This window comes from Cygnus atratus, chromosome 1 (genome assembly GCF_013377495.2).
Source record: "Cygnus atratus isolate AKBS03 ecotype Queensland, Australia chromosome 1, CAtr_DNAZoo_HiC_assembly, whole genome shotgun sequence".
NCBI lineage: Eukaryota > Metazoa > Chordata > Aves > Anseriformes > Anatidae > Cygnus > Cygnus atratus.
The window spans coordinates 3,900,563-4,044,741 of NC_066362.1; the positions used below are offsets into that span (position 1 = coordinate 3,900,563).

General features: G+C 43.4%; 1 protein-coding gene across 3 annotated transcripts; it reads right to left on the reverse strand.

The window, feature by feature from the left end:
• Positions 1-40,860: 40,860 nt before the first annotated feature.
• PRKCQ (protein kinase C theta) lies at positions 40,861-100,316 on the reverse strand. 3 transcript variants are annotated; one of them, XM_035549348.2, is made up of 20 exons: positions 97,673-97,860; positions 83,044-83,196; positions 82,797-82,950; positions 81,544-81,669; positions 76,086-76,285; positions 74,300-74,360; positions 72,394-72,556; positions 71,866-71,897; positions 71,640-71,725; positions 70,455-70,584; positions 69,687-69,796; positions 67,638-67,761; positions 65,617-65,795; positions 62,989-63,162; positions 53,581-53,672; positions 51,201-51,263; positions 47,513-47,651; positions 44,290-44,478; positions 43,706-43,834; positions 40,861-42,867 (listed from the first exon to the last, which is right to left on the reverse strand). In XM_035549348.2, exons 4-20 carry the CDS (start codon positions 81,659-81,661, stop codon positions 42,712-42,714), a joined length of 2,145 nt encoding a protein of 714 aa, XP_035405241.1. In that variant the 5' UTR covers positions 81,662-81,669; positions 82,797-82,950; positions 83,044-83,196; positions 97,673-97,860; the 3' UTR covers positions 40,861-42,711. The 3 variants fall into 3 exon arrangements, with proteins under 3 accessions (XP_035405241.1, XP_050564854.1, XP_050564853.1); XM_050708896.1 differs by lacking the exon at positions 97,673-97,860 and adding an exon at positions 100,035-100,316 and having other exon boundaries at positions 41,731-42,867; XM_050708897.1 differs by lacking the exon at positions 83,044-83,196 and having other exon boundaries at positions 97,673-97,863.
• Between the last annotated feature and the right edge of the window lie 43,863 nt (positions 100,317-144,179).

The window sequence follows — 144,179 nt, forward strand, 5'->3', positions numbered from 1 at the left end:
TTATCCCAGGAGAGAGGCTGAGTCCTCTGGTCATGGATGCATGCATGGCTGGGCTCTGATGAGCTTGGCAGACAGCTGCTGGCTCCCTTTTGCCATGCCAAGGGGCAGAGGAGGCTGCCGATGTGTCACCACCTGCTGCTCGTGCTCCTGGGGGCCAGACCGGGCCTGTGTGCTCGTGCCCCCATCTAGTGGCTGTCCCCAAGCCTACAACGTGTCCCCTCTTCCTCTGGTGCCATTCAGCTCAGCAGGGAACCTCCTGACAATGTTGGGGTGCAGCCTGGCTTGAGACCGTGCCCTTTTGCACATGGGCTTTGTGGCACATTCCCCCATGATAAATTAATTGTGCACATAATTTCTTGGGGGGGGGGGGGGGGGGGGGGTGCGGGCAGGGAGGATAACAGAGAATCAAAATCTGATTGCAGCCATTCAAGAGGACCATGTCTCTTACTCCTGACCATGTTCCCAACACTTGGTCTGGCACTGGGGAATGTGCTGTTGCACAGAGCCCATCACCTCCACTAGAGATGCAAAGACACTGAGGAGAGAGAGCATTTTGGTGATGATAAATCTGTTTTTTTGTTTGTTTGTTTGTTTTTTTCCTGAACCTCATGCTGGTGGCTTGCTTCCGTGCAAGCAAAATTTTGTTTTGCCATCTGTTTACAAGTGAAAACGTCACCCCAAACCACCCCCACAACAAGAAATGGATGATGGGTCCAGATCTGAGTCGCTTCTGAAAGCACTAAGTGAGTTTTCAGGCAGAGCTAACATCGCTTGAAGTGGAAGGGGAAGCTGAGTGTAAATGTTTGGCTGTTCAGTCAAAGACTGGGAAATGAGATGATGTGATTTTGGTGCTGCATAACTGGATATTCCGTAACTGGAATACCCCTGTGAACCTGAGACACTCCAGTAGTCATCTGCTTCTGACACAAACATGCAGTACTCATCTACACCAATGATAATGTAAATGGCTCTGTGTTTGCTGCAGGTATTTTTACAGCTCCTGTTACAGCATTATCTCAATGCTTTACAATCTTTATTGTAACTTTCCCCACCCTGCTGCCCTCCAACAACTCCTCAGTCAGGTAAGACATCAGAGTTATTCCCATTTGACAGATGGGAAAAAGACTGAAGTGCACAGACTAACTGAAGATCCCAGAAGAAATAAGCAGCAAAGTAGCAAACTGAACGTAGATCTCTGCTTACCACCAAGATACATTATCTTAGGTAAATCGTTAAGAAAATCTATTGTATCTGTAGAATTCAACAAGACACAAATGTCACCCCAGGACTCCGAGAACCATCCCCAGCACTGCTCAAATGCTTCCACCTCCTGGAAGCCTGAGGTAGCTGAAAGCACAGCACCTCGTCTGGTGCTCAGCAGGTTAAAAATCACTACTCACTTGGCCCTTTGAAGATGCCCATTGCACTGGTTGGAAATCAGATCCCCCAAAAGATGATGGCAACCACTGAGAAGATAGAGCAGAAAGTCCCTCTGAGCTGCTCCAGGCAGATTTCCTCAAGCAGTTGCAGAAATGGCTTCTGGTAATGACTTAAACCTAGGGGGAAACACATAAATGGAAAGGAAAACATCTCTTTTCCCTTTGCCTTTTTATCCTTTGCTCACCACCCTGATCTGGCTGAGATGGGCTCCACAATCTATAACAACATCAATCTGCTAAAGGTCTTAGTTTGGCTCAGTGAATAGATGTCCTCTAAGTAAATCCTTGGGACTTTCTGGTTGCTTTATTATAGCATTCCTTGGCTACCCTTGGAGGCATGAAATTACTTCTGTGGAGAGAAGGCAAGTTATAGATTTCCTTGTGCTAGTAAGGATAATTTCTTGGGAAGAAAGACTGCTGATCAACACATGCTAGTATGAGACTGGCAGCTTTGTCAGTCAAATATGATGGCAAGACCAGAGCTTTGGGTAAAGGTGGGGCTGATGCTGCGCCTGATGGCAAAGGTAGCTGTCAATGACCATTCATCCTCTGCATTTTCCTAAACCACTTATATTAACTCCTTGATGTCGAATTTTTGTCTGGTTTGAAGAAATCTGCTGGGATCTCCAGGGATTTCTCCAACAACCTCTCTGCTTTCTCTGTGTAGAAATTGGCAGACTGCCTGCATCAAGATAGTTCCATGCAATCCTCAGCACACATCACAACACAGCAGTGCAATAGCTGTGCTAAGGCAGGCCAAAAGACCATATTTAATTTCTTGTCATGGAAGCTCAGATCCACATCTCTGTCCTTCTTATCACTTTTTGTGCACTTGTTCTCATTCTACTTGTCTTTTTTTTATTTTTATTTTATTTTTATTTTATTTTAATAAGACCCATGCTTCGGGACATTTATAGTAGTCTAGTCTTTTTTTCAGTTCACAAAACTTTTTGCTTCACAAACTTTACTTGACAAAATAAATAAGTAATAATAATAAAAAAAAATCAGCATGGATCAGATTTCTGTGATCTAGCTCAGATACGTGCAAGTCAGATGTCAAAATCCTTTATTGCAAAGGGACCTGCAATAAGAAATAGCAGTCCTCTCCTGGTGATGATTCCTTTCAGGTCTAGTTAGGGATCACAACAGGACAGATGAATCACTCTCTGTAAGAGTTTATTTTTCTCCTCAGGTTGCCTTCCTCAGCCTGGATGAGGCTGAGGCATGCTGTCAATTTATATCTTGCTGAATAAGGTCTACTCGAACACAATTTTTCTTCCTTTCTGCCCTTTTGATTTCCAGCAGGGGGCTGCTCCATCATTCTGCATTCCTCCTTCAGTGGGATGACAGACCCTCAGCTCTTGCTGGCAGATTCCCCCCTTATATTTCAGCAGTTTTGGAGCTAAATTTTCCTCTCAGTCCAACTCTTCTTCCCCTTCTTTCCCAGGATTGCCAACAAACCTGCCTTTCCTCCCCCTTCCTCCCAAGTCCTTCTTCACCAGCCTGCGCCCTGCGTTTCCAGGCTCTCACATGGGAAACAGAGAGATGAATCGTTTCTTCTATTTGCCCTTCTCAGGACTGTTTCTCTCAGCAAGAGAGGTGCCGGGTGAGGGCTCCCAGCATTATATCATCCAGTCACCTCCTTTCTGGGGCACGGTGGGGAGTGGGGTGGCCCCCGTGAATCCCTTTCAGCCTCCTCTCAAACCAAGGTCACTGACTGAGGACCTGTCTTGGCAAACACTATCCATTACAAAGACTAATAAACAAGCCCTCTTGCATGCAGGCTGTTTTACAGAGGGGCTGGAAGAGAGAAGAGAGATTGTTTTCCAAGCCCTGCAGTGATCCCAGGTTTGATAAACCCACTCTTTTCTTTTCCTCCCCCTCCCTCGCTTCCCAGGAGGACAACTTAAGCATTTATGAATGCAAATGTTTCTTGGGTCAAAAGCAGGTCAGAAAATGCTGTGCAGACAGGATAACACATCCTCTGTTCCACCAGGGCACATACTGTAACACAGAAAAATGCTGCCTGTGCCCCTTAAGCTCTGTTCTCACCCTCCCTTCCTGCCCCCTCCCTCCTCCTCCAGCTCCTGGCCCGTGGAAAATTTGGCTTTCTGAAGTCACGAAAGCTGAAACAATCAATATCAGACTGATCTGCTGAGAGCAGCCCTGGGACTGTGTTTCTAAAAATGGCTGGGTTATATAACAGTTTTTTATTTATTTTATTATTTTTTAGGAGGAAGTCACAGATGTAAAAACACCATCAAAAGCTAAGGATGTGTTCTCATCGGCCAGGGCTCCCTGTGAAGGCAGACAGGTTTCTCAGGAAATGCAAGAACCAACAAGGAGCCCTCTGTGATGACATTGACATGGACTTGGTGCCAATGGTCTTTGAAAGAGAAAACACAGTCCTCAGCTTCTCGAGGCACGGTGCCTCGTGCAGACCATGGACCAGGCTGAGACCTTGCTTTGGCTCCTCAGTCACCTGCATAAAAGCCTCTTGAAGCCACTGGGGATCATTTTGAGCCCTATTTCCCAAACTTTCCCAGCTTAGTGTAGGTCTGGTGACTCTGGGCAGGGAGAAGTTTGAGCTTCCTTCCATGTCTCTTGGAGAAGTCCAAGCCTCCTTCCATCTCTCCTAGCTTCTGCAGCAGTCCTGGTGACAAAATGGGGTCCCTTTGCTGTGTGAATGGTGCTGTGGGCTCTAGAAGATACACACTGCTTGTGTTGAAGCATGAATCCAGGGAAAGTCTTCCAGATCCACGCCGGTGTCCCTGCCTTCATGGCATGGCCTGAGCACACCCGTGCATCCATCCACCCTTCTGGTTGCCATAGGGATGATGGCATCTTACCCACTAACTGGTCCTCGTGACAGTCCTTTTCCAGGTCACGGAGAGGGAAAAGCCGATTTCCATCACCGTAGGGGGATCGATGGCAGCGGGGAGCGTGCACCCACCCTTCCCTGATGCATGCAGCAAGGTCACTTATCAGCTGCTGGCACCCAGCCCCACACTCAGCAATTCACACAGGTTCTCCAATGAAACACAAGCAGGCTCTGAGCAGGATCGCGGTGTATTTATACATTAGTTATTCTTTTACCCCGGCTCACCCACAGCCTCCTGATCTGTAAGTACCCATCCTATTTATATACCGGCTGCCACGCTGAGCAGTGCTGTCCCGACCTGGCTGCCCTCCTTACTGGAGATAATGATTAGATAATCTAACTGATCACCTTGCTTCCTGCTGGTGAGGCTCAGAAATTTATTTAAGCACCGGCAGCTGGAAGGGCATCGTTAATTTTCACCCCTAGTGATGCTTTAAGAACCACTTTGTAGGTAACCCAAGAAATCCAAATCCTTCCTCGTTTGCTTTCTGCTGAGCAATAGCTGGCACAGGGCACGCTGCTCTGGGGACAGAGGCGGCCACGCTCGGTGGAGAAGAAAGGTGACTCCTGGTATAGGCACTTCTGGACCAAATTCAACTCTTGACATCAGTGGAAAAGCTTGTCCAGCCTGGACTGCACTTGGCACTGCCCTGAACCAAAGTAACCTCCAGAATAGCATTGGTGGCTTAGAAAAAGGTGGCATGGAAATAATATTTAAAACTTCATGGAACTAATTATGATCATCTTTAGAGATGAGGCTGGCAGGGGAAAACCTTGTTCTAGTGCATGAGGAGATTAAATTAAAGTTCCCCAAGCAGCTCCCTTTGCATCTGGCAGCTCCCAACACTCCCAACCTGAAAGTTCCCTGAGCAAATTTATCGGATGGCAAATACAAGAAAATAAGCCATACCTTACCATGTAGGCACATATTAGCTTTATTTGCAGCACTCATGGTCTTTATAAAGAAAAGGATAATCAAATGCAGTTCAGTGGGTGTATTTCTATTAAAACTCATGTGCCTGCAACTGTCTGGGTTAGAACATGCACAGGCTGACTGTAATTCCTCTCCAAATGAGGTCATTTGAAACGATACAACAATCATTACTAATGCTGCTGCATCATGCTGGGCTGTCAGATAGATCCCAGGGCTTTAATGCGATCCTATATATATATTTACACAGTTGCCCGTACTTCTTTAATTAGGAGATGCAAATGCCAGTCAGAGACAAAGCAGAAAATGCCAACAAAGGCAGATCATGCTTCCGTTCGCTGCTGACAAGATACAGCGGCATCAGCTATTTCTTTCGGGGTTGTGTTTGGCTCTGTTAAATCCTATTGATTCGTGACAGTAAATTGTCTAGAGTGCTGTGATTTTCCAGGGGAGGCAGAGGGGTAAGGCTGGAGGGTTGAGGCTACACCCATGTTGGGGGCTGCACTCGAGGCATGTGAGACCACTGCCCAGACTGGGAAAACTCAGGGTCTCAGACAGATTTTTGGATAAGCTGGCACGGGCCAAGCTGGGGGTGGCTGTCCTTGCTTGGTCTGGGTGAAAAATTACTGGTTTTGCAGCTGGGCAGAGAAGAGGGCATGAATGGTGGTGAGTGCAGTGCCACCCAGCCTGTCCAAAGCACAGTGTGGACGTGCAGGATGGGGATGCAGCCATCAGTCTGGATGAAATGTGCTTCAGAACAGCTGATCCTGACCTCGTGTCTTCTCTTGGCATGGCGTGCCTGGTGGTCTGCAGCATGTAGTGGTGGGAAAAGTCCGAAATTTGTATTGGGAGGGGTTCGGTTTTCCATTGTTCGCTGTGAAAATGGGAAAGAAGGGAAGAACTGAACTCTAGGGCATCCAGGCAGCAACCTGCAGGCAGGATTAACCCTGGTCCTGATGCTGAGCACCTCTGAGCCTCGAGACAGTTTGGAGCTGGAGACAAACCCCATTGTTCTGACAGTCCTGGGTCTCCTTTTCCTCTGTGATGTCTCTAGCAGCATTGGCTGGAATGGAGTGAAGGAGAAACCCTCAAAGGAAACTGCACAGACCTTGCCCCAAGTGGTTGGGTCTGATCAAGCCACAGCACAGGGCTTTGCAGACCTCTTGGGCTGGACCACGTTAACTGGGCATCACAGCCCTTCTGCAGAGGGTCTGGCAGCCAGAGGAGAAAAAAGAGGGGGAGATGGGGCACAGGCCACAATGCTCACAGCCAGATGCTCACCCAGAAAGCATCCATCTGCGCCACCAGGAGAAAATGAGCCCCTGTAAGCATCAAGCAAGAGAGCAAACCGCCTCAAAGCCATCTTGTGAGAAGAGGTGTGTTCAGAGAGGCATGAAAAAAACATGCTCCAGCCCAAGAGATTGAGCTTGCCTGGCAAAATCCCTGGTGCAGAGGCAATTAGGTTAGTAGTGCTTGTGTTGGCCTAGTTTATATCCTCGTAAAGAGGCAGCAGAATTACCTCAGCAGCTAAAAAACCTTTGTCAGTGTATGCTGTCTCTACAGGTCTGCGTTCCCCAGGCGGGTGGGAGGTGAGGGTGCGGTAATGGGTGGGCAGCAGCTCTGCTGGCCATCTGGGTCCCTCTCTGAAGGCCCTCACAGTGCCCCAGACCAGCACACATCATGTCCCTGTCCACTGTGGGCTGTGGCTGTCCCAGTCTGTACTGGGAGCCATTGCTGTCCCAGCAATGTCCTCTGGTGTAGATACGTCCTGCAGGTGCAGTACCTGGAGATGCAATTGTGGCTTCATGGACCAGAGAAGCAGGTTGATACAAGATGACCTTATCAACATTTAGGGCATTCCCAGTGCTCCCGTTTACCATTGCTCTCCCTAGAAAACTGCCCTGATGCCATTAGGAGCAGAGTGGCCAAGCACAAGGACTGACTGCAGGGTTGTGCACGCACATGTTGCATGTACTATGGCAGCACACTATTGGAAAACTATGGAAACTATCTGAAAATTCAGCATAATTTTGCTCCAGAACTAAAGAAAAAAAGTAAAATCATTAACTATCACAACCCTGATTTGGTTCTGAAGTAGGATATGAAGTGAGAGCTTTGCAATTAAAAATATCATGCCTCCATCCCTTGGCTAACCTATCTCACAGCTCTAGGCTGCTCATATTCCTCTCCATGGAGCACCTCAAAAAAAAGAAAGACTAAACAGGCATGCTTCTACTTTCTCATGGTACTTTCTGCATGGTGGTTAAAATAAATATCGCTGATTAACCACAGAAATGCTTCTTCTGCCCAATCAGAGCACAAAACTTGGCTGCAAGAGGAGAATCTAACCAGAAGTCTAGTGTAGACAAGCCCTCAGTGTGGAGGCTTAACCAGCCACCTCACAGCCTTGAGAGGCCCATAGACATGGAGAGATCGATACCGTGAGTCCTGCGACCCCCTCATTAATGAATGAGGAGCCAAACCTCAATTCCAGAGCAGCAGCTTACCTGACGAGCCAGTCGGGCAGTTTCCATTTCAAGGCACAAGGGGTGCATTGCATTTTTTTTTTTTTTTGCACTCTGGGAGTATTTATGCAAATTATCATGCCTCCGTGAACCCTGGCTGAATTTTCTGCCAGCCTGAGATTTATCACCCCGTTAATTTTCTTGTCGAACATATAAACTCTGAAGTTTGCAAGCTTGTTTCTCCACTCTCAGAGAAGTTGATGTCATGCTCTTGAAATTGAGTCGAATCCTGAAGCATTCGGTTGTGCCTGATCCCCAGTGAGGTTTAGTTTGAAGCAATACTACGGGGATATAATGCGGTACCCAATAGGAGGTTAGGAGGAGAGACCTTCCGACGATTTTACAGTTCATTAGAATTGCAATGATACAGATTTAGAACAGAATTAAACTTTTTGGAAGATTTTGTTATATTTAGCTCTGGCACACCACGCTGTTTTCAGCTGCCTCCTATTCCCCAAAGAATTCTCGAAGTAAAAGAGAAAATTGTTTCCAAATAAGAATAATTATAGCTTGCATAACACAGTCTCGCATTCAGTTACAAAGTCAAGTAAACCAATCAGGACATCTCTCTTGTACAAACAACGTCTTAAATTGCAGGGAGGAACGTTTCATGATACCCTGAGTTTCACAAAATATCTGCCTTCTTTTTCTCCTAAGTTTGAAAGTTCAAAAGATTTACAAAACCTAAACAATCCTCATACTTTTCCCCACTCCCTCTTACCAAAGACATGCCCTGAAAGTGAATTCCTGAGTTTTGGGTAGACAAAATGCAGGTAAAAATATCACAGTTTTGTCCTTGCATGTATTTGTAGTTGCTCCAAAGTCTTTAATAAATAAATCATTTTGCACTTTTTTTTTCTTTTTCTTTCTTTTTTTTTTTTTTTCCTTTTCCCTTGTGCTTGTTTCTTTCCTCTCTGTATTCACTCATCTTTTCCAGGCTGTACACTCCTCGGGGTGCGGGTGTCCATACTTTGAGGTTTTTTTCTGAACAGCATTTGGAGAGAAGGGGTCTCCAATCCCCTTGGTGTAACTGCAATATTCTCAATAAACAAATAATAAGCAATTCAGCAGCGGTTAGCTTTTTAGGGCAGGACAGTATAATACAGCCTATCCTAAATAACTCTGTCTAGACATGTTTTGGGAATAGGGCCCAATATGATAATTCTGGGGGAATTTCTTTCTCAAAGCAAAGTCTTGTGGAGCACTGTCCTCCTCCTCTAAAGCCTATCTGCCAACACCCTGGGATGCTGTTTTCCATGCTCTGGGACTCCTGGAGAATCTGCCTTCTCCTCACTGCCTATCTGGAAACCAATCACCATTTCCAGATAACTGAACCCCCCCAAGCAAGCAGCAGTTTCACTTCCCCAGATGCTTCCTGCCCTTATTTTCAAGTGGGAAAGTATGGAGATATTTTCTTAGGTGCCGCCATTTCAAGGAAGGAGAAATGCTGCTTTCTTGCATCGTCACGCTGGAATCCTGTAATGCAACCTACCGTAAAGATAATCTAATCTGGTTTAAAAGCAACTTCTATTTTTGCAGCGGTGATGAACACCCACCTGTTGAGTCCACAAATGAAGCACTGAGTGATCTGCAAATCCCAGGGCCATTTGCAAGGCGGGAGAAATTTCCACTTAGCTTTTTCTACTCCCCTCCTGTGAGTGCTGGAGACCACAGGGGTCAGGACCATGATATTCCTTGCATCTTGGGAAGCCAGCATAGGATCAGCTTACTGATACAGACACCCGGTGTAGGTGCCTGGATGGAAGTGTCTCCATGTGATCTGGGAGCCCAGTGGAGACTTAGTTAAAATAGCTCACAGAGCAGAGGCAGGGATCCAGCTAATCACGCGCAGGTGTCTGGTGGAGAGTGAGTTATGTGGCTCTCCAAACTACTGACCACGGTGTCTAGGTGCTTTATTCAGTTTTCTAAATACAGATGTCTAGTGAATGAATTGTGTGCTAGAAGTGTTGGCTTCATTCCCCATGAGGGGAACCTAATCCCAGTGTATTTACACTCAAGACCTCGATGCGTGGTTGGTTTGATGAACTCCATCACAGGGTACTGCAGTGAGAAGGGCTCAGACTCTATAGAGCAAGCAAACTCTACTGAATTATTTTAACAAACATACAGAAGGACAGACTGACAGATGCTTGTCCCACTCTTCAGATTTTGCTAGCACGAAGTTCATCTTCGTTCTCAGTCACTCCCTACCAGCCTAACATTCCTATGTGCTATTTGGGTAATTAGGGATAAATTTCTCAGATTTTCTCACTTGTTCCCTTTCCCCCCGAATCCAAGAGAAAAATGTGTTTTGAACATCCCTGGGGTGGTCAGGGGAATATTTTCAAGAGATGAACTGAGTTTGAGCAGGGAACACTTCACCGCCAGTGCTGCCAGTTTTATGAATACCTGCGCTCTGTATTTATGTCCAGAGGAAGATGTTAAGGCACTGTAGCCACAAGGGATGAAAGGTGCAGCACCCTTCATGGTTCATCCTGCAGCCCCAGCCACCACAAACATGCCTTTGCTGCCTGGTGGGCTCCCACGTGTCCAGTATCTGCAGTGTGACACCATGAGCACGAGGCTGTAGCCTGGACAACTGGAGGACCAGGGCTTTGGGACACAAAGCCCGTGCCTACAGCATCAGCATGGCCAGGGATCCTTTCCAGACCTTCTCATGATCCTTGAAAATGATCCACAGTCGGAGGGAGCTTTGTGGGCACAAGCCAGCTGGTGAAACAAAACAGAGAGGAGGAGGATGGTTCGGAAGGGATCACCTTGCTGGCCTGACAGCCACGTTTTGAGCTCTTATATTTACAAACTGTCTTGAAACTGAAGGCCAGCCGACAGCATGAGCCCTCCAAAAAAACCCTTCTAGAAGGAACATATCGGTGAGGAGCACCTAAGGCCAGGAGAACACCGCAGCTACAGCCAGGAGTGCTAATAAGGATTAATGCAGGACAAGACCTTGTCAATCGTTTCCCATCAATGTTTCTGCACTGGAAGCCTTTTGCACCGAAGCTTTGCTTAATTGCAGCATACCTAGTGTTTGGGGCCCATCACAGGAATTTATTTTGCTCTGGGGCCACGGCTCAGCTTGAGAATAAATTGCCTTTGGGCAGACACAGGAAGGGAGCAGGGTACATTATGTCCTGCTCAGCTACCCCTTGGTATCCAGATTGGACTCAGGCAGGAACAACAAACAAGAGTGAGCCCCAGTGCCCCTCCTACCTTAATTCCCACGTGCTGCTCTCACACAGCTCCTACCTGAGAGCTTCAGAGTGAGTTACAATACCTTTAGCCAGTGCCTCCCTTCTGCCCTGCACTGCTTGATCTTATCTGAGTAGGAGAGCAAATACAGAACATTTTTTCTTGGTGGGGAAAAACATTGGTAGTGATTAAAAATGATGGCATGATTAAAAAACATAAGTGCTTTTCCTTTCTTACCTGGCTCCTCTCTTCACAAGGATGCTAAACCTTCCTAGAGGGGATTGAAGTCTCCAAGCTGGAAATGTCTGAGTATTTTGCAGACTTGTGGCTTCTTCAAAAACCATCTTCACACTTGGGTACTGGCCCTAGATATCTGTCAACAGGGTAAAACACATGCCTGGCCTGTCAGCTTGTTTCTCTCTGCCTGGCCCCAACTTGTTTCTAGTTATATTAAAAGCTATATAAGCCCAATGCTGCCTTTTTAATACATAGATGGGGGATGATTAACAGAGAACAATCCCTTTGCCTCTGCTTTCTTGGCAGGGGATAAGGAAAGAAGGAGAAATACATTCAAGAAGGGCAATCAGTTCTGCCAGCATCTCTCCATCCAGGTATTTGTAGCACGTCAGGCGAGGTAAATTGAAGGCTAAGACAATAGTTGCTCTTAATGCCATAGCAAATCTAACTTTTTGCTGGATTTTGGGTGGCTGGTGACACCAACACATTCATGGGAAGAACCTCATTTTTGACCCATGCCAAAATACCTTTTTTTTTTCTTTTTTTTTTTTTTTTCCCAGTCTCTGGCTGCCACAATGCTGGGCAGCTGAGGTGTCTGCTGTCACTGCCTCCAGCTACTCACTCCACAGCAAACCACTTTGATTCTGCAGGGAACTCCCATGGGCTTGCCTGGTTTTCAAGGGGGATTTATACCTCTGAGTGTGTGCGTGTCCTTCCACCCCAATAGCTGTGGGATGCTGTTGCAAGTTTAAATTGAATTCAACAGGGAGGTAAAGGCTGCAGAAGCATTCATTCTGAGGAGTTTAGTGAAAACAGGCAGTCAGATCACTGTAATAATAGTCTCATTGAGGGAAGGACTGTGCTGTGAACTCAGTTCTTATGAGGCACTAGAGAATCTAAATGTAAACCTAAAGTAGAGGAAAAGCCCCTCTGGAGCTCACAGACACTGCAAGTCCAACCAAGAGCTTCAAGTCAACAAATCCAGGTGGGTTTTGTCATCCAGGAACACCTCATTTAGCCCTATTTAGAGTAAAATTGGTTTAGAAATAAAAAATTAAATGAACTTTTCTTTCTGTCCCACCCAGCTTAGGATCAGCTAGACGTTAAGAGGGTCTTGTATTTTCATAAATGTCTTTCACAATAACCAAATGGCCTTGGGCTGCAGCTGCTCAATCTTGCGGAAACTTTGCTGGTGCATTTGTGATGATAAACATGGTAATGTTACAATGGATTTCTGTGATTTCCCTACCCATAAATAATAATGTGTTGTGCTTACACAATGCTTTGGTTTTGGACCACTGCAAGAAAATAATATTAAAAAATATGGCTTATGCTAGTGCGGAGACGAAGGAGTCTGGCTGTTTTGCTTTGGAGACCGAATGCATGAAAAGTTGCCAGAAGTAGGTCTGGAAGAGTATGTGGAAGGAAATCTTCTGCAAATGAAATAAGATCGCATTCTGGAGGAGGTTTTAACCCATGTAAGCTAAAAAGATCTGCAAGACTTCATCAGCTGGGAAAGGAGAAGCAGCAAAACAGCTCAGGGACTAGGAGAAAGGAGGGTTTTCCAGATCGAGACACTGAAGCTACAGGCTAGTAAAATCATTTAAATTGCAATTATACAAGGAATCCCTGGAATTTAATGAAGAGTTTCAGCTCTCCCAGTGAACAGGAGAGAGTAAAGCAACTCCTGGATAAGACTGGTGGCCCACCCTTGCTTATTCATCCCAACACAACCATCACGACGCTTTTTTTGTGCTCTCCTGGGTGGAAAGGAGCATTGCTGGGGATATAGCTCCATCTACTGCCACAAAGGGAAATGTCAGTCCTCCACCAGGATCCGTACTGGGACCTTTGCTGATGCATTGTACAAGTTGAACTCAGAAATGACTCACTCGTCTTTTTGTCTGCTTGTTCGTTTGTTTGCTTTTCATTAAAGGAGAAAAAAAAAAGGTGAAAATTATCATTTCCAGATATTCAAAATCCCTAGGAAGTAGAAAATGACAACATGCAAATATTTTTTCCATCCATTTTGTCCACTCGAGCATCTCATTTAAATAGCACCTAATAAGGAAAGAGCAAAGCAGCCTAAAATAGAGGGTAAATTATGCACAACACACTACACGAAATCTTCATTGCACTACAGGCAATGCAGAAACTGACACCAATGTATATCAGGTTAATAGGGTTGTGGAGGAAGATGGTACCCTGCTCTCCAGCTCCACCTAGAAAAGCTGTTTTTTTTCCTGCCACAGTTTCCCAAAACTGAAGAAAGTTTTGGAAAATCTGACCTAAAACACTGTGGCGTAGTCTTACAGAAGAAAATTAAGATATGTGATTTGGTCTTGGTCAGTGGGATGGGTTAATATTCAATGGGTTAGTTTTCATCTGGGTTCTGCCATTAAAAAGTTAAGGACTTAATGTAAAAAAATTGTCTTGGTTCCCCTAGTAGCCAACAAGGAGAGGATGACATATACAGAAGGCAACTCCTCCTCCTTCTCTGGGACGCTTGGCTCAAGGTTTCATGGCTGTCCCTCTCCCTGGAGAGCCGTAGTTTGGGAAAGCAGGATCAGGAGACATCCAGAGATGGAAAGAAGACCTACGTGGGTGTGGGGAAGGGAATAAGCCATAGGCAGCATGTCACGAGCAATTGGCCAGCACCAGTGGGCCAAGCATGCTGGACATGGGTTATGATGGCATTCATCTTGCCAGGAGAGCCAGCTGCCTCTCTAAGGGACCCAAATGCCCTGTGACATGATCCTGGTACCATAATAATGCAACCCTACATCTCCATGCAAGCTCTCCATCACCTGGGGTTCTCCAGAAAAGGACTGAGAGAGATGGACTGGTTGCAAGACTTGCAGGGCCATATCCATTGACCTCGTACTGTTATGGTGTTATTATTATTATTATTATTATTATCATTTATTTATTTATTTTATTTTATTTTTATTATTTTTTTTCCAGACCTGAGAATTGTTCTAGTCTTTATCAAGGACCAGTTAATATCCATGATGTTATTACTGATGCAAATCCAGGGAAAGCAGAAGAGTTTCCAGCTGTCCAGGAGAAAAATCTTTCTCAAGGATGTTGAACAGGGGATCGATTTTTGCTTTTAATGCTTACACAGGCTCTTGGATGGTTTAAATTAACTGGCTGATGCTTGTTTGCCTAGCGTCTCATTTCCCAGCTCCTCTTCTCAGCAGAAAAGGTGTTGCTATACCTCAACAGTACTTTCACACCGTGCAAGGAGCAACTCTCAGAAAATGAAAGACAAACTTTGGAAATGGCTTAGGCAGAGGCAGGTGAAGGATATGATCCAGGCGTGTTGTAAGAAGTTCTTCCTCAGAGAATAAAAGGCACTTAGAAAGTATTAAATGACTGCTGGAAGTCTAAGGCTATGTCTGGAACCCTCTGAAATACACAGAAAAAGGCAACCACAGAATTCAGCATCACTGGGACCCCTACGAGACACATGCTAAGGTCCCAGCTACATTCAGCTGTGGTCACAGTTGCATTGATTGCAACAAAAGCAAAATCCAGTCTAATTTTGCAGAATCCAGGGACAGTACATTGGTCACCAGAGACAATGACAGTCTTTCTGTTGACTTCACTGGGCTCGGGGTACAGCTATGAAAGCTGGTCTTGTGTTGCACAGAAAGGGAAGGGCTTTGGGACCGCATAGCTCCAGGGATTAGTAATAAACAAAGCGCCTTTAACGTCTAGGTCACTGCTCCAAACCTCTGCCAAGCGGCTGGCGGGCGAATGCTATTGCCATCTGCACAGGGGCAGCTGATGAATGAGTTTGACAGTTCTCAGCACAGCCTTAGACAGAAAATGTTCATGTCATCACAGAGCCAGAGTCCTGTGCCTTGCTTTAAGGATCAAGAGGGCTTGTGAGAGCAATCACTTTGCTGCTGGCAGTATTCCCAGATGCATGAGACCTGTTGGCAGTGAGTACAGAGGTGCTTGACCTTTGAGGGAAGAAGCCTCAACTCTTTCGTCTCGCCATCAGTGGGGCCAGGACTACACAGCCCTGCCCAGCATCTGACCCAAAGTCAGATTAAATGAGCAAATACTTGCCACATATCATGTTGGTGCTGGGCTGGAGACAGCAAATGTGAACTGGGAGCAGGCTGGGGACAGGGATATGCCAGGTGAGCACAGGCTGTCCAAGATCCTTCACACTTTGCTAGGGTTTTTCTGAAATAATCAGGGTTTCAACACAACAAGCCAAAGCTTGCAACCCATGCATCCTCATCAGTAGGAAGAGCTGGTAGGACATGAAGTGTAATTGAGGTATCGAGAGAATTCACAGCTGCCCTGGTAATGAATTGGTTTTGGCATTTGAAAACTCAAATGTGTACCTTCGTCATCTCTTTTCCATTGGTTTCAATCCCATCTTGGAGCTGCCCTTGCTGGTTTCATGCGTGAATGAGATGGTGAATGAGCCGGGGCCTTTGTAGGAAGAGGTGTGTGCTTATCACAGCTTCGGATTCAAACACACCGTGACTTATCAGCAGCATGTAGTAGTGCATGAGGGTCTTACCCTTCAGCATCAGCTTTCCTGTAATGCCTGGGCCTGACCCCAAATGCCACAAAAAGAGAGCTTTCCAAAGCATATCATGATCCCCCATCTGTCCCTGGCAAGCTGAAATGATGCCAGGAGGTATCCCAGGAAAGCAGATGTTCTCTCAACCACAAGAAGCTCTCAGATTTGGTGTGCTTTGTACCCCAGCAGCTCTCCTTGCTCTACTTTTTCCTTCTAAAACCTGGTCACCTGTATAAATATTTTTCAAAAACTCCAGATCTTAAAACTAGCGAGCTGTGTGGGTCTGCCTGTGAAAGGCTTTTCTTACCCCACCCTCGCCCATGCTATATTTATTTTAAAATTATAAGATGCCATAGAAAGAGGGACAGAAAGGAGGGTGCTGTGTGTCAGTGGAAAAGTATCAGGTAATTGCATGCAGCCTCTTCAGGAGGGGCAGGTCTCTCCAACAAGGGGCCATGAAGACAAACCAGCTCAAGGTTGGCTATTACTGAAAGTCAAGGCAATTGCAGGGAAGGGGTAGTTAAGCAGAGAGCTAAAGAAGGGTGAAGATTAGACCATCGTATTCAAGGTCCACCCACTGAAACGGTGCACATCTAAGCCACGCTGCAATTTTCCACCGCTTGGTTTATTCAGCTCCAACCACTCGGTTATTAACTTGATATGCTGTCAAATTGCAAACGAGCCTCAAAGCTTAGCCTAAAATTATAGGCACTTGCAGGGGAGGACTGACTTTTATTAGTAATGCCTGTCTATGGCTTGTAGGAAGAAACCTGGAGTGGAGACTTCCAGGAATGGCATCAAAACAGTTTGTGGGGGCTGAGAGGAGAAGATTGGTTTGGTTCAGGTTCAGTTATGATGAAGTTATTCCAGTTCAATTCCATATTTGCATTTAAGAAACACTTTGATTTCTTGCTTAAGGGAAAAATGAATGATGTGAACTGGTTTTCTGTCTGGATTTGCTGCTCTGCTTCTGTCACAGGGCAACTAATAATCATAGCTGGCTGGAAAAGAGCAATAGCTCTTTGTAGAGAGCATTTAAAAGAGATCCAAAAAATTTTTAGGTGGTTTTGAATGAGAAAGTAAAAAGCTAAGCATTTGTTGAGAAAAATAAATTCACAAATACTAATAGTAAATGAAGTTTTGTATGCAAATTTTCTGACTCCTTGCCCTTTCCTTTTCCCTTTCCTACCTTTCCTACCTTAACCCTCAAAGTCCTGGGAGCTGCCGTGCAAATATCAATAGCAGCCTGCCTGTCTCTCCTGTGTCACTGGCATTCGGATGCTATCAAGATGGCAACACGAGGCCCCCCCACTGATCCACAGCTGTGTGAAAAGCAAAATAAAACAAAACAAAACAATCAAACAACAACAACAAAATGCAAAGAAAAAGTCCAAGCTGCATCTCTGCAAACCACAATGCCCGGTACTGCCAAAGGAAAGTCCCCATGAGGGTGGGAAAGACACGTATGTAAATGATCTACTTTGCCCTTGGAAGCCAAAAAATTAGGAGTGGGAAAGGGCTAATGCAGCACGAGTCACTGCAAGCCTCAGAGCTCAAAAAACATAGCACAGCACTCTCCCTCCTTGTGAAGAGGGCATCTGCATTATGTTTTTCAAGCACGTCTTCCCAGCGAGGAAAGAAATCTGCCTTTAGCCTCATTTCCTTTGAAAATTGGCTTATGCAATACTGCACATCCCACCAAGAACCATTGAACCAGTTGGCTGGTATTAATCGCAGTCAGCAGAGAGGGGGATGTCTCCCAGCCACTCACATTCCCGTGGATTTTGCAAGCTGGGTGGAAAGGAGAGTCTCTAAGGGATCGTACGAGCCCCTGACGAGGAGAAGGCAAAGTCACAGGACACAAGGAAGCCCCATACAGGAACAATGGACAGGCAGATGCATGGTTCATAAATGTCTCAGTCACAGGTTTTTGAGCCTGTGGGGAATTGTTCACATTAAAATTTGTTAGTTTTGCATTTACAGAAAGCATCTTTTTTTGCAGTGATCACATAATCACACAACTCTGGGAGCAGCGTATTGCCATCTGCTCCATCTCCCCAGTAAGTCATGTCTCTTTTCCCCGTGCTGGCCTAGCTGTGTCCAGTGGCTCAGGTCTTGTATGCATCAGTCATTAGCTTTTCCTTAGAAAGGGGCAAAGAGCTAGCCGAGGATTTGTGTTGCATCCACAGTGGACTGAGAAGCCTTTCCCAAACACTGACCGCGGTGGGAACACTGCAGACACAGCAGATCTGAATTTGGTTACGGCATAATCCTGGACAGTGCATTTTTTTGTCTCCAGCTTTTGGTCAGCTCGTGTTTGCATCTGCCATCTGGCACTTTCTGCCTAGCCCGATGGGGATTTTGCTGGGCATTGTGGCATCAACCCATATCAAGAAGAAATGGTAGGCAGCACCTCCTACATGGACCCCTGGGGTCTCATCACAGGAGATAACTGCAGTGGATATTGTCCCCTGGGGGATTTTCTCTCCAGGATGAGAGATAACATGAGTCCTTGATAAATACATCACTGCATCTCACTTGCAGCTCTCGTGTAATGTGTGTTTATCCCAGCTTGTCTTGAGCCAGGGTGCCAGAGGGATGTTAGAGCTTGTCCTTTCGGGGAGCACAGAGACTTTTTGGCAAGCTTCATCAACAAAGGATTCAAACAGGGCTTGTTTTAAACACACTGAGAAATAGAAACTGTTACACACAAAGCTGTCTATCGGTGGATGGCAGCACCATCTTGTGTTCACTTCTGGAGAGGGGAACGAGACTGTTTTTGTCCCTGAACAGGCTACAGATTCCCAATCTCTCTGGCAGCTCTCCTGAGAAAAATAGGAACTGTTAGCAAACACTGGATCGACACAAGGCAGAGGCATAAAGTCTCGGCCAGCCTCCAAGCCTCCATCATCCCAGGGTTTTCCTTTCATTTGCACATGAGAATGAATTAAAGCTGTATGCCATGGGTATCCCCAGATGTGCTTCAGTGTCATGGTCAGTCCTACCACATATGGCCCAGCAAGTCACTAGATCCACCCTTTAAAGCCAGGCATCTAAGAACTTTTCCCACCATGTAGATATCAGTGCACAGGAACTTTCTATTATCTAATCTGATGGGCTATGCCTGGATCTGATTATCACACACTACTAAACCAACCAGCAATTCCCTTCCAGAAACAGCTCTTGGAACAAATAAAGACAATTTCAGTCTGAGCTACAAGCAAGCAGGAAAATGGGAGAACACCAGGAGGGAGCAAAGAGAGTGAAGACCTCCTTGGGGTGTAAGATTTGACCAGTTTGACCAAAGAGGTTCTCAATACCACCTAAGTGTTTTCTTCTCCAGGCTGATAGACCAAAGGAACTAGGGGTAATGGTGATACGACAGATGGATTCACTTTCATCGCAGGGGAACACTGAACAATATTCTGAGTGCCTGTATGTGCAAAGCTTTTGAGTATTTTATAGGACCAGGGCACAGCTCTGCACCCACTGAAAAGGACACTCTACAAGGTGCTGAGCTTTTAATGGTCCCTGCTGCACATTACCAGGCTCAGCCTAGCGGTGGGCTCTGTTTCTCCATCCCTTGGCCTCACATACCAGTATCTTTTGTGTTGGAAAAGTATCCTCAAGAGAAACCAAAGCTGGTACCACCTGGACAGAAAACTGAGGCACTGTCATATAAAATCTTGCCCAACAAACCCCCCATCTACAAGAAAAGTTCTCCTAACAAGGTTTGTACATGTCATTTTACATCATTTCTACTACACGGCTTCTCAGGTGCCAGGATTTTGACTTTGACCTGAAAAAAAAACACAAAACACCACCACCATCACCAACAAAAAACAGGTGATGTTTGGCCAGATTTGAATTAATGACAGATTTTCTGCTGGTTACAAAATACATATATCATAACTGATGTTTGTGAAAACTGTGAGATTAGAGTCTGAGATTCTGCGATGGTAATAAGATTGACAGTGCACTGTTATTGTGTTGGTTATGTGATCTGTTTTGAGGCATACCCAGGAATTTCAGACATGCACCAGGTCCCACTGGAATTACGTGTACCAATACAGATACACACACCAGGTACAGCTACATAGATAAAAACTGTTGAAGTGACTTAGGAACATTGTTGTTTGCTGTCCATGTGTTAGAACATTCCTTGGCACAAATTTGCCCCATTTCTACTAAGATTTACCCCTAAGCCATTCCCACATTTGGCAATTAGTCCAGTTCAAGGATTATTCTCAGCTGGAAGTTTATTCACAGCCTTGCTTTGAAGGCTGGCAGGTTAGAGCCAAGCCATGACATGCAAGGTGATCCCACTACACAGGAACATCATCTAGTGTATTTAGATATTTAGATTTTTAGTGTGGATGGTTGCTATTACACATCTTAATAAAAAAAAAAATACAAATCTCTCTCTGCCTTTTTTTTTTTTTTTTTTTTTTTTTCTAGCAAACTCACTAGTGAGTGTTAACAACCTGGACAAGTAAATCTCTTACTGGAGTGGTTTGGTCTTAACGAGAGAACTCAGGGGTGGAAGCTTAGGCTGAACTGCTATATCCATCGGGACAATTTATCAATCTGTGGTGAGGAGATAGTTTCCATCCATGAAGGTGTTTGATATCACAGGGACCTCAAGGGGAGAGATAAAGGGGTTTAGAACAACACTGAAGGTAAGGTTATGAGTATGGTCTGAACCCGAACGGGGGAGGATGGCTGGGACCCTCTTAGGGCAGTGTAACACAACCTGAAGGTTTAGCTTCCAACTTGACCAGGGCCACTCATTTATCATTAGTCATATCACTGGCCAGCTTCTTCATTTTAAGTCTGCAGGAAAGAGATAATATGTAATAGTTCAGAGGGGTGTGAGTACTATGTGTCCCCAACAGGGGTGGCAGCTCCCGCTGCCCCTGAGCTCAGAGGTGATGACCTGGGAGGCTGAGTTATTCCCACAATGTGGGGATGAGGAGGAATCACCCCTCCTCATCCAGCTTCAGGCTCCTCTGCAGGGAATGATATAAGGGTTGGCAATTATTGGTATGGCTTCTCAGCAGCAGGGAATTAGGTATGATTCCCAGCTTATTTTATTTAAGACAACAACTGGGTTTCAGATGGAAATGACTTTCTGTCATGCTCAACCTCAAGTGGATTCAGCATCTACACAAGTGAAGTGGGTATATATACCAGCCTTAGACACACTCAGTAGTCAGGAATCATGATTCCAGGCATTAGAAACAAGTAAACAACAACAACAACAACAAAACACCAAACAACTAACCAAAAAAAACCAGCATGGATTTACTACATCATAGCAATTACTGTCAAATAGGTACCACAAATATTCACTCTGATTTTGAGGCACACTCACAACTGATATCCTTTTCCATTTATCTTCCATATGCATTTCAGCAATCGAGTCTGCTGTGTGAAAACTCCACTCAAAGAGTTAATTAGAGCAATTCATTAGAAAAGCAAATTGCAAATTTGCAAGCATAAAATCATGCATGCTGGAAGTATGTTCTAAGTGTTTACAGTACTCAGGTGGGGACAAGAAAAAATGTTGGTATCTACGTCATCTGGCCTCACTGTTTTACACGGATGGCCAGCCAGCAGTCACAAATGAGAAAGAAAATATCCCCTTAACTTCCTCGTTTTCTCAGCCAAAAACTTTGCTAAGGAACGTCACTGGAAGGTCATGAAGTTAGACCTGTTTCTGACCAAGCAGCATCAAATCACAATTCATGTGACATACACCTACAGTCCGCCTGAATTTGTAACAGTCAGAAAGTGTTGCTCGTGGAAGAAATACAAATGATTTAGGGGAATTAAGCAGTAACTGACTATCAGCTTGGGTCTGAGTTTGAAGAAAAATCCCCATCTGGTGATGCTCAGAACACACACACGTGAAGGGAAAACAAACAAACAATCAAACAAAAAACCAACAAAAAAAGCCTTTTGAGGAGATTATTTGTCATATGTCCTCTGTGTTGCTAATGCTGTTCTCCACGTTAGAGCAATTTGGTAAGAAACAGCTTATTTAAAAAAAAAAAACACTCTCCTCTTTCCTCTTCAGTATTCTGTGAACCTTTGAGGCTCACACTGGCCAAAGTCAGAGATAAGGAGTAATCTGGGAGTATAAATAGGTTATTGACCTGCCAGCCCATACATGCTAACTGGCCAGATGGCTGCTGCAAAGTGAAACTTGTGATAGCTGAGCTCTTACAGTGTGTCTGTTCAACCATGTGGCTGTGTCTGCACTAAGAAATTAAACAGCTAAAGATCTTCCCAGGCATTGAACTGTAGTTGTTCAGTTATTAGAATGTTTAAATAAAATAAAATAAACCTTTGCTGGTTAACATTCTTCCAGAAAACTGCAATTGTCCAAAATTTCATATGGGTCAATAAGCAATTCAAAAGTCAGTTTTGATGGAACCTGTCTTGAGAGAAAGGTCCTTGTCTTGTCCTGTGAAAGGGTTGATCTTGAGTGGAGGAGTAGGCCAGATTGTCCCAGGGGACCTCAGGACCATAGAAAGGGCCAAAATTAATTATTTTGGTTGAAATAGGCCAAGAAGGTGAATGGAGAAGGAAGAAAGAGATAAGGAGAGAGGCAACCACAGAACCTGCAAGCCTTATTTAGCTAGAAAAGGAGAAGGAGGAAAATGCCTTGCATGGGAGCTGCTATAGGCTATGCTAGTAGGCAATACTGAAAACAATAGATTGTTAAAATTTCATCACATAGCTTTCTTCTGACAAAGAAAATTTGTTCTTAAACAAACTGAAAACAGAAGAAAAATAAATATTGCATCCCCTTGTGAGCAAGAGAGAGACAGCCTCAAAGGAAAGGAGGCAATTTGTTTCCTTGGGGAGGTGTGACAGGAGTGTGAAGTTAAAGGTGAGAAACTGAGGCAGCAAATTTATTTATTTATTTGTTTATTTTTTGGGGGTGCATTCCCTCACCCACCAGGATCTGCTGGACTTGGCCTGCCTCCTCACATCATTTTAAGCACATGTATTGCTTTCTTATCAAAGGACTTTGGACATCCCAATGTTATGTCAGCTGTAACCACGCTGCTGTCCAAAGAGCTCGCTCTTCCTTAAATAGATGGATTTGTCAAACACAGTGACTTTGGAAAAGCTGGATCATGCTGATGTTAATTTGAATAAATCTAATTTGCCGTTGTTGACAAAGATCACCCACCACTTCTGTCCTGGCCCTGTCTGTCGGCCCCTTCTTTCCCTTGTCATGAGGAAAGGGATGGCATCCAGAGGGGCCTGGGCAGGCCTGAGAGGTGGGCCTGTGCGAACCTCGTGAGGTTCAGTAAGGCCAAGTGTAAGGTGCTGCGTCTGGATTGGGGCAACCCCAAAACCAAATCCAGGCTGGGCTGAGAATGGATTGAGATTGGGATTGTCCACCCTCTGCTCTGCTCTCCTGAGACCCCACCTGGAGCCCGCGTTCAGCTCTGAGCCCCAGCACCAGGACAGGGACGTGTCAGAGCGAGGCCAGAGGAGGCCACGAGGATGTTGAAGGGGCTGGAGCCCCTCTGCTGTGGGGCCAGGCTGAGGGAGCTGGGGGTGCTCAGCCTGGAGAAGAGAAGGCTCCGGGGAGAGCTCCCAGCAGGCTGCCAGGGCCTGAAGGGGCTGCAGGAGAGCTGGGGAGGGACTCTGTGGGGTAGGGTGGTGGTGGTGACAGGACAGGGGGAATGGCTTTAAACTAAAAGAGGAGGGATTTAGATTGGATATAAGGAAGAAATTCTTCCCTCTGAGGGAGGTGAGGCCCTGGCCCAGGCTGCCCAGAGGAGCTGTGGCTGCCCCATCCCTGGGAGTGCCCAAGGCCAGGCTGGATGGGGCTGGGGTCAGCCTGGGCTGCTGGGAGGTGTCCCTGCCATGGCAGGGGGCTGGAATCAGACGATGATTAAAGTCCCTTCCAACCTAAACCGTACTGTGATACATACTATAATACTACGACATGACAGTGTTTTGAGGAGGCGAATAAGACAACAGAGGGTATTGCTGGATTTGTCCTTGTCTGTGTAAAAAGGGGGTTAATGGGAGAGCTATTTGGAGCCAGTGCAGTAGCCCTGAATATGGTTGAGATTAGTCTCTCCGAAGGCTTTCTTTGTATTTGTACTGGAATGAGGCTGCTTATGAGCCGACTATGTCTTGGAGAGCTTTTTTTTCATGCCATTGTTTGGTTTTGAACAGGTCTGTTCTTTTCTTCCGTTTGGACTTGACTCAGCTATACACAAGGGTCAGCTACTTGCAATGTGTTTTGTGTTTTCTGTTTCAGAGAAAAAGAATCCCTGAACTAAAAAAAAAAAAAAAAAGGCTGGTGCCATTGCCATATGAGTAAGTGGTGCAGTTGCAAGGAAGAGGAGGGACACTCCTCTGCAAGTTGCAAGGAAAGGGGACACTTCTCTGGCACTCAAAAACTAGGAAGTTCATAAAAAGTTAGCTGCAAGAGCAGGCCTCAGATCTGCTTGAACCTTCCCCTGGTTTCAAGCTTAGACTAACACTGAGCAAATCTCTGCAGCTCTAGCTTGTTTAATACCTTTTTTATATTTTATTATTTTATTTTATTTTATTTTATTATTTTATTTTATTTTATTTTATTTATTTTATTTATTATATTTATTTTATTTTATTTTATTTTTTTATTTTATTCATTCTGTTCTCAGCTTGAGGAGAACAACTTCAGACAAGAAAAAATCCATAGATGCATAGAAGCATGCTTGTACCAAGGCCCAGACCACCATCCACCAGCATATTAAGGGGGTGGCTTACAATGGACATAGGGCTGAAATTGAGGATTACCCCTGTCCTTAGGCAGGGCTGCAAGTAAAATCAAGAGGTTTTAGTAACTGAACAATGGGATTTATTATATGAAGATACAGTGCACTGTTATTCCTGCAAATGGAGTGTTCCTCTTAACCAGAAGAATTAGTTCAAATTTTTGGCCAAACGAGGCTGCCTAGAAAAGTGTGTTATGCACCCAGAACCAGTGGATGAAGGGAGGATTTACAGCGAGATCATCACACAACAAGGCTCCTAAAGTGAAAAAGAAGACAGCTGTTCCAAAACAATAGGCTGCAATGGCTGCACAAAGCACCCCTCAAATAACTGTGACTGTCAAATAAGTTGTTGACAATTAAAAGTCTTAGTACAGACAATTTATGAAGAGAAAATATGTTCCCCCCCCCCCTTTTTTTTCCTTTCCTTTTTTTTCCTTTTTTTTCTTTTTTTCTTTTTAGCTGGCTCCAGAGCTCCAGTGGTCAGATGTTGGACATGCAGCTCTCACATTTTTGCCCTTGTCATATATTAGATACCAGATAGGGAAAAGATGAAAACATTGTTTCTTAAGTTCCATTTAAGTCTGCAGAGTCCACCCAAGACTTTCTTGATTTTTTTTGCTAGATGTACAGGCATGTGGAGCTTAGATCTGTGCAAGAGAACTTTGGGTAATCACATTTTGCCATATCACCTAAGGTATCTTCAAGTTTCAGCTTCTACTTAAAAGGAGTTAAGCAGCCCAATATCCTAGAGAAATGAGGTATCCTAGAGAAGGGATGTGGTCCACAATAAGTCAGATGACATTTTGAACCCTTGTATACATTTCCTTGGATGGGTTAGACTCTGGCTGTGATCTTCTGTACATCCATAGGGTGTCTGTCCTGCTGCTTTTCCACCATTGCATGTGCTTTTTGCTGGTCTTTGATTTTCTCCGCTCCTTCAGAAATTGTTTACACACATCCACATTTAATGAGATTAAAGGAAAATACTGAATAATTCATTTGAACAAATAATTGAACTGGAGTCACCTTTGTGTTAATAAAAATGCCCCTTGCCTCAGTGCAAACACGTTAGCCTTTGCAAAGCAGGGAATTCACTGCATCTGTTGAATTCACAAGAGGCTTTTTTTTTGTTGTTTTTGTTTCTGTTTGTTTTGTTTTAAATAACTGCCTAATAGCTGGAACTGGCATTGTGTTCCTCCTGCTGACTCACTGGTTTCCAAAAGCTCTGTAATGAGCGTGACATCTTTAAACACCACAGAATATGCTGTTTCCTTTCAGCCAGACATAATCTGCAATGATTCAACTCCTGTAAAAGAACCATGTGGGTACAAGTGTCCCAGCTGAATACGTCAGCCTCCGTACCTCCAGCCTCTGTGCCTTGCACTGATGTGCTGTGCTGTTCAATTAATATTTACTATGGCAATCCCTAAATAGAACTTTTTTGCCTTTGTTCCAAAAATCATGTAGTATACGCGGAATAGGGAAGAGGTAAAATAGTCCATGCTTATTCAGCTCTTGCCTCAGCAAGGGTGTGCAGTGTACTGGTACCAACCATAAGGTAGTTAAACACTACTTATAGAGGGTAGTGCATTGCTTGAAGCTGTGGAAGAGAATAAGGCCAAAAATCAATGCACTGGAAAGTCCCTAACACACTGGTAAAAAGTATGCAGATCTGAACATTGTGCAAACATGGGATTTCAGATCAGAGGCTAAACATCCGCTCCTTGTCTAAAATTAGGACAATGTCCTCTCATTTGTTTTGTGCACTTACACTGAGCTCTTCAGGAAGGAGGTGATTTTTCCCTCTGTGAATCTAAATTTGAACACAAGAGGGCTTTTATTCTGGGTGAGATTTGTACATAGTGCTGCAAAATAAATAATCTGTAAGTGTTCTTCTGTTTATATGCAACCCCCCCCTCCTTTTTTTTTTTTGAGACTTTGAGTGTTTACTCATAGGAATATCTGCAGAAAGTTAAGTTGTCAGGAGAATTGGTGAGAATAAATATTCATGAGAATACTCTTGTTGCAAACGCTTTTGTGGCCATCTGTAAAAGCTTTTTATTATTCAAACAATGCTGAGCTTTTTGCAGATAATTTGCCAACAGAGAAAAAAAGTTGATTTTTTTTCTCTCTTTCTTTTAGAGACAGCTGATGCTATAGTAGCACAATCATCATCACTGCTGTGTGATTTAATATTCAACATGTGGCACAAATAGCCAGGAAGGAGTAACAAGAGCACTACTGCCTGGCCATCAGAGAGACAAAAATATGTTTACACCAACTATTTTGAATGAAGAACAAATTAGTAAAAGTACCACCTGTTTGTGAATAATTAAGGCAAACAAACAAAAGATTCCCAGTTTATCAAATAACTTGTTTATAGCAGCAATTCATTTTAATGTTGATGTGATGCCTTGGTGTTGTTACACAGCATCTTTCTGCTCAAAAGGAAAATTCTTCATTGTGTGAACTTCCTTTTTTTTTCTTTTTTTTTTTTTTTGATGTGAATCAGGAATACCTTGACCCAAACAACTTTTCATTTATTGGTATTTTCATCTAGATGTATGTGTTTTCATCACCATTTAGCTGGGCATCTCCAAAGTGTTAGGGCTCTACCCTTACCACACCTCCTTGTTAAAGAAGATTTATCATCTCTGTTTTATAGGAAGAGAAATGTAGTGCAGAGGGAATATTTTCTCTTTGTTAAGATACCCTGGAAATCTCTAGTAAATCTGGGAAATGAAATTTTACTCCAGTCTCTCCTGTATTGCTATTACCACTTTTTTTTTTTTTTTTTCTTTTTTTTTCTGTTGATCATCCTGTTCCTTTTTTACTTTATGCTTTGTAGCTGAAAGTGAGAAAAAAATAGGAAAGATCACTCTGTCCTCAGACTTTTTCCCTGCGTAGGCATCCATCGTGGGTGGGGAGATCTTTGTGCACATGGAGGACAATAGATCTGACCCAGCTGTGAGTTTTCTTATGGCTTTTTTTTCCTGTTACCCAGGGGTTTCATCAGAAATGACTGTGTACTCATAAATTCTTTGCTATCCTTTGGAGGCTAGTTCCACATGTTAGTAAGTGATTGAAAGTGATGTTATTTTAATTTTGTAATAGACCTTTTTCCCTTTTCCTTTCCCTTTTCCCTTTCCCTTTTCTTTTCCCTTTCCCTTTCCCTCTCCCTCCTCCCCCCCTGCCCCCCTCCCCCTTTTTTTTTCTTATGAGAACATGGCCTTTTTTGCTTACACTGCCCTTATCCATATTCCATATTTCTAGACTGTGGCTTCTGCTGAAAGTCCTGCGGTCAAGAATTTGCCCTTTCATTGAAAAGGCAAACCTGCTTGAAAGGCCTGCCTTTGGGATCTCTAACTATTTCTTTAAGTGGGGACTTTTCCAAAGCACCTTGAAAAATGTGCTCTGAAAATAAAGCCTGTTTACAGTTATTTCTGTTTCTCTGAAACCAGCCATGGAAAGCTTTTGAAATGCCATAGGAGCAAAAGACAGTTTCTTCCTAGCTCCTTGCATCAAGGTGGGAAGAAAGCATGGAGCTACTTCACAGTGCCCAACCACACATCACGGATGAAAATCAAGGCTCAGGACAAAAGGTGGATATTATTTAGCAATTAGGGGACCCCTGTCTGGTTTGAACCCCTACTCTGTTCAGGCAGTTGTCTCGAGGGAGATGAAGGCAGTATGGTGCCAGCACGTTTCTTTCTGCAGCAGCAGTGATGAACACTTGAGGGAAGCAATGTCCTTTTGGAGCAGACATCTTCAGACCACTGTCATTTTAGGGGAAAGGACCAACCCTGTCAAAAGTGTGGGTGTACAGGTGCCTCTGCGTGGATGCTTGATCTCATGCACCTGTCTGAGTGTCTGCAAATGTGGTGGTGGTGCTGGGCCATCTCCTGGGTATTGGTTGAGCTGGAGCTAAAAGAGCTTGATGTAAAAGTAACAGGGACTTGGTCCCAAAGAAAACTCTGCTTTCTCTCAAATATCCTGCTCCCTGGTTTGAGGGATCATTATCATAGTGTGCATGGCCAGGCTGGATGAGGCTTTGGGCAACCTGGTCTGGTGGGAGATGTCCCTGCCTGTCCATGGCAGGGGGCTGGAATTAGATGGGATTTGAGGTTCCTTCCAATCTAAACCATTCTGTGATTTTGCAATTTTGAACACTCCCATTGAGAGTTTCTACTGCAGATTTTGTCCTGATTCTGACTGATTGGCATGGATGTAAATCAGGAAAACACTGAACTTACACCAGTGGTAAGATCTGCCCAAGCTCAAAATCATTTTCTTCAAATCTCCTGTTTGTTGCCTAACCTTAAAATTTTAACTATCTGTCTACCTAACAGGACCATTTGGAGCAGTCAGGTGCTGGGAGGTTAGTGAACGGAGGGAGGGATGGACTTTGAGCATGGGCTTCACAATGCTCTCAGCTCCAAAGGACTTCACACATATCAAACCTCAACCAAAATCAACAAGGACACATTTCTTACGTGGCTTTATACCATGCCCTGCCTTAGACACCAGTGTTAGTGTCACACATAGCAAAGTGAGTTCAGGCCCAGATTCTGAATTTATAACAAAAAATAAATTTCCCTCTCTACTCTGAACAAAACCTGCTTGTAGTCTGCAGCTCCTGTCTCCCGCATCTCTTTCCCTCATCAGTTCCCTTTTCCCTTTCACACATCAGCTGCAAACATCTCATTTGGCAGAGATGTTGAAGGTAGACTCATCTCCAGCAGTTCCAGTCTGTTAATTCAATCAGCTCTTATATCAGCACTAACATAAGTAAGTGGAAAAGGCTCTTGAATTTCATCACCTTGTTAAAAACTCAGATAGATTTCTGTAAAGATTATTTTATTTGCTTCACTGGCTTTTATAAAGGTTTGTACACAGCATTTAAACCATTATTATTTACTTTTAACAAGCTATTTATGTCCTACTCTCGACTGCATAATCAATACTGTTCTCCCATCTGTTCAGAGATCCTGACATCAGCAAATTCCAATTCTCCGCTGACTGGGTAAAAAGGAAGGAATAATTTAAACACAATGAGTGAAGGAGAAAAAAAAAAAGAGTCTGAGAGAGGTTGATATGAATGAAATCTTCAAGTCCAAAGATGGCCAGGAATTCAGGAATTGTGAATCCATGGTCTAAACTTGTTGAGGACACCTCTAAGAGCACTGAAGGAAAATGCTATGCATAGTAGTAAATTAAAGTGACTTCTGTCCTGGACAAGAAGAATACTCTGCTGGCCTTTAAAGCTTCTTGAATGAGTTTTCCTTAAAATTAATTTACTGAGACTTCTCAAAAATGAGTTTTTTTGTTTTGTTTTGTTTTTGTTGTTTTTTTAATTTGTCCTTGATCAGACGTTACTGGCATGAAGTAAATTCTGAAACCATTTTGGCTAATGAAATGACCCTTCTAAATAGTGAAAGGTGGGAGGAGGATGAACATCAGCACGTGCAGAAGGATCCAGAAGCACAGGTGAAGGGAATAGGTCCCAGCCCACTGCTGCCTTGCCATTGCTAAGGCCCCAGGAGATATTTGAAATGATGGGGGCCAAGGGATTCTGGTTTAATTTACAGTGGTGTAAGTTTGGAACAACAGCAGTGAAATTTTGGGATAAGATCACTTCAGGATGTGGTTGATTTGTCCACATTTAGAGATTGCAGGCAAAGGAATTGAAGGACTGGGGCGATAACTTCAGCCTGTTGGAGTTACCACCAGGAACACCGCCAAAGGTAGCACAGATATCACAAAGGCTGACCAAACAGCTTTTTCAATGGTCGCTATCTAGTTAATAAATACTTAGCACTGGGGGTGGGCATGGTTGGTCCATGTGGACTACAGTTAGTGCAGATTATGGTCTTCTTTGTTTTGATGTCACCTGAAAAGGGATTCATGTCTCCTAACTGAAAGTGACTTTAGGTGCCTACCTGGGAGACAGCTCTCCTGGTCCTCTGATAGTCCATGGACACCTAGTCAAAACCACTGATGAGATTTAGGGTAGGAATTATGTGGGTATCTACTTAAAGATAATTCACGTGGGCTGCAAGTTCTTTGACAGTAATAATTAGTCCTCAGTGACTGTGGAGGGAGCTGAGGCTGTATTTGTTCAGGTACAAACACCTACACTGTGTACTCTTGCATATATGTAAACCACAGGTCTGATTTCTATGACACTTCCACTTGTGTTACCCAGACTGCAAGTGTGACAGTCACACTCCTAACTAGCTTTTGGTCTTTGAAAGGCATTTAGTCTATGTTAATTTTATAGGAAACTGGAGAGTCTTTCATTCAACTGCTTTTAGGCATCCCACTTGTGATGGGATGAATCACCATCCCAATGAGTCTTCACTGGCTGCAGGGACAATGTACCTGACGTGCTAGACTAGACCCTAGCATCCAGATAGCTAAAGTCAGATGAGAGAAATATAGCTTGTACTATCAGAGAAAATGAATCCAAGAACCTAACGCTAACCCAACAAATTCAGGATCTACAGACCCTGAAGAAAACAGATCTTCACTGTATTAAGCAAGGTTTGCATTTCCTGTAGAGCCACATTCAAATAGAAATACTTTCTAGACTGTGGTTTCAGCTTGCTGTTTTAGTATCTGGCCAAGGTCACTTTAGCAGCAGCCTCTGCTGAAGAAGCACAAGGTTAATCAAAAATCTCCAATCAAAGGAATAGGCAGCTGTTTGGGTCTGATTCCCTGTGTAAATCAGGCATCTTTCTATGGACACGAAGAGTTATACCTGCGGTAAGGCATGGTAGAAAGCTGGCTCCATCTGAATTCTAAGTTATTTCTCCCTAAACTGAAAAGAGCTTGATTATAGCTTTACCACAAGCCTTCCGTGTTAGGGTCAGTGTTTTACTGAGCTCCAATATCAAGGAAGAAATGCGTATTTCAGAGTTAGGCCAGATTTTGTTAATTCTCCATACCAAGAACAAATGCATCTTTTCTCTTGCAGTGGTCCTTTGCAGTCCCAGCCTGTATCGTGAGCTTTCCTAGTTACTTCCTGTGCTATGTCAAAACCCAAACTCTGGCATACTTTAGGTGATGGAGATCTTATTCTCCTGTATGCTCCCATGATTATGAAGAACCACTTCACAGCTCCCAAGAGGTCCATAGAGGACCTTCCATTTGGAAGATGAGATTTGCTTCAAGATGGTTGCTGCTGCTAAAAGTAATGGCTTGAGCTGATATGTCTGTATCCCTTGAGCAGCTAGCCCATGTGAAGGTATGAAATGGTTGCTGTTTTCCATCAAGAATTTTAATTGAAATCTTAAGGCAACAGCTCAGGTAGCAGGTTCTGACCCTGCTTTTGGCCCAGATGTAGCTGATGTTCTGCCAAATCTGCTGTGGGGAATTTCTATTTATTCCTTTCTTTTTTGTCCACCTAAACAAAGACAAGCAAGTGTGTGATTTGGTGTGGACAGCCCAGCACAAAGAAACAGCTAATGTTCCTCTTCCCATCTGAATTCCAGCGTCACCAGACCTCCAGGAGAACTAAAATGCATTATTAAGTTTTAACATCATCTTTTTCAAGAAAGGTCACTTTGTGTCACTGCTGACTCCTACCTCACTATCTCACAAATGCCACTGTGGTATGGGATTTATTATCCTTATGATAACAGCATGCTCCGTTTTCCCTATTCCATCATTTTTTTACTCTTTTCATTATGCCTAGTATGACCAGAATTGACTTGATTTGCTGGGTGGATTATTGTTTCTTTCGAAAAAGAGTTGCTATTTTGTCCCTATTTCTCCACTACTTTGGCCCCATGACATTTTGGGGACGAAGGAAGGAAGCAATAAGAGGTTATATCTTGAAGAATTTCACCCTGGTGGAAAATACCAGTGATTTAAAATAAATATACTCTCCGAGATATCACATTACCCTGCTGAGCTCATGTACAGCAGAGATAAAATGGCTTTTTTAGAACAGATTTTTCTTTCCTCACCAGCTGAATGGAATATCAAAGTACACAATTTAAAGTAACTGTTAGAAAAAAAAAGGTTATACACAATGTTATCAACAGAAAGGAGTTGAAAATTAAATGGAAATGATTACCAGAGAACTCATTTCCTTTGCTACTGGGAGGCTAACAGCAATAATAAAAAAGAATATTGAAGTGAAAGCTGAGATTCTCCCTTTGATGTCTGCATATTTTCTGTTTATGTTCCTTTAAGACAAAGGGCCACAACATCCTAGGGATCCTAGGCCAGGAGCTGGCGGGGCTCATAGAGAGAGCTTTAAACTAGGCGAGAAGGGGGACGGGGCTCAAACAAGGCTTGTTGGAGCCGTGCCGGGGGAAACAATGGCTAGGCTGGGGAAGAAGGCGATGGCCCAGCTGAAGTGCATCTACACTAATGCACGCAGCATGGGTAACAAACAGGAGGAGCTGGAAGCCATCGTGCAGCAGGAAGGCTACGACTTGGTTGCCATCACGGAGACGTGGTGGGACCGCTCCCACGACTGGAGTGCTGCAATGCCTGGCTATCGGCTCTTCAGGAGGGACAGGCAGCACAGAGGGGGTGGTGGCGTGGCTCTCTACATTAGAGACTCTTTTGATGTTGTGGAACTCCAGGCTGGGAATGATAAGGTTGAATCCCTGTGGGTTAGGATCCGTGGGAAGGCCGGCAAGGCTAGCGTCCTGGTCGGGGTCTGTTATAGACCGCCGAACCAGGATGAGGAGACGGATGAGGAGTTTTATAGGCAACTGACAGAAGTTGCAAAATCGTCGGCGCTTGTCCTCGTGGGGGACTTCAACTTCCCGGATATATCCTGGAAACACAACACGGCACGGAGAAAGCAGTCTAGGAGGTTTCTGGAGAGCGTGGGAGATAGCTTCCTGACGCAGCTGGTCAGTGAACCCACCAGGGGTGGTGCCCCGCTAGACCTTCTCTTCACAAACAGAGAAGGACTGGTGGGAGATGTGGTGGTCGGAAACTGTCTTGGACAGAGTGACCATGAAATGGTAAAGTTCTCTATTCTTGGCGAGGCCAGGAAGGGGACCAGTAAAACTGCTGTATTGGACTTCCGGAGGGCTGACTTTGAGCTGCTCAGGACGCTGGTTGGCCGGGTCCCTTGGGAGGCGGTTCTGAAGGGCAGAGGAGTCCAGGAAGGCTGGGCGCTCCTCAAGAAGGAAATCTTAACGGCACAGGAGCGGTCTGTCCCCACGTGCCCAAAGACGAGCCGGCGTGGAAGAAGACCGGCCTGGCTCAACAGAGAGTTGCGGCTTGTGCTTAGCAGAAAAAAGAGGGTTTATAATCTTTGGAAAAAAGGGCGGGCCGCTGAGGAGGACTACAAGGATGTAGCGAGGCTGTGCAGGGAGAAAATTAGAAAGGCCAAAGCTCATCTGGAGCTCAACCTGGCTACTGCCGTTAAAGACAACAAAAAATCCTTTTACAAATATATCAATGCGAAACGGAGGACTAAGGAGAATCTCCATCCTTTACTGGATGCGAGGGGAAACCTAGTTACTAAGGATGAGGAAAAGGCTGAGGTGCTTAATGCTGCCTTTGCCTCAGTCTTTAGCGGCAATACCGGTTGTTCTCTGGATACCCAGTGCCCTGAGCTGGCGGAAGGGGATGGGGAGCAGGATGTGGCCTTTGCTATTCATGAGGAAATGGTTGGCGACCTGCTAAGGAGCTTGGATGTGCGCAAGTCGATGGGGCCGGATGGGATGCACCCGAGGGTACTGAAAGAACTGGCGGAGGAGCTGGCCGAGCCGCTTTCCATCATTTATCGGCAGTCCTGGCTATCGGGGGAGGTCCCAGTTGACTGGCGGCTAGCCAATGTGACGCCCATCTATAAGAAGGGCCGGAGGGCAGACCCGGGGAACTATAGGCCTGTCAGTTTGACCTCAGTGCCAGGAAAGCTCATGGAGCAGATTATCTTGAGGGTCATCACGCGGCACTTGCAGGGCGAGCAGGCGATCAGGCCCAGTCAGCATGGGTTTATGAAAGGCAGGTCCTGCTTGACGAACCTGATCTCCTTCTATGACAAAGTGACGCGCTTGGTGGATGAGGGAAGGGCTGTGGATGTGGTTTACCTTGACCTCAGTAAGGCTTTTGACACCGTTCCCCACAACATTCTCCTCAAGAAACTGGCTGCTCGGGGCTTGGACTGGCGTACGCTTCGCTGGGTTAGAAACTGGCTGGATAGCCGGGCCCAGAGAGTTGTGGTGAATGGAGTCAAATCTGGTTGGAGGCTGGTCACAAGTGGTGTCCCCCAGGGCTCGGTACTGGGGCCGGTCCTCTTTAATATCTTTATCGATGATCTGGATGAGGGCGTCCAGTGCACCCTCAGTAAGTTTGCAGATGACACCAAGCTAAGTGCGTGTGTCGATCTGCTCGAGGGCAGGAAGGCTCTGCAGGAGGATCTGGATAGGCTGGAGCGATGGGCTGAGGTCAACTGTATGAAGTTCAACAAGGCCAAGTGCCGGGTCCTGCACCTGGGGCGCAACAACCCCAAGCAGAACTACAGGCTGGGAGATGAGTGGCTGGAAAGCTGCCTGGCCGAGAAGGACCTGGGAGTATTGGTTGATAGTCGGCTGAATATGAGCCAGCAGTGTGCTCAGGTGGCCAAGAAGGCCAACAGCATCCTGGCCTGTATAAGAAGCAGTGTGGCCAGCAGGTCTAGGGAGGTGATTGTCCCCCTGTACTCGGCTCTGGTGAGGCCGCACCTCGAGTACTGTGTTCAGTTTTGGGCCCCTCGCTACAGGAAGGACATGGACGTGCTCGAGCGAGTCCAGAGAAGGGCGACCAAGCTGGTGAGGGGTCTGGAGAACAAGTCTTACGAGGAGCGGCTGAGGGAGCTGGGCTTGTTCAGCCTGGAAAAAAGGAGGCTCAGGGGCGACCTTATCGCTCTCTACAGTTACCTTAAAGGAAGCTGTAGTGAGGTGGGGGTTGGTCTGTTCTCCCACGTGCCTGGTGACAGGACGAGGGGGAATGGGCGAAAGTTGCGACAGGGGAGTTTAGGTTGGATGTTAGGAAGTACTTCTTTACCGAAAGGGTTATTAAGCATTGGAACGGGCTGCCCAGGGAGGTGGTGGAGTCGCCATCCCTGGAGGTCTTTAAAAGACGTTTAGATGTACAGCTTAGTGATATGGTTTAGTGGAGTACTTAGTGTTAGGTCGGAGGTTGGACTCGATGATCTTGAGGTCTCTTCCAACCTAGAAATCTGTGTCTGTGTCTGTAACATAAATTAGTTGCAATGGTTAATTTTTATTTTCTCTCCACTCAAATAACAGGTTTTCCTCTAGGTGACTGTTAAAATCATAATTCACCTCTCCGACTGCCATACACCGACAGGATTTTGTTTAGGCAGTGGAGAAGCATGGTTTGAGAGCAACAGTTGGGTCCCAGACAGATCCCAGTTGCCTTCTGCAGGCAGGCTACAACTGGGCTATGTCCTGGCATACAGACAGACATGCAGGGCTATTATTATTATTATTATTATTTTTGAAGTGATTAAGCCCTATCTCATTAACCTCCTCTTCATATGGTGTGGAGACTAGAAGAAAACAAATGTCGCTCTCATCTTCAAGAAGGTCAAGAAGGAGCCTGAGGGGGACTTCACCGCTATTCCTGGTAAGGTGGGGGAGAAAATCCTCTGGGAAGTGATTTCCAAACTTTCTGAGGGTGAGAAGCTGATTAGGAGGAGTCTGCGTGGATTTATAAAGCGGTGATCATGTTTGACCAACCTGCATTAAGAGCTCTTATGAAGAAATGAAGGAGTGGAGAGCACTTGATGCTGTTTATCTTGCCTTTAAGGCTTTCAACAGTGTCCATAACAGCCTTATGGACAAACAGATGAAGTCTAACCTAGGCAATTGGATGGTGAGATGGAGCAGCTCTTTGGCTGTTCCTAGCTCTGGTTACCAAACAAGAGTGTCACAGCAAAGACCTCAGTCCCATCAAACAGCACATTTATTCAGGACCAGTCTTAGGACATCCAACTGTCATTTGCAGCCAGCTGAGGCAATTTTATTTATTTCTCATTTATATAGTGGCAAGACTATATTTGTCCAAGAGTAAGGCTCCACTGAACCCCAAGGTGATGCACAAAGTGATGTGCAAATACACACAGGACAGGACTCCCTCCTCTTTCTGGAAGAAGATAGAGAAAGTTCAGTGGACTACTCTGGGTGTCTGTCTTAAGATGGGATGAATCACAGTCTTAGATTATTTACGCAGACAATAGAGGAAGCCTAGATGATTAACTTGGATGCACCTATATAAATCCTAATGAACTTTAAAGATGAGAGACTTTTAGGCAACTCTGCTTAGTTCAGCTGTTCCAGGACAATTGAACAACTCGGAGCAACAGGGTATGAACTATGCCTACTCAGAGGAGGAAAAGTTAAAGCCTTGCAAGACAGTTTGCACCATGTCACAAGAGATACACATAGCAGAACTGAATAATAAACCTAGCTCTACAGAGACTCAATAGCACCTTAACCACAAGATCTTCTTTCCCCGAAGTCATGTCTCTTTGCGAAGTTGTGTTGAATATTGTTAGTTCACAGTTTTGCTCTAACCTAAACCCACCGAGAGATCAACTTGACCTTTTGAGGAAATTTCAAGAGGTGTTAAGGGTTTACAATGAGCTTCTACAAGTTTTTCATGGAGATGAGGACAAAGATTTATGGTAGTGTTTTGCTTTGAATTTTTGACTCAGCAGAACTTCAGATTCAAAATGAAACTGAATGTCCTCATGGAGATTGAAACCAAAGACAGTCCTCAAAAGACCATAAATCCTGAACTTTGTGCCTCTCTGGTTATCAGCGCTTGAGTGTGGGAGAAGGGGAGAGGCTTCCCAAAGGGAATGGGGATATAGTGTCCTCAGGTCCCCCTTAATGAAGATGTACCATGGTGACTGATAATTTCCTTCCTGAAGTCTCTTCAGTAACCACAGGCGACATGCTCATGACTCATTTTTGATGTCACTTCTTGCAAGGATCTTCCTTGACAGCGACAAAGCACGATGGCATTTCCAGTCTATAGGTCAACCTGGTTCACAGTACAGTGCTGGTAAATGTCTCCCAAACAGCCCTTGCATGGATGCAGATCCAGCACACCTTCCATGGGTCTCACGCCAGTCACTGTTGGCAGTGACTGGTTTCCTCTGGCTGGAAGGCTGGTGAGCACCACGGTGAAGGCAATTTGTTTCTGGTGCTTTTCAAGACATGAAGCATCCCATGCTGCCCTTTTCACTTACTTTCAAGAAGGTGGCCTTTTATCAATCCATGGAATCATAGAATTATTAAGGTTGGAAAAGACCTCCAAGATCATCTGGTCCAACCATCCCCCTACCACCAATATCACCCACTAAACCATGTCCCTAAATACCATATCCAACCTTGAACTCCTCCAGGCTGCTGTAGGGTGCACTCAGTCACTGTCTGGACTCCACTGCCTGCACTGAGCTTGATTCAGCTGCTTACAGATGTGTCCAGCTGCAGTTTGGGGTGTTTTGGTGTAACAAGGATGAGGGACAAACAAAAGCTTGTAGGAGAGACCCAGGTTCATGGAAGGGGCACTGGGATGTCCTCCATGATATCCCAGAATGTCTCAGTGAAGATTCGTGACTTAAGGTAAAATGCATTCCTATGCTGTAGACTTATTCAATTCACATATTTGAATTGGGATCTGAACTCAGATTCAGGACAGAAACTGAAGGAGATGTCAGGGCAGAAGTGGCTGTCCTGTGTCACCCAGGAGGACAGATTAGAGCTGTTCAGCTGTTCTAATCTCACACTCTCCTACCCTCTGAAATCTCAGGAAATCTTGTGCTTTGGAGTTGCTACAAATGCATCTCTGGGAAGATACTGGTGGCTTTGAAGAAAAACAGCAAAATTGTAGTTAAAATCATTGAATGAATTTAAGCGTTGCATAAAAGTATACCAACCTGCATCCCTCCCTTTTCCCCTACTTTCCTTTCCTGTGACTGTTTCATCTTCCATAACTTAACGTTTTTTTCTTTGTGTCCCCTTTCTTTTTATTTTCCTATTATTTTATATCCTTGTGAATATAAGTATTAAGTTAACACAGATGATAAAGGACTCCATTGTGCCTGTTCCCAACAGTAGACCAGACCTCAGCACGCTCAGGTACAACTGCTGAGCTGAACAGGACCATTGGGTTACAACCAGCGTCAGTTACAGTACAGCCAGAACCATGTTAGTTCCTTATTTCACAAGCTGCACATGCATTGTCTTGACTGCTGTGATACAGCAAAGATAAAACTTCTTTGTGAGCAAAAAAAGCAGTAAAGCTTCCTGTGGTCTGCACTGAGACCTCTACTGGCTTCACGGCACCGCAAGGCACACTTTGGGCACATGCTGATTGCGATCTCAGCTGCTTTACACGATACTCTAGCTGAGCTGGCACCTTGTGGAGTGAGAGATCGGTTTAGATCACGGCTGCGATCTCTCTTCTTGGGTTTTAAGTGTCTGAGGTGCAAATACAAGAGTAAAGGGAAGAGCATACCTACCTGAAGTACGTGCTGTTTGGAGCTGTACTGATACAAGTTCAAGATGTGTCTGGTAACCATGGGGTAAAGTTGCCTCTCCTCTCAGCACGAGCAGCAAAAGGCATGGCAGGGTGCAGGATGGAGCTCGGTGCTCCCCGTGGGGTGGCAGCCCTACCTCCAGGCTTCATGCCGAGGAGCTGAGAGCCAACCACCCTTCTCTGCAGGCAGCTTGGTCCTTGCAGGAGGGCTGAAACCCCAGCTGTCGCTCGCTGGTGACTTCCTTTTAGCTTGACTTATCTATTAGCCTGAGGTTTAGTTTGGTGAATGCCAACTGCAGGGATTTGTGCATCCGTTAAGCAAAGCAGTGAGACTGGCTCCCAAAGCCTGAGCTGAAGCAGGTGGTGCAGGAGGAAGGACCCTGATGTTTGCAGGCACCGTGCTCCTACAGCAGTGCTGCGGTCCCACAGGGCTCCAGAACAGGGCTGGGCTTTTAGCAAATGAATAACCAAACCTAGCAAGCCCCATCTACTATGCCAAGATCATTATTTGGAGTAGGAGAAAGGAAAAAAAATAGAGAAGACAGCTACGGATGTGCCAGGTTTAGCCAAGGGAAAGGAACGGTTCTGTGGGTGCCTGGGCTCCTGCTCATTTCCGTGTGAGTGTTTGGCTTTCAGCCCTTGTCAACTCCTATCTCTCCATCGCTCTCACCACAGGAAAACGCTCGCTGCTCGCCACGTCACCCCGTGCACACCACAGGCACAGCTGGGAGGGTTCTCAGGCTGTGGCCCCGGTGAGACGTATGGCACACGCGGTGGCTTGTACCCAGCCCTCCTGCCTCCCTCCCCCATCCTCTCTGGGTCTCCTTTGTTTTTTTAAACCAAAGATGCTCTGCAGAGAGAAGCAGCCACTTCTTGTGGTTTGTGTCGAAAGCCCTGCAGTAAGCCTAACAATATATCTGCCCTAGCAGTTAACCAAACGTAGACTTGCTTGCAAATCACTCTTGTTTGTCTGCTTTTGATGGACAGGACCACAGCTGGAGTGCAGAGAGCCCTGTCTGTGGTCAGCGAGGTGTTAAACCCTGCTGAACTTCAGTTAGGCAAGCATGAGAGGTGATTCAGCACCTTTGCTCCCTCAGCTGTGTTCCTAGGCTGTCCCTGCACTGGTGTCAAACATGAACCACCACGCAGTTGCAAGAAAATATCCCCAACAGGCGTTTAAAGAGGGATGCTGCTCAACTATCTTCAAATGCATTGACATACAACCTCTGGTTGTGCCATCCAGGCTCCATAGCACGTAGACATTCAAGCTCTCCCAGGAGCTGGCTGATCCATCCTCATTTGGGTGTTGAAGGAAGGTGGCCTAATTGCCCTCTAACACTGCCCATCTCCTCACATCTGGTTCTGCAGCCCCAGTTACCAGCTGTATCCCCTGCCAATAGTGAAAAGGGTCATTTTACTCTCTTCTTGGGCACCTTTGCACAGCACCAGATCCTTGCTTTAGATACTGACCTGTCATTGACGGAAACTACGAGCTCCACGCACCGGTAGAAACAAACACAGTCACATCCAGGGACAGTTTGATCCTACAGTGTATTTTGTGGCATCAGTGGAAAATGCAGGTAGCATCTGGCTTTTTAATTGCTCCTGCAGCCACAGAGTAGTTACAGTTGTCCAAATGCTTGATGATCCCGTGTATTTATGGGTTGAAATTCCCCTGGGGAACATCTCCCAGAAAGCACAGAGCCTTTTTAACAGCTTTTCCAAGCATCCTCATTTTTTGTCCCCACTTAATCACTTCTACATTTTCCAATTGTACACAACATTTTATTAAACTGTACAAACTGCACTGGCATTTTAGAAATCCATGTTTACCATTCAAATTAAACATGATGACCAGCTGCACAAACTGTGCACAGAACCCCATTGTACTCCATACAGCACGAGCAAGGATTTTACAAAAGTCACCAGGATGAATCCTTTTTCAAGGCAATTTGCTTTTCTCTTTGACTTTAGGCACTTCTGCTGTTGGTCCTGCAGTATTCAGTGCCTGCAGTTGCTGCCAATGATATCCCACAGTGGCTGCACAGCCCTCAAGGCTGCATTCGTCCTGTTGGGAGGTCGATGTTAAGTGCCCATTCCAGTGGATCCAGAAGGGCACCTCCAAAAATAATCCGAATTTGGGATGACTCACCTTCTAGAACGTCTCTTCTTAATGGGCTGGAGGAGTACTTGCAATGAAGCTCCAAATTTACATGCTTCAGTTACAGCCTAACACCAGCTGGGATGACTGCTTAATTCCTTAGCATTTATTACATATATATTACAGAATCCTAATTTGGGGCTTTGATTTAATTTTGACCCAGTATTTATCTAATGTCTCCATGGCAAGCAGTAATTGGGAGGTTCTGTATTTCTCCAACCTCTGAAAACAGTGCATTTTTATTTAAAAGGATTCTGTCATGAACGGATCACAGATGAGATTATTTTTAACCCACCAACATATCCACAGACTGCAAAGAGGTAGAATATGCAGCAAAATATCATGGGGTGAGGGAGAGGGCCACCCTCTCCTGGTGTGCTCTCCTGCGATGTGCCCGTCATGTCTGCAATGCCCATCATGTCTTCAAGGAGTCGGGACACCATTTAGAGCTATAGGAAGCATATCAACCTTTACAAGGACTGGTTATTAGCATTCCAGGAAAATATGCCAATGCTGTGACTGAAAGGCCAATTTTATGATACTTAAAGAATGGTTTGAGGAAAACTTTTCCATATTTCTGATGCACATTTAGAGTAAAACTCCAGAAAGACCAGTGCAGATTTTGCTCTGAATCTGGTGAGTTTGAGGACAGTTAAAGCTTTAGAAAAGGGGTTTTCAATGCTTTCTTCTGTACTGCAGCTTCCCGTCTTTTCTGCTCAAGTACTAAGATAAAACCTCTGGGTTTCTGTATGGATCTTGACACTTGCTATTGTTGTGATCTTCCTTCATGGTTGAGCCCTTAGTTTCATGGCCTTTGGTTGAGACATATGAGTGCTGGAATGTGCACCTACAAAGTTTATTTGTCTCAGTGGACCTTATGGCACAGCATTAAATCCCAATACCTGCGAGGGTTATTTTTAAAGTGTGAGGGGAGTTAATTTGCTTCTTCAAAACTCAACACAGACACAATTCTGCATATGTACAAATGGAGGTTGCAAAGACACTCAACCTGAAGTCTTCCCAGATGTCCTCAGGCCCTGAGTTCACCACTCATCCTTCAGAAGGAGGTGGGCCTAAGTGAGAATTGCAGAAATGGGCACTGACAACACTAGAAGAACAAATATGCTTGCTTTTTCTTATAGAGAAACCCATTGGCTGTAGGTACAAGTAAAGAGGAACAGGTTTTGGCACCTCTTCATTTTCAGATGTTCTCAACTTCAAGAACATTGGGAAAAGAGAGACTAGAGACCAAAAGATGCCATGAAGAGACTTCATTATTAGTGAAGCGTGGCTGGCATCTGCTACAGACTGGAACGAGCTGAAAGCCTCCAGGCATGGTATGAATTTTCACTGACGTGTTTTTCTGGTGGGTTCTTGGTTAAAATAACCATGCCCAGTCTTCAGCTGACAAAGTGTTACTCAAACCATTACAGAGAATTTCTTCAGTAAGACAGATCTCAGGAAAATATTTTTTCCATTTTAGGGTTCACGAAAGAAAAGTTGCGGAACATATTTTGGTCCATGCTGTTAATCAGTGCTCTGTCAGCACAGGATAGTCTAGGCTTTTCATTTAGAAATTCCTTGTCGAAGTTGCTACAGTCACTTGGCGATTTCTTCAAGAAAAGGAAAAAGAAAACAGTGTCAAACCACTAATATTCAGGTCTTCATTATAATAGTATGAGCCATATCAGGCTGTTTGCTATGGGCTCAGCTCAACTAGCTGGGAGCAAGCTTGGCTCAGCCAAGGAAACCACAGAGTGTTTGCTCTCAGTCTTTTTCCACAATAGTTGGCTACTGCAGCCCCAACGATGCACAGTAACTTGTTAAGCTGCAGTGAACTGCTGTCTGTCTGAACTCTCAATATTCAGCAACCAATGCTAATCACTTGCTTATTACTGTCCTGTTGAAGTAGTGGTGGGAATACATCTTATGCAGGAGGCACTGAGGCTGTGACCCGTTAATTCTGCCTTGAAGGGATGTTACAACATTGTAAAACAGCAGATTGGTCACATTGGGTAAAGAATGCTTGTGAAGGACTGCAAAATGTAATTGCACTTGTCAAGTTAAATTTTGTTATTGTTATTAATAGGACTGATTCCATCCTGACTTAGCTGACCACCTGCATCTGCTGGATGTGCAGAACAACTCTAGAAGACGGCCCTGAAAGTTTGAGGGCATTTTGAAAGCCTTAACTTGGTGCCTTAAACTCCTAGTTTAAGTATAAAGTCAGCTCATATCCACCTTTAAGATGCTAGGAATTTGAGGTATGTGACATTAAAGACCCACGTCTGAAGAGTTTGGATCCTTAAATAAAGTGGTTTAAAGTATTACTGTGGGTTCTGGGTTTGGTTTATTGCATGCATGTGCTGGAGGGTATAAATATTTGGGAAGGGAATGATTCAGGAAAGAATGGCATGAGATGGGTGGAAATGAAACAAGATACATCCTTACCACTCTTGGTTTGAAAGGAGGTTCAATCCTTCTTTCTTCTAAAGCCTCCCAGTTTATTTCCCGGAAAAAAGCATGCTGGCGGATGTTCCCTTTTGCTCCCAGTCTCCTCTCAGGTTCTCTCACAAAAAGCTAAAATTTTGAAGAAAAAGAAATACTTTACTCTTTATCAATAACAGTGTATTCAGTCCTACCAGATAAGATCTCAAACTCAAGCAACGTTGGTGAGAGTGTGAGGACTCTTCTACCTTACTAAATTTCTGATTGGGATTCTTAGACTAACATGCCAAAAACAATGGCCAAGATCTGGCCATATTTCATCTTCTCGAGAGAGAGTAGATTTGATGCAGCGATAACAACATACGTGTCTGAGTGTGCAAGCATGCAACTACATAGCTGAAATCTCTGTATTGCACTTGAAAGCTTTTGTCTGGATGAGCTTTGAGGTGCCCAAACATGAAAGAGAAAGTGACTCTCACAGGCCCTATCATACTAAAGCTGTTTCTCTGAACAACAGGTGGAGATACACGAGCCAAAGATGACAGTTCTGTCAAAAAGACTTTTATTTGATGTATGGTAATTCTTACCTTCACCAAAATGTCCTTCGCATCCTTGTCAAGCCAGCGAGGGTAGAATGGGTTATCCATACGGATAGACTGGAAAAGCTCCTCTTCATCTTGGCCATGGAAAGGAGATTGGCCAATAAGCATCTCATACAGAAGGACACCAAAGGACCACCAGTCAACAGAGGTGTTGTACTTCTGCCCCAGCAATATCTGCCCAAAGAGAGGAGTGAAAAAGACAGACACAAAATGTCTGTCATCAGTATTTCAACTTCAGAAAGGTGGCCAGGCCCTGATCCTTCAAAAGCTGCTTTGCACTGAATGTGATAGCAGAGGCGTTCTCCCCTACCTGAACCCTGAGCCAGAGCAACAGCCAGTAGGGGTTTTCCAAGAGGTTTCAATTTCAGCAAAAGGAATTTCAAACAGCATACCATGCAATTGTCAGTTTGATGAAGAATATAAAATGCTATAAAATGAAGGTTACATCCAGTGTGCAGTGACCAGGACAGGTTGGTTGGGGTAATGACCTCCCTAAAGACCAGATCTGGAATTTTCTTCCCCCGCAAAATTGGCCAGATACCACCAAACTTTCAAACTTCCCTCTGGTTGAGCAAAATTCTTTTTAGATATACGATTTGGAAATAAGAACATTATGCAAATTTTAGACATCCAGCTAAATATCTACCCCCGTTCATCTCCTTCAGTTATTAAGGAACCTTGACAACTTGCTCATATATAGATAATTACATTGCAGATGTCTATGATACATACGAAGACTATGATGTCTAGGATCCTCACTGCAGTTTTAGAGCTGGAATTAAAGGTACTAAAATTAAAGTATAAATTAAAAGAACTAAGGAGTAATATGTATTTTTAAGCCATGATCTTTGCTTTTGCTCCCACAGCCCGGTTGCATTGCCGTCCTCTATACTACAATTACAGTGTAGGTATCAATAGCAAAACACGAACATGGCATAACACCAGTGAAAACAATTATCTAGACTAGTGTATATTAAATTGCTGATAGCTGAAAAATTGTGATTTAGAGAATCTTTACTCCTGGCTCTGAGGTATTGTAGACTTGTCTGAGTCATTTTAAAGTGATTTCATACCTTGTCTTCACTGCTTGTAAATGCTTTAGGACAGAGTTTGCCACTTGGGTCTGGATTCATCTTATTTCCTAAAAGTTATTTGTCTTATTATTAAGCTAGTTATCCAGAGTCTTTCTACAGTCAATGGAGGAAAAATGGTGATTTATCTGACTTACATATCTAAGGTAGGAAGGGATGACTTGGCTTCTGGCAAAGCTAGCCCTCCTACAATGCTATAAGGTGCCATCTGATGCTTCTTTTTTAGATGAATTTTCTCACCTAATGTGAGAAGTATCCCCCTCTGATGTACCTGTGGCATCTAGCAAAGCAGGACCTTAATATCAGAAGTCTAAACCCAAGCTGATGTAGAGTGTTCATGGTTAACACATCTGTCTCCAAAATCCCAAAAGAGAAAAAATGATGACAAATAAAGCAGAACAAAAAAAAAAACTATTTGAACATGAGGCAATACAAACAATATGTTTCATTCAGAGTGAAAAAAGGGAAGCAGCAAGTCTCCCTAATACATTTCTTCTAGGCTGCTAATAAACAAAATCATCCAAACCTTTCCTCCTGAAAAGACACATTTCTTTTATAAGGCCTTACTTTTCAAAGTTTAAAGTATCTGGAAAACTAAATTAAATGATTTATGTTAGTCAAGGAAAAAAGTTATTAGCTTTGTGTTCTCTAAACAAAATGAACTCTAGAAATTTAATTTAACTCTTTTTTTTTGGTCAAATATTTTTTGAGATAAAAAATGGCTTGCCTGCTGACCCCAAATCCCCGTATTTGCACAGCTGTAGCCAAGGTGCTGTGCCTGCAACAAATTACAGTGCTAGCAGCCACATTGAAATACTGACAAGAAGTCCATGGCTTCAACCTCTGGCAGGAGAGGTGATCCATAAACTCTAGCAGTTCTTTCAATTTGGAGGTAAAACATTTTATATGCACTCGTTGAATCTCTAAAATAAATGATAGCACAGAAATAAAACCTCTGAGCTATTTTCGACTCTCTCCTATGAAGTAAAATCACAGATAATGGATTATCACTCAGCTCTCTTTCAGGATCAGAAAAAATATTTTTTTTTTCTCTCCTTTTTTTTTTTAATTTAATAAAAGCATTTTGAAATGGAATAAAAGACAGTTGCAGCTTGATGGCAGAGCACACTTACACCTGTTCTCAGGCAATACAAATCCAATTACTGAAGAGACCTGTCCCTGTGTCAGCAGTGGTGTGACTTAGACCAGAATCGAGGCCTTTGGTGCATGCTAAATGATCAATGAATTATAGAGAAGGGGAAAAAAACACGAGCTTTAAAAGCCATTTGGAAAGTACTGATATCCATCATGAAGTCATGAAATGGGAGCTTGAAAGTCAAATAAATGGATTTCAGAGTGATGTCGAACATGATGCATGGATGACTCTTGGTTTTCCTCCAGGATGAAGAATGTCTTCTTTGGCCTCAGTTTGCCATCTAATTAGTCAAAGTCTCTCCACAGTGAGAGCTGTCATTGTTTGAACTCAACAGGTTAAGGGAGTTTGTTCTTTTCTGAATGAATCTAGACCAAAAAATCTACATTTGCTAGAAAAAGAAAATGAGAACAAGCTTCTGTGTGGGAAACATGAAAAAATAAGGGGAAGGGCAGGGGATCTTGCTGTGGGAAAACTGAAGTCTGCTGTCTGTGACCATCCAGCTTTACTGCAGGGACACATGAAGGCCAGCTTCAGCTTTTCTCCACCAAGTGTATTAGCTGGGGAAGAAGAAGAGTACCTGCTGATATGTCTACAATGCATGGACCTTGTAGACTGTCTCCAAGCAAGCCCCAGCCTCAGCGGGCAGTACCTCACATGTAGCACAAATATCTTATGTAAAGAGGGCAGAGCAGGCCCTTAACTCGAGGTGTGAGCTCTGCCTTGCCCTCATTAACTCAAGCATGGCCTGGCCCTCACACAGCCACATCACCTATAGTTTCAGGGCCTCCTTCACCTGGAGGCAGCTTGTGGAGTCAAGCTGAAATCTGGTTCCTAGCCTGAAACCATTCACAAGCAGGTTATTGCTTTTTGCATGCACCACCACCACTGACAAACAGCCATGTCTGAAGATGAGTTCTCTGTCCCACAGCAGCTTGCTGACCTCCCCAGATCTGGCACCTACCTCCGGAGCGATATAGTCAGGAGTCCCACAGAAAGTACTTGTCTTCGCATCTCCAAACATGTTCTCCTTACACATCCCGAAGTCAGCAATTTTGATGTGCCCCTCATTGTCCAAGAGGACGTTGTCTAGCTTCAAGTCTCTGTGGAGGAAGAGAAAAGAATCCCTTCTTTTAAAGTGTTACAGAGCCATGCAAGTGATTTTAGCAAAATACACTCATTAATTCACTAATTGCCTACATGTTCCAATTACAAAAGAAGGCTGAGGGCTAGAGGATGAGCTGCTCTCTCTAGAAGTTCAAAATTCATCTTCCTCATTCCTCCTGTATAAGCACTGACTCATTTGCTTTATCTAACTTTATCCAAGATATTTGCATCTCTCCTTGGAGGATGCAGAATAGTGAAGCTAAAAATGCTTTGTCCAGGTTGATACTTCTGCTCTAACACTGCCTGGAGAAGGGGAGCAAAAAGGGACTGGCTAATTCTCACTCCCCCCTTTCCTGGGAGCTTCAGTACTGTCTCTGAAGCTACTCCCATATTTCCCTTCCAGTGCAGGCTTTACAAATGTTGGATGAGGTAAGGACCTGTGAGCCTTCCATGGCTTGCAGAGGGTAAGAACAATGCTGGACATCAGCAGAACATCTACCAACTTTTCACTCATGGGCTGTACTATCTGAGCCCCAGAGGTTTACAAGCCCTTCACACATAGCTGCCAAGGTGCTATCAGAGGTTTCAGACTCTGAGAGCTGCTGTGGGAAGCAAAGATCCCAGAAAGAGAGAAAAAAATAATAATCAAATATTAAAAAAAAAAGAAGAAAGAAATAAAAGCAAGTGAGCTGATGAATCATGGTCATTTACAGAGAACAAAGAGGTCCCCCCATGTGGGAATAACTTCTGAAAGGATAGAAAATAATGTAAAGAAATAAAGAAAAAGGCATAAAGAAAGGAAGGCTGGCATAGCTTCCATGTTAGATTTTTGCATCTTACCTAAACATTTTGATTTTCATTGTAACAATGATTCAGGGAGATGTTTGGATCAGTGATGCTCCACCTCACCTGGGATGTAGGTAGAATTTGCATACCTGCTCTTGGAGCACCCATGCTCCTGTACTGCCTGAACCATGCTCTCAATCACTGCTGCCTCTCAAGACTCCCAGTGCACACAGATAAAACAACTGGATTTGTACACCGCTGAGGTGACAATTGGTCTTTTCCAACATCTGCTGATTCACAGCCTATACACATTTTCCACATCTCAGGCAAGAGTCCTTACCACAGGGCTGCTATATAGCCACGCTCCTGGTGACAACAGTTTTACAAATACATATTTTTTTTTTCTCAGAAATGACCTTGTCCATTTGACTTTTTCAAGAAGGTCACTTCTAATGCACAATTTTCCTCAGTCACCTACAGTTGTGGGGAAGATGTGTCTCTTCATCCTCCCTCTGCAAAGCTCCTTTGTAGTGTCTACAAAACTGTTGTCATCGGGCAATAGTTCGTTGCTGCTAGAATACAGCCAAAGAAAAAGTAGGAGTCATCAATCAAAAAGAAATATAGAGACAACCAAGACATTTGCTTTCCAAGTGGCAGACACTCATGTTGTCACAATTTCCAGCTGGAATGACTTATTCTAGTTACACCATTGAGATCAATCTCTGGCTGCCAGCACTGCTTTTATTCATCTGGTAGTCTGAAGCGAAACAAAAAACCCATCACCTACAGTTCGCTTTCATTATTTTGATGAGCCTCAAACTCATTGGCTCAAGGGATTGGATTTTCTGCCAAAAATGCCTCGGCTCATTCATTAAAATTTAAGCCAACATTTCCAGACATGGGTGCATGAGACAGAACAGCTGGATTCGTTATTCTTACTACATCACAAGTGATGTAGTTTCAAAAATGATTTCTATTCACTTTTCTAAATGCTTAGTTAGCTCTGACTGAGATACTGATGGTTGTGAGTTCTCAAGTGACCTTGTGGTCATTGCCTTCAGGAAAAAAAAAAAAAAGGAAAAAGGAGTAGGACTGGTCAAATATTTCCTATCAAAGCCTGATATCCAAAGCAAAGCCACACTGACTCCTGGGAATAAGCTATTTCTTTGTACCACCATGTCTAGCTATCCCATTTTGCCCCCACTTCCCAGCACAGTCTCTCATGATCTTTTGTTTCATGGGAAAACGGGCCCCAAAACCTGGCACAGTATTGGTACAGCAGTTTCAAATAAAAATGTGAGTTATAAGCAAAAAGTCATCTTTAACAGTCCTGTCACGAATTCAAAACATCCTGCAGATATTTTTAATCAACTTTTCTAACAAGTCTAAGTAAGAACAACAGACACGGCTAAGTGGTTTGGGCACTTCACAAAATGCTGAGACCCCAGAGATCATCCTGGCTTAATGTTATCGATATTGATCTCATGTTTATGCAGTCACCCTCACTGGTCAATAAACAGCTCTCACATGAGTACTAATAATGAATAATGAGAGTTTATATGAATCAAAGCTTGAGTTTAATGGGAGAGTGAATTGTAAACAAGCCATTCACTTTTAGCATTTTTCTAGTGTTCACACTATGTGACAAACATTGAAATAAGCTCATTTTGGTTTCAGCAAACATTGCTTTAGTGAGCTTTCTCATGTGTTTGTTACAAGCTATTCAATTCCCTTTTTCACAAAATACTGCAGTGTAGTAACTAATGGTTGCCAAGAAGATGAGTTAGACGAGGGTTCCCCAGAAATTCAGTTTCTCCTTTCAGCCATCGGAAAACAGACCATTTCCTGATTTCTGCAGCCCCTCTTGCTTCCATCTTGTCCCTTGCCCTTTCATATAGGTCTCAAGCACAACCTTTGTGTATTAGATCAAAACATTCATGCATAACTTCCAAGCTCTTAGGGAAGTAAAGAAGAAACTGGAATGGGCAATTTTACAGTAGAAGATTTTTTCTCTGCAGGATTTGGCAGGCTGATGAATCACGGACTAAGTTCCTCCCAGTTTTGGAAGTCTGGGAGAAGATTCTTCTGTCTGAGTGCAGCTGCCTTTAGTGCCTGACCTAGTATCCATCTGCTCTCTACAGAGCCCACTGATAGAAAGCTCACTTCTCATGGACAGTCTAACACAAGTTTGATGAACTGACACCTGAAAAAATGGATTTTTCTCTGTTTACTCCACTTACTCCAAGAAAGGCTTGGGTGGCTAGCTCAGAGTCGTGATGATAAGATGGATCCCATGGGGCTGTGTAGAATAAACCTGTTAATAACTAACTCCCAAATTAAGGTACATTGCTGTCTCCCCATTGCTGTTACGTGAGCTGACCTTTTCACCACTGTTCCAGGGTAAGCAGTACAGCAGATATACCACATTTCTCATGGCTAGCTTGACCTTATGTATCTTCATCCATGGAAAGCTTAAACTGTGTGCTTATGCTGAGTGCTAAATGAAAGACTTGGTGTAAATGCATCAAAGAGTTTGCTTTAATGTTAACTGAAAGAGGACTGAATTCCTAAGAAGGGCTCAAAACTGCCTTTTTCTGAGCTATCTCTTCAAAAGAAAACAGCAGGCCATTGTCAAAAGTGAATCTGCATAGATGTTTGATGACAGTAAGTGCATCCAAGGGAAAGTCTCTCAGTCACAATTAGTGCTTGCAGGGAAAGAAGAAAGGTTTAACATATCGGACACCGAGGAGTAAAATTACCTGTATATTATGCCCTTTGAATGAAGGAACTGCAGCCCACATATGATTTCAGCAGCATAGAACCTGAGTGACAGAAAGAACAAGTTAGAATGGTTGCTTTCCAGCAGCTGCTTTCAGCTAGACCCCCAAAAGATGGAAACTTTGCCTTCATAGGAGCCAAAATTTCATTAAGTCCCCAGAAACCTTGGAGTGTCTCCAGAAGGCTTGGAGTAACTGGATTTTACAGGTAACCAATGGACAATGTGGAATTCCCAAAAGCACTCCATGTAGCTAGCCCTCCATCCAGCACTGAAACCACTCTGGGAAATGGCAGGGATTTGAAGCCCACTAGTCTAGGAGACAACAAAACACGGCTAGCTGACATTTTTTGATGTGTAACAGTTTCTGAGTACATGTCCTTAAGTACCTAAGGATGTCTCAAGGTCATAAATGAAACAAACAAATAAACCATTACCCAGCTCCAATTGCGTACCCTGCCTTGCCTCAAGAGATGGTTCCTGTAGCAAGGAAGGAAGAGTGGGTGGTGTCTACCTCTCCCTTATTTACATATTTTGTGTAAATCACTTATTTACAGCAATGCACCAGACTGCATCAGACTTACAGCTAATGCTTCAGAACTCAAAAAGGCAGCTGGAAATAGCTGTGTTCAGTGGCTGCTGCACAAAGAGCTGAGTGGTGCCAGCATGGGGACAGGCAGGAGGACATCTGGGCTTGGGGACAACAAGCTCCTTAGCTTGTCACACAGATCTCTTCACTGCCCACATCAACTACTTGCTTTTGAAATTTTACCCAAGATGTGGACAAGCTAGCAGTTCAGTGGCCTTCCTGTGGAGTCTTTTGGAGTTTTAGAACTTTGTTCTTAACACGTTTCTGCCTAAAGGACAAAAACACATCCTGCTGCAAAGAGGCAGCGTAAAGATGAAACATCACTGCATGATGAAAGTGCTCTGCCCAGAAGGGAACGTAACCACAGGTCATATCCTCCAGGTATTTGTATCCTTTGCTTCACCAGTCTTCAGTGCATTGGCCTGAGGGCTTAATTCTGAACATTCACATGCTTTTGGAAAAGAAAACAACCAGCAAATTAAACACTGATTTAAATGATTATTTTTTTTTAAATTATTAAATAAAAATTAATTCTTATAGTGGTTTCAGTGTTGACTTTTCAAATACCTTTTGTTCGCAGAAGGATTAAAAACACCTTTCATGTATTTGAATTCTTCTATTTACTTTAAAAAGAGCTAAATACATTTTTAATTCTCTTTTGGTGTATTAATTTTTGATTTGAATTTACCTTTTGCAGTTTTGATGAGCTTTATCTTTTTTTTTTTTTTGACTCAAACATTAAAAGGAAAAACGAGCATATTCTATTACTTCTAACAAACAAGAGCTTTGCCTCTGATCACTGGACTGTGAACTTCATTTGAAGTGGTGTTATAAAGAACAAGAGGTTGAGACAGCTGAAAATGCATCTGTGGGATTTCTTTGATGATGGCAAAGCCAGGGTGGAGGTTGGGTGCACGATGTCATTTCTGGGGCCTCCAGTGCTGGGCTGAGCAAGAATTAAATGAGCGCAATTGTAGAGCGACCGCAGGGTTGCTGTAATTCAAAGCAGGCACCTGTAGGTTGCTTTAGTATGAACCTCATCCATGAGCCATCTAAATAAGATCTCAGGCATGCTCAAGGCTGTTTGTAGACACTCAAGGCACTTTCAGAGGTAAGATTTCAGCTGAAGAGCCCCCGGGTGAAAGGGACTGATCCAGCAAGCAAAGCAGTCTAAGGCACAGCTTCCATCCAGCCCAGCTCTTGGCTGTGAGCAAGTGTTTGGGGGAATATTCTGAGGTTAGCACAAGCTATGGGAGCCAGTTCACATGCTGGAAGGAGGCCCCTTATTTGTAAGCTAAAGGATGAGACTGCCAGCAGATGTAATGCTGACGAGGGTGTAGCAGCATCTGTAATGTTTCCAGACAGAAATAGCTTCCCTGGTTGACCAAGAATGCAAAACGCGTTCACATCTGACTGCAATGAACTGCGTGGATGTGCTCTAAAAAGCCTTCTGTAGGCGGGGAAAGATGACAGGGAGAGGAAGTGACTTGATCCAAGTCAGCCAGTGAGTTGGGGTGATGACCTGTGCGTCTGTTTTGTTCATTTTGGAGACAGCTGGGATTGGAAGTGGTTCTGTTTCCAGACTAAAATCCAGCTGAGAGCATTTTGAAGTCAGGGATAAGACACAGAGAGGTCAAGGGATGTGCCCAAGGTTACCCTCACAGGGCAGTGGCAGAGCTGGGAATAAAACTAAGAGCCCTGGTGTCTCCAGCTGCTGCCTTTGCGTCTACCATGTGTGAGAGCTGCAAGCCAAAAGGTAATCATAACATCTTACGTGGCTCTGGTAAGGTCGAACTTATGACAATTCTGGATATGGAACATGAGGTCTCCTCCGTTGAGATACTCCATCACAAAGAAGAGATTTTCCTAGAGAATAAGACAAGATGAACATTAGGGGTGGGGAAGGGGGAAATAAAGTTGAAAAAGCACACCCAGAAATCACTCAAAAAGAGGAAGGAAAAGATTACAGCCAAGGTTTTGGAGAGAAAGCAGTTTCTTCTACAAATTCCTCATTTCTGTTCTTTGTTCTCCAAGCCTGTACTCACCCTCTGTGCTTTAATTTGTATAAACAGCATTAGCAAACATTGTGAATCCACTTAATACCCAGTCAGTGCCATTGGTTTTTACCATCAGAGCTCAAGGGTCACTAAAAGGGGATGAGTGACTGTAGAGTGCTTGTTTAATGCAAGGACAGAGGGACAAGTTCACTGGGGGACTAGGCAGAAGCAAAACCCAGGTCTCCTCTGATCCCAGCCCTGGGCATCACCCACCCAGTGGAGTGATCTCAGGCTGGTGTTACCTGCATTCCCACACATCTTTTATAGGTGAACAAGGGTTTGCCCTTTTCAAGTTACCAGAGACACTGGCCAAATGAAGCAAGTTTGATTTTAAGCCTGGGAGCTGCTCTGTTAAATAAGGTAGGATTTAACGTGCTAGTGGGAATACTCATGAACTACTCATATTTCTGGCTGCTCATTGAGTGCTTGCATGCCAGAGAAGACTGAGAAAATATCCAGCCCTCCTTCCCAATCACTTGCAACCATCAGCTATTCTACCAGGGCAGTGGAAAACTCTCTTCCTGGTACATAAGAGGGATGGGGGGGATCTCTGAACTGAAAAAAAAAGCAGAAAATGTCACCTAGGTCTCCCTTCCAGTCCTTGGTGCATGCCATACTGATCCCCTCACTGCTTTCACCACCAGGGAGATATCAGATATTTTTTTTTTTCATTCAAACCAATCACTTTACCTATAAAGCAGGAGGAGCTCCATTCTCTGTATCTGTGCAATGAGCTATGCTCCCAGTCTAAACTTCTATTTCAGTAATCTCAGCTTCTGTGCATAAATGCATGAATAAAATAAATGGATGCCTTATTTTCTCTGTTTATTAAACATCTGAAGTTAGTTATCTCCAGGCTACGCTAAAGTTTATGAATATGTTCCTTTTGTTGCCTAGCACCCATCACAATTTGGAGCAGGGGGGAGAGATCTTTTCATGTATATTTTTAACAGCTGAAGGAAGATTTTTGTCCATAAAATCCAACGTAAGCATCTCTGGCAGCAAGCCAAGAGCTGGTCATTTAAAACCAAACAAAACAACAACAACAAAACACACAGCATTTGTTCTTTTCAAATAACAGCTGTCTGCTCTAATTTGTGCAATTTCTTTAGCCAGCTCCTTTTAATTACAGTACTCTTATTTAAATGGAAGTCTGGCTGGAAACCCCACCTGTCATCCAAAAAGCACAGGGCCAGAGCTAGTCTCCCAGGGTAAGAATACACATTTTTTCCAATAAACAACTGGGTGCAGGTTTTTCATTTTGAAGGTCTGGCATCTGTAGAGGTCTGTGCACAATAAGTCAGCTTAAGGAAGTAAGAAGACCAAATGGAGATGGGCAATTTAGTACAGAAATGCACAAATCTTGGAAACATGAATTCAGGAGCCAGTTAAAACACTTAACTGCTGTTCATTGTGAAGATACACAGGGAGATGATGAGGTTTAGCTAACAACAAACCAGAAGCTGCATGGATCACACTGAGACAGGAGGAACCTCATGGGTCTTCATTTGGCCAGATTCAGCCTCAGTGGACTGCGAAGGACAAAACCCTGGGTTTTCCTGGGAGGTTCACTGAGTTTGGCTACATCTTATCGCTCCTCTTTAAGCATAAATTGAAGTCCACACCTAGCAGAACGAGGAGTCATGCTCTGCTTGCTCATGGATTTGAGCAACCATCTAATGTACGCATTTAATTGAACTGGGGACTCTTATTACATCCTTCTACCATGATGGGAAAGAAAAAGCAGACAACATCTCAGATTAATTGGCATTCAAAAATCATTATATGAGCTCAGCCTCTGAACTGTCTAAAGATATGAAGCTGAAGACTACAAACCTGATTTGGGCATGATTACTACTGAAGTTCACGGTCTATAGGGTGCTAGGGAAGTTACTTAAATGCTGATGAAAAGAAAGATGGCATAACTCTGAGCTTTTTAATCTGAAATGGGGAGTTCCCCTTTCTTCTTACAAAGGTCCATTGTCTGGCATGGCCTATGGAGAAAAACTGCTTGAGATCAACCTTAAGTACACAGTTATGAGGAGCAAGATGTAATTAAGCAGTGCAAACTGCAGTGCACTATTAGAGACAGTTTCCTAAGCCTGAGATCTGTGGAGCCATAGAACAGCTTAAAAATGGAAAGTGGAAAAAAACATGCTTGAAACCACTGAAAATTTAACAGTGTGCTAGAGGGCAAAAAGGGTTAGAATGGCACGGAGGACGTGTTTGTAAACAGGCTGCAACCTACACTTCCTCTTGTCCTGGGAAAGTTTTCTGATGGCTCCTTCTCAAGAGTCTGCTTCTACAAGGCTCTGAAGTCTGCTAGTGCCTAGAGCAGGTGGGAGAGGGTTGAGAAGGTACGTCTGAAGTTGCAGCTGGGATGGCAAGACTGACAAGAAGATAAGACGCCCGTATCCCCTGTGATGGCCCCAAGTCAGAGGTGCTAAGCAAGAAAACATGAATGCTGTCCCTCAGCGACGAGACCTACAAAGCTCTGAAGGAGCCCTGGGGGGAGTCCCTCCTTCACCCTTGCTGGCTGCCTTGCAGACAGACCATGGACAGCTTGCTGACCCCCTTTGAGAGCATCCTTGGGTAGAAACACTCAAGCTAAACTTCTGGTCACTGTTCCAAACTCATGATAGAACAGAACAAGTCTGCTCTTACGGCAGAGTTTCGGGCCATCCTTTATAACCACGGAGTTCAAGGTAGACTGGAAGGGAATTTCCTACACTCTGCAATGGGTGCTGCCCCAGGATAGTTGGCACTGCCTTGAGGACATCAATGTGTCAATTCTTCCCTACAAGCAGGTCATCTTCTAGAGACCTTCTCCATTGCTGCAGAGGGAACATGACAAACCCCTCTGTGGGAGGATGAAGTTCTGCTCCTACAGCAGACAGAACTGTACAACACGGTGCCGTCCAACACAGACATATACAAGCACGCATCCTGAACGCAAAATAACACGGTGCCCTGATAAACTCCATCCCACCAGGTGCTGAAAGACTTGATTACTGCAGGAATTTAATTTCTTGACCTATAAGTTCCTCAGTGCCTGCGCTGAGCTGATCTCTCTGCAGAGCCACCTGATCTTCCCAGGACGTGGCAGGGAAGGAGTTAAACCAACCTGCTTCTGTTCTGCACGCAACTGTGAGAATGAATAGTCACCATCAGAAACGCTTTCAACTTTATAAACAATGAGTACAAAGCAGGCAGCATTTAAATCGATCTTTTGAAGGTACAGCCTAGAACAGGCTCTTAAAATCCTCAAAGCAGCTGGAAGCCCTCCAGAGCACTTTTCTGTGGGGACTCTCAGATTCTGTTTTCTTTGCATTTGAAAGCACTTGCACACATACAAATATACTATTTAACACCGTTTACTGCAGAGCAAAATTCTTCTTCCCAGGGCTCCCAGGAGGATGAATATTGGAATAATTAATGTTGCAGGACAGTGTAGCATTACCCTTACCCTGTGGATAAGGCTCCTTAGTGCAGACTAAGTGCCCTAACTCCACTGCATGCCTGTTGAATTAGGTTGGCCCTTGCAAGACAAAGGTTTGTCATGATGCAGCTCCTGCAGCTGCTTCTCGTCTCACATTTTCCATCAGCTCAGCCCAGCCCTCCTGAGTGGTCTCTCCCCTGCCCTGGGACCCCACCATGTCTGACTCCAAGGGGTGCTGTGACCTGGGCTCCCATCCCAGCAAGCTGCAGGGAGATGGGGACACCAGAAGAGGTTGTGATGCTGTGCTGCAGAAAAGCAGGTCCTGCTTAGGTTGAGTCTCTAGGATTTATTTAAATAGGCAACATAATAGTCATGTCCAAAATGCGTATTGAATCCCCAGTCCATGTTGTTCATGAACCGTGCCTGCACATTGGATTGCTAGTTATCACTGGCTACAACCACGCTGAGGAGCACCCTAACAATTCAGTCCTCTGGGTACTCATCCATGCTTTGGATCTATTTTATGTCATGGGATAAATGACAATCTCTCAGCCCTTCTCCATCACTTCACCCAGTGACTGTTGCTGTCTCATTCACAGCATCCCATCCCATAGGAAAGCAAGCAATGCACAAAGTCCCTGTCACATCTGCTCCCATGAGGAACAGCTAATTCAGGGTTGCTCCTTGCTAGTAGGTGACCAAGAGAGGTATTGACCTTGCTATTTTCATCATCTGGATTAGCAATGCCAAATTGTTACAGATTAAAGCAACCCCAGGTTTAATTCTGTTCTCTGGTCTAAAGACTGTTTCTTTTTCTCCCTGTGTAGTATCAGTCTACCTTCTGGAGATGGCAGCATTTCTTTCAGCTGTCAGGTAATTCAGTCCAGTCCCTCATCTCATGATTTCTTTTTTGTTCTAATCTCTGCACTGCCAGCATTTTTGACTGCACACTAAACTGCTATTTGGGATGCTTAGTTATATGTGGCCATCTTCTTACTATAAAGCATATGAATATTTTTACATACAGATATAAAGACATATAGGTATACATAAGGGTGCAGACATGGCTGGCAATAGCTCCTTTCACTCAAGTTCTGGTATGCCAGGACCCTTCTTCATGGCTCAGAGCAAACAGAGTACATCACTTGCAGTGGTAAACTGAGTCACTGTCAGCCCCATCTTGCAAGAGAAAGTAGCTTCTCCTATCAGTATAGGGTGGGAGCTTGGAAAGACACTGATTTTCTCAGTCTGGATACAAATTTCTGTGAAAATTAGGGGGATAAAAAAATTTCCAGACCAAATACTAAGCAAAAAGTAGCAAACTTCATGAAACCCTGAATATTTTGTCAGCTGAAAAATAGGGAGAAAAAATAATATTTTTATTTTAAGAAGTTGATTGTTTTTGGGACATAGAACTGAGCAGCTATACTGCAGACTTTTAGAAATCCCAGTCAAAGCTGAATGCTTTTGGGACCAGGAAAACCTCAGATCTGGGTAACAGAAAGGCAATTAGAATATGTATATTTAATAGATCGATCTTCTATCACCTAAAAGCCTGTATGTGAGCTTGCCCCCTCTTTTCCTTCCCAAGACAATCCACCTGTTCCCTCCATATAGGCTGACACCACCTAGAAGTGTCTTTTAAAGACTTCAGATTTTTGACGTTATAATTACAGCTGCTCACATGTACTTTGGCAGAATCTTGTTGAAATCCCAAAGCTCTGCTGAGATGCTGCTATTTCTACTGTACCATGTTGAAATTCTGGCCAGGATCGAACAAGACCTTGCCAGTTTTCCTGCCTGCTTTGCAGGTTGCAAGACGTAAGATCCCCAAAGCCTCCCTAAACTTCCCAGTTTTTCCCCAACTTTTCCATCAACTGGCTAACATTTGGCTGACGAGACCTGAATCAGAAATTTCCAAGATGACTTATCCCCAACATAGGACCAGGAAGGTGGACACTTAGAAACCTTGATCTTGTCTCCTAAATGGCTGAACACCAAAGCCGGGGATGGTTTGTGTATGGTAAAAATCCCTGCCTGACCCTGTACTCTCTTCTCCAGCCTTCCTTGCTGGTCAGTACTAAAATAAAGATGCTGGTTAGAAAGATATCTGGTCTGACCTCACAGGACATCTCATCTTGTGATGAGGACTTTTCAGAGGGTCTGTGGCACAGCCAGGCAATGGGAATGAACGTCCAGTGGGTTTTATACACACAAGGGCCAAACCCACATGCTTTGATTCATGTCAGATAATTCAGCCCTGTTTCTTTAATGGCAAGACAAAGAGAGGAGAGAACCAAAATTGCCCTTGGAAAATTTTGCAGGAATTATAATTTTGTCTGACGAGACATTTTGATGAGATCCCCCTGGAAATACTCAGGTAAAACACTTCAAAGTCTAAGAATTTGTAAATTAAGACTACGCTCTTTATTTACAATCCTTTTCTCCCTCCTGACAATGTAAGAGATTTTAAAGTCAGTATGGAGTATATTAAAACAACAAAGCATGTGAAAATGTCTCACCACTAGGATTTTGGAAAGTTATAATATACCACTTCAGCAGAATAGAAATGTTTCTGTAACATTTGCTTCTAAATTACAATAAAGATTACTTATGTTCTGGGTTGAGATAGTCTTTTATGTTGCTATTTTGTACTACCAGCCAAAAAACCTATGGGTTTAATTTGCATTTAGGTGAAGAGTGTGAATAAAAGCCTGGTCAATGAAGTAAAGAAACAGTTAGAAATGAAAGTGACTTTCAAAAAGGGAAAGACTATTCTTATCACAGAGTGTTAGTGAAATGTAAAAAGAAGAATAAGTTGCAAGCACTGGAGTGCTATTCACTGTGTTTACACATTAACATTTTGGGATATTGCAGAATTATAAACATGCTTTTCCTTCTCTTTAACATAACAGTGTCTCTTTAAACGTAACAAAACAGAACAACTCTCTGAGCTTGCTGTTAAAATTCACACCGTATAATTATGTCAGCTGAATATCGGGATGTAAAGACGACTGAAGCAAAGTAAAAGAGTCAAGTTCAAAAACAGATTGGAAAAAAAAAAACACAACAAAACAACAACATGTGTTTGAATCCATTCTAATGTAGCAAAACACGACAAGTATTCTGAGTTCTGAAAGCACTGATCATTGAGCCTCCATAGAAACACAAAGGGGCATTAGGTGCCTGGTGCCTACAAAAACCTGTCTGAAAGGCTGTCAAGCTTTATATATTTGAGCATTCACTGATTACCTGGGTTGAGGCCAGGAAGAAATTCAACCTAGAGCTCAGAGAACTGTCAACAGATTATATGACTTTTTTTTTTTTCCCCTCTGGAGACATGGGGACCGCTGAGGCTCTTGTTTCAGTGTAGGAATTTTCCTGTTTTCACTGTAAAGGACAGCTTCAGTACCCGAAGCAGCTCAGAAACGTTGCAAACCAAAGCACTGGGGATTCAGAAAGTCACTGACACATGCATTTCTGTTTGAAACTACTTATCTGTCCTGTGGAGCCTTCCAAAGAAAAGAAGTTTTTGATATTAAAGTCCAGAGAAGGGCCTTATACAGCATTGCCCTAGCTTCTAAAATGATTGCTCTAAAAGATATTACGAATGAACCATGCTCTCCATTGAGCCGTGATAGACAGTCCATGGCTTGTCACAGCTCTCCTGCTCTGAATGACTCCCACGTGTTGAGCGAGGACCGCTTGGCTTGCAAAGGTCAGAAGAGAAAAACGTAAGCCAGAAATCAATCATAGTCCAGAGCAGCTTTGGCCTGGACAGACACCTTCCACCTTCTGTGTTTGTGAACTTGAGGGCAAAATGGAGAGATCCAATATTTTTAATGTGGCAATGTTGACTTGGGATGAGATGGATGGAGATTCTTTCTATATGTCAAGAGGGCAATGCTGTGACACTGCCCAGGAGAGAGAGCAGGAAAAGATCACTTGGGAAAAGAGCACTTGGCACCCACAAATTTTTCAGGCACTCATTGCTTTTCCATCCTGAAGATTTTCCTTGACTCAGCCCCATCTCAGCCCTCCCCAAACAGTCAGAAAATCCCACCTGGCTCCTGGCTTGACCCCATTCGGTCTGTCATTTTCTTGCTGTGGTCTCACAAGGCAAATGGACTTTTGCATGTGTGCTTAACAAAAAACAGATCTGCAGGCTGCCCATTCTACATCCAACCCTAATCTGTCCTCCAGAACAGGGTTGCACCAAGCTGGATGGCAGACAGCAGGGCTCAGTTGCTGCATGCAAGGGTTGTTCATCAGCCACTGGTATCAGCCAGCCACCCCTTGGGCACCTGGAGTGACCACCAGCCCAAGCAGTTCTCCCTGGAGTATAATTCCCTCATAAAGCTGTGATAGTGGCGAGTATTTTGTATTTTTAATTAAGTCTTGATTTTCTTTGCTTTGCTGAGTAATTTAATATTTCCACTAAAAGCTAGGGAAAAAAAAAAAAAAAAAAGAGAATTAATTCCTTTCCTCTCCAGGCAAGGATCAATTCCCGGGACCTGCTGTCCTCTTCACCAACAGCCATGGTGGGGTTAAACACAAATGCCTGGCCTCAGTGTCACACCCCTTACAGCATTTCCCAGACATTCCCTGTTATAAATTTAATCTGTCTTTAAACAGGTGCCTCATCTCTTGGGCAACTGGGGTATATGGCAGAGGTTATATTTCTCCTGACCCTGCAGAAGCAGCGAGCTGCTTGCTGAGCAGGTCCTAACCTCACACCCAGCAGTAATTTGTGTCACTAAATCCTGGTGTTGAGTGAGAGCTGGGAGCACGCTAGCAAAATCCTGAAAAAGCAGCCTTGTGAGAGTGATGTTGCTCTGAATTTGAGCTCTGGGATAGCAAATGTCTGTCAGGAGTTGTTTTGGTAGCTTAGACAGGCAAACAGTCTCTCAGATTTCCTTCCATTATTATTTTTTCCTATTCCAATGTGTGTGCTTCAGCACTAAGATGATTGGCTGTGTCTGTAGAAAAGGGTCTGGAAAGATAATCAGTTTGTGGTTAGTTGTCATTTAGGGTCAGATTTATACATTATTTAAATGCTACTTCAATTTTGGTTTGGAGTATTAAGAGGGATTTCAGGTGAAGATGCTGTGTGCCGCCCCTCTGAACTGCAGCCTTCATCATCAGTGGTCCTGGATGAAGTAGGAAGCATCTGATGCAATTTAACAGTAACTGAGGTCAAAGAAGAGTCCCAAAGTGAGTGGTAGCATGTTTATTCTCTATAACCAGAACTTCTTGAGCTAGTTCTGATCCACACTAATCACTGCAGCATAGTGGTACTGCCTCATGGTCCAAGAGGTTCAGATAACACCAGTGTGGGCACATCTGTACCCTGGCTGTGCATGTGGCCTTTGCACATCCTTGGCCAGGGTACCAGAATGCAGATGTTAATAGTTTGTCTCTGCATAGCAGCTTCAATGAGTCTTGGATGCCATAATTCTCAAAAGTCCTCCCCTCCAGGTTAATATAGGAAAGGTAGACAAAATTTCTGGGGCCACTTCCTGAGCTCCTTCCTTCTGGAGCCACTTCTTCTTCCATTGGAAGATCCCTTCCCTTAGCACCACTTCATGTCCAAGCTATTTCCTAACATCTAGCAGATTAAGCACTTCACCAAATTTCCCTATCTTAGCCAGGCATCATGGAGGAAGGTGACAAATCCTTGTCTTACCTTGGTCTGGAATGTACAGAAGACATGAGTCAGGAACGGGTGCTCCCAAGCTAAGGAGAGGACTCTCTTCTCCACCATTGTGCATTCAACATCATCATCCATCAGCACCACATCCTTCTTCAGGGCTTTCACAGCAAAATACTGGTCTGTGCTCTTCAGCTCAGCAAGAAACACCTAGGATGGAAACAGCTGCTCAGAAAGACCGACATTCTTCTCTCTTAGCTGGCAACACAGCCATGGGAGCTGAGTGAGATGGGTTGAAATGCAGCATTGAGAAGAAAATTTTGCGTGGGTAAACATCTCTGAGGGATTCATGAGGGAAGACCTTAAAAAGGTTGATATTTAAGTCTGGATTCTGCTATTAAGACTTTGACCTTGTTCTCCATATCCAGAACAGTTTTATGAAGTTGGACTCTGGGGAAGAATGAGTAGGTCTGGGTAATTACAAGAGCATGGGCTACATGCTCATGTGGACAGGACTTGTCAGAAAGCTGAGCACTTCTGACAACAGAAACCAACTTTATGCAAATGCTCATGAGATACATTTCCTGTTTTCTGACTTTAAATAACAAATCATAAAATATTGCTTTGTCAACATGTGAAATGCAAATACCCTGCACCAGATCCTCAGTAGGTGTAAACCAGTGTCCACCAGTAGTGGTTCCTCCCTGTTGGCAGGAAGTCTGAACAGAAAAACCGGGCCCCCTGTGCTTTTGCAGGACTTTTCTGAGAAGAGCAAAACACATCACAGAGGAGACATCACTCTGTCTATTTTCTGTGGGCAGGGAAACTGAGAGGTGAAGCAGCAGGAAAGGGATTTCTAGAGGCCACAAATCAAGACAGACTCTGCTGGAAGGCAGTACCAGTCCTGACCTTGATGCTAACAGACTGTCAACAGTGTTTCCCATAGACTGAATAAATATCTAAGATTCATCAGAGAGACCTTTGAAATTCTCTACCAGACACTATTTACTGAACAGGCTCAGATGTTTTTTAACCCTGACAAAGATTTTATTTACCTTTTTGGCTACTGTTATATTTCACTTTTCTGCAGTAGACAGAGCCTAGAGCCTCCCTCTGTCTCTGCAGTGAATGACCAGAAATGCTAACACTGCAGATGCTGCAGGGACCCTTTTAAACTTTCTTTCTGTGCAGGGCTCTGCTCTCCCAAGCAAACTGGGGAGCGCAATACATGTGTGACTCATGCTGTGACTTCCAAGGCACAGGTTAGACTTGATGCAGAGGGTGATTTCTCATGGGTATGGCCCTCAACCTCCCCAGGTCCATGCAGAACTGGAGAGATCCCTCAGGCGTGGAGATCTGCACACCCCGTCTCCTCTATGAGGAAGTGAATTTCACTCCAAATAGATCAGAGCACCGGGAGCGATACCTACACAGGAAACTTGTGGGTGAGGTTTGTTGCAAAAAGGCATGAACTAGCCCATCCTCTCCACACCCACATGGTGCATAGCAGAGAAACGCAGATGCTTGCAAGGCTGGAGAGTCCATGTTAGCACAGGGGCCTGAAGCAAGGTGCAGAATCTGCTTCTGTGGAGATGTTCAGGACTCAACTAATCAAGCTCCTGAGTAAGCTCATCTGAGGAGACCTGTTTTGGGCAGGGGGCTGGACTAGATGACCTACAGAGGTCTTTTCCTTCCAATGTAAATGCTTCTATCACATCTATGTTCTTGAGTCCAGGTTGGTTCGGGCTGTCGAATTTGGGGTATTGTGACTTAGCTCCAATTCAGATGTCTCAGCTCTGCTTCACATGCAAAATGTAGACATGCCAAGTGTTTTCAAGTATGGAAAGCCAACACAGCAAATATCTTCCCAGTTTAAGAACTGGTTGCAGCAGTTGCTCCAACTCAGCAGGCAAAAAGCAGGCCTTCTTTAAGGCAGCTTTCACCTTGGAAAGGTTTGGGATTTGAGCAATGCGATACATAAAAATTCTTTTTCTCCTTATTGTATGTGAAAACACAATGGAGAGTTCCTCTGAAATTATTTCATGCAGCTCTGCGCTGGCACTGAATAACAGGAGTCCCCTTCCAGGGGACATCTGCAAGAAGGAGGAACAATCCACCATTCATCAAGATTAATGAAACTACTGAAAACAGGTGGCTCTTGTTTCAAAAGCACACATTCTTGGCTTTTGTGAAATTTGCATTATGCTCCAGCACAGATCAGAGCTGGGAAAGGGAAATCAGTGTTCCCAGCTGGGACCTGCTGCTCTGGGGGAGGGAGGTGATCCCCACTCACCTTTCTGGCTCATGCTTCTGCTTCCCACCAAGGTTACTTGGCTAAACTGGTGGGATTAGCTGCATGAGGGAGGACAGCAAAAAGACTTTTCTCACCATCTCTCTGTGGATGCCCAGGGCCTAACAACCTGCATGGAAGGAGTCATTTCTCTCCTCTCCTATCATGGGTGCTCATGAGAGAGCAACTAATAGGGCAGAGGAACAGGTGAGGAGAAGACTGGGTTCAAGACTCAGCCATGCTGGAACAAGGGTTCTTTGAGGGCATAGAGATATTTGTTTTTCCCTAAGTGGCCTTGAAACCTCATGTAATTTAGTGTCATAACAAGCAATATGCACACCTGCGCAGTGGCTTTGCAGTCTCCTAATGCTTACCTTGCCAAAACTGCCCTTCCCCAGCATCTTGTGCAGGACAAAATCTTCAATGGTTAGTTTTAGCTGCACTTGGTCCTCTTGCTGTACCTGGCGCTGCCCTCCTCCCAGGTCTGATTCTGTTAGAGTCTCTCCCTTCCCTGTGCCCTCCACTGGAGTCTCCCAGGAGATGCCCTGTGGCTCTGCAACACACATCAAAGCATTCAGATAAACCCCTGGAAGTAAGGAGAAAATCCCCAGAATACTTACAAGGTATTTTGAATAGAATTTTAAAAAGGTCTTTTCAAACACATGGAAATGTGGTGGCCATGTCAGGTGAGTAGATTGTCTCTGCTCTCACATTGCCTTCTCTCCAGAGGAAATTTTACTCCAGTGTAACTGCACCTTCTTCAGTGGCATTACTGCCACTTTACAAACTTCTTCATCTGTCTGTCTGCTTCATAGCAGCAAAATATGACCAAATCCTTCATTTCTAGCAGCCTGTGTTCTTTATTCCTTCTTGCTGGTTGCTGGTATGATGGGGTTATGATTTCTTCTAAGACCTCTTCAAGGCCCTTGGCAAAACTAGCATGTGAAACAGATGGGAGGGACAGCATCTTCATATTGGGTCCCTGCTCTGGTTGTGATGTTCTGATCAAATACTCCAGCTGTTCTGGAGTGGAATTACTGAGTTTCTTCAATACTCCATTCACTTGGATGTACGTGAACTTCTAAAAGGGCCTGTCCCTTACTGGATTTATCCCACACACTCAAATGCACACTTGTTGTACTGTCCTAAATCACTGACCAGCAAGAACACTACTCATCAGACAAACAGACTTATACGTAAACCAGATGTGAATCCATTTGGGTTTTACTATTCACATCAACATAGTCAGTTCTACTTACAACCCACAGAAAATAAGAATAGATGGGGACATCATTAATTTTCTCTCAGGGGTCTAACAGCATATATGGTACCAAAACCAGCCTCTGAGTCTCGATAGCCTGGATCAAACCCAGAGCGCTTGCGTAATGTAGCTCTGACATGCTTTAGCCTGTGCCATGTGGCTTTCTCTCTAGTTTCTGTTTCTGAGTGGTTTCAGGATGTTAACTCCACATAGGGCAGTACTTGCATTGAGAAAGACGATGATGGTGAGCTTGAGCTTTGTTTAGGGATAGAGCTAAAGACCTACCGTCTTAGTCCTTCTTTGTTTTAAGTATTGATTCACCTGTACTTTTCTTTTTTTTCTCCCCTTTCTGGTATTTTAAAGCTTGTGGGAGTCTGCAAAAACATTGTGTCAGTACCATCATAGGTCTGATGCACTTTCAGTATGGTGCTTGGAGCGGCACCATAAACCATGAATCTGGTCCTGAAAAGACCTATGTGGGTCTTATGAAAGAATCGTGACATTTCTGATCCTAAAATCCAGAGTTCTCTGACCTGAGCATAAAGCAGACAAACAAGAGATCTTCCCAGGAGGGTAATTTTCCTTGGGTGAATGAAGTGGGGATCTGTCAATGTTTTTCAAAAGGACTGGACATCAGCCTCTAACCACAAATCAGAAATCAGAAAGAGAATTAGCCATGGTGATCAGAATGTCTCCCAACCTCCTGTTTCAAGCTGGAATTTTCTTTAAATTGCTCATATATTATGGTCTATGAGTCCCAGGAGAAGAATAAACACATTATTGCCAGTGGAGGTAAGAGTTATGCTGAAGTACTGGATCAGAGAGTTCAGGGACTAGCCGGATGAGTAGTGGTTGGTGTCTTATGTTGCTAGAGGCTGGGATGGAACAGGGAAAGTGCAAGTTTACAGTGAAGAAAGGAACCAGGCTGAGATCTAGGGTCTCTGCCTAGCCTAAGTGACTTGGAAAGAGCTGAAGATATCCAGGGATGAGGAAGGATATGTCTGGCTCTAGGTAGGTAAGATGCATGAAAGATTCATTGGCTAATACATTCTCTGCCCTTGCAACCCCCACCAAACTGTGTACAATAGGAAGAAAAAAAAAAGCCTGCTGTACCATACCACTAGGGGAAACTACCTTTTTTTCCTGTTGTAGATGTTGGAATTGCCTGAAGAGGTGTTATATCCTTCGCAAGAACTGGGAGGCCAATTTCGAGAGGTCCATCTCTGGAGATCTGTTCCGTGTCACGCTGAGATCGAGCCTGGATTACAGAAAACAGAAAATGACTTTTAAGCCAAATGTTATGTTCTGAGCTTATGGACACTGTTGCTTCTTGACTGTGACTGTCACACAAGCCAAAATATGGAAGAGGTCTTTGTTTATGAAAGGAGCAAAACTGTACCCAATGTTTCGGGGTTTGATGACCTAGAGGACCCACAACCTTCAGCAAGGCTTCTTATGTGTCTCTGTGTGTTACTAGGTGTTTGTATTGCCAATACAGAGATACCCTATTCTGCACAGGGGTCTGTGTCCCTGGCTATCCTCACAAAGGACATTTTCATTAACATCTTCCTTCCTAATAGTTCTCTTTGAAGGGGAACCTGGAAAAACACTGTAGGCAGGATCATACTGCAGTCTTATCTCTGCACACTGCCTGGATGTCATTTTGAGGAACTCCTGTTCCTCATGTTGCAGAGGGTAAGAATTCATCTGGATTCAAGTGTAATGAGACAAAAGCATGACAGAGAAATCAAGTGAGGGCTATTAAAACCCTAAGGCCCCATCTACAGCTGAGGAAGTTCCCATGGCCTAAATTTTTGGAGATAAGAAGAATACTTGGGGGGAAGTATCTAGTGTTCGCCCTCTTCACCTTTCAATGGTGACTCAAAGAAACCTGTATATAGTGCAAGGAGCTGCAGACAGCCAGCAGATAGGAAATGGACAAGTAAAAGCAGAAAAAATTCCTCTTTGAAGGTTTGGCAACACCACCTATTGAATAAAGGTGAGCTGTATGCAGAGTTAAACCTTGTAGGTAGACTCTCAGGAAGTTACAGATCGAAAAACACCTGCTGTGTGTATGAAGATTTTGCCTTGGTATACTGGAAGAACCTAAATATGCAGGACTGTGAACCTACAGATTTTGTCCCCCTCTGAGGCTATTCAAGAGCTGAGAGGCATCCTAACAATCCTGATTTGGAACTAGAATCTTCTCTAGAAGTTTGGGGCTTGTGACAGTCTATTTTTCCTTCTTTTAAGTCAATTTGCTGTGTTCGCTAAGTGTTATTTACATGATAGTGTTATCTAGATCCTCTCTTCAAGGTCCAGGTCTCTTCAGGAGAGTTCCTGCTCTGGTGAGTTTCACAACAAACAGGTCAGAGAGGCACAGGAGAAGCTGCTGAGTGACAACCGCAGAGCAAGGTCATGACACCAAAGGACCCAAACCAAGTTCCTCTCCCTGTTTCTCGGACCCTGTTACACAACTTAAGCTACAAACATAATGTAACTACAGCTGTACTGAATCAGAGAGTCCATCCAGGTCATGTCCTCTCTGAGACAGGCATCAAGCAGACACCTTGTAAAGATGTAAAGAGAGTGTAAGCATGCCAGGCCAGCTCCTCAAATGATTCTCCCTATCTCCAGAGGTACGTGGCTCAGAGAATTCCTGATTCAAAGACAATGCTTTTCCATTAACATAATTAATTAGCATGTCTTCTATGAAGAGAAGCTGAGAGAGTTGGGTTTGTTCAGCCTGGAGAAGAGAAGGCTCCGGGGAGAGCTCCCAGCGGCCTGCCAGGGCCTGAAGGGGCTGCAGGAGAGCTGGAGAGGAACTCCGTGTCAGGGGTGTAGGGATTGGACGGGGGGGTGGCTTTAAACTAAAAGAGGGTAGATTTAGACAAGGTATCAGGAGGAAATTCTTCACTCAGAGCATGGTGAGGCTCTGTCCCAGGCTGCCCTGAGGAGCTGTGGCTGCCCCATCCCTGGCAGTGCCCAAGGCCAGGCTGGATGGGGCTGGGGGCAGCCTGGGCTAGTGGGAGGTGTCCCTGCCCATGGGGACCCATTTTCCATTCTCTGTTTTGAACTAGCTACCCACAGTGCTCCACTCAATGCCTTTATTTCTTGTACTGAGACAAACATTGAACAATTGATCCTCCATTCTGCAGGTCACTCATGGATTGAAGTACATACCTGTTGGGTGCTCTCTATCATTGCCAGAGCTTCAGCCATTAGTTTCTGGTTAACTCCGCAAAGGTTTGCTACTTTTGTCTGGCACTTGTGATGGACGTTCATGTCACATGCTGAAAGAAAGAACAGAGGTGTCAGGACAACAGAAGGTTTCCGGGCTATAAAGAATTTAACTTCGGGTTGGGAAGGAATGTGCTTTGGCCAATGGCAAACACCAACCACATAAACACCTCAAAGCCTGGGCTCCACAGCATGGCTTATGTCTCATTAGACTGCGCTCATGTTGCTTTTTGGTTAGCCTGCAGAGATGAGGGGACTTTTATAATTATTTCTGGGCATTTCTACATTCATCAGCCTTGGCAACTACAGACTACCAAAACTCTACAATGCATTTCAGCTGAGAGATATCTGTGGTCACAGAACAGGATCTCCCTTTTGGCATAGGATCATGAAGGAGAAGTGTCTTGGGTCTGTCTGATAGTGAAAATGGAGTATAGAAGTTGATTCTAGGAGTGATTTTGGAAGATCAGATGTGGGCACTGAGATACTCCTTTGTCTCTCTGGGAATTCACTCCTCGGACTTGTGGACCACAGATTCTTCTATAGATCCTCATTAAAGGATGGTCCTCTTGACCACACCTTCACCATCCCTAACACTGTCTCATCCAGGTTTCAGAGAGAAATAAGATTTGGCTCTTCAGAAACTGTAGCTCTCTAAAGACAGCAGCCTGCTCCCATGCTCAGCCTGTGCCACATACACCAGGGACTCACCATCACACTTCAGTCCTTGCCGTGCAAGGCCCCAGAGCAGTGTGCCACAGTGCTCACAGAACGTTGGGCTCTTGTAGTTGTAGACTTTGAAGCGGTGAGGCACGTCAATCTTGAACCTCTCCTTGTGGAACTGTAACAGAAAAGCCATGTTGGCAATTCACTTCTCTCTGCCTCAGCTCAGCATGAAAAATCAACAGCCCCCAACCTTGTACCAAAGAAGGTGGGGTATGTACTGCTGCTTTATTCTTGGGTATAATCATCAAGAAGAAACTCTAACATTCAGATATACAAAGCCAAATTTTGATACGTAATATCTGTGCAATTCATTGGAAGTTGGGTAATTTAATCCTTGGGCTTGATTTATCTGATCAGGTAGCTGTCTGCATCTCAGCTACTCACCCAGACTCCCTAATGCTCAACGGAAAAACAGAGGGAATTCAAAAAAATATTCATCTCATCCTGAAATTGGATGTCTACATTTGTTGCCATGAGTAACTCCTTAGAAAAGCCTATTTTTCTTCTTTTGGTATATAGGGACTTAAATGTGATGACAAAGCCGGATACATTTACACTGGAGGTGTCAGAAGACAGGAGAGATGATTCTCATCTCTAAAGACTTTAAAAAGATAACAGGTACCAGGGACTGGAGAAAAGCATAAGCTGTAGAACACAATTAAGAAAAAGGTAATATCAAGAGTATAAACTCTAATTTTGCCCACCAAAAAAGAAGTTTTATTATAAACTGATAAAAGAAAAATAAAATAAATAATATTGGAGATGTTAGATCTTCCGCTAATGGTTTGGAAATCTCAGATGACACAGACTGGGATGTTAAAGTACTGCTCTGAAAATTCAGTATGACATCCTGCCTAACACTGGATAGTGAAGAATTTCCTCTAGTAATTCTCCACCTCACGTCCATGACTTTTCCCTGAGCTATACTTCATACATCAGGAAAACATCAGTCCTGATTCAGTGACTGCTTATTCAGTGGCAGATTCGAGTAAATCACAAGTAGGAGGTAATGAAACCACTGGGCATACAAAAAACGAAGGATGCAGATCAGATCACACAGATTTTAGTTCAGTAGCATGCTTTGCTTCGTATGAAGTTCTTTTACAGCAATGCAAGAGAGATATGAATGACACTCAAGTGTTTTAAAAGCAACCAAATAATAACACATACCATTGTTTCTCTGCTATTGACTGCTGATCCTGTACACTTGGCTATTACTTTATCAATGCACTTCTTATGAATGGCAGCATTACACTCTGAAAGAACAAGTGTGTCATGGCACTCATGAAAAAATCCCTTAAGAAAAGACCAGGTAAATAATGATAGTAACAACAACAAAAAAAAAAAAGGAAAAAAACCCACAAAACAATAACAAAAAACAAACACAAAAACTTACGTCTGCATTGATAGCCTTGTTTATTCAGACCCCTAAAATAAACAGAGAAATGGTTAATTCTGAATTTTCTGAAATTTCTGAATTGCCTCTACATTTGAAAGAAAAGCAACACTTACAAAAGAAACAGAGTAAAACAGTCTTGCTTTTTATCCATCTTTACACAGTTTCTCTAATTTAACTGTCTTCATCCACTCTAACTGCTGGAAACTGGTTTTCACAGCCCTTCCAGTCCACAGTTACATACTGAATTTTGCAATATCTAAATGGCAAACTAGGCTGATTAGAAACGTCCATGCATTTGGCCAAAGAAAAAAGTATTTGTAACAATAATACACTAAAAATGAAAGGAATTTTCACAGCTGGAATTACAACTGTGAGCCACATCCTTGAAGTGATGCAATAACTCCTACATGCAGGATGCCAAGCCTCCAGTCCTGCTGACAGCAGGAACACAGATATTCACTATAGAAGCAGAGCTGCTCCTTCAAGTAGAAAGGGGAAAATGTGCACAGATCTATTTTCATTTACCAGACAAACTCATGACAGACGGAGCAGAAGGTAGGTTGTGGAAAGAAGGTGGCTGTGAACTCGTGACACTTGACATTATGGATTTTGGCCTGTTTGATGGCTCCCCTGCGCTGATGCAAGGAGAAAAAGCCTTCGGTCTCACAGTCAGCTAGGTCCTTTGCATCTGAAAGGAAGCAGAAGATTTGTTATGATACACTGTCCTGGTCAGGCACCTTGAGAAAACGCATTTGCCAAAAATACTAACTGACTGAAGCTGATGATTCACTCATGGGAATGAATATTTTAAGGAAATACTGCTTTCTGAAATCTACACAACGCTTGTTTGGATGTTTTTATCTACCATTCCTACAGGGACACTAAAATGACTTCAAACTGAGGATTTTAAGCTCCCTTGAATATTCGTAATGTTATTTTGAAATATAGACCAGAAATTTCCCAAGGAGAGGTAATTTGCAGCTAAATATTACATTTGAACTTTATATAGCACTGAAGAACAATAAAAAAGATAAATTACGTAAGAATATCTATTTATAAATGCACACACACATGAATAGATAGATGGATAGATACATGGATACTGAACTGAAACATGGGTATTTAACTGAATCTGTAATGTGTGCATGTATATGGTTGTGAGTAAACATTTATGTATGCTTTTATAATATTCTTTTTGTTGTTATTTTTCCATGCCAACAGTTGCTTTGCCGTTTCCTGTGTGCATGTCATTATTCACAGTTCACATTTAAACTTTTAAGAACAGAAAACACACCAACTCTGGCTACTCATGCATATATGCATGTGCACTTAAGTACATGCTCATGTCTACAAATCTTGATATGCACACAACATCTAACTCTCAATTTCTGTCTTGATTTAGTCATGCATTACACAGCAAATTACTTAGATATTCTGTGGAAACTGCCCTCCTGACTGATCTGATGATGATCCTGCTATTTGTAATACAAATGCAACTTGCATTTTCTATGCTTTGGACTCTCTAGTGCTTTATAACACACAAGGAGGCAAAAAGAATCTATTCTATTTTAAAGTTGGGAATGGATAAGGAGAATATTGGTATACACATTCTATTAGCTGCTTTCACTACTTCCGTGATTCTGGAAATAAAAGGTCCTTGTAGATATCTACAACCTATAGCTTCATCCCACATCCATGAAAGACTGTAAGATCTTTAGCATCAAAGACAGGAGATCATGACTGACCATTTTGATTGCAACCCATTTCTTTCAAAAAAGCAAATACATTTCCCATGGACATTGAGCTCAGCAGATGAGATCCAGTTCTCAGTGAAGACACCTAAACAAAGGTGTGTCCTGTGCAGGGTGACTAAGGCCCTGCTACATCCCTGGAGGATGGTGCAGGCAATGGAGCCTAGCAAATGACTCAGTTCACCATGCAGCAGGCACCTGCATCTGATCCGATGAATCACTCTCTAGGTTCTTTTCCTGTTTTGCCTAGATTGCTCTTGTTCTTAGGCACCCAACTCACATGTATTTAGGTGTTGTCAGCTGTAAAGCATAATCCATCCTTTATGACTGCACTATCATGCACACCATGGTACATGTTGTATGCATACATACATGTACAATGATTTCAGAGGGAGTAGGCTCCTTATGTATCTATTCCATCTTACTTTGTATAATAAGAAAAACATACTGTTTCAGTGACAAAACTACCAAAAATTTGCCTTGCAAATCACAGATGAACAGTCAGTCTTCATCCCCACCATGCGATAGTAATTGCTTTTCTGTGGTGTTCATTTCAAAACATTATGATAGTTCCTATGAATAAATCAGTAATAAAGTATGCTCTGCTTTCAGTGAAGACACCACATCTGCCCCACGTAACCAGAAATCACATCTATCAATTAGCAAATAAAATCACTTGCCACTGATTTCCAGGAAGTATCTTGCATTCATCAGCATTCGCCCTTGAGGTTTCAGTTCTAGCTGGTTGTGATAAGTGAAAGAAAAAAAAAAAAGAAGATAAAAAAAGACAAGTGTGATCGTTAAACAGACATTCAAAGAAACAACTGTCACTTCAGATGGCTCAAGCTACCTCCATTTCCCAGTGGGAACTGATGAATGTCAATGAATGCTAATAGTTGAGTTGTTCATATTGATGTGGGGGTATATGGTGAGTGGGGAGCAACTGTAGATCGATCACCTCTTATCAAACCCTCAGAGCTGCATGACTGAACAGATAAAAGTGACTAAAACAGAAAGTATAAGCAAGTTTTTAGACAGCAGGTCAGGACCAACACATCTATAGAGAAAACTTGTCTTTCCCAGTGGATTATACTAGGGGGAAGTCCTCTAAAAATCCAGCCAGCTTCAGACAGGTGCTAAAAGAACACTGAAATCTCTGAAATCTTTAGAAACTTGCACCTGGAGTTCTAACTTTCATTAGTCAATGTGAGTGATACTACAAACTTTCTCAGGTATTTTTTAGGTCTTCCTACTGGACCCACCTATCATCCATATGTGCCTTTTTCAAATCTGGGTCCACTTGTCTAGGAAGCAGTAATTCAAGGATTTCTTCAGGCTGAAAACTACAGCAGTGTCTTTCCCACCCATCTCCAGCACAGTCTGAGCTGGGCTACCTCTCTATGCTCCAGGTGAAGCAGTGACATTGTACAGAAAGGTGAGAAAAACGTTTTTCATTCCCATCCTGATCTTTGACGGATGGGATATCTGGGACCAACCTCCTCAGGTCATAACTTGTATCTGGGAGTGAGTGAAGACCTCAGGAGATGCTCCCAGGCTAGGAAAAAACAGGACTGTAGTCTCACAACTTTATTTGGTCTCAGATTAGTTACTCTTGCTATGAGCAAGCAGTACTCCACCTGTGTGCCCCCTCTCCTTTTCACCACACTCCTGCCTCACAAACCTTTGAAGCCTTGGGTTGGAGTTGGAGTGATGCTGAGCAAGGCCCTCCAGTTTTCAGTCTCAACCCTAAGTATCTTCATTCCTTCCAAATGTTGTGTTAAAAGTGCAGTTCTCTACCAAATCATGCCCTTAAGTCTTTTAAGAAGCCAAGGCCTTTTTGACGTTTCTACTCACTGCTTAACTCAAGCAGCTTAACTTGATAACCGGCAGGAAAAACAAAACAATTCCAGGAAACCACTTTCTCTCCAAATGTCTTTCCACTTCTTAGTTATTCATGACATGGCTCCTGAATACTACATGTTAAAGACTGTTAGCAGCAGCTTTCTTGCTTGGACTGTCAGGGAATACAACCTTACACTTAGCATCCTTATGAAGACTGATACTTCAAATTTACTCCACTGTAACTCCAGTGATTTTAAAGGAGTTTCTCTGGCACAATTCTGATATCAGGTAGCTGTGAATCAGTTACTTGATATTAGATTAAATTTTTAAAGCTGTTTCCCCAGAGCACATAAAATAATTCACATTTAGCCACTTAAATTACCATTTGTCCCCAGTGGGTTCCTTAAGCAAAAAATAATACATGGGCACAGCTCACATGAACCAGAATCTTTGCTAATAGAGAGCATCTGTTTCAATATAACAGCAGTGGGTAATACAAATGTGCTGTGCTCCTTCTTTTGTGATATGAATGGAGGTCTTTCCCTCAAGATAAACCCAAGCAGACTCAAAACATTATTCCTCAGCTTCCCATCACATGCTGCAAGAAGAGATAATGATGCTCACCCATATTTCTGTCTTCCCATTGCTCTTTTTACACCTCTCCGCCAGCACCTTGAGTTCCACTGTGGTCTCTGAGACCATTTCAGCACTTTTGTCCTTGACGACAATGTGCATGACCCTGCCGTTGTTGATGTGGGCATCGAAAGTGCTGTTCCACGGTGGGTACATGGTGGGCTTCTTCTGCACGTACACTTGGCCATTTTCTGTCAACAAGAAGTGGTTTGGATTAACTACATCTTTTTCTTGTCTCCATTAAGGCCACCATTCTACAATCCCTGAGACAGATTTGTGTTATTTACACACTTTAAGCTCTCTCTCCGGGAAGGGTGTGTAATGGATGATGTTAGAGTGTCTGAAGAAGTTACTGTGTGAAGTGAAAGCTGGGAAACGATTCATCTCACTTAACTTTAGGTGTCTACAATGTGTAAGTCAATATCTGATCTATTTGAATATCGGCTGCCTTCAGAGATAGTGAAAGGAATTTAGTATATATACATCAATGGAGTTAGGGTGCATTTATTTGACCAAATATAGGCATCTATCTTAGAGAAACACAATTTCCAACCCTGACTACATTAACTTTATTGAGTAGATCTCAAATGTAGAATCCGACACCATAAGATTCCCACATCTAATTACATGAATCTCATCACAGATAACAAGTTACATGTGTCATCTGTCCCACTGCAATGTAAAATGAATGGGTTTACTTCAATGCCCCGAAAAGCTTTGTGATTAGGTTCAGCTGCAGTACACGACCAGTCAGATGTTACTTCTCTGATACCTCAGGTCTGTTAATAATAAATTACTCTCTTGCAAACCTGCAATCATATCCACAGCAAGGTAGAGCTGTTGACCTAGTAGACCTTTCTTGCACCTCTTCATGCACTCATTCCTTTTCTTTTACAACAGACACATCTTAAAATGATGTAAGGTGTCTCAGAGCCCTAGCATTAGGTGGCAAAGAGTCATCTCTTTACTTTGATATGTCAAATTAAAAGCTTCTCAGCCAGCTTGCTTCATTTCACGTGGCCAGCTTTATACCCTGTAAAAGGCTTGGAAATTAAGGAAAATTCTACTTCACAGTTACCCTCTGCAAACTTTCAGTCTATCAAATGTCAAAGCTGATGGAACAAGAGAATAAAAAACAGTTGTGTGAGCAGTAGAGCTGTGACTCCTGTCTCCTCAAGACCCTGCTCCTATTTCCAACAATCCCAGCCCTTTCCCTTAACCCACCAGCTGGAAAAGCACATGCAGCCGATAGCCTGGAACATGACATGTGGTGGAGGAAATCTTTATCTGCTTTTCCCTTCATGGGAGAACTAATTCAGGTTTCTTTCCTCTAATCAGCTTTGATTTCCCCAGGCAGGAACTCAGGGATTTTTGAGGCTTGTAGTGCACCTACAGGATGGATTAAAGTTGTGCAACATTCTTCTCAGGAAATGAGAGAACATTTATTGGGGATAAAACAAACATCAGGGCTGTGAGACCATAACAAAAATGTCTCGCCACCACTAGATAGTTATAATTTGAGAAAGCAACTTGCCAAGAAGTTATGGATGATCCTACAATCAATACCAACTTGCTGAAATTTCCCTCCACAGCCCAGCACTTGACTCTCATGGATCAGTTTTATGCTTGTTTTAACCACATAAACTTGATTTGAGTTGCAGGATGCTCCGACCATCACCATTGGCTTGTAACGCAAAGCTAAGCAGAGGTCACTCCCACAACAGAAAATCACTTTCTGGTATGACAAATAGCTGTGCAGCTAAATCTTATGTTCAAACTCAGTGCCCTCGAATTTTAGAGCACCTCAATCTAAGGTGAATCAATCTTCATCAGTTAAGTGGGGCTGACTTTTCAAGTATGAAGATTTAAGCAGTCTAATACCATTGTTCAGAGGCATAACTCATTCCCATCAAACTTGCAAATACATATTTAAGCCACTCTTTCAATGAAAGCAACCAAAATAAGGCAGAAAATGTGCAACAGAGGACAGAAATCTCAGTAAGGACCATTATTCCCTTGCCACCTCAGCAAACCATTCCAAGGATGTGAAACGCACCACCTGCAAAACAAGTGCTTTGGTTAGCATTGCACTCCAAAATGTACAGCTCAAACAAACAAACCCTAGAATGCGAATGAACTGGCCAGTGCATGGGATCAGACGCATCCCCAGAGCATCCCCACTGACGTCTGTGGAGTCCTGCCAAGGATTAGTCTAACCCTTGGCTCCTGAATAATGAAATAGCATCTGTCTTTAATGGGGAGCAGCTCTCACTGTAGCTGGAAGCACTTCTCCTGCAGGCCTGCTGAGTTCAAACACAGAGCAGGATCTTTCACGAAGTAAATGTCACCAAGACAGGTGTCAAAATGGCACCAGGCCAGGTGGCTTGGGAAGGCCATTTTTAAAGGGCAGATATTTTTACACCTCAGAGGTGCCTATGATCTCTGGAATGGTTTGTCATCAGTAATAAATTGCTATAACACTTCTAGCTATGTGGAGTTGTTTCTTTCTCTCTTTTTTCCTTTTTTTTTTTTTTTTTTAGATTATATCGCAAATTGCCAAGATCTTTTTTATGACATAAGTAGGCAGCAAAAAAATAAAACAGGTAAAACAGGCAGTCTAAGATCCTTCTTGGGCTCCTGAAATTCTTTAGGGTGCCCTTTTTTGTGACATCCTTGTGTCCACAGATGATGGGCATTACTCCCAGACCTTGTGTCTTCTGCCCCCGTGACTTAATTATAACGGCTGGTGCACATGAGGCAACTTATGGCATAAACACAAAATGAATCAAACTCCTTTTGTTGGGAACCTAACATACCCATCATCTATCACTTATCCCTTTGCAAACAAACAAACAAACAAATACCAATACCCTTACTTTCCTAGTGCCACGCAGAGTATATCCAGTCCATAGAAGGACTTTGCAAAAGCCAGAGTAGACACATCTACCAAAATAGTTCCAGAAAAAAAAATGCAGGAAATTGGGATTGGATCCATCATGGATTCAGCTCTTACTATTGTATAGCAATCATTTGATCTGAAGAAATACTTGGCATGTATTAGACAGAGCACAAGTCTGGCAGTCAGGGTTGTTTGTATCTCTTAAAGCCTTTGCAGCAGACACATTTCTGCTTCCTGGACATGCCAATTCAGCCAAAATTTGCGTAACGAGGCATCACAATAAAAATGTTTTGAATTTCATCACTACTGGGCCACAAGTGCTCTGTGAAATCTGGGAATTGGAGAGTAAATAGTGAACAAAAAAATCACAAACCAAAATGCAGCTATTTCAGATATCCTCAACTAACGTTCGTCCTGTGATCCTCATTGCCTTTTGTCTTCTCTGAGCCTGTTTGAGCACAACCCTTGTGGATGGTCATGTTGAGACCATTTCTTGCATATAACACTAGGCTCATCTCACTGAATATCAGGCATGAGCAGACTGTCTAAACTACCCGCAGAGTCAGCGGAGAGCACTGGGCTTTTCTAGGGTGTGATTCACCAGATCCATTCTAGGTGTCTTCCTTAAGATGAGATGAATTCACTATATCTGGTTGCTCCCCTGGGCTGTAATGCAAGGGTGGCCCACTTGCTCAGATATTAATATCCTTGCGGAAGGCTGGAAATAGGGGAGATGGATCCCACCATCTTGGCTTAATCACCTTCAGGTGAGGTTAGACATGGACACAATTTAGTAGTGACAGAGGGTGTCTAAGAGCAACAGCTTCCAAGGGTGATTCCCCAAGACTCTAAGATGAATCAGTCTTGTGAGGATTCTGCTGCTATCATGGACATGACGAGGACCAGAGACCAAATTCTCAAGAGAAGAATCCCTCTGGCTGTTTCAATATGCTCTGAGCAACTGTCAGAAAACTGCAATTACACCCCACCTAACAGAGGCATGTCATTTTGTTTTCTGTATTCGACCCTCACTAATGGAAAAAGAAAAAAAAGTTTTTCCAAACACATTTTTCATTTCTCAGTGGTAGAGTATTATTATTATTTATTATTATTATTATTATTATTATTATTAAAGGTTCTCCAAACCACAGAAATTATAGCCACTAGTTAGTACATTTTTGTTTGTTAGGTGCCAGAAAACACTTTCAGCTTTGTGTAAGATGAATAAATATAGGTTTGTTCTGCCGAAATTGATTTTATTAACTTTTGAACTGACAGAGGCTTCAGTTTGAGTTATGGCTCTTTCAAAGGTCTCATTAAAGCAAACAACCAAGCACAGCAAAGAGGTGAAATGTCACATTTTCAGTGAAAAGTGAAATGTTAGTGATATCTTGTCATGCAACATTTTCTTTCCTTCTGAATTTACCAATCACCACATCTTTCAGAATCATTGAAAGTGTAATTTAAACAAAGCCAAAGTTCAATGTGATAAACGTTGACTCTTTAAAAACAAAATAAAACAACAACAAAAACACTACTACCACCACCAAAAAACAATGAAATACCAAATTATTTTAAAATTCTAAAATTTATTCTTTTAAATTACTTTGACATTCCCTGGAGGTTTGAGTCGGGGTGATGGTGGTGAGGGAGGGTCAAGGCATAAAAAGGGATTTCTGAGTCAATTTAATCTTTAAAAGTATCACAACAGTCGTGTTAGGAATTTATCCAAGATTTAAGATAAATAACAGCCAATATGAGAAATTCTCTAACATTGAAGGTCTTGATCTCAATGACTGTTGAAAAGCAGAATTGAAAAACTTTTCATCCTCTCACTGAGACTGTTTTTGTGCATAAGACATATACAAAATGTTTTCCCAATGAGGATTCATCATTCCTGTTCAACTAGGAAAAGTGTACAACAATCCATATATCCAGACACAGAAAAAAACAAACAACAACAACAAAAAAAAAACAGCTTAGCAGAAGGTTTCACCTCCAAGCATATCACACAGTACAGCAATTATGTGGGGAAATTAACTCCCTCTGCAAAGCCTGGGGATGTTTGAAAGCTCTTATTTATCTATCTATTTTTACTTTTTGTTTGTTTGTTTGTTTGTTTGTTTAGGCTGGAAGTTACTGGACCTGTCTGTTCCTCAAAAAATGTGATAAACAAGGACAGCCCTCCCAGGATATTTCTAGGACACACAGACTTTATCTGTCTAGAACCCCAGCTGACAAAACAGCAACTGCTCATATAAAAGTGAAACTGAATATATCCCTGCTTGTCAGCTGTGTCATATGCTCGGACCTGTAATTCAGTTGATAATAACCTCACACTGAAGACAGAGACTTTGTTAGGCTTCATCTTCAAATCAGACTTTTTGCAGGCAGTTCTGAACCCAAACTTGCATTGTGTTTAGACTCAAAAAGCACTTCACAAACTCTTATAAAGATTTACCATGTGTTTCCTACACACCAGCAATTGCAAAGTAAAGCGCACACGTTTCTATAAAAGTTCACATGCACGTTTAACACCTCCCCACTTACCTGACTCCACGGCTTCTTTAACCATCACAGCACAGTAAGGATTAATCACCTCCCCCTGGGATGGCAGGTAAGGGCCACTGTCATAGTTGGATAAACCAATACGCAGAAAGGGAGACATGACAAGTCCTGTGTCAAACAAAAGACAGGCGATATTTGGGAAGAGTCTAAAAATTCCCTTGGTTTTAACCAGCGTCTTATCTCCACTGGACAGGGGTATGCCAGCCGTTAGTTATCCATCCAACTGGAGACTCTGACTTCCTCCACTGTCTAGCGAGATGATGGACTGACCAAGCACTGCTTAATGTGCACAAGGTAATGTAATGTAGATGTCAGCTTAACCATGTAGCTGAACTCATTGCAAGGCTGGAAAGACCCGCAGTAGCAGCTCTGAGGACTAGTGACTCGACACCAGCTGTCAGAAATGAGAACAACAATACATAAAAGCCAAATCAGGACTTTCTTGGCTGGGACAACCTCTGCTGTAATTGATGTTGAGTCACGCATTCACGAAGCTGAATGCTATGAGAATAGAAAGGGTTTCGGGAATACAAGGCTGTTGGAAGCCTGCACGCTGAACACGAAACCGTGAAATAACTGCACACTATTTATATACAGCATGGAAATGATCTCAGGCATCCAACTGACTGGGTGCTGACCCATATTCATCAGTGAAGCTATAAAGAGAAAATTCAGCTCGTATGAACCACACTGTGTAGGGGGTGGAGCAAAAAAAAAAATGGATCTCAGGATAATTTTAAGCAGCTGAAAACAGAAACACATAAAAGCAAGATGCCAGGAAACACAACAAAGCCTTTGGGTTGGTCTTCTCTGCAGGCTCTTTCAGAGCTCCTAGTGAGAAGATTTAGTGAAGCCAACAACTATTAACTGCTGTAGTTGGTGCCCATCTTTGTGCCATCTGGACCCAAGGACTGGCATTTACCAAACAACTTTTGTGTAAATTCCTGAGCTTGTTATTCTTGGCTCCCCTTCTAGTCAACAGGGAGCAAGAGGCACTTTGAAGTCATCTTTAGATGTCTGTGTCTTGCACCACCATAGTTAAATGACATGAGTCCTACCACCAGCTGTTAACAATCAAATAAATTGTTCAACTACAAAAGCAAAAAGTTGAATGACGTGTGGGGTGGGATGCAGCACAATCCTTTTCTCCCTTTTACACATGAAATGCTCTATCCTAAAGACAGCTTTACATGTCAGATGATCCACGTTCATTACTGGGAATGACATTTTCTTACCTGTAAATGGTATTTCCTGATACAGAAGCTCAGTCTTTGGCTAGAGGGGCTTCTCTGGTCATCACAGTTGCGGGCAACATGGAAAGGATTTTCTCAGCTGAAAGAATGAGGGTACGAGCTCCCCTGGCCGGTCTGACTTTAAAACTTGGCCTCTCTGTTCAAAGAAACAGGAGACAGGACCATCAAAGAGAGAGGAAAAGTGGAGAAACCAAGACATAATCCCTCACTTAAGCTTCTCCCCTCTTACCCAGCAGTGTGGAGTGATGAGTTTCCATCAGCCCCCTGTGCAAAAGTCTAGTGTGAGAGTAAAAGTCAGAAAAACTTTGTTAGCACATGGCCAGGTCTCAGCAGGTGGTTGTTCCACTTGTCTCTTGGATACTGTGAGACCTTCTTCTTCTTCCTGTTTTATAAAATGAAGAGAAATGGCTACAGTTAGCACTGGGACTGAACCGCCAGCTATTCTGGCTTGAATGTTCACAAGTGCTCACACTGCCACGCTTTCTGAGACTTTTGCAAACAGGTGGCCTGTGCAGCAAACTGCAAGTATATTCGGACAGAGATTTCAGTAGGGAATGTTTTTCAGGAGATTCCCTAAATTTGTTGCCTTACATAAGGCCAATCCATGCAATGAGCAACATAGGAAGACTCTACTTCCCATTTGAGCTCCTGAGTTAAATTAACTAAAAACTGGACTGAGTTTGCAGGAAAATAGCAGGGACTCATATACCCTCTTTGGTAATGTACTTGAAAAGAGAAGAAAACTATTGGGTAAAGCAAAGCTCCATCTGAGGCTGGATGTTGGAGATTTGTATAGTCACATTCTTCTCAGGGTGAGGGCAGCATCTCTTTGAAGGGGATTGCAGACAGACATTAGCCAAGTTTCTGAAGAACTTGCTCTGGAAAACCACTTGTATTTAGATATTCAAGTACGGGCAGCTTTGTGAGACAGGGCATTTGTGGCATTGCACAGTAATACAGTGAATGGATTATGAGTGGTCCATGGCACAAAGGCTCAAATTTTTGTCTGTACTGACAGAAGCAGAGAAATCTGATCAAATTAGGTGGGGAAAAATCTCTTTAACAGGAATTAAAAGTATATTACTATTTAGGTATCTAATAATATATAACACCATATATAATATATATCACATATATTATATATATAATTTTATTCCCCTTCTGCAATTATTTAGACATTTCCTTTTTTTCAAAATATGAGAAGCCTATTTAGTCTAAAGACAAAAGGAAAAGCAAATCAAAATGTCTCTGGAAGCAGAGTTTGAGCCTGGCATTCATCATATTTCCATGAAGTCAATGTAGTTGCAACACAGATAAAATTGTGAAAACACCTCGTCCTGTGAAATACCAATGTCACTGCCCCAACTATTATCAGGTTCCCAAAGCCAGTATAGCTTTCAAAAAATCCATTGCATTGTATCAGATCTGAAAGACTTGTGCTGGGACCTCATATACACCATTCTATCACATGAAATGTTCTGCAGCCACCATGAAAGCATGTAGGTTTGGCTCACCTAGTGCTAGCACTAGAAAACCAATAGCTGCCCACATAAACCTTGCAAAAACTGGCCAGAATCAGCGTTTTGTGTTGTACCAGCTTTGTGTGAGCACTCTGCCCTGTAGTGAATTTCTTCACCCTGTCCAATAAATCAGACAGATAACTGGCTTCCTGCTTCTCTCTCACTGTCTCTCCTGAAACCACCTTGGCTTTGGCCCAAACATCTGTTTTCCAGGTCATCTCTCCAGCGTTTGCCACTGCAGAACTGCTACTTGGCTCAAATCCACAGCCATAAACAATTAAGGAACAACACACTCAGCTCCAGCAATGGCTCACTGTAATAGCAGCAGTTTAATTTAACACTAGAAGCAGCTGCAATGGATATGGAGAGTGTCTGCTTAATTTCCCAGTGGAAAAGATACTATAAGGTATCTGAAAATTAAGAATGAAATACATCTTTTTATAAAGGGCCACCTGAAACCTCTCTTCCAATAAACTACCCAATGAAGCTTACTTGGGGTTCATCAATGCTGCACCTTGCATCATCGGCACAAGGGAGTTTTGCCCACTCTGGAGAATAATGCAACATATGGAAACCCTTCTCAGATGATATTAAGAAGTAATAAACTCCTTATTATCCTTAATCAATTGTGGTTAAGGAGAGAGGAAGAACTGAGCTGCTGCTCCAAGTCAGCAGAACTGCACTGAAGACAGCTGTCTTTAGTGGGATTGATGTTTCTGTGCTTTGCTGAATGAAAATGGATGCACGCATGATGCAGGAAAGATGGCAATTTACTGAATGAGAGCCAACTGAGAGGGGAGCGGAAATATTTTTGGATTTGAGATGCTGTTTTGCTAATGTCATCAAACTCTCATTTTCTAGAAGTCAGAGGGAATAATTTCAGCTCTTTCCATTTTTTTTTTTTTATTTTTTTTTTGAGGCAAAGCTGTGCATGCAAAATGAATTCATTATCCAAGAATCAGCATCACCAAGAGGCAAAGGAGCCAGGAGTTACAGCTGAAGGCTATGAACTTGTCTCCACCTCCCAACAGACATTTGCCAACCAAAAAAGAATATCCTGACCCTGCAAAGATCAGTTTGTATGGATGGTGGAGACCTGCACATCAGCATAACTCAACACACGTCAAGGTCTTCTTTCAGGTTTCAAGGAAGCTCCGCATCAGTGATACTGGATGCCATCATTGATGGATATGGTCCCTGCCTATGCCCCTGACTCTGGATATCCTATAACCATTGTTCTTTTCAAAACTTTCATAAATGAGCTGGGGCTTAGGGACATGGTTTAGTGGGTGACATTGGTAGTAGGATGATGGTTGGACCAGATGATCTTGGAGGTCTCTTCCAACCTTAATAATTCTATGATTCTATGACTTGTGTGTAGGACTAGAATGTACACTAAGTAAGTTTGCAAATGACACTAAATTGGGAGGAGCTGTTGACACCCCTGAGGACAGGGAGGCCTTGCAGAGAGATCCTGACAAATTAGAAAGCTTGGCAATCGCCAGCCACATGAATTTTAACAAAAGCAAGTGCCAGATTCTACACCTGGGATGGGGCAACACTGGCTGTACATACAGACCCGAGGGAATGGCATGGAACTGGGACAGGGGAGGGTCAGGCTGCGGGTTAGGGAAAGGCTCTGCACCCAGAGGTGGTCAGGCACTGGGACAGGCACCCCAGGGCTTTGGGCACAGCACCGAGCCTGACAGAGTTCAAGAAGCATTTGGACAATGCTCTCAGACATAGGGTTTGGTTTTGGGTGGTCCTGTGTGGAGCCAGGAGTTGGACTCAGTTGTGGGTCCCTTCCAACTCAGGATATTCTGTTATTCTGTGCTTCTATACCCCATGCAGTAGGAACAGGCATATAACTCCCTTGAGTGACTTTCATTTTGTGTGACTGTACCATCTGTTATTTCAGTGGAAATCAAAACAGCCTGTTTGCAAAGGAGGAAGTTCAGACTCCCTCCGGGTTACACTTAGTATTTCTCACACTTTCCTTTTACAATGGTTTTGGATCAGGGGAGGAAGAAGAAAGGGAGGGAAATGTAAGTAGCTGTTAAATTTCCCTGCTCTCCAAAGTCAGCTACCCCATTTGCAGCCAGGCTCACAAAGTCAGTGGAGGGAGTGGATGAGAAAAGGCAGGACCAACTGCCATCCCTGACGGGATTGGTACAGTACCAGCCTCCGTCCAACTAAGGAGCCTCCCAAAACTTCTTGGAATGACTTGATTTCAACACACAGGTGATGATCACCATGCGAACGCTTCCCCATGGCTGGCAGAGCCAGGCAAAGCATTTCTTCTGGCACGTGAAAATCAGGCTTCCAGACTTTTCTGGGGTCCCCACAGCAGGCATGTGAATGGGGGATTTCCCTTTAAATGTCTGCGAACCATCTTGTGATGCTATGTTTAGGGCAAGCTGAGTGTATTGCTAACTGGCCATGGTCTCCTATACATAGCCTTAAAACAAAGCTGTTTGGACTCCACTGAATTCACGTGGTTTCTTCGTGTTGCATTCATTGTGCACAAGACAAGACAGGAGCCTTAGATATATTTCCTTACAAGTAATTTAGCTAAGGCAGAGTTTAAGCAGGTGAACAGATTTACAGTTGTGTGAAGGTTGGTATTTCATCCCACAGAAAACAGGATGCTGGTAGTGCCAGTGGTCACTGCATGGACTCTAGAATGGGATCTACAACACTTGAGGCAGATACTTGTATGGGTGGGTCTTAAAAACAGGAAGTTTGTGCTTTGTTATCCTTACGTTACTACTCGACAATTGCTTTAAGCACACCTAAATGCAGGCTGTGTCCCAAGATACTGTTAAGCCTTCCACCCCATCTCAGAGGGCAGGTTCCCAAACCTCCTCCAGCACTGTGTCAGCTGTCGGTGTAGCGCATGGGACCAGGGAACAGGTTTCTCTAAAAGCCCTTCTTTTCTTTACTTGACCAGTGAGTTTGCAGCTGGATCAGTTCCTTGATCTGACTGATCCTGCAGCTGTGCAGACATGGGGGACTGCACGAAGCAGAAATGACGGTGTGGGAAGGCATGCAGCAACTGTGTGTTGGTAGGGATATAGAGACTGGGAAACTGTGGCCTCTCTGCTGGTGAAGAGTGGATCCACATGAATATATGCAGACAACTGAAAAGCTCATCACCCCAGCTCCCATCTCATTCTATGATTACCCATTAAAGAGATATAAGTACTTGTAGGGCATGCTTCATGCCCTCCTGAAGAAGACATCTAAAATAAGTTAGGCCAATCCCATCCTGTAATCACCATTTCCCTGCTAGCCAGTATGATTACATCTACCCCAAAGAAGCCCAACATCAGACAAGTCCTACTTCTGATGTCTAGTGTAGAGGGCACAGACCTTAGGGCTTGATCTGGGAGCAGGTGCATTCATGCCTAACAGCTGTAATAGCCTGAAAGAACAGTGAAATACAGCTGGGTGGGGACCCCACTCTTTCTGCTTGGCTGAGCCAAAACCATCCGCTCTGAGAGGCAAGCTAAAAATGTAAAGAGGGTCCGGAGCAACGCTCCTCAGCACTTCTTAATTTTCTCATGTAAAAGAGCCAAATTCTCCCATCAAAAGGACAGTCTCTTTCAGATACACCTTTTGTTTTCCAGGAGACAGTGAATTTCTCTCTCTCTGGAGAGCCAAGATTTTAGAAGCTAAAGCCCTTGTTATTTCTGTGAACTAGAAAGAGGAGCAGAGCAGACCCACCAAAAAGAGAAAGCCAAACCTCTATTGGCAATAGCTTTCCATCACTGAAGCTAGGTCTGAACCCTTTTAACTCCACCTTTAGTAGATGTTTGTCATATATGCTCCTGAAACAAAGCAAACTTGCACCCTTACCTGTCCTATCTGAAAGAAGCACAATTGTTCAGTTGACTCTCCTTTGTATATCTTTTCTTTGTGTGTGGTTTTTCTTTTTGTTTGTTTGTTTGTTTTTGCTTTTGGGCCCAGATTATTAAAAGCAACTTACTGGTTTTACTTTCTTATTTTCCTAGATAGCTCTGGCTAGTTTAATTTCCTGCATTGCTTCATTTCTGCAACATTTAAGCCACACAAACACCAAAGAAACATTTAAAAAATAACTATCCCCATTTTATTTATTTATAATTTTTAATACTGAATTTTCTTTCCGGCTTTATCTGTCTTCTAACAAACACAGGCCAAACTTGAAAGGACAGTGCCTAGCTTTTCAAACACTGCACACAAAACACTTTCAAAGAGCTATCCAGTGTAATGAGGGAAATAAAAATATATTGAACGAGATGTAGCTATCTCCTTTTCTATGTCACTATCGCCTTTCCTTTGTTCTCTTGTTCGTTAGCCCAGCAGTTCCTGTATTTCTTGTAAGATTTTGATACTAGTTAACAGACCTCTTGCTGTGTATTATTTGTGTGTGTGTTTTTAAATGACACAAGTGGCATTTTCCTGAAATACTTCACCATCATGTACCAGAATTGTTAGTAATGTTCTGACCTTCCTGCCAGTCTGCACTTCTTTTTTTCACTTTTTTCCCTTAAAATAAAATAAAATAAAATAAAATAAAATAAAATAAAGTCCAGAGGAAAGGGCAAGACCATAATGGAACATATTAACATCCTTCCTTTTGCAGGCAGAGTTTCACGCCTGTGTTCAACCTTGTTCAGCGGTAGAGGTATTTCATGTATTTATTTAATCTGGAAATCTGCTAAAGGTATTTGGACCTAGAATCATGGAAATATTGGGCTGGAAAAGAGCATTTTGCTCATCCCTCTGCCTCCTGGCAGACTATGTCTACATCATCCTTGATGTATCTGTCTAGCCATCTGTCAGGAACGAAGCTTATGTGCTCAGTGTTATCACATATTCCTCAAAAACGTGGCCAGATTTGTCACAGAGGAGCCTCAAGTTGTAACTGGAATCCATGTTAAACAACCACACCTTACTTGTGTGTGACACAAAGGACTTCAGAAACATTTTAGAAAATTAATTTTGATCTAGGATTGTCCCCGTTTTCTCTACAGATTGCTCTATTATTTTAAAGCAAATTAGTGTTTTCTTCCTGCTTCTCTCCAGCACTGGACATGTCCTCTCAGGTTCAGTGGACAGGAATTGCAAGAAGCTGCCTGGTTGCCAGATCTCTACATTTTAGGCACACCAACAACTTGGGCTTTACTCCCGTGAACACCTGGCCCAGCTCACACTTTAAAATGAACACCACCGTGGATATTTCAAATAATTCAGATTTTTCCACATATTTCAAGTTTACTCTGCTAAATGCCTTAAAAGCAGAATACCTTTTGCATGACAGAACCTGGCAGACCTGCACTTTCTGCCTTCATTCTTTGCTCTGTCAATCTTTGCCACAAAGGTTTCACCAAAATCAACCCCTATGAGTTTTAATTTCCATCAGTCTCAGGGCTCTTTCTGTAGATGCCACACTTATGCCCTCTCTTCTCAATACAACAGCAGGACCAACCTGTATGCCTTTCCTACTCCAAATGGCTCTGGACTCCAGACACCTTCATGATGAAACTCATAAGACACGTTATTCCCTCTTCTGCAGTCATACCAGAGCTCCATGTCCCATGGAGCTGGGACAGGGGAGGGTCAGGCTAGGGGTTAGGGAAAGGTTCTGCACCCAGAGGTGATCGGGCACTGGGACAGGCTCCCCAGGGATGTGGTCACGGCACAGAGCCTGCCGGCATTCAAGAAGCATTTGGACAATGCTCTCAGACATAGGGTGTGGTTTTGGGGTGGTCCTGTGTGGAGCCAATTGGACTCAATGATCCTTGTGAGTTCTTTCCAACCCAGGCCATTGTATGATTCTGTATGTCTGGGATTCCTGACACTTAACGTCACACTACTGTCTACTCCGTATGAATCTGCTTACGGACTAGTCATCCCAGGTTCCCTTCAGGAACAGCAGAAATGTGGGATTGTGGCCATGGGGGTCGACAAGCCCCATGGTTGGTGATAATATCGGACTCTTAACGCTGAGACCATCAGGAATGTAGAGAGTTTAGAGGGAACAAAGAAGGGTGACTCAGGAGATGCCTTGCTGTCTCAGGTTGCTTGTTCTCCAGCCGTTAAGGCATGGAAGTTGCTGGGTGTTTACTGTTGCCCGGGCAAAGTTGTTGACCAATGAATAATTAGTGGAAAAGTACTGCTGTGGGGTGAATGGTATAAGAAGGGAGCCTGTCCTCAATATGGGGATGCAACAAGGATAATGAAGGTATGTCCTCAATATGAGATAAAGTTAGGCCCTCAGTAAAAGACACCTGAAGTTATGTCATCAATAAAGTAGCAGCAGTTACTGATCCTAAAAGAACCCTGGTGTCCATGTGGTCATTACGCCACACAGAAAGAAAGAGGACTCCTGGGTTTTCAATTCCTCTCTTCCCAATGTGGCTGTCTAATATGGGCAAAATGCCTGCCCACCTTGAATGCCCTTCTCCCCACAGCAGAGACCAGGCAGTTAGTTCAGGTGGAGATGTTTGTCTGTGGCTTTGGAGACATGAGCATGTGGCTCCCAGCTGTGTCTCACCAGTCAGCAATTAAACAAAATCAGAGATCATCTTAGATCATCTTAGTTTGTCTGCATGCAGACCCAAATGAATTAACACGCATTTTCCAAATAGAGATGAACAAACCGAGGACATGATGCTGGTCTACAGCTTCACCTAAGTGCAGTAGACTCTGAAACAAAACTCACTGAAATCTTTGTTTAACTTTCTATGGGTTTTGAATCTTGTCTATAAATAATGAAAAGGACACTGCTAGAAACTAGAAACTGGAAAAACTGAGCTAAACTGTATAACTCAGTTTTCTAATGATGAGATTTGGTACATGCACCATCCTTTCAAGTCTTGCTAGAAAATACATTACAGAGAATCACCTTGCTTTGGAGGGGGGACAGGGAGAAAGAGGGTTGTTTTTCAGATACTTTGTATATTGGAAATAATTTACTCAAAAGTTTTAGTAACAATGGCTACGGTTGCCTTGACAAACACCCTCCCCTTGTAGGAAGGGAAGGAGGGGACAGAAGAGCTGAAAACGGAAGCTGGGGGATGCATGTTCTTTACTGTTTTACCCATGTTATAAATCAGAACATAAATAGCAACTGTCACTGCTCTGTTGCAGAAAGCAACAGTGGGAGGGGAAAACCTGGCTAAATTCAGCTCTTAGTAGGTGTACAATGCTTCAAGAGAAATAATGGTGACTCCCACATCAGCATTTGTCTCTCTGGTTTCCATGGATAAGTAGGGTACAACCTTGCCTAAATCCCATTCACAAAACAGAACAAATGTCTGTAAGCCTCAGCTGTTCTATCTGTTCTCAACATATCAAGTCCAAAATGCCTCCGCTTTCACTTAGATGGATTCTTCTCCCACTGCAACTATTCCTGACTTGTGTTATATGCTCACCAACATACAGAAACTTCACAGCAAATTCAAATGACCACATCAAAAACCTCCTGAAAAGAAAAGGCTTGAATGCAAGTGAAAAATTAAACATTAATTTTACTTTTGAAACAATATTGAAGTTAGGTTTCTGCTCCCAAAATGCTCACAGAAGTCTGGAGTGAGGTTCCCAGGGAATCTTGGCACTAGGTGACTTTAAAGCTTGGCCTCCTCATTATTGTGACAGCCATCCTGTCTCTGGCTGTGGTGTCCTTGGGTATCCCTGAAGATTGTCTGCTACTTCACAAAGTCATGGGGTCACTAAAAGACCAAGCTGTATTACTGCTTCACTTGTGCTAAAGCAAAGCTGCAACAAGTCTGCAGGCTTCAGAAAGTTACTTACACTTGTGTATTTGCAAATAATCCTACTGCCACTAGCATCTCTCTCTCGCTCTCTCTCTTAAAAATAGTATTAAAGCCACATACATGGGCAGTTTATTTAGATTACAGGCTAAATTTGTCCTCTCACACTCACACATTCAGCACACAGTGAGGCTACTGCTGCTGTCTGTTTGGTGCTGAGGACAGAATTTGTTCTGAAGTATTGAGCTGCTGCATTAATTGACAACACAGACAAAGTATACATCTACCAAACCAATAAAAACACCTTACTGTCAGTCCAAAGCTACAGGTACATTTTTAAGAGGGGTTCTTCTCCCACAAAACACCAGAATAACTCCACAAAACAGCTAGTTAACAAAAGCTCTACAGCCAGTCTGCTTTGAAAATATATCGCTCTTGATCCATGCACCCCTGAGATGAACTGCCTCAAATCCATGCTCTCAGCTAATGTGTGCATTTGTAGTGGTGCAACAGCACTTATGCTCACTGGAATGGGATGTGCTTATTTTGTCTTTGTTTGTTTCCAGAAAACATCTGGTACAGTGACACGTAGGGGAGGAATTGCACTTCCTGGCCTGGGTGGGTGTCTGCTCTGGAATGAGATATCTAGATGTGACGACAGAAAAATGTTTGTGTTTGACTTAGAGCTACAGTTTGGATTAAAAGTTTTCTGCTCTACTGTGTTATTGGATCTTTCAAATGCCTCACACAAGCAGACAGAGTATTCCATCCACAGCCCTATCCTCATAGATGACTTTTTAGGGCCATGCTTTAGACTACAACATCTGGTGACCAGGAAGAGACATTTTTTACCTTCCTTGCTGAGGTCCAAAACTTGCCACGCAAGGGCAGTTCATCAGATTCATTATCCCTTTCTGGCCACAGCCCTTCCTGAGAGCAAGGGCATATCTCTTTTCTGTCCTGACTGGCACATGTACCATAAGCTTGGCCATTCGAGGTCATTAAGGTCCCACTGAACCCAAACTGGGCAGTTTGAGCACGTGAAGTAAAGCAAATATCATTGGGATTAGCAGTGCATGGGCAAATATGTCCTACACTGAGTGGACCAAGATGCTTCCTCTGGTCCTGAGAGTAAAAGCACATCTATTCCTTGGGTATATTTTCCTTCCTTGGAAGATCCTTGTCCATCCTGCCTATAGGGAATAGTTCCTATTGTACGCTGTGACTTAAAGCAGACCTGCCAGAGTGCTGCTCAAGCAGACCACAACCAGGGACCATGCTAACACATACATGTTCTCACTGACTGCGGCACAGTGCTCAAGCCTCCTATTTTATTAGCATTGTCAGTAAATCCAGACATGTGATAAAGAACTGGACACATTTGCCCTAATCTAGTGGCTCAGCAGGAAAGGGTGGGTAGCAGGTCCCAATCCTTTGCTCAACACCAACAATATGCCAGCAAGGAGCAGTATTGCTGCAGACATGTTAAGAGATCGGTGTTTTATTTTGGGACTGGGATTTGCTTTGGACGATATGAGATGAACATATGAGTTTACTAAATTCAGGTTTATCTCTAGGGACCACCCTGAAAATAAACAATGGCTCCATGTTCTCTACAAATTGGGAGCTTGAGGAAAAGGAATGCTTGCATTGCTGCGGAGTCTGAATGGCTTTGCTGTAGTAGTGGGGCTACAAGACCTCCTTTCTGTGAAGAAGTAACAGGCAAAAATGTCTTTTGTCTTGTATATCACCTAAGAGGACGCAGTTACCTCCAGAAAATGTGCCTAGGATGGACTAAAATATCTTTCTTTTTTTACAAGGAGCAAGGAACAAGAGTGCTTTAGTCTTAGCCATTCCGGTAAGGTGTGTAGGCATCAATCCTCATGCCAGGGAACGATGCTAATGAAGCCAAGGAAAGAGCAGAGGAAACTGAACAGTACTTCCCTACTGCATGCTAGACCTAAATACATGATTCTCCAGCTTAAACCGTCACCTTTTGGCAGCAGGGAGAAACCTATTAGCCACCTCCAGCCCCATAGTCACCGCTCACCATATACCTATCTATCCTCTACCCATCTCATAACCATCTCCTTCTTCTTAGTCTGTCTATACAGGGATTTTCCTGTCCCAGATCGCTGTTGTGTTGGGTCTGAGGTTTACCCTATCTCCTCCACTCAGTGATCTACTTCTGCAGGCAGGCTCACATCTTTTCCCATGCTACCCCCAGCACCTCAAATGACCTTTTCAACCCTTTTTCTTTTAAATAATAAAACTCTCCATGGACAGCTGGTGGTGAGGCAGTGGTTTTTGTTGTCATAGAAAATTCTGTCAAATTTTTTGATACAGAACCACTTTTTCAACTAAAAAAAAAAGAAGTATTTTCTGAAGAAAAGTTAGCTTTTGCTCTAGGAAACTGATGTGCGAAGTCAAATATTTTGATTCAGCCAGCCTCATGGCTGAAACTATAGATATGGTTCCCTCATATCCTCCTTCTTTCTGCCAGGCAGGTTCATCCAGAGGATCACATCTCCCATGAGCACTATTTCCAGGGGTGCTGGGACAGGGCCAGCATCTTTCTGCACCACATAACAGAGGTCACAGTGCATCCAGGAGACCAGCTGAACAGAGGAGTGCACACCATCCCTAACTAAATTCCTGTGTCACACAATAACAGCACTCAGAATCAATGTTTTTTTTCTGGACCAAAATATTTCCACTAAAAAAAACAAAACAAAAAAAATAATTTCTGTACTTTGGAAAGGAAAACATTTTTATTATTACTATTTGTTTCTCTTGTCCATTAAAACCAACCAAGGCTGTAACCCTGAAGCTTCCTTTTTCCTTCCACCGACTTCACTCATGATTTCTACTTCCATACGTATAATGGTTTTGCTACCGCTGCTATAATGTACCTTTGCTCCTACGTATATTTTAAACTTATTACGACGATCTTTTCTAATGCTTTCCTACTGCACTATTTCATCCTCGTCTCCTGATCAGGGCTCTAGTAATTACGGAGTCCTTCTACTGTCATGTTTACTGACAATTATGATGTGCTAAGTACAGAAGTGTTGTTATTGCTGTCTTTGAATGCCTTTACACACTGTGGAAGACTTTCAACCATCTCCTATAGGCACCTCTTTTTGATGTCACATCACATTCTTTCCTTTAACTGTTTATTGTCTGGCAACCCTGAATGAAAACTGTCTGAATTTTTTCATCACTGTAGCTGCCTTGTTTATGCTTGGAGATTATTTCAACATAGCAATAATTTGCTAAAATACATATTTCTCATGAAAAATCTGACACAATTATGCCTTCTGTTTTCTAGTTCATAACTAATATGGATAACATGCAGGGCTTTTTTCTTTTTCTAATCTCGGGTATTCATCAGGCATTCCTGATGAGATACAAATCAAAAAATTATGCAGTGAAAGATACGGTTTCTCTAGAAATAGATAGCAGAAGAGCTCCTGGAGAAGTGGAGTCATCTCCTGATGGAAGGGTAAAAGTTCCCTGGCCTTGGGCAGAATGGGGCAGAATGAACTTTTCTGTCCTGTTTCATCTGATGTCTACACACAGCCCCAGTAACGCTGCTCGGTGAAGTTCACGGCCTGGTTTTGTAGATATGCTGAGGTTTTTCACACTGTTCTGGTGGCTGAGGCTCCTCTTTGCTTACATAACCTCCCAGGCAGTTCAGAGCTACTTTCTCTGTAATCTTTGTGCAAAACATGAAAGTTTTATTGCTGTTTTATATCCAGGTCCAGACTGACACACAGCTCAGGTCCTCAACAGCTTAGCGATGGTGTGAGTCAAACGCTTGTAGGTTAAAACACTTGGTCATGCAGGAAATGCATTGCAGAGGATGCAGCATGAAGCGCTGACATGATGAGCTGTATGCAGCAGCCCTTCTATCCCTGTAAAACTGGCAGAGTGAGGATGCCCTAAACTGGGTGCAGCATTAGGACCCCCTGCATTTCCCTGATGCAGGCAAAACAGGAGTCACAGGAGGAACAGAATCAGACTGAGTACTATGCTCAGATGGCCACAAGATTAACCATGTCCCAGTTCTCTGTCATTTATCGATTGAAAATTTTTGTCTTTTACGGTTGGTATTTCCTATGCATATGCTCTGACTACATTGTTGTATCTATTGGAGATAAGCAGGGCATTTGTACTTGACAATGATAGCAAAAAGGGGAAGAGCATCTTTTGAATGAAAGCCAAACAAATTTAAAGATATAAAAATTGAGGCAGCTAACTACTGAGAAGCATCCCAAAATAGGTCAATAAGGCAATGACCATTCGCAAAACCCATGAAAAAGTTACATAGAGTTTATCATCTGTAAATCTCAGGGCTCTTTACGGCTCAGATGAATATCAATAAATTCATTTTAGAGATAACTGAACCCTACATCTGTACCACACGGCACCATGCTGACGGGGTGAGAGAGACAAGGTACAGCTCTGTGAAAGCTGCACTATTTTCCTTTCATCTCATCCTGAATACATCCTATACCACCACATACTTCTTCCATTCAGCATTTCTACCCCAAAAGACCAAACACAGGAAAGTATTTTTGCACATAGGTGGAACTAAAAATATCCCCAAATGGGATGGCACAACTCTGCCCCAGCAAGCTGCCTCAAAGTAGTGGTGTTGCTGTAAGGTACCATACAAACCAGAGGAATTATCTGTTCCTAAGACACCTGTGCATAATTTAAAAATCAGTCTGGGTTTGTTCTTCACACATCATAGTTAATAAATGCTCTCTCTTCTGCTGGATGTGATCTGGTAGGTGACGACAAATTAAAAACTTCCAGCAGGCCTAATAAATCACAAAATGAACACAAACAAGCAATGATACGGGAAGCATTCTGCAGTTGTCAGTGCTCTCCTTCTAGCCAGGCCTACAAGCAGGAGTCAGATGCTCTGGTTAGGATGCAAGTACAGACAGAAAACAATGCGGCAGAACAGAAACTCCAGATGAGCTTGTAGGATCTCACAGACTGCCTTCTGGTGTGCAGCAAGAATATGATCCCGTGAACATTTCTGTGTGAGGGTTGGCAGGTGGCACGTGAGTAACCCTGCAAAGGAACTGTTCATGCATTTGTAAGATGCACATACCTGTGACAACAGGATCAAAGTCCTGGCTAGTCCTATAAACACTTTCATGCACACAGGTTTTGGGTGTTCATACCGCTGTATTGACTTTCTCTTCCTTTTCTATTTCAAGAATCCCTTTTTCAAAGCTTAGGCAAACAACAACACTCCACTTACTCAAATCCTGGTCTCAGCAATGGGAAGCAACAGCAGAATTTGCAGCCAGGTTTTTAAACTTAGATCCATAAACATATATGCAAAAAGCCAAGAGCAGCTTTTAGAGCAGCCCTTCTGACAAAGCCCTGGAAGATAGTTAATGTTTCTCCTCCTTCCTAGGCTGCTACAGAGCTGCCTATTCTTTGCAATTAAACCCAGGCAGTAAGAGAAGGAACCAAAAAGTTGCCACCAAAAGTTACATTCACCGTATCACTTCCTTCGGAACAAGCGAAGTGAGAGGATAACAGAGGGACTAACCTGGAAAAGTTTCAAAGGAGGAAAAGCAAGAACTTGTCATGCTGGGAAACTAAGCTGCTGGGGCTCTCCTTTCCTCCATCCCTTCTTCCTTGTCTCTCCCTCTAAGCTTTTCTTTTGAGGCCCTCCACCTCTGACGTGATGCTGAGGCGCACAGTGCATCCGTGAGAAGCTCTGAGAGCCGACTGAGTGACTTTCTTTGAAAGGAAGCACCCTTGAGGCAGAAAAAAAAAAAAAAAAAGTGTTAGCTCCACCCAGGCTGTGGAACAACCCTCTGTTCATAGCTCTCCTTGCTGTGAAAAAAAAAAAAAAAAAAAAAAAGTTTTGCCCAGTGCAGCAGGGTGATTACAAAAACAGCCTGAGCAGAGGGGGAGTGCTGAGATGCAGGGTGGAGGTTCAGGACAGAGATCTAAAGCCTCGACGGGGCTTTGGAAAAAATCCCAAAGGATATGTAGAAGCGGGGAGAAAGCCCAGCTAAGCTTTGCATCACCTATGCCAGTGCAGCTGTGCCACCGGCTTAAAGTGGGGAGTCTTCAAACTCTGAAACCTCTGAAGCATGATGTGCTTCATTCATCCTGTGTCCTAGGGGCCGGCCAGAAAGTCATGGAAGGAAACTAAGAGGTGCAGCACGGCTCGGGGAGCTTGGGGAAAGTGAGGGCTGGTGGACGTCAAAGTCTCATGATCAGCCTAAATACCGACAAAGAAACAGAAGCAGGTACCCAGAGCCCCCACTGGGTTCCAGATTCAACTGATGTCAGGTGCACAGCTCAGTGGGTCGCTGAGCTTCAGGCAAGCGACTGTCCAAGGAGCCCCTCTGATGCCTCCAGCTCCATGCAGCCCTGCTCCACCACAACCAGGTGGGACAGGAACCTCCTTGGAGCAGCTGCTCCTTGCTGGTCCCTCCACTGGGCTCCTTGCATGCGTTCCCCAGAAACCCCCAAATGCTGTGTGGCCTCAGCTGGGATGTGGGGTCCTTTTTTTTTTTTTTTTCCCCAATCAGAAACAAACAAACAAAGAAGAAATATCGAAGGACAGGTCCAAGATCTCAAGGATTTGTCTGTTCAAAAATACGAGAGTCAGAACATTGACCTATTTGCTTCAAACAGTTCTGCTTCTCCCTCCCCCCACCATTTTTTTTTTAAATAGCGAGTTCAGTGAAACTTTATCTCTTCCTGCCCTAGTAACCTTACTAAATAATCTGCTATTAGCATGACTCAATTGAGTGGCTTTCAGCTGCTCATGTCCTTTTCTTTGCCACTGCCATTTCATTGGTGGAAATTAAAAAAAGGGCCCGTAAAAAGCTTTCTGCCCTGGCAAAGTATCACAGTACTGGAGACTGGAGAAAAGTACTGCTGAGAAGTTAGTTGCAATACAGCGATAAGGGCTCATTAAAAAGGATCCGATTACACCCAAGAGTTTAACTTCATTAGCATTCAATGTGCATGGAGGGAACATAACCTGAGTCTCGAGACCGAGCAGCCGGGCTGGGTTTTCGAGTCCCCTCCTTCAGAAGGAAATGCAGCTCACAACACTACGCAGCGGAGGAGGGACGGACACCGCTCCTTTCTCTTTACCGCTCAAATCTGCTTTCAAACTTATCGCAGTGCTAGTTTGTTGAATATTGCAATTTCGATCCAAAAAAGATTTACCCAGCAAGTGAGATACATCATCCACAGTAAAACTCAACTTCTTCGTAGCTGTCTTACTACATACTGCTGCAGCCAAGAAACACCTAAAATACATCAAAGACGCTAGCAGAGGAAATTATTTTCCCTCTCTTTTTTTTTTTTTTCCCTCTTTGTTTACTGTGTGTGTGTGTTGAATAACACTCTGGTTATAATCAGTTTTCATTGTTTTTCCGATTTTCCCCTCTTCTTTGTATTGCATGAAGTCACAAGGGAGAAAACAACACTTTTTAAAGGGAGGAAAATGTGATTATGAAACCACAAACACTTGCAACAGACATCAGGTGTAGGACCTGAAAGTAATATAAACTGTTATTTAAGAAATAGAAAGAAAGAAAGAAAGAAAGAAAGAAAGAAAGAAAGAGAAAGAAAGAAAGAAAAAAAAAATAAATAAAAAAACCTCTGGCTAGATTTCAAGTTGTCAGGCTCTAAATCCTGCACCAGAACCAAAACTGATTGCTGACGCGGAGCATCCTGAGCAGCACCCCGGGTACCAACAGCACCAACAGCGCCCCAAACTTTCTTTTTGCCGGTGCCTGGGCAGCCTCCTCCGGGCCCGCTGCTCGCCAGCTTTTTTTTTTTTTTTTCCTCCCTGCTGCCTGCATCCAGCGCGCAAACACCGCGCAAGCACCGCGCACTGCCCGCGCCCGGAGATGGATGGATGCCCGGCCCGGGGATACCTGCTGCCCGCACGGCACGGCTCGGCTCGGCTCGGGGAAGCTCCGCTTGGCTCCGCGCAGCCTGGTTTAGCTTGGCACGGCTCGGCGCAGCCTGCTTTGGCTCGGCTTGGCACGGCTTGAGCGCAGCTCGCCCCGGCTCGGCTTGGCACGGTTTGGCTGGACTCCGCCCGGCTGGACTCGGCGTGGCTGAGCCCGATCCGGCTCGGCTCGGCTCGGCTGAGAGCAGCCCTGGCCGCCCCCGCCACCCCGGGGCTGCCCTCGCTGCCTCTTCCTCCTCTCCTTCCTCCTCCTCCTCCTCCTCCTCCTCCTCCTCCTCCTCCTCCTCCTCCTCGTCGGTGCCACCCGGCTCCCCCTGCCTCCCCCCGGGCTTGCCCCCAAAGGACCCCATCCCCGGGGGCTTGGAGCAGGCTGCAAGGTGAGCATCGAGGTGAGTATTGAGGTGAGCATCCTATCCAGATGAATATGCACATGAACCATGGCAGCAAAAGAGGTGCTCATGCTCCTCGTCAGTTTGTCCCACCGTCTTGCATTCTCGGTCATTGGTCTTTGAGATGCAGCTCTTCCAGGCAGGCCCAACCTTGGACCAGGTTTTTAGCCGAAAAAAAGGATGGGTGGTCCCCATTTGGTGCAGCCTTTTTGGGGCTTGAGGGTATCAGAGATGGGTTTTGACCAGGACATCCCTTTACGGACCTTCTCAGCTCCATTCCTACGGCCTCCTCCTGTACTGGAAGGTGTGGTGTTGGGGATTGCTGGCAGGTGGTTCCGGAGGAGGGACACTGGCCTGGGATCCTGGGAGAGGAGCAAAAAGAAGGAAAGGAAACCCCAGAAATGTGGGCATGAAAGGGTTTTGGAGAAGATCATCGAGAATCCCCTCTATCCTGCAGGAATACGCCAGCTGTGAGACTAGTGGAAGTCTCTGTCGGTAATGGTCAACCAAATATTATTACAGATGTGTCACAGACTGATGGATGTCCTTCACTCCCCTGACCATGGGCAAGAAGCACCCATAGAAGACAGGAAGGTCTAGCATACAGACCTACAGAGCTAAATAGAGCTCTAATACATAGGTACCATCTCTGAGTCCCAAAACCTTGGTGAAGTATCTCAAATGCTGGTTCCTAAATGTCAGTGCACCATCAAACATGCAGAACATGCCACTTGCCAGAGCTGCAAAAGAGATGTTTTCTTTGAGATCATACAAATGAAGTTCTTAGAAAATTTAGGAGCCGTAAGTGCTCACTTTGAAAGGCTGGGATGGTTCTTTGAATACTGCTGTGAAAAGGGAAGATGTGATTGTTTTGCCCTTGATGGTAATTCCTAAAATGCAAGCTACCCACTAAAATAAAGAAAGGGAAGGTAGAGCAAGGCAAACAGAAAGGTTGCTTTTTGGAAATTGAGGTAAATGAGTTGCTTTCAAAGATCATTTCTCTTCTATTCGCTGGAGCAATCTGAGCTGAGTATAATACACATCCCTGTTACCAGCGGGAGAGGAAAAGGCATTTTGTGAGGCAGATGATCTTGCATTTTAATTGCTCACATGCCATTAACTTACATACCCATCCTTCCTGTCTGCACAGGAAAGCATTATACTGGGGGGTTTGATACTGCTAGCATGCAGAAGTTCTTTCACCTAAGTGAAGGCAAGCTGCAGATAATTAAAATCCCACGTAATCCCACCCCAAGTTTAATTTTGCAGATCCACTGGTTGCTGATGCTGTTGCTACAGTTTGGACAGTAGCATGATGAGTGAAGGACCGTCATATCTGCCTGCATGTAGACTGGATGAGCACAAGCTTTGTGGTGGCATATCCCCAACTGCGATGAAGCCCCGTGGTCTCTCTCCCATTCCCTGACCCCTTTGACATTCCCAACACACACGTACCAGATCCTGTCAGGGGACCCAGCAGTACCTTATACAAGGATTGCTCTTCTTCTAGGAGATTCTGCAGGTCTGCAACCATGGAGGCTCAGGGTTAGCTTTTGGATGTCACACACAGCACAGTGCGCTGGGACATCAAGCCCCCCAAAAAGACTAGCATCATGTCCTAGTAAAACATTTGGCTCTGCAATGACAAGGTCTCAGAGCAGGAAAAAGTCCTCAGTAGGACATCTTCTATCCCCTGCCCCAAGAAAAAATCCACATAAGCCCTTTCTATGGGGCATTCACCCACCTCGTCCCTCCAGATCTCCACACCTGCCCCTCGCAGGAGCTCTCCTTTAATGTCAAAGAGCATTTCCTTCACGTGTAAACTAAACCATCCGTGCTGAGATTTAAGCCCACTTCTTGTCTTGTCCACCAGGGATGGGGAGAACAGATTTTTCCCTTTTTCACAAAAGCGTTTTGCATATTTAAAAATGGCAGCGCCGTAGTCTGGGAGGTAGCTACCATATTAATTACCCAGATGACACAGAGCTTCCACTGAAACACACATCAACTGCTGTATGTTATTATTGTCATTTAATTTGACTTGCACAACTAATCAGGCATTGCCTTTTACAACAGACGAGGCCACTCCTGTGGGTGTAGGTATTTGGAAACCAAAAGCCCTTAAAGCTGCATCTTTCTGGTGGAAAATATCACCACAAGCCATCGTGTTTTCTTTCCTGTATTTGAAAACCACCCACATTTTCAGTAAGAAAAAAAAAAATTAAACAAAAAAAAATTAAACTGATTGAGCGTTTTGCCCAGGCAGTGGGCCTTTCTGAAGAGTTTCATTCTCAAAATATTTGGTCTCTGTTGTTTGTTTTTTAAGGACGGTTATTTACAGTTCTTTGCTAATTTAAAAGAAGTGTGGGAAAAAAAATAATTAGGGGACGCATGTAATAACTTCTCTGAAAGAAGGCAAAATATTCCTCTTTGCCTTTGCTTTGAATTTATTGAAGCTCGGTTAATGAGCTAATGCACATGAAAATAAAAAGAGGAAGAAAATATAGCAGGCTAGGTCATTTTCAATGTTAAAATAATACTAAAACTGAGCGCTTTTTTTCACTTTTTTTTCCCCTTTTCCTTTCTCCCTTAAGCTTTCCATTTATGCTCAGCATGCGCCGCATGTTAATATGAGGTTTATATTTCAGTCTCATTATCTCAGTCATACAAAAACAGGTTTGGAAAGAACCAGGGAGGTCACTTTGTCCCTTCTGCTATACGGTGGGTCCAGCGCTCCCCAAACCAGGGAGGTTCCCGTGAGGTCTGTCTGCCCCTGCCCTGCCATCATTACACACTTCCAGCCCGGGAGCTCTCTGGCCTCCACAGAAGAGGACAGGAAATGCAGTGAGCAAATCAAACCACTTGCAAAATACTGTGTGACGGTGCACATCTCACAGGCGCTTCACCAGAAAAGATTGGGTAATTCTGGGAGAACCTTTCTACAGGGTACGGTCTGATTTTGCTTCCTTGGGCATGCATTATCCCCTTCAAGCTGTAAAGGGAAATAAATCGTCTACAGTGTGGGTTCCCAAAAATTGTTAGCACCAAGGACAACCTGAACAAATTGTAGTCCCTGTCCATGAAGTTTGCTCAGTTGTAATTTTGTAAAGTTTCGTCTTGGGAGGGATGCTATGGGTTCTTAGACACCGAGAGCTGCTGGCATTTGAAATAATGAATTTAAGCAGCTACATAAGAAGCATGATAAGGGCACGGGAAAAGGGGAAAGCCACTTCTAGCCCTTGCCTGCTGGTTGCCACTCTGCCTCCCCAGATGCCTGCGCCCTGCCACCCCTCGCTTTGCTGACTCAACCGATCACCGTGCTCTGAGCCAGAGCAGCAAAACGGCAACGGGGATTGTTTTCACAGGGCATGGCCACATGAAGGGCACAGTGTGGTGGGGTGGAGGTGAGCTAGGTGTGGGAGTGGGTGAAAACTTCCCCAGACAGCTTGATAGCCAAAAGGTTTGTGGTGTGGGACGGCATGCTCCAGTTTATGCTGCAGCAGAGGTGTGGTGCTTTGAAACTGCCAGAAAAGGCACGAAGTCATTTGTGAGCAAAAGCTGCTCTTTTTTTCCCAGAGAGCAGTGTCCCATTGCAAAAATAACCCTTCACTCAATTCTGCACCGCAGCTAGTAAGTCTCCTTGAAATGGACATCACTGAAGGCCAGCGTGAAGCTTGACATGTCCCTATGCCCCTCCCCGGCCATTAGCTGTTCACCACTCTTGGAAACTCTTGGGATATCAGAAGCAGAGTCTACAGTAGCCATCTCTGAAATCACAGAATCACGGAATGGTTGAGCTTGGAAAGGACATCTGGGGATCATCTTGTCCAACCCCAGGGCCACCCACAGCAGGTTGCCCAGGACCATGTCTGGGTGGCTTTTGAAGATCTCTGAGGCAGGCGACTCCACAACCTGTCTGGGCAACCAAATTGCATTGGACATGTTTTGTAATGTGTTTATATATCTTCTGTATGTATTGTTTTCCCAATTAAATGAACTTCAGTTTAAATTCAGCAGGATTAGCAGAACTCACTGCCCAGGAAGGGTTACAGAGGTTAAGAGCTGAGCAGGATTTCAAGTGTATCCACGTTTGTCTGTAAATCATATTAGTTTTTACCATAGAAATTTGCACCTCCTTAGAGAGTATTCTAAAGACAAGAACACTGGGAAGTTGATCAGTCTTCTGCTGTCGCTGTGCTAACAACAACAAAAAAGCTGTGCTTTTTGTTTCAACATGGAAGCTTTTCCAGTTTTAGATCTGGATGTCTGGGTTTTGAGCCTTGCTGCCGACAGCTCGCTCCATGGTGTCCTCCCACGCCTGATGTCTGTATCAAGATTTAAGCTGCAGCATAAATGAAATGGGAAATGAGCATCATACCTAGATGATGCGCATGATGCCTGCCAAGGGGGGGCAGATGTTCTCCTTGGAGGCATAATTACCTCCTTCAAATGAATGGGCTCCAGCAGCCCAGCTGGTAGGATTCTTGCAGTTCATCTAGTGATCTTGCACTCATTACAGGCTTGAGCCTTCCAGATTTTTTTTATTTTATTATATATTTTTTTTGCATTACTCACACACTTTCAGTAGACAGTCACAGATTCCTTTTTTTTTTCTTTTTTTTTTTTTTTTTTCAAATAAAATGGTTTGTCAGAAAGAGCAATAAGACGTTGTAAGTTTAATACAAATTTGGGTCTTAAATACTGTTTCATAATGATGAGGAGCTGAGAGGCTTTTTGCCTGACAACTTTGTTTCTGGCTTACACACTACAATAACTCAAAGCAGTTTATCATTTCAGCATTTATATCATTATCTAGCATTTCAGAAGTTCTGCGTGTCCAGCACAGAAACCTCTTCTTCTAGGTGCTGTACAAAACCCAAAAAGGGACCATCTCCTAGAAGCAAATCGCCTCCTTTATGCAGGGAAGTCTAGAGGAGGAAAGCCCAGAACAATAGGTTGTCTAGGCAGGATCAAAGTCTCTCATATCCCGTTTATTAGCACCTCATGGATTTTAATGTGTGCCCTAAAAAGGAGCAGCTTTTCCCTTTTTATATACACGGGGCTGAAGCCTAGAGACAGAGAAGGGCCATGTCTGGCTCTTGGGTAAGCAGTCACCCAGTGAAGTTCGCAATTTCATGGGAGAGAAGTAGGGTGCTCCCAGGGAGAGAACAAGCAAGTAAAGTTAAATAACCCTGTCACTCCCTGCTGGGGCTTCTTATCCCAGTGCAGAAATTCAGATCTCAGAGCCAGTCATCTTCTCCCCAGATACAGCCCTGCAGTTACAGGCTTTCCCTAGATAATATGAAATCCTTTTTCAACATACACTCATTCCCATTTGGAGAAGGACATGGACGAAGATCTCCCACACTGCTGGTGAATGACCAGATTGTTATCCTGTTGGTGGGAAGCCCTTTTCAGCTATTGCCCTCTAACTAGTTACACTTGCACTGATCTCGGGGCTAAGAGGGACCTGGTCCTTAGGGAACTTGTTTCACGCAAGGATATAGCTGCAAAGCCCTATTTCTGATCATAAGTCCAAAAGCCATTTTTTCAACTGAATGGCTTGAGAATATATAGATACATCCCAACACTATAAAGTCCCAAACGTCTTGTTTCAAAGAGTGTTTTGTGCCTGGATCCATCTGGAAGGCACAGGGTGAGAACTGATGGGTCAGGCCTGGTAGGGGAGAAGACAGAGACCTGTCCCACTGGAGAGTCCTTTGCAAGGCATGGTATGAATTAATGTCAGAGGCAGCTCAAGGTGGTGAAGGCTTAGCCAAGGAAAGAACTGATTTGGTGTTGGATTTCTGGTGCACGACTTCAGAAGCTGTGATATCCAGTAGATGTGCACACAGCCACTGCTGGGAACATAAGCACCAAGGAGACTCCATCACCAAAAGCATGAGCAGATAGTCATTAGTGGTCTTCACAATCTCAGTGGTGCTTTTTCCAAGAAAGGTTTTGAGAAAAGCCATCAGTGGTTGTGCAGATAGTGCTGTGAAGCTGAGACAGCTCCAAAGGCATGGTGGCCAAATCCTGCTTACTCAGCTCACTCTACCTCCCTCCAGACACAAAATGAGGATGCTGAGCAGCCCCTTGCTCTGCTGTCATTCTTCTTCTCTCAGATGCGTGCTGAGACCGCACTGCCACCCTCTTGGTCATGCAAAATGAGCTCTGATCTAACCCCTGTGTTTGGTTTTGCACCAGCATCAGCTCCTACCTGGGAGCAGCCAGCAAAAGAAAACAAAAACAAAAACAACAACAAAAAACAGACAAACAGTAAAACAAACAAAACACAAACAAATGAACAAACAAAAAACCAATCACTTTAGTATGAACCAAAGATGATCTGTGAAGTTTTTGTTTAATTTCTCTGAATTCTCTGTGTCTGTCTTGTGAATGGACCTGCTAATTCTTTTGAATTGACCTATTCAAAATAAACAAGAAGGCCAGCAGGCGGTGTTGAAATTTTGCTAGTTATGAGTTATTTATTCAGTTGAGTTCTGTGGTGTGTGTGCTCCTTCTAAATTTCCCAGAAATCTGTTTTCTCCACTGCAGAGTTAACGTAAGTTGGGGTGAGCAGAGACTGCTGACAGTAACATTTCTGACCTGACCTCCTTGTGGTGAATATTTTGGGTGAGGAGTGGGTTTGCTGCCTTTGTTTCTTTTAGTGGTTAAGGTGAAAGGTCAAAACTTTTTCTTCTTAGTGCTACAAAAACGTCTGGTGTGAGCGCATTTACCATCAGTGCCGGTTGATGGAAACATGTCAGGCTCTGATTAAGGGAACCACTGTCACATCCTTTCTATTAGGGCCACAGAAATCTCAAAATGATAGCTTTTCATGGTTGCCTCTGTTCACAAGAGGAGGCTATGTGTTCTGGATGCTTTTTTTCATCAGTGACATCAGCTTTGGGACAGTCAGCAAGAGGCATGACAGACTATTTTCTGCAGCATGAAAGAGAGCAAGACCAGATGCAGGAACACATCAGCCTCCCTCTGAAACCCTAGTGCCAACTCTGGCAGTCAGGAAAACTGGTCCTCAGAGGTAGATGCTACCAAGATCTCAGCTAGGATCAGGAAGGGAAACTTGGAGCAATGTCCTAAGCAATTGCAACATTAGGAAGGGACATGGACAGCCCTAGTAGAAATGATCCTGTATTTCTATCACTGTTGAAATGTTGAATCCATGAATCAATGTTGAATCCAGTGGTTTTTAACCAACTTAGGTATTCAACTGTCTGCAGCATTGCTAGCAGGAGCAGAAATGTGGTTTCAGTGAGGGAAGAAGCAAAAGGGAGATCCCAAAGCATTTCATGGCTGTGGCTTGGATATGTGCTCGCTGTTCTTTATGGCTTTCCTAGGAATGGCTGAGGATCACCCCACTAACCCTTCAGAAACATGCCTCTGCTTTGTGTGATCCTTGTGTATGCTGTGGTCAAGGGGTCTGGCAGGGCAGAGAGAAGCACCAAACCCTCCACAGTCAAGTTAGGAGACCAGAGGAGAACAGAAAGAAATTAAGGACAAATTAGTGCTGTAGGTGGCCTTTGGGGCCCTGTCTAAACACGGGAAGCCAAGAGGGTTGTGATGGAGGGGACAAGAAGAGCACACACTCACTGTGATGGTGACTCAGGGTAGCACGCTGTGAGGACGCTGGCTTTGGGTAGGTAAGAACACAAAGGATGTTGCCTCACTTGTGTTGGTTTCGGGGATGCCGGGGCCACTGCCTGCCTTGCAGTACAGTGCGGAAATACCTGAGCTCATTTGAAACACGCTCTTGAAGCTATTTCAAGCAGTTGCTCTGCGACAGTACAGATGTGGGGGAGGAAGGGTTGATTGATCGTACTGAGAATTCAGGATCTGCGCATTAGATCACGGTCTTCTTCATAAATTGCCCTTAATGCTATGGCAGTGAAAATGCCTAATAGTAACCTAATAGCTGGCTGCAAATCCTCTGGACCCTTGGCATGCAATAAAGCTTGTGCCGCTGCATCTTCGCTGCTCTTGTGTGCCGGTGACAGACGCAACCAGTGGTAGAACTTCATGACGTAGTCACACCTCTGTTTTGAGGGGGTGAGGAACAGGAGGGTGAAAAGATCCACCAGCATCCTTTCCCTTAGGGTTTCTTCTAGTCATGCTTCAGGGGCCTTACACATTTATTCCACCCACCCAGTTCTGGAGCTTGTTATTAAAAGTAGGTCATCATGGTAGCAGCTGGGGCTATTTTGTCTCTGGTGGAGTTGGTTTGAAGCACTTTGCTTTCCAATGATAAACATGACTGCATATGAATCTTTTTACCTACAGCTTCATTTGATTCTTACAAAGCCTGGATAGCTGAAGCCTGCTTGCCAGTGCCTGCTAATGAAAGTAAAAACAAAAGATGGAAAGGAAGAATAAAACTACAGCTGCTTTTCTGCTGTCTGATCCAAAGTATTTATCCAGGCCTGTGATTTCCTTTAGGATACAGAAGAAAAACCTCAATCAGACTCTGAAATTAAAAGACTATATCATAGAAGGTCCCCCATGCAGGGGGCAAATGCAGCACTCTAGTTGTACTTGAAGTCTATTCCGAAAGTTTAAGTGGGATATAAGGTAATAAATAGGCTTTCTGTTTTATCTTTCAGTACAGCCTTGCAGATTTGGACTTAATCTGAGTGCTGTGAAAGGCATCAAGGTGCAATAACACTAAACATCTCAAAAGTAACGATTGAAAACAACTTTTTTTTTCATTTGTGCCTCTAGTTTGTACTCAAATACTCTCTAATAATTGCTGAGCACTCTCCCATGCACAGTAGCATTAGTCAAAAGTCCTCTTCCAGATGAGGGAATACAGGTCTCCATTTATTCGCAACAGAAGTGATTTAATTCTCTTGAAGTCCCAGAATGAACATTGCTAAAGAACCACAGGAATCACGCAGTGCCAAAAACGATCTTATAAGATCACCACACATAACCAAGAAAGGAAATTCAGGTCCTACACACCAACCCTAGGAAGTGCAGGCGCTTGTTTAATATTCATTGTGGGCTTTCCCTAAAAGTCAGAGCACGTTTAAAAATGTCACTGCACAAACTCTCAATTCATCCTAAGCCATTGCATGTTCAGTAACAGGGAATCAGCTCCGTCTTGCAATTGGAAGGTCACATTACGTACAGGGACGTGACTCTTTGTAATGTCAATACACTTCGCACTGAAGACTATGCAGGTGGTTTTGTAATTTCATTCTAGTGGTGTCCTCCCTTTCCCCAGTTCCTTTTGATTTCAATCCTTAAGATCTTTAGGACAGCAATTGTTACTTCTACAGGTCTGGACAAGTTCTAGCATGATATCTTTTCACCTTGGCACGTGTCAAGATGCTAGTGAAAGATGAATGCTAAATAATAACTGTGATCATAAGGCAGTATATATTCCTTTTAGCCCTATACCCTTGGCTTCTGAAATTCGTGTCGAATTTGACTTTAATGAAAAACTGCCAGTCCGATTCACAGACAACTTGTCAAGATGGTAAAGTCAAAGTGACAGCTCCATGGTAAGCACACCTCTAGTCGTTTTAAACAGTTGGATCAATAGAAACGCTCCCATGATTTTAGTTCAGTGTCAGTGAAATGACTTGTCACTTCTGAACCTCTAGGGAGAGGGGTGTGATTTTAGGAGAAAGAGTAGTGGGAACCAGAAGTTAAATGAAGAACTGGTTTGTGTTGGGGTTTACCAGGAGTCTAATGCGAGATGCAGGCTGAGAGATTAGTTTAAGAGGAAAAACATGCTTTTTAACAGCCAGTAAACTTTGAAAAGTGAAAGAGCAGTGCAATCATCTGAAGGCATATAAACAACAAAAGCAATTGTGTTCATGCATTCAAACCCCCATGCATACATATCCATGTGTAACCTGCAGAAACATCTAAATGTAGGGTTGCAGCAACGGCATTGCCTATGTAGGATACCAAAAGAGCCTGTATATATAAACAACAACCGTAGACACCCCAGGATATACCCATAGGTGTTTGCATCTGCATCCAAGAAGAGGGTCTTGCTGTCTGTAGCAGCAGGGCAAGCAGGAGGTGCCAGCAGCTTAGAGATATAAAAAGAGATGCCCAAAGGACAAAAAATGCTGCAGTAGTAGAACAGTCTTGTGTCCCATCTGCCAATGTGACTATTTATACTTGAGTATATTTGCATTCTCCACCAGTCTCGCCATCGTTTTTGCAAATATTCTTACTGCACATGTCCAGATGTTGGAAGGTGTGAGAAATAAGAGCAGTTGTGGAGAATAGAGGGGACATATTCGCAATAACAATAACGTGACTGAGCCAGGGAAGCTGTTTCAGGCCATTATACCATTTTCCCTCTCTAACGTATGGACGTAGACAGACTGACTCTTCCATGCTTGAACCTTTAATCCATGCTTCAGTGCCTCAGTGCAGTGTCTGAGTTGCCATCAGTCTCTCAGCAGAGATGTATGGACACAAGGGAAACTGAGAAAAATTGCAAAGATGGTCACAGGCACTCACAGGTAGAGTCAGTGTAGGTGAGCTTTCAGAGGATGCACGTCTGTATTTGGGGCGTCAATCTGGAATAAATGGAGCAGGAGTGGGAGATGCTTGGGAACTACGGCACTGGCCCAGGCTGATGTTGCACAACCATGTGCTTGTCATATAAAAAGCTGATGCAATTTTATTTTATGGTTTTCCTGATAAGGACTGTGAGGCTGTGGACAAGAGAGCTGCTCCTGTCTAACATGGCCAGGTGTCCCCAAACATCACATCTTGTTCTCCAGGTTCCAGCAAAGATGACACTAGCTCCCCAGGTGACCAAGAAGAGGGCTGCCACCAATCTGCTGGAGGAGTTGTACTAATTTATGCTGCCAGTCCACTCACTAACCATGATCTGGATCTGACCTTCCTCCGGCTGCCTAAGTTTTGAGGTGTCACTTTTATAATTGCACATCTATTTGCCTGTTCTTCCTCAGGCTGCTCTGCTGAGCCCATTAACAACCATTTGCATCCCCTGGTCAAATAACCTCTGCAACCGCTTTGTTCAGATGTGATCGGTTTGGGCAGGGGTTGGTTTTCTGCATTTGTGCAATGTTCAGCAAGACCAAGGGAGAAAGGGGAAGTGATCACTTGTGGCTGGGCACTGGGCACTATAATAAGCAGAGGGTGATGATACATGCGAGGCTGAAAAGAAGGCAGGAAGTGCTCATTCTTACATGAGTAGGTTTTATTCTAATTCATGTGACATCTGACTGTGTTAGTCTGGGGTCAGGCAGTGACATCCTAGTGTGGTGAGCACACTGAATGCCAAAGCAGAATAGAAATGGGCAAACAGCTCCGTCTGACCTGCCAGAGACCCAGACAAGTGTCAATCAGTCTTTCTAGGCAGCTCAGCAATCAAACTGTAGAAGACAGAAAAGCTAAAGGGTTCATTTTCATAGGGGTGTGTGTGTGGTTTTCGCTTTGAATCCTTCCGCGTTCAATTTGACACAAAGAGAAGACTAAAGCAACTACTACCGCTCAGCACAGCCCGGCAGGCGAAATGAAAAACCAAGGGCTTCACTTGCAAATGAAAACTGATTTAATGACTGCCTCCTGGTGGACAGTGCATAAGCCAACTCTTTCATGGGTATTTTTGGAGTGCCACTGGACAACATGTTATTGGGCATGTTTGCTTTTGCTAGGTTCATCAGGTTTTATAATAATTCAGGCAACATCCTTGACATTTGTAAAAGCTAGGTATCATGCAGAGAGTTTCAGTTTCACTGTGATTGCCTTATCTGGATACAAATCTGAACACTGCACACACTGTTAGATATCACTTAGGACATGAAAATATCTAGCGAGCTGTTTACTGCTGTACCACCAAATCATGTTTTTCTAAGATATTTTTTTCACTGAAAGGTTGTTGGCTTACTACTTCCTATGGTTGAAACACAGCAATTTGAGTTTACTGTTTGTTGTCATGGATTTGAGCATCTACGTAGCCATCATGGTCACGGGACACAAAAACCGTTCCTGGTGCAACTCCAGTGAGGAATCCTAAACATCCTAAAAGAGCTTTTACACTTAAGAACAAACCTAGAGGCCACACTCTAAGCTGTTGTAGATAGAATATAGCAATACTTTACCATGCTGGGTGAGGCTCTTTCTTTAAAGATTATTAGTATTTCATTATTGATGTGCTCCTCATCGTGAATTAGAAACCCTGTGTTCCTGGTGCTGTGATCAGTAAGAAACTTCCCTTTCTGATTTTTTTCCATATGAATGTCACACACCTAACCCCAGCTAAACTCCTTCTACTGGATATAGTGGGATACAAACATTTCCAGCAGGAGTTCCCAGTTATAGCTGAAATTGAGCTCCAATATGGAGAAAGGTCATCCCAGTGGATGCATAGGTGAAGCTGAAGGATTCATGGTTAATCACTGATGAAAAACCTATTGGGGGATTTCTGATCACACCCTTGTTTTGAAACCCTCACCTACCAACCCCCTGCAAACTTTGAGCAAATGAGCAGTCTCTTCTTTGAGCATGGAAAAGCCAACATTTCCAGTGCAACTTGTCACTGAAATTTGTGGGCAGTTTTTGGTTTTTATTCCCTCAGGACAGGAAAAAAAAAAAAAAAAGCAGAAGAAAGTTATTGACATTTAAAGTAATCATTTCTGCCAATAAAATCCAAGCAGGTTTTGACTTCAAACAATTTATAGGGAGATTTGCACACCTCATTTCAAGTGTCTTGACATGGTCCTGACTCCATGCAACAAGTTCTTTAATTAGTCACATTAATCCGGTAAGCGATGGCAAAATGTTTAGTAATGATGTCTAATTGGGGCATTGCAAGGGGACTTTGTTGTTTAATTAGGAGATAATTGATTATAGTGCAAAGAGTACCAAGTTATAAAAGGCTTTTGCATGTCAACTGGGCTTGTGCTGAGCTCAATACAATAGCTTTTAAATGGCCTGTTCAAATTAATTGCCATTATTATTATGGTACATACATTTAAGAGGAACCATTATTCACAATGAATTTTATTTTAGCCTTCCTAGCTCATTAGAGGTAGGAATAATGAAAGCTACCTGGAAGGAATGGAGAAGTGGTGAATTAGCCATCTGACATGGAATTAGCCATAGTGGTTGCACTGACTGAAGAGTCGGCTCCGCAACGGATCTTGGACACTGAACTCCTGTTGAGGTTTCATCTTCCTACTGCTTTTAATGGATACTAAAGTAGGATTTAGGAGCCTGAATACTTGTGTGGATGTGGGCTGTGGAATCTGGGTAGATGCTTGGTGCTGAGGATGGCTGTGTGTTAACTGAGTTGGTGACGCCTGTCAAAATCAAGGTCCATTTTTCAGTCATCGCCACCATGGAAGTTATTTTGGGCGAGCCAGGCCCCCCCAAGTCAGTAGATGTCCCTTCACGGACAACAAGGGCTTGCTTAGGGTCAGGGCCTAAACGAGGTCTGAAGGACAATACTCAAACAGAAAGGGTGCTGAAGGGCAAGGAGGGAGCCTGCTGTGGATCCTTCAAGTTCTTATAAGCTTGGGACAGAAGGGAGCATCCTGGTGAGCAGAGCAGCAGTATTAGATATTGACGGGAAAAGCATCTGTTACAGGGCTCTACTGAGCACAGGGGAACTCGGGTGATGCTCCTGAGTTCCTTTCCTACCACAGTGCAGTGTCTTGTCTTCATTTCTACTCCATGGTTTTGCACAGCACAGGCACTGCCTGCAGCTTTGTTACACTGTTTGCATAGTCAGAAGAATATATGGAAATTGAACTGGTGTTATGTGTGCTTGGCATCAAAGAACGCATTGGAAAAGCAAGTATTTGAAGGTAATAGCTCAAATCATTGTCACAGCATACCAATATACTGATTGCTAATGATTGCTAGTTTTGCTAAGGATGGAAGCTCTGCTTTGCCTTGTTTGACTCAGATGAGTGGAATTCTTCTCTAACTTCAGTTACTCTCCCGTAAGGAGGCTGCTGAGGCTCCACGGTTGTCATTGGAGATCTAGTCAATAGTCAGTAAGTTTAAAATGCAATTTAGTTAACTGAATGTGGACACCTACTTCAGAGTAGGATGAACTGCACCGTGAACAGCATTGATTGCTTGCCTTCCTTACACATCTTCAATCAAGCTTGTTTTTCTTAACATGTAAGCTATTTCAACATCTCATATCTCATTTACCAGTAGAAAGATTTTTTTTTCCTTTATATCCAACCCAAATCCCTCACAATGCAGCTGAAGCCCTTGATTTCTTATCCTGTGATATGACAGAGTCCTATAAAATCATGAATGACATGGAGACAACATGTAAGAGAGAACTGCCCGGTCTTTCTCAGTACAAGAACTATGCAGCATCAAATCAAAAGATAAAAGTAGGTTCAAGTAAACATGTGGATGTAGTTCTTCATGCAATGTGCAAGACCTGTAATTAAACTAAGGAACATCTTACTGGAGGATGTTGCAGCCACTGAAAGCTTAGATGTGTTCAAAAAGCACCTAGACATATATATGGATAAAAATCCCTTGAAATTACATTCCAGTAGACCCTTTCTGGCTTATGAAACCCTGGAAACACAAATTGGTGAAGAATGGGAATATTGCAGGAAGTATACCTGTATGTTTGGCCTATTATGCTTTTCATTAGTCATTTGTTGTTAGTAAATCTCAGAAACTGGGCACCTGCTTGTCTGCATTGTTTGTCTTGTCTTAGTGCTAAATTACTCCAGTTTAGTCTATTGTTTCCCTGTAGATGATGTTTTCTCAGTCTCTGGGGTCTTTCTTGCCACCCTTTTCTGTTCCACACTTTTCCTGAAGAGTAGGCTCCAGAGTGAACCACATCCTCCACAGGTACCAAGCTGACAACAAATACAAAATATTTAACTAATTTTTCTTTCTCTCTCTCTTTTTTTTTTCTTTTTTTCCCCCAATCACTGCTGTCATTTCTATGCCCCAAAATGCTGTTTCCTTTGAGTATAAATATCTCTTACAAACAGATGTGTGCTGGTGTAAATCTATGGTATGCAAATCTATGTGATATAAGAACATCTGTTCTGCCAGCATGCTCATAGAGTAAAGAAAGGGAAGGATTTAAAGTCCTTTGAACTTTCCGGATAAATCCATTCCTTTGAAGATGTGGCTATCCACCTGTAGTTGTTCTCACTATGTACTGCCATGTCCCTGGTAAATGTGGCTGGTACTCTGAGCAGCTGGGAGAGAAATGCTTGTTATACCTTGTTAAAGGCCCAGTGCATGGTTATAGGACATCCACATTTATTTCTTGAATCTACTAGAGACTTACTGTATGATCTCCATCTCCTGATGCCTGAATTTAGCTGGTGCCTGTGTCTTCACACCTGCCTTGCCTGTTGGGATTGTGAGTGACCCTGGATGCTGAGACCTCTCTGTGCTGCTGTTAGTCTTATTTCTAATTTGTTTCTGATGTTTTATTCAGCAAGATCACAAGCCTGGAGCTCCTGACACTTTGCAAGATGTAAGATCCAGAGCCAGACTCAAACCTTTAGGCTTGGGGCCATTTCCTACTTATGAGACAGATGTTATTCGCATATACTTTCTTGCTTCAAAATGATATGATCCTCTAAATTAGCATAGGTCTAATGAAGAACATTTATTTCAGGATGCTTTCTAATAATTCCCAGCTACATTTTATAGCAGATATTATAATCTAACAAATACCTCCTATAGAAGCTTTGCCTTCCAGTGCTTCTGAAATCCTGTAGTGGGTGGAATGTGATTATAAGGAAAAAAATATGTAAAAAACGCAAAGGTTAAAGCAGACAGTTGTCGTGAGGTATTTTCAGATCTGAACATCTTGATCTTTGTGATAATTTGTATTCAGACATGCTACATTTGTTAAAGAAAAGCTTAAAATGAAAGTTAGTAAAATATGGTAGCATGGGACTAGCCGGTTGGCTGTGAAGTGCCAGACTGCTCTTTAACTTTTCTCAGCATTTACTGGCTTCTCACTTGCTGGATTGCACTTAAATGTCACATTTGCTGCAGAAAATTGAACTGATTTCGTAGCAGAGTGCCTGGACCTGGAGGTGCCATACGGTTGCTCTGTTGTAGGTATCCAGTGGCATTTTAGATGTGCCTGGGTATCATGCTATCACGCTCAGCCTCTAGCCACAGGTCTGGAAAGGAATGGGTCCAGATAAAGCCAGCTTTATCTGAATGTCTCAGGTACTCCGGGTATCTCAGATGGCACCAGATATCTATGCATGGGTAAGTGAAACAAGCCCCAGCTTTTTTTCCATGGAAATTCAATTGATTAATTGCTGATGTTGGAGCATTCCATTGAAATACAGAAATAAATAAGCAATAAAAACATGTACTGTGTTCTTCATTGAAATGCTCATCTCCAGGTGTTTCTTTACACTTTTGGCCTCTAGCCTATGGTACCTGTTTCACCACTAGTTTTCAGAGTTAACATGCTATGGCAAGGGAATTCCCCCACTGAAGGCTGTCTGGTGCTCATTGAAAATACAGGATATGGCTTCGGTTCATACGTCTCTCCCACTTTCAAATCTTAAACTTGTAGGTAGAAATAAAATTGCTTTCTCAGACAGAAACTAAAATCTTGCAGCATAATTTTCCTGGAAGGCAAAAATTTCACTGACCCATTCTCTGGCATCCGAAAAATGTTCTTAAATACGATGATTCCTACCATGGTTTTTCATGATTATCCACCTCCCACGTTCCAGTCAAGTACACTGGTTTCTTCCTCTCCCCACATTGACTGGCCTCCTCCTCATCAAGGAAATGAAATATTTGGTGTTGGTGGGGGAATCATTTTAGACTGGGGAAACCGTAGGCTGTCCAAATGCTAGCAGAATACACAAGAGCTTCTGAGGTGGATTTTGGGTTTCCTTCTCTTAACTGTCCCCTGCATCTACCTGTCCCATGAAAGCAGAGCTGGCACTTGTGTGGCTTTAAATTGTTGCATGGTAGCATAGTGTGGGTGATAAAGCACCTAGCTCAGGAAAACTGGGGTCTTCTTCCCTTCAACAGCACAGAGCAAATTCCCTGTTTTAGTTTCCCTCTTTCCCACAGGAGAATGCAGTGCTGTGGTGGGCTATTTCCAGGCTCATAGTTTAAATAAGAAAGAAATAATTTGATGAATTTCCTGCAGATTTGCTGCAGAGGACTGGCTTCTTTCACCCACTTGCAGGATTTGAGCAGCAACAAAGGGGTTTCTCCTGGGTAGATTCTTCAAGGTCTAACGAAGGTTATGTTTTCACTGCTTCCTTTGCAAGTAGGTGACAGGTCTCCTTTTCCTCCCTCCCCTGTCTCTTTTGGTGAAATGTGAAATGCTCAGAGCCCTCAGTCTGGCCCTCCTGAAGCTGTCCAAAAGGTATGGGACAAGGGGCAGACATAGGTCCTGGCTCCCTAAGCAGTATTGCTATGTGAACTGAGGTTGAGACATGGCACTGAGCATGTCCTCCAGAGAAAGTATTGCCTTGTATAACTGGAAGAAAGCAAAGATACTGCCTTCAGTAATGTGCAGCACTGCAGTAAATCCCAGAGGTGCCCTCTAGGCCAAGAGGCTGGCAGAATAAGACCACACTGAGAAAAGAAACACTGATCTAATTAGTAGAATAAATTGTTCCCATTGCTGCAGGGTTATGGGTCCCTTTTTGGCACTGGGCACAGTGCGCTTGGTCCTGAAAGAAAAATCAGCTAGGCAGGTCCATTGTGGTGAGGAACATGGCTGCCTCCTCCAGCTGTTCTGGCCTAGGACTGCTCTTGCTGGCTATGGGTACAGACTGGGGGATGAGAGGCTGGAGAGCAGCCCCACAGGAAGGGATCGGGGGGCTATGGTTGACACCAAGTTGAATATGAGTCAACAGAGTGCCCTGGGTGCCAGGAAGGCTAGCTGCATCCTGGGGTGCCTCAGGCACAGCATGGCCAGCTGAGTGAGGGGAGTGACTGTGTTGCTCTGCTCTGCGCTGGTGCTGCCTCACTTTGAGTACTGTGCGTGGTTTTGGGTGCTACAATATGAGAAGGACATAAAACTATTATAGAGCGCCCAAAGGAGGGCTATAAAGATGATGAAGGGTCTGGAGGGCAGGATGTATGAGGAGCAGCTGAGGGCCCTTGGTGTGTTCAGCTCAGAGCAAAGCAGGCCAAGGGGAGGCCTCATGGCGGCCTGCAGCTCCCTCACGAGGGGAGCGGAGGGGCAGGCGCTGAGCTCTGCTCTATGGGGACAGCGACAGGACCTGAGGGAATTCTGTGATTGACTCCCAGCTGGCACCAGTTGCACTCACACACACACAGGTCTCAGCAGTGACTGGCAGAGAAGCCATGCAGCACTCACTCCAGTAGCTGGCACCACAGGCCAGGGCTGCCTGCTCCCCTGGCCTTACTACAGTAGCTGGCACCAGTTTCACTCACACACACAGCTCTTGCCAGTAGCTGGCACATAGTCCTTGCAAGACGCATACACAAGGGAGAGAAATTGAGAATACACAGAGAGTTAAGAAAAGATTTAATGAAAAAACATGAGATAGGACAGACTGTGGGGATCAGGCACAGAGCTTAGCCAGACAAGGGTACTGACCAGTGCTATTTAACACGTGATTGTCCCTTTTTATACTCCCTTTTTACTTCGCTCCTCTTCATTCCTCCTGCAGTTCCCATATCCCCCTGCACATCTACCCTCCATGGGTTTGCTGAGCTCTGCAGTTTCCTGCACCCTTCCCAGTCCAGGCCCCCCTCTCCTTCATTCCTCCTGCTGGTTCACAGTCTTACCAGTTGCACAGTCCAGGTTGATCTTCCTACAAGTGGCAACAGTACTTTGATAGCTCATCATTGGTGTGGCTGGGAGGTTTGTTTCTTGTCATTGTCTCCAGTTTTGCTTTGTTAGGTCTGTGTCTCAGTGTTTTGCTTGTTGGTCCTCCTTTGTTTTCTCTTCTTACCGTGATTTAGAAGTCCGTGTTCAGGCAACCTTGCTGGAATAAACAATAACACATTTTGTCTCTTATTTTATAGTACAACTATACCTGGTCATTGTCTTTGTTTCCACTAATGGATCAGGTTCTCTGCCTGTAAATGTTTGGTTTTCCTCCCTCCTACTTTGTTTTATGATATTTTATTTTATTTTATTTTATTTGTGTGTGAATCCCTTAGTCAGACAATTTTCCTTCGAAGAATAAACAGGATCACACTCCACATAGCCTAACACACTGACCGTCCTTGAAGCACTGAAATGTTTGCACAGTGTTTTCAGATAGTCAAATGTGTCTAGAAACACAGGAGAATAACATCTGAAAAATTGAAGTGACCTGGGGATGGTTCCAGGCTATGTCCACATTTCATTGCACTTGGCCCTAGGTCTTCCGTATGCCATGTCTTGTCTTCCCATGGTCCTGAGACAGATTTGTTATCTGCATTATCTTTATTATCTGCATACTTTATTATTTTGTTTTCAGGTCAAGGTCACAAAAATAATGCTGCAGAGGAGGCTGCTAGAGTGATGTTCCATAGCAGGAACCTGAGGGCTAATATTTTATATCTTAAGATGCGTCACGAAGCCTGAAGGCAGCAGCCCACCCTTTGAGCTTATTCCTGGTCCCTCTTTCGTTTTACAACATATGCAGAGATGGGAGAACCACTATGGGAATGCCCCTTGCAGTCTGCCAGTTTGATGTCAAACAACTGAAAACCGTTTTGAAGAGAGACAAGAATGTGATAAACCTTTCTCGTGCTCTCTCAGCCACCTCTTCAGCCTGGAAATGAGTCCGAGGTTATTTAATTGTTATTCCTTGGGTTGCTGTTCCACACTTTTTGATCATCCCTGTCATCCTTCTCTACATTTTTCTTTTGAGCTGTAAAGCAAAGCTTTCTCTTTCATGTTATTTTTACAAGTAAACACAAGACATGAAAGACATGTTTACAGAGAAATTCTTTGTAATGTATTATTCATCTGACTTTTTAATAGAGAGTTGCTGTAGCCCTGATGTCCTGAGGATATAAGTAACACAAGAGAGGTAATGTTTATATTTGAGCAATGGTTAGGTTTAGGGAAGAAAAAAAAATAAAAAAAAAAATAGACCAAGTTATGGGCATAAAAGCCAAGTTTAAAAGGTTTGTTTGTTTTAGAGAAAGGTGGTTTTTCATAAGTATGAACTTATCTATTTTCCAGCTGCTATCTGGAGTCATACAAGATTTAACATCTTTCCTCAACTTTGCTTTTTCTATTTTTTAAGAGAGAAAGAAACATATCTGAGAAGCTCAATGGAAAGGTTAAAAGATGTGCGTTGCCGTTGACTACCAAGCTAATTATCCCAATACAGTTCTGTCAATACAAATTGCTGGGAAGATGCATTTCTTTCATGGACAGACTGATATGTTTTGGTTTGCGTTTAATCTGTTTCCCTGAACTTACTCTACAAGACAAGATTAATTACCTGCATCAAAATAAGTGTCCATTTGAAGATTTATACTTACTTTGCTTTATGAATTTCACTTCACACCTTCAACAATATCATAGTGGCTTCCTCATGCTGACAAAGTTTAGGCCTGTGTGTCTGAACTGTAAATAATTTAGAAGTTAGTACTCGTGGTTTTATCACCCCCTCCCACAGCTGACCAGTGGCTTTCACTACAGAGTTTCCTAGAATAGTTGAAAGCAGTACAGAAGAGAGATTTTACAGGAAGAGGAACAGGACTGGCCATTTGTTTTGCCACCTCTGCTCCAGGGCTGGGAATATCTGGTGGAAAGAGGCAGGAAGAGATAACAACATCTGAAACACAGCACTGCACATAGCTTGATCCTTTGTCCTTATTACAGGGGTGCTGGAGGAAATAAATCCTGGTGGCTGCAGTCCCCTTGGGTTCCTGTGAGTTTCTGAATTATCCTGAGATGTTACATTAAAAACAAAATCAAACCAAACCAAACCAAAACAAAACAAAACAACCAAAGCAAAGGAACAAAACCAGGGGAACAGGAACTGAAGAGGAAACCAAAGAAATACTTTCATACTTTCAACTGAAATTTCATTTGTTGTTTAAACAGTAAAAATACAGCCAGACTGGATGTAATGGACAAGTCCCATTGAACACACAGGGTCCATGAAAACTGAGAGTTTGCTGTTTGAGTGCAGCCTGGGAAACTTGTATTGAAAGGCCTGACCACCTAGATGTCATCTCTTTAGCAGCAATGTGTGCCTGATGAGCTCTGAGGTTTCTTGAGAAGGAGACCAGAAGATGGTAACAAGGATAAGGGTGTAGATAACATGGCTATGGCAAAGGATGGAAGCAAATGGGGATGTCGAGATCCAGAAAAGCAAGCAGCAAAGCAGGATATACCAACAGCTTTCAAATATGCCAATAATAGTGACAAAGAAAAAGTGTATCTTTTCTCCAAGTCTGCTGAGAACATCTTGGCCTGAAAGTGCAGGACTGTATGGGTTCGACGTTTGGATGTACTTTCTAATACCCCTCTGAATCATTGATCTTTAGAAAAGAAGTCCCCAGCTTGCAAATGGTGCCAGTAGCCTCCCTGTCTCCTCTTGCCTTTAGTTGTGTAAGGTATTCCAGGAAGCCCAGATTTACCTGTGGTAGACGGATAACTTTGACCAATGGTTTGACCTGATGTCTTTGTTCAGTTTTGTCCTGAGATATGTAGATTGCACTGCAAGTGAAATAATCCTAACAATATGATAATAATAATGATAGTAAAAATGGTATTTTGGTGAGCATGTTTACAGAGAAACATCTGTAGCATTTGTGACTGAGAAATCATATTGAGCTTTTCATCTTGAATTGTTAGTTTAAATGTTGAAAAAGCTTTTTAATGGTAGGACTGGTGATATACTGGAATTGGTTTAATGGAAAATAAATGGAAACTCCTTTATTTCTTTTTATTTTCAAAATAATTTACACAAAAATTTTACTGAGAAGGTGTTGAGTAGGGCTGATCTTGCCTTGTGAAAGATGGTTAGAGAAGATGATTTACAGGGCTCCTGCCAGCTCAGTCTCCTGCAATTGTGCCTTCATCTTTTCAGCCTTTCAGATATCACACTTTTAATGAGAATCATGTGCCTTTTGGCTAAAATGAAACTAAAGATCAGTGCATATTTTGGTTTGTGTTCATGAGTAGCAATTTCCTGTGTCTGCTGTACGTGTCTGAACTGAAATGAGGTGGAAGGGCTGCAGCTGGCCAGTCCCAGCATCTCTATCTCCTTGGCTCAGGCCAGACACTTGTCCTGGGAGTGAGCTCCCAAGGACAACCAACCTTTGGCTTCACAACTGCCACATGTATGAATCGCAAGGCTTGAATTTTGTCCACCAGTTAAGCTGACTTACAGTTCTGGATGTGCTTAGGTCACCTCCCAGCTTTTTTTTTTTTCTTCTTTGATTTTGCAACTGGTATCAGCTGGCCCATGTATGTTGAGATGATGAGATTGATGGGGATCATTAATGGACTGTGATGGGGAATAGACAGTAGAGTTAAATATGATAAAGTCATCATGACACCAATAAATCCTACATGATATGAGTGCTAAAGGTGCACAGCAAATATTTGTATGATACCTGTCCTCCCTGAATCACCCCTATGTGGTGCTAGATATGGTCCACACAGTAGGTATTCCTCAGCCCTGCTAGAAAAGCGTTGAATGATGTAGGGATGAAATTGGAGGAAGGTGAAAATGACCATTTTGGGGATTGCTAATGCACAGTGCTCAGGTTGAGTTGAGCTCTGAATATCTGCTGGTAGACTGAGCTGCCACAGTCTGGCTGCATTGAATCCAAACAGGTTGGATAAATCAGAGCTGGGTTTATGCAGACACCATATAGATATAACTCCCAGATCCTGCAGGATATGGGCCCATGAGTCCTCAAAATCAATCTTGGATGCTTGCAGCAAATGCAAATCATTCACTTTAATTTATTTGATGTTTTGTGCCTCAGGTGAAAAGTTTAGGTCAATGTTTATATTCCCCATTACGTATTATACAATGAAGTTAAAAATCAAGCTCAAATCAATCACCCTTGCAAGAAGTCTTTGAGGAATGCATTTTCTGTGAGACAGTCAAGGGTTACGGATGCTACAAAGCAGAAGGAAGCCTGACTTTCAAAAGAATAGGGGAGTTTTTATAGCAGCCTCATGTTGCACCATATGAAGTTAAAAAAAATAATGTTCCCAGCTGAAAAGCTTGGGAATAAATAAAACTAAAATAAGCCTCTTCAGTTTCATGCACAGAGGAGACTTATTCTTCCCCCAGTTGCATGTTTCATGCTGGTGTAATTCCAGATAATTCACTGGAGTTACTCTAGTATTGTGCCAGGTTTGGGGAGGGGAGGTTCAGGCCCAAGCACTGGGTTAATGATTGACTCATCATTTCCATTACGGAAAAAAAAATAAAATAAAAAAAAATTAAAAAATAGAGTTTTAATGGTTTAACCTGGCTTTCAAACAGTAAAAATTATGTATAAGTGTGTGTGTATGTGAGTGTATACATATATAGTTATGTGTACGTTCTTTTGAATTTCACCTGAACATATTGGATGCTGTTTTTTTGGACAGGATCCTGAAATGCACTGCTTAAAGAGAAATGGTGTTTGAAGCAAATCTCACATGTGAAATTTCTAAAGATTGCTTGACAACATAATATGCTGAAACAAAACTGATGATGGAATTTCTAAAATTCACTAGACAATGACACATTCTGGTAACCTATTACTCATGTAAGTTTTTGAATGAATGCAGATATTCTTCTATTTTTATGCAATAATTCAAGGAAAGGCTGTTTTACCATTAATTTCTACAGAAGTGTGAGGATCAATTCAGGCTGCAGATGTTTGGGCTTATAAATCATGGCCAAAGCCCATGAACATCTGATAATCGTTAAATGGGAAGAAAGATGTCTCTATGAATGAATGTTGCCAATATTTATATGTCCACAAGCTTACTGGAATAAATTTTTTCAAGTGTTTGAAGGATGGAGCTATTAATAAAATAAGAAGTAGTATGGGCTATGCTATAGTAAACTACCTTGTTCTCTTTTAATGTTCTAGCACTTCTTACGTGTCTTTCTCCTTCCATTTCCTACTTGATAATAAGCACTTATGGGGAAAAAGTGGTGCCTTATTATATTATATATACTCTGTAAAAAAGGATTTACACTCTAGGTAATTATAACCCTAAAACTCCAAAGAGTGTTTGCTGTATTGTGTGTTCAGTGGCTCTGTTGGTAGGAATAGGACTGGCAATAATGGGATTAGATCACAAGTAGGGGAAATTAGAACAGATATTGGGGATAATGTTTCATCAGCTGTGATGAGAAGCTCTGAACAACTTTCTGCAGGTGTGTTGCGGAGGCTCCATCATGGGAGGTTTTAAGAACCTTGGGCAAGTTTACATGTGTACAAAAAGTTGTGTGGACATTTTTAATGAGGAATTAAGCAAACTAATACAGAGAACTGAAACACGTAGAGCTGATCGTACCCTGGGACAGATGATGGAGGAGATACCCTCTTGAGATCGTATTTTACTGTGACTTTATGATTTCTCCGAACCTGGACCTACATCACCTATAAATCTAGCCTATTTTTTTTTCTGTAAATATTTTTGTACGGCACAAATAAGAACAATTACTGTAGATGAGAAGCACAGTGCATTTCAATGGACTACGCAGGGTTTCAGCCCACATTGTATTTAATGGAAATTACGCATCTGAGTCACAGACCAAACAACGCCATAGAAAACAAAAGGTGTTAGAGGACTGTCTGTACATTTGGATGTTGTAGAAAAAAGGTTTTAATTATGGCTAGCTTAGCAAAACTTTGCTGTTAGCTTGTAAGCAGTTATTCCTGAGTTTAAATTCCTAAGGCTAGTTAAAATGTGCATTTACAACAGTGTAATGGGGCAGTGCATGAAAAATCCCTTTAAGCATGCAAACTACTGATTTACATGTTGAACTTTATAAGGTTTCCTTCCTGATGATAGGAAAGAGTTTCTCCTTTTTGATCTTAATGTTGTGGGTGTTTTTCTGTTTCAGAAAAGTGGGCACTAAAGAGGAAATAGCAACATTTAATAGACATGATCGCCAACACTGAGGTCATATTTAAATTGACTTTGAAATAGATAAGCCATGAAATGTCAGAGATATGTTTACTTGAAGTCAAAATAATTCATGCTGAACATGTCTGGAGAACCAGAGTTCAAACCCTAGAAATTCAAGCCAAGAAGAAGGAAATTCAAGCAGTCCTCTTTGGACGAGGCTTCCAGAAACCCTCTGGAGCTGCTGATGGACTGTTATGCCCTCGTGAAAAGTTCCTTATAGTGAAATATTTATAAAAAGGCTGAGTGTCATCCCCTGAAAGTGATGCTTTATTAAAATTCCTGTGCTGAGCACCCTAAAGGGAAGCTTCCCAAATCACTGAGGCAATGTGATGGAGGTGAATCCTTGTGAACATTAATTTTGCAGGGATTGAGTAACTGGAAAATGTTTTAAGGAATGAAACTCTCTCCTCCTTAGCTTTACAAACTTTTAAGAAACTTTCAGGCTTTGAGTTATTGACTGACAAGGCTGGCAGGCAGCTTAAACATTATTCTTGTGGCAATCTTACATACATGTGTATTGTAGATAGGAGCAAAAATCAGGTCATGTATCTCATTTCACAAAATAGTAAAGAGCTAATCAATATGTCAGGTGTTCAGAATATATTTTTTCAGAAACAATGGAAGCCATTATTTTGGAGAAAAATATTCTTTGTATCCTAGGATGAACACACAGACATAGCAACATCACATTTACTGAAAACCACCAGCCAAGAGCATGACACGTCAGGTAGCTTCAAGTTAGCTTACCCCTAAGTACAGGGAACAAAGAGCTTTGCACTCATGGCAAGCTGCCATGAAGTAAAAAAAAAAAGAAACACAGAAGCTCAGGAACAGCTAGTGTATGATAACACTATTCTACTAAATAGTATGTTTCATGTGTGCAAGCACCTTGATTATACAACGCAAAATAACTGAGACTCAAACCCTGAAGAAAGCAGGACCCTGCCACATTCCTTGGGAGTGATTAATGAACATTTCATGGTATGAGGAGTAAACTGAACTAATAAAAAGTAGCAATATACTGCCTGGAAGACAAACCTGGTTATAAACCCTAAGAGAACATCAGGGAGAGAGGAGAGCCACTGCCTCGTTTTGTATCACCATGTTAAGCATGGCACTAAAAGAAAGACAGTCAGAAAGTTGCTCTATTTCTGACAGCAGCTGCCTGTAAAATGCTTTATGCATTTAAGGTTTTTCAGCTAACTCAGGCAGAGGAAGTTAACTATGAAAGTGTGCAGCAGGAATGGAAGGAGTACAGAACTCCACATCAAGACGAGGCGTATGAGAATGATGTTTTAAAACAACTATTATCAAAAGAAGCTGGAAACATAGAAGACTTTATGACCAATCTGAGATTGAAGAGAAATTCTTGCTTTGTGGGAAGCTAGATACCTTGATAGGAGATCAGAGTGTGATGGTAATCAGAAACTAAAAAGTCAGAAAGTATTGGCAGATTAAGAATTTACCCTTGACAACAGTTAGGATTCAGTAAGCAAAAAGTGGGAGAAGGTTCTCTCAGAGCACAACTAGGGCTGAATTTGCACCTGAACTACTTGACATCATTAAACCCCATGTGCAGCTGAGGATGTAGTGAGGGGTTTCTAGCATCATCAACGCTGGTGGTAACCCATGTTTCCGTCCCTGCCTGCAGTTTCAGGCTGTCTGCACGGGCTGGTACGACGTAGAAGCAGCCTGTGCATGGGCACTACTGGGTTTATGCAGAAAGCTATTCGATCTCAAGAGTATAACACATGCCTACATAAATCCTGTGGAACAGCTGTCCATCACCTCATTCTTGAGGCCATATCCAGAATATCTCCATGAACACGATCCGACAACTGGAACAACCAACTGGAGTGTCACTCTGTAGCAGCGTCTAACCAAGATGGGATGCAAACCTTTGCAAAACTTTTCAGAAAATGGAAAGGCTCATCACAGAGGTCCAGTATTACCTGTCAAGAAGTATGGGCTAAGATGCCCATAAACACTTCCAAGAAGATGCATGAGAATAAGAGTTCAACTCAAACCAGTACTAGGTCAGAGCAACAGATGGTGTTCGGAGACTTCCTGTAGTTGTAGCTTTATATTTAATACCCTTTCATTGATTATTCTTTCACCAATTTATTTCGTTGCTTATTTGAATACTAGTGACCTTTCCATATTCACTGCATCCCACAATGAGAATGACTGCTGTGGCCCAATGAAATTAATCTACTTTCCAGCATCACCACCAACAATGTGATTATCGCATGGGAGATCTGAAAAGCCACTGACTCAGGAATCTCACTGAACTGTTTAACCAAACCTTGATAGTTAGTGCTTGCTTCTCATTGTTTGAGCTTGGCTTTCTGTTAATGTTGACTGTTGTTACTGTTATCACTCTACTGTGGTTATTACAGACATGGGGGTCTGGCAAAAGAATACGTGCAGAACTATATTTGTAAGAGGTTTTTTTTTACAAGCCTGGTGGACCCAGGACTGTAGATGAAACCAGGACCTGAAGTATGTAGACCTTTGCTGGATTACTTAGCTCTGAGTCACTACTGAACAAAGGGACCTCTCAGAGATGTCATGTCCCTGGTTCCTTTTGGTTTCAGCAATCAATTTCCAAAGTTATTACTTTTGCTGAAGCATCCTGGGCTAACTGACACCCTCCAAAGCATCTCCACATCGCACAGCTCGTGGCGATGTGGTGCAGCATCGAGGAGCAGGATGCTGTGCCCTACGCCCCACCAAATGAAACCATGAAACACCACCACCCATCCCTCCACCCAAACAAGTGCTGAGGGGCTGTTCCCCCCCTGTGCTCTCTGAGAACCGAGGCTTGGTTGCAGGTGCAACCTCTCGGCTGCTCTCCTGCCTCCCCATCAGCGAGGAGCAGGAGCTCAAGCTGAGAGAATGCATGGACAGAGCTGGGGCAGTCGTTAGTTTCTAGGTTTGGTGGCTGAAAAGAAGAAAAAAAAATGTGCGAATGAGAGAAGATTTTGGAGGAGGAAGATGTTGAGGGGTATTCTCTGGAAATTAGCAAAGTAACCGGAAGGAGGTCACTTTAAGTCAGACTGAATTGTTTTCTTCCAACTCAGGTTCAGTGGTTTCTTTTATTTCCCCTGTGTTTAACCCCCTGTTTGTTAGTCTCACAGCTAGCTCCACTTTTCAGAAGAAACAGGCTGCTTGAAGTCCTGCTGGGTCATTTTGGAATCAGAAACATAGCATCCTAACTTTTTTCTCTCTATTTTCAGTGAGTTTCTTTGTTGAATTCTGCCCAAGTTGCTGAGTACTTCTGTCCATCTCAATTTTCCTGTCATTCTCTGCCTTGCAAACTTCCAATTATCAGACAGAGTACCTCTGTCTTCAGTCTACCCACCCCACCACTCTCACTCACCATTTCTCATTCTAACCCCACATTTAACTGAACCAACACCACCTGGGATGGTGGCTCCAAAGATCTGGAAAGACCTCGGTCTGAGGTTCAGAGACAGCATCCCTACCATGATGATGACTTCTCATTTTACTCTGCACACCCCCTTGGGAGCAATTAAAATATCTGGGAGCAATGAAAATATCTCCCTTTGGCCAAATTAAATATCTGACATCTTTTTGCAAGGAGTCTGCAGGAGCTGGTTATGTGATAGCTGATTTGGGCATAACAGCTTAATGGTTGGTGAGACCTCCCAGGCTATAAATGCTCTGGGCTGCTTTGCTAGCCAGAGGGAGTTTAAGCTACTGCTGCTCTCCATTGAAGAGTTAGAGATGAGATGCTGTGCTGCTACTGTGCTGTGGGGTCAGGAAAACATCCTGACCCTCTTCCCCTATGTTGATTTAGCCTGCCAGGCCAGTCCCTCTCCTGTACCTCTGAAGCAATGGATTTGGATCTCCCCAGATCTCAAGGAGGCTCTGAATCACAAAGTTTTCCACCAATTTGAAATCCTCCAATCAGGCTTCCACTAGGGTAGTTCCTCTTTATCCTCCTCATAAACAAGTACCATAATCTTCAATTTTCCTTCTAGGAAAAGCAAAAGATCATGAATCATGCAGTACGTTGGTTATGAGAGCAGTTCTGTTTCACCTTTCACTCTGGGTGCCTCAGAACAGCCTTTTGATGCCTATTTCCTGTGGCAAGTCAGAAAAAAAAACACAGATGTACGGGTACATATTTTTATTGTTTTTCTTTTACCCTGGTTTTGATGATTCAGTAGCACCTGTCAGACCCCAATAGCTTCCCCTGATCTGTGTTTTTTTTTTTTTTTTTCTCTGGGGTGAAGGCATGGGAGGGAAGATAGGAACTGGTGGCTAGAGGCTAGCTGTGGATTCGGCAGGACTTGGAGCAGCTGTGCCTGGGAAAATTGCAGACCCCCATGGACAAAAGCCCCAAGAAATAGATGGGACAGGCTGGGAGACCACAGGCTAACTGCTCGTGAGGTTTCTACTCTGATGTATCTTCCTGTTGCCCACGAATCTCTGATGGTGAATGAGTCAGGGGAGGTGAAGGAAGAGTGAGAAACCCTCCAGCCTTTGCCTCCCCATGGAGCCCAGAGGAAGAAGATATTGTCTCTGTGGTTAGAAAACCAGACACGTGTCAAACGCTTGTGTTCAAGTCCTCGGAAGAAACAAATTGTCATACGAGCTGTATCACAGTTTGCGGCAGTGCTTTATCTGCTGGGCCCACCAAAGACTGGTTTGAGGTGGAAAAATGTGACACCCAAATGCAGCTCTTTGTTCCGTGCAGACAGAGAGACTTACAAGTTTTTCTGTCTCAAGGGTTTCAGGGGTCTCTCCTCGGTCAGGGCAGAGCAGAGGCTGAGCATCAGCCTTTCTTACAGCATGGCCTGTGGCTCCAGAGGAGAAAGATAGACAAGAGGACCAAAGCAACTGCCTGAAAATTAGACTTTTTTTTTTCTTTTTTTCTTTTTTTTCCTCTTTCCTTCTTTCTTTCTTTCTTGCTTTCTTGCTTTCTTGCTTTCTTGCTTTCTTTCTAAGAAAAATGAATGTTCAGTCTTTTTTTTTCCTTTTTTTTTCTTTTTTCTTTTTTTTTCTCTTTGTTCATGGGTGAAATTCAACTCTTTGATGAATGTATGTAAAGTTCGATTGCTCTGTGCTGATAAATAAGTATGTTTCATTCTATGATCGTTTTCCACGGGTACTCTTCACATTTATTTCTACACATGGACTAGAAAAGCATCCTTCTGACAAGAGTCCCTAACCTCCACCTCTGCATAGACCTATGCACTGTCCCAAAAGCACCTTTTCCATGCTGACCTAGCACACAAGAATTGTGTTGGTATGTCTATGTGTGTATTTTTCTTGCCTCAGACACCAGGCGGGCTATGGCAAAGGGCATGGGGACAGAGAAAATGTCCTGACCCATTTAACTGACTAATACAGGCATAGCTTTGCATGTCTTCTTGTCTTTCTAGGGCCTCTTTTAGGTCATTCCTTGTACTTGTTTCCATTACTGGGGCTCTGCGTGACCCAGGACACACAGGGAAATAATGTTTTTACCCCCAAAGTTTGCTTTAGACAGCACAGGGTGGTTACTGGTTGAGATGTCTAATGCACAGACAAGGTTTGCTCCTAAATATGTCGATGAGAATAAAATTGACACTTTCAGAAAAAAATTATTTCCACCCAGACTTACCGTTGCCACTGAAACAAAAACTGGAGGACAGAGCGCACAATGTTTGAAGTGGGCACGAATCATCACATTTTGCCTCAGCAGATGGTTCCTTTACAGGAAACAGCCACAATTTTTGTTCTGTAGCTGAACAGATCACAAAAGCCCTCCCCACTGCTGCCTCACTCATCCGCGTCAGTGAGCAAAGCTAAAGGAACCATTTTCTTCAGCTTTTTGGGGGCTAGAAAATTCATCGTGGACCATTTTGTAAGTCTCTGTTGCATCTCCCCCTTTCTGATGCAGTGTGCTTGCACACAGTGGAGCCGATATCAAATGCACCTGAGATGCGAGTATTTTTGGATGTTGGGGGTTTTGGCATTGGTATCATGGGACATAGAAAAGCAGCATATGTATTCTGGTCGTTTGTGAGGGAAACATCAACGTTTTAGTGGCTGGACAGTTACTGAGAAGAGAAGGCTCAGGGGAGACCTTATTGCTCTTTACAACTATCTGAAAGGAAGGTGTGGAGAGCTGGGGGTCAGCCTCTTCCCGCAGATAACTAGCGATAGGACTAGAGGGAATGGCCTGAAGTTGCACCAGGGGAGGTTTAGGTTGGAAAATATGAGACATTTCTTCTTAGAAAGAGTGGTCAGGCATTGGAACAGGTTGCCCAGGGAGGTGGTGGAGTCACTGTCCCTGGGGGTGTTCAAGGAAAGGTTGGACGTGGTGCTTGGGGACATGGTTTTGTGGGTGACATTGGTAGTAGGGTGATGGTTGGACCAGATGGTCTTGTAGGTCTTTTCCAACCTTAATGATTCTATGATTCTATGACTCCCCAAATCACTGAGTCACTTGTGAGCTCTGAGGAGTCTTATTCACATTTGGTGAGACTTCCAAAACATCTGGCTAGTTTCGCATCCTCTTTCTACCAAACTGTGATTGTCAGTGTGGGACATTGTGTGGGACATAGACTGCAAAGCTGAGCAGTGACAACTGGAGAATATTAATGCTGTTTCTTTTATTGTTATTATTATTTTCTATCAGAGAACTAATCTAGATTGTTCTTTGGTAACAGCTGCTCAAATAGAAAATGTTATATAAGATTGAGTGACTGCAATTGCTCAGGCCAGACCTGGCAATTGTTTCCCACAGGTCAATCACTTGTGTTTGTAGGGAAGGAAGTGGGTCACCGTGCAGGGATTTCCAGGCTCAGCCCAGCCTGGATGTGTGCATCACACAGCACGGCTCAGCATGGCACTGCTGATGTGGGGTGCAAAAAGATTCCAATCCAGCAGCCTGGGACTGAGAGTTGAACCGTTTCTGTGGTCTCTTGGGAAGTTTGGGATGCTAATTCTGGGTCTTTCTGAGATGTTCTTCTGACCTTTATCAGACAATAATATATGAAGAGCAAATATGAATATGAACTGACTTGAAAGATCTTTTGACAACAGCCTAGAGCAAACAAAAATCTGCGATGGGCTGGCTGGTCCTAGCTTAACAAGTAGGATCAAACAGGGATAAAGGAATATTACACATCCTTTAAGTGACTAATATTGCTTTCAGAGTGGAGTGGATTAACCATTACCAATACAAAATAAGAGAAATCTGCATTTCTCAAACATATGAATCTCTTCAAAACCATCGATGATAGATGTAGGAATAGTTTCTGGGCTTGTACCCAGCAGGTATTTCTACAGTTGGCCATGTCTGGTGAACTAGAAATGCTGACTTCTTTTAATATCACAAGACACTGTCTCTTTTTCATGGCAGGTGCCATCCATGAAGAAAAGAATCTGGTGAAAAACAATTCTGCACAGATGCTTTGTTGCAGGATGGGAGCTGTCAGTATTTCTTTTCAGGGTGGTGGAAGAAGCATCTCATTGTAATAAAAACGCGTCCTATTCTAGATGGCTTGGTGAATCACTACCCTAAACTATTGGTTATATGGGTTATGGGTCCTTTCCTAGGGCTGAATCTCCGCCGTTGGCTAATGATAACTTAGATAATAACTTATATTATAACTTACAGTGGATAATAACTTATAACTTACAGTGATAAACTCCTTCTTCTTGTCCTTGTGTGTGCATTGTGAGTCTGCAAGCCTGGGCTCAGACCCATCTGAAGCATATGGGACTGTAAAGTGCAAGCACATTGCACATGTCAGTGTGTCACCAAGCCGAGATGGAACCACAGACCACTGCAATATCACCACGAGGAAGCCTTGTGGAGCATGCTTTGCTTACAGATGTTCTTGGTCTGGCTCCACCAGAGCTGGCAGACACAGCTGAGGAAGTTAGACCCTTCCTGAAGTTCATGGAAAGTTTAACAAGCAACCTGCAAAAGGCCAATGAAGTGGCTTAGAATGAGCAAGAGGAATTTCTTTGTCCTCCAAAGCAAAAACAGGAAAACTGTTAATTGTTAAATGATAACCTTATGATATACAGATGCCTGAAGAACCAATGCTGATTAGGATGTGTAGGTTAAATGTGTGTGTGTGTTAGATTTGTTGATAAGCCCAAATTATAAATAAAAATGTGATCAGACATGGGATCATGGTTTCCATCTGGTCACCATCAGTCAGTTAGAAGGGAGTATGTGCAAAAGAAACAAACTCTTATCAAGTCACTGTGAAGCTGAGCAGAGACACTTGGATGTTTACGGAAATAAATTAACATATGTTATGTGTGAAGGGTGCAGTTATTCTTTAAAAGAACCAGTGACAAAAAGCTAATCAAATGACAGTTATAATGACTTGAGCCCTAAGGGAGCTGTTACAATAATTATACAACATGCAGAGGATTGTAATAGCAGGGCCTTACCCGCTAAAAGATGAAAGGATCAAGTCAAATAGAAGTATTTGAATTCTTAAAGATGCTACAGAGAAAACAGAAAGAGAAGAGCAAAGGAAAGCAGCATCAGGACTCGATTTACCTGAAGTACTTTTGGCCCCAGGGGCTGCCTGGCTTCAGCTGTTATTCGAGTTGAATGTGGATCACCTGGTGCAGTGTGTGCACAGGAATAGCAGCTCCAGCCGCAGACCAAAGGGACTTGTGGAGGATCCGGGTCTGCAGTTGGGGTGCTGATGGCCTCAGTCACCACCTGTAATCTTCAAGGTAGAAGATTCCATTTTTTTATAACATCATTCAGTGAAAGACATCTTTTGTCCTCACATCTTTGTTCTGTCTATGGTGGTATTTGCAATGTTGCTGAGTGATGCTCCCCAAAATAAAAGAGGTTCAGAGTGCAAAATTGAGTCTGGAACTAATTTGAGCGTTAGCAAGAAGAGTCTGTTTCCCATAACAGTTGTTTCTTAACTTAAGATGACCTCCTTGATTTTTCTCCATCTGTTCAATTCAGTTGCATAAACCCACTGTTGCAGAAAATAATAATAATAATAATAATAATAACAACAATAATAATAATAGTAATAATAATAACAACAACAATAACAACAACAACAATACAGATGCCGTGGCAAGACATCATAGCTAAATTCCTTTGTGTACTGTCATGTTTTCTTATATAAGTAGAAGCAAAAGTACGAACTAGAGATCCGTAGGCTTCAGGTTAGGCCTGTGATAACTTTAAAGTTGTTGTGCCCCTAGCATTGATATGTATTTAATTATAATATGAAGAACATTATGGAATATTAGAGATCATCACATGAAATGAGAGCTTTGTTGAGAAAGCTGTATGACAAATCTGATACACTGTGCTTCATAAGTCGAAAAATTCTACCATCAAAATCTGAAGTTACCTCTTCAGACTGGAAAAAAAGAATACTTTCTTCCTAAATGCTGCCTAATTTTCTTAAATATATGCTAGCTTTACTTTTTCTCTAATTGAATACTAATAGTATGTGTGATTTGCTTTCCCTTAAAGACTGATTTTCCTAGTAGCAAATAGGAACACTTAATTTCATTTTTTATACACCTTTATATCCTTTGGTCTATTACCTTCATCTTCACTTGGGTGAATGAACCCCCCTAACATTATCCCAGCATTATTCTCAGATTTCCAGGAAGAAATGAAATAGCTGTTAGGCAGCCAAAAAATAGTGGAAATAAGTCTGAGATGTGGACTTAAAGTTTCGTTAGGATGGAAAAGTACAATTTTGTAATAGAAAGTCCATGATGCTGGAACCAAACCCACATGTTGGACCTGCGTATTGAAGGTAAGACCACAATCTAGCCAAGTCAGCTTCATTAAACTTTCAGTTGTGGAGGTATTGTCACATTCACAATGGTGCACAGTGAAGGGAGAATTTGGCCTCGTGGTTCTGTCCATTTGGAGCTGGAGGCTGTGAATAATAAGTTAGCTCTTGTAAACTGATTCACAGTAAGTGCACATGTTTTTATCCTATGGCCATCCATAGTAAATTTGTGGTAGTATTTTACCCCAGTAAATTTACCCCACTTCTCAGAATAGTATGCCTATTTTTCCCATTGTAGCTCACTGTTGTTGAAAAGCTCTTGTATTCAAAGGGACTTATCCACTCCTAACCAGAACTGTGTGAGAACTAGTCTAGAGTGTGTATATATGACTGTGGATAAGAGACAGTGGCTCAAGGCCAGCTTAGAGAAGGACTGATGTCAAGTCCAGCTTGGATTGGTTCTCGATTGCATTTCCTACAGTAAAAATATAAATAAAAATAAAAAAATAGCTGAGATTACCATTAAAATCTCAGTCTGAATCTTGCCTCTTTGGTTTCCTTTAACATTTCTTACTCTGAGTGCTATTAATTCTGCTAATTTCCAGCTGTTGCTTTTTGAGAAGCATGCACTATGATCAGGAAACAAATGTTTATTCTCTTTTGGCTGTGGTACCTAGCTATTAAAAGATAGTTCCATTAATGCTCTACACTGAGTCTCTACCACTACTTGACATATGGTGTAATTTATCCCTGTTGACAAATGAACTGAAATCAGCACGTTCATTTTATAGCCTAATCCTGTACTTCACATTAATGTGTAAACAGTGACACATGAGAATTTTACTGCTTGACATAAAACACATCAGCACTGAGACGTGTCTGTGTCTTGGAGGGAGGTTCTCTTGCTTCAGGGAAGACTGTTTTTTTTGTTTGTTTGTTTTGTTTTGTTTTGTTTTTTTCCCTTAGAAGTCTTGAAATAAGATCAAACCACCTGGGCTGGAAAAACAAACAAATGTAATACCGAGAAAAAAAGGAGATAATACCTATCTATCTTTTTGGTACCCTAGTTTACGTTCAATTTAAGTGATCTAGAGCACAAGTGCCGACCTGTCAGTTTGATGGATGCTCAGCATCCACTACAGTCCATCGAGATTTAGTGCAGGTAGCAAGCAGAGCCTAAAGAACAACTCAACATCATCCTGAAGCAGATGACAAAGGTCACACAAGGCCAATACCATTTTAGACACATCCCATTTGGTCTCCAGCTATTGGTCTGGATGGTTACTGGTCTCTTCTAAGTCTTATACTATATCTATCAGCCCTGTGCTGACATCTTGGATAACTCAGGGTATCTCAGATGCCCAAGATGCCTTCATTTAGGCAATTAATTTGTATCCCAATGCATGGTCAGCTGGTCACCACTGAGTATATTGTCTCAACCGAGTTACCTAAACACGGTGACCCCAGCAATAAGATAACCTAAGGAATTTGTTGCCTCTGCGTTAAGATCACTTCATCACTCTTATCTACAAAATAAGCTCAACTACCAAATGTATGTGAGGACATCTCTACAGTCTGGGACATAGTCAGGCACTTAGATTTGATTGTCTGGAGTGTAATCCCACTCATTTCTGGTGACAAAGCTTGATTAAACAGACCTCTACTTTGACCTCATTCAGCTTCGTGCTACTTCATGACATGTAGTCTGTACCCACAGCACCTGAGCGCAGATGATGCTTATGCACTCTGAAGGAGTCCTCTTGAAGCAGTGGTGTCCACCAAGTGGTTTACCCTGACCTGCAGCAGTCACTGGCTATGCCCTTTCACAACCATTTCATCTGATGCTGTGGAAGAAGGTTGCGTCTAGGAGACAATATCAAAGTTCTTGATGCAAAACCCCAAAGGACTAGGACAAGTCCAGAGGAGGGCCATGAAGATTATCAAGAGGCTGGAGCATCTCTCCTATGAAGACAGGCTGAGGGAGCTGGGGTTGTTCAGCTTGGAGAAGAGAAGGCTCTGGGGAGGTCTTACAGCAGTCTGTCAGGGCCTGAAGGGGCTGCAGGAGAGCTGGGGAGGGACCCTTTGCTGGGGGTGTAGGGATAAGACAAGGGGTGATGGTTTTAAACTAAAAAAAAAAAAGGTAGATTTAGATAAGATATTAGGATGAAATTCTTCATTTTGAGGGTGGTGAGGCCCTGGCCCAGGCTGCCCAGAGGAGCTGTGGCTGCCCCATCCCTGGCAGTGCCCAAGGCCAGGCTGGATGGGGCTGGCGACAGCCTGGGCTGCTGGGAGGTGTCCCTGCCATGGCAGGGAGTGGAATGAGATGGGCTTTGAGGTCCCTTCCAACCCAAACCCGTCTGGGATTCTGGGATTCTATGACTTCAGGAAACCTGTCTCCTTTTGTAGCCAGGGCGAGGCATTGATTCACAATGTACTTGTGCGTTATTAGCTTTAATGACACAGGGCACGTAGGAGGGGTATTTGTGGGACTGTGCCAAGCATTTAAGAATGAGCATGTCTGAAAAACAAAAGCTCTAATTTCTCTTCATTTTTTCTGTCCTCTTTAGGAAGAGGAGGAAGCTCGTAACTTCTTGTGGCAGTGCTGTCTACTGTCTACTTAGCTTCTCTTGGCACTGCTGTAACTATACCGTGAGGATGGGAATCCAAATGTCCACAAGGTGCAGAAGTCCCCACACAGCTGAAGACCCTCCAAAGTGGGGTTTATGAGGCTCTGTTTTTCAGCTCTGTCCAGCTTTGTGGCTTTGGGCTCTTCCACGTAATGAAGTCAGTGCCACCTAGTGTTGTTCTGCTTCAGCACGAAGGAGATGGGTTTCAGGGATGTTGAAGAGGACAGGAGTCACTTTGTCTCTGCTTAAGCATAGCTGGATTGGGATCCCTTGCTTGGCCATGACTGAGCCCAGGAGAGCTCGTTTTTTTTTTTTTTTTTCTGCTGAGGGAATCTAACGAGCTGCAGGCATGGGAAGCGTTTTGTAGGCATGGGGCATGACTCACAGGCAGATGCCTGGCTCTTAGGGAAACCTCACTGCTCTCCTTTGTGACCTCCTGTGCCTGGCACCGAGGCTCGTCCTGGCCCATGTGTCTGCAGCCAAGGGCACTGGATGCATCTGGCAAAAGAAATCACTAATAAAAAATTACTCATGCCATGGGAGAGATGGTCCATGCATTGCACTTCAAAACTGTGGTATATGAAGCTGTGGACATAAGAAACCTTCTAGAAATTCCCCACTCAGCTGTTGTCCAGCACCATGCTCCTTCTGCTGCCACAATAGCTGAAGTCTGATGCATTGCCCTCATGGGGCCTTGAAAAATTCAACACTTAAGGTGAAATTGAGGTGAAAACACCTGCACACTGACACTCAGCTGCTTTAGCAAAGGGTTTTCCTGCCTGTGCTGTGGAAGCTGGCTGCTTTCGAAAGTACAGAAATGAGAGCAGGAGCCCAGCCTTGCTGAGTCACTTTTGTTTTCAGCATGAAAAATTGCCCAGGAAGAAAAAATTTAAATATTTATAGGTTGTTATTGCTTCCTTTCCTCCTCACAGCCACTTCTTTTGACAAACAGTTGAAATGTTTCCCATGTACAAGGAAAGCTTGGGAGCAGAAGCTTTTCCCTCCAGGTAGCCAGCTGAAATGCTGGAGATCTGAAGAATGAAACTTTATGGCCCAGCAGCTCAGCTATCACTGTCTTTTGCAAAGGCACAAATTAGAGGAATTCCACTCCCTTTAGTTATTTTTCTGATTTCTGATGGAAATATGGTTGAGAGCACATCCTGCTGGTCTGAGCACTGATCTGCTGTCCATCCTCCCCTGCTAACATCTGAGCCCACCAGCAAGGTGAGCTGAAGCTTAACGCTGGGATTGCAGCATCAGAAGTTTGCCCACAGACATTCACAGTTGGATGCAGAGAAGATAGCTGAGATATTTCAAGGCAATATTTCGTGACTTAAGAGGAAACTGAAAGTAGGGTGGGCAAAATACTTTTGTGATGTGAGGCTTACAGAGAATTGGGCAGAAAGATGGGGTGTATGTGGGAGGCTGATGACACAAAATCATAAGGCATCAGACTTCATTGACCAGAATAATTATCCCTGAATGGATCCTGATTGCCACTCTGTTGTTTTTCGTGTTTACATAGTAACTCAGGAACAAATAAGAACCCATGGGATTTTTTCTCTCATGACACTTTCTTTAGCTAGGAACAGATTAGAAATATTGTCCATCCCTTCTCAACCTTCTCAAATTCCTCTTTTTTTTTTTTTTTTTTTTTTAATATATGAGAAAGTTGTCATGTGGTGAACTCAAAATGTCAAAATATGAGTCAGAAGATGCTCTCGGTGTGTTGGATAAAGCTCACCCATAGTGCTAAGTGGTCCCACTGGCTTTAAGAGCTTCTTCTGTTGTTCTGAAGATTGGGACTGGGGGTCTGTGACTGTGGGTCCCAATGTTTGACAATCCCTCCTGCTATGTATAGCACTGACTGTGCCTGGCCACAAGGCCAGAGAGAAGATGGGGCAGAGGTAAAACCTGCCTGAGGTCAGAAAGGCTCCATCCTGTTAGCTCTGTCCCCAGCAAGCAAGACGTGGCAGCCTTGCAAAAGTGCCCATATGAATGAGCTTGGTAGCCTTCACAACACTACTAACAGAAAGGATTTCCATCTCAGGCTCCAGAATCAGCATCACCACAGGCAGGGCTGTTTGGCAGAGGAGTACCACAAGGGACAACTCCACAGCTGGGGCACAGCATCCTCAGGTATCTGGGGATGTGATGCAGGAAAATACCACAAAGGAGGAGACAGACTGGGACAGTGATGCTCCATACACTCAGAGGATGAGGCAAGTACTACAGAAAAATCATTTAAAGCACTTTTGGGGATGTATTTCTAACCCCTTTTGGCCACAGAGTGATCTGCAGGTGACTGTTTACAAGTTACCTTCCTTGGTTATATTAAAAAAAAGCTAGATAGCAGAAGGCACACCTTTCTGGTTGAAAACTGAGTAGTGTTCCTCCCCTCGACCAAATTACCGTGGCTGTTGGGACAAGCTGGTTAGTTGCTGCTGTAAAGCTGCTGTCCCTGTTCCCGGACTACATCCTTACTCCCGTTCAACCAGGAAGATGCAAAGTTCAGCCCCGTCAAGCACTGGCTAAGCAATATTAATACAGCGTCTGTCAAGCTGTTTTGAATAGCCACTAATATCTATGCTTCTTTAAGCTAAAAGAAAAGCCTTTTCAAGTGTTGCATACATTACCAGGAACAGTGGGGAAGGATGTTAATAATTCATTCCTGCTCTCAGACTCCGGAGTGTGCTAGATCTTTCAACTTATAACAATAGACATCACCCTGCAGGCTGTCATGTCTTGCCTTTAACAAAGGAAAAGAAAAGAGAGAGGGTGAAAAGGCGGAAGATTTCCTGGGTGGAAAATCTGAAGCTTGATGAAGAATTAAAGCCTGTTAAATGTCTACTTGATCTGGCCATTGGGCAATAAAGCCTATTTGCAACTGGTTGTTGGAAGAAAGAGCTGTGTGTGTAGGAAAAAGCATTTGTTGGGAAGATGCTGGAATTGCTTTCCATCAGTTGTGGGGTATATCACCCCCCTATGGCTCTTGTTCAGATGTTTTTTTTTTGTTGTTGTTGTTGTTTTTCTCTCATTCAGCCCAGAGTAGAGATAAAAAAGGCAGGAGATAGCCTAAGAAAATATATGTGTAGAATTGTTTCCAAGTGACTGGGCCATCTACTGACCCTGGCCTTATCTGAATTACCTCCAGCTACAGCCTACACACAAAGCATCCAAACAGTGGATATCAGAGAGTCCCATACACCTTCTTCCAGCTCTATCAAAATTAAAGGGGGCCAGAAATAACAAATGTTAAGAGGACTTTTTTTTTTTTTTAATTATTTTTTTTTATAGGTCAAAGAAAGAAGGAAAGCAGCCAGTGATGAATGCAGGGCCAGGATCTTTGGGCTCGTGTCCATTGCCGAAGTGTGGCCTCCCCCAGCAGCACTTGTTGTGCCCATCACCCATTTCTTCAAAGCTTGTCCCAGCTTTTTATCACTGCTTTTCTCTCTTCCTCCTTCCATGAGTTGCTCACCCCTTGCTCCATCACTCTCCAGGTGGTAAACCTCTACCTGCTGTGCTGGGAAACACCACAGTTTCCGACGGTTAAGGAGTGTCTTTGCCGTGGTTGAAAATCAATTTTAAAGAAAAAGATTGAGGTCCCTTACACTGTGGGTGCTAAATTACACCCCAGAAAACCAACCAAACAAAACCAAAACCAACCAACGAACCAAAACCAAAAACAATATAGAGAGAGAAGCAACGTGTGGACCATCAGAACAAACAAGAGAGGGAGACAGAACTGGAATGTTTTCTTCCTGGGTAGGCAGGAGAGAAAGAGATAAAATTTAATACCTCTGATGTCCAACTAACTTCCTTATTTCTGTAGCTGTGTCAACAGTTTCGAGTCATTTAACAAATTCCTGATGCGACTCCCCTCACTCCCATTCACAGTTATCCCAAATTTGATGACAAATGGAGAACAGGGCTTAAATACTATCACCAGTACTAACGTCTTGATGAACCCCCTGGTTTCCATTGCATGCTCTGGCACGCTGAAGACAGTGTTTTATTCCCTGGAGTTCATTTGCTGATATTTCCCAGGGAAGAAGACTTCCCATGGACTTTTTTGCTGTACTTGAGATAAAGAAAAGAAGTGCTTTAATTCCTCCCTTGTACAAGTCTGCACGCCCGGTACGGAGCAGTAGTCCTATAGAAGGACAGGTTCCCTCAAAACAGAATTGCAATCTGAGCACTGCTGCACATAAAAACAAATTGGAAATTTCAAGCCTGCCTCACTCTGTTGCATTGTTCAATACAAGCAGGTTTCTGCTGGAAAGATATTTACAACTGTGTGCAAAGATGCTGAGCGCCTATGAAGAGGAATGGAAACACTGGTGCCTTGGAGAAAAAGCCATGGGGAAAGCACTCCACAAAGCAGGGAGAAAACGTGGCGAGCAGTGTTATGTAAACAGCTTAGCAAAAGCGGAGAGAAACATCCAATAAAATTTTGCCGCTGCATTTCTTTTTTGTAGACACAAGCGGAAAATCCATCTGGATGGCTTGCACCTCTCATGGTTGTAATTTGAGTTCTCCCTATGGTTGGGATCGAGTTCAATTTTTACTATTCCCGCCACTCCAAATGTTCTTTTAGGTTTCCTGCTCAGACTGACACAGATTTCTTTAAGAGGGCTGAGTGCTGAAGTTGTTCTTCTCCCACCATTTCATATCCATGGGAAAGCTTCTCTCTATCTCTGTGGCTGTTCAATGAAGAGACGACAGAAGAGAGGGGAAAAGTCTGACAAAGTGATGTAGCTTGCCCAAGATCACCTAGAAAGGGAATGGTGGGGTCAAGCTCACATCCATCTCTCTGTATGTGCACTGTGGCTACAGGCAGATAACCACTGGAATCTCACCCCTCTTAGCCCCACTTTTCCCATTTTCCATGCCTTTGTGCAGTGATGGAATGAGGGGCAGCAAAGCGTGGCTTGGCCCTTTTCAGCAGCAACCCACATTTATGCCAAATGACATCACCTGTCAAAGCACATATCACCATGAGGATTCCCAAATGAGGAGTGGAGATCCCAAGTTATTCCCTACATGGGCAGCAACAGTGGGAACAGAGCTGTGACCCTGACATATAAGAGAACAAAGAATTGGGAATTCAGATAAAGGGTTGTGAAATAGGAGTTTCTGAAGGACTGTGACCATAAAGAGAAGACGGCAGCACAGACACATCCCTTTCCCCTCCCTGTCTGCTGACTGTCTCCAAGAAGGTCCTTTCAACCTGCAGGCAACTCCAAGTCCAAAATGAAACGAGCCCTCTGAGGACACACAGCCTCTCGATGGGTATTGTTCTGCTGGCTGCTACAACAAAGGGCTCATTTACATTATTTGTGTGCCTGTGCTGTGATCATTTTCTGTCCATGCTACAAACAAAAGCTTGACTAGAACAACACTACCAGCTGGGTTCATCTTGTAGCAAAGGCAGTCCACAGGCTGGCAGTTGGTGCAGATTTTTTTTCCAAGAGATGCTGCTCACAGGGCTGCTTGGCAGCCAGCAGTGAACTACTGCACATCAGGGCAGTTTTGCTCAGTCTTCTCCAGAAAAGTGAAGGAAGGGGATTTTTACGTGAAGACAACTGCCCAACATGCAAATAAGATCTAATTTAAGACCTTATTAACCTTGAAACTAAGACCTGTGCCACGGTGGACTGTGATAAGCATCATCTTGAGAGCTGAAAGGCATGCAGCCAAAGGTTCCTCCATTTACCTCATCCACGAGTATGTGAGACCAACCTTGTGTCCAGAGATGCACCAACGAAGTGCTGGCAGGTCAGAGCAGAGCTTTTGGGCTGCACAGAAGGAGATGGAGCTGTGGCTGAAGGCAGAAACTGGTCCCCCTTCTTCAACCCTTGCAGATTCCAGCTCCCTGGTCTGCCATGCACGGTGTCTGGGGGGGTGACAAGGTAAGGGGAGAAGCTGATATCAGAAGGGCACCGGGGCTCAGGGGAGTGCAGGTGACATGGCAATCCCTTGGAGAAGCCTTCTAGGACTCCAGGCTTGGTCTTGCAGAGCTAGAACCATCTCAGGATGGTGACAATTTTACTGTGGCTTCAGTTTCCCTGAAGCCTTCAGTCCTTTAATTACACATTGAACACATTACCCAAGGAGCTTTAAATTAGCTGTAGGGATTTGACTGTTTGTTCCCTTGTTGGCCAGCCCCCCGGGCTCTCTAAAGCCCCTTCCATGGGGCAGAGGGCTCCTCACATGGAGGCAAACCCTGAACCCACCAAGGTG

Bases quoted from the DNA above. Each gene is read 5' to 3' on its own strand.
- PRKCQ (XM_050708897.1), bottom strand. From the start codon at position 81,661: ATGTCTCCCTTTCTGCGTATTGGTTTATCCAACTATGACAGTGGCCCT. The intron at 76,286-81,543 runs GTAAGTGGGGAG...TCTTGTTGACAG, and splicing joins TAAAGAAGCCGTGGAGTCAG to AAAATGGCCAAGTGTACGTG. The intron at 47,652-51,200 runs GTAATTTTACTC...CTTCCTCCACAG, and splicing joins TCAAAGGGCATAATATACAG to AGACTTGAAGCTAGACAACG.